Source organism: Calonectris borealis, chromosome 1, assembly GCF_964195595.1.
Source record: "Calonectris borealis chromosome 1, bCalBor7.hap1.2, whole genome shotgun sequence".
NCBI lineage: Eukaryota > Metazoa > Chordata > Aves > Procellariiformes > Procellariidae > Calonectris > Calonectris borealis.
In genome coordinates, this window is record NC_134312.1 from 189,762,910 (window position 1) to 189,906,548 (window position 143,639).

At 42.0% G+C, this 143,639-nt stretch overlaps 4 protein-coding genes across 31 annotated transcripts in view; 2 read left to right on the forward strand and 2 right to left on the reverse strand.

Annotated features, from left to right (window-relative positions):
• Positions 1-265: 265 nt before the first annotated feature.
• Positions 266-66,731, reverse strand: CAB39L (calcium binding protein 39 like). 6 transcript variants are annotated; one of them, XM_075139626.1, is made up of 11 exons: positions 66,433-66,474; positions 46,257-46,484; positions 37,271-37,419; positions 36,363-36,437; positions 25,950-26,114; positions 21,025-21,143; positions 15,478-15,646; positions 11,885-11,944; positions 10,268-10,333; positions 9,446-9,589; positions 266-2,106 (listed from the first exon to the last, which is right to left on the reverse strand). In XM_075139626.1, exons 3-11 carry the CDS (start codon positions 37,370-37,372, stop codon positions 1,927-1,929), a joined length of 1,080 nt encoding a protein of 359 aa, XP_074995727.1. In that variant the 5' UTR covers positions 37,373-37,419; positions 46,257-46,484; positions 66,433-66,474; the 3' UTR covers positions 266-1,926. The 6 variants fall into 6 exon arrangements, with proteins under 6 accessions (XP_074995727.1, XP_074995731.1, XP_074995730.1 ...); XM_075139630.1 differs by lacking the exons at positions 36,363-36,437; positions 66,433-66,474 and adding an exon at positions 66,597-66,731; XM_075139629.1 differs by lacking the exons at positions 36,363-36,437; positions 66,433-66,474 and adding an exon at positions 66,585-66,731.
• Positions 66,732-66,932: 201 nt separating this feature from the next.
• On the forward strand, positions 66,933-93,615 carry SETDB2 (SET domain bifurcated histone lysine methyltransferase 2). 7 transcript variants are annotated; one of them, XM_075139634.1, is made up of 16 exons: positions 66,933-67,008; positions 67,336-67,461; positions 67,556-67,702; positions 68,486-68,545; positions 75,707-75,829; positions 77,255-77,320; positions 78,124-78,226; positions 78,916-79,482; positions 81,035-81,154; positions 82,356-82,525; positions 82,948-83,176; positions 85,173-85,257; positions 86,254-86,362; positions 87,156-87,487; positions 88,684-88,772; positions 90,723-93,610. In XM_075139634.1, the coding sequence occupies exons 3-16, from the start codon at positions 67,687-67,689 to the stop codon at positions 90,838-90,840; spliced, it is 2,187 nt and encodes a 728-aa protein (XP_074995735.1). In that variant the 5' UTR covers positions 66,933-67,008; positions 67,336-67,461; positions 67,556-67,686; the 3' UTR covers positions 90,841-93,610. The 7 variants fall into 7 exon arrangements, with proteins under 7 accessions (XP_074995735.1, XP_074995738.1, XP_074995733.1 ...); XM_075139637.1 differs by having other exon boundaries at positions 67,336-67,702; positions 82,383-82,525; positions 90,723-93,611; XM_075139632.1 differs by having other exon boundaries at positions 67,336-67,702.
• Positions 93,616-96,150: 2,535 nt separating this feature from the next.
• Positions 96,151-119,310, forward strand: PHF11 (PHD finger protein 11). 8 transcript variants are annotated; one of them, XM_075139652.1, is made up of 13 exons: positions 96,152-96,257; positions 98,973-99,116; positions 99,705-99,821; positions 100,719-100,854; positions 102,345-102,452; positions 103,214-103,347; positions 106,384-106,430; positions 109,712-109,770; positions 111,221-111,287; positions 112,891-113,013; positions 113,140-113,220; positions 114,361-114,432; positions 118,395-119,310. In XM_075139652.1, the coding sequence occupies exons 4-13, from the start codon at positions 100,747-100,749 to the stop codon at positions 118,532-118,534; spliced, it is 939 nt and encodes a 312-aa protein (XP_074995753.1). In that variant the 5' UTR covers positions 96,152-96,257; positions 98,973-99,116; positions 99,705-99,821; positions 100,719-100,746; the 3' UTR covers positions 118,535-119,310. The 8 variants fall into 8 exon arrangements, with proteins under 8 accessions (XP_074995750.1, XP_074995753.1, XP_074995751.1 ...); XM_075139649.1 differs by lacking the exon at positions 99,705-99,821 and having other exon boundaries at positions 96,151-96,257; XM_075139654.1 differs by lacking the exon at positions 113,140-113,220 and having other exon boundaries at positions 96,153-96,257.
• RCBTB1 (RCC1 and BTB domain containing protein 1) overlaps positions 114,427-143,639 on the reverse strand; it is a 32,062-nt gene continuing 2,849 nt past the window's right edge. For 2 of the 10 annotated variants that reach the window (XM_075139646.1, XM_075139640.1), the window contains exons 2-12: positions 139,441-139,611; positions 138,412-138,562; positions 137,769-137,935; positions 134,877-135,035; positions 133,657-133,764; positions 132,577-132,719; positions 129,347-129,537; positions 126,129-126,255; positions 125,490-125,641; positions 124,665-124,795; positions 120,546-121,514 (exon numbers count right to left, since the gene is read on the reverse strand). In XM_075139646.1, the coding sequence (XP_074995747.1) occupies positions 121,374-121,514; positions 124,665-124,795; positions 125,490-125,641; positions 126,129-126,255; positions 129,347-129,537; positions 132,577-132,719; positions 133,657-133,764; positions 134,877-135,035; positions 137,769-137,935; positions 138,412-138,562; positions 139,441-139,584 (1,614 nt within the window). In that variant the 5' untranslated portion in view covers positions 139,585-139,611 and the 3' untranslated portion in view covers positions 120,546-121,373. Of the gene's footprint in view, positions 116,964-120,545; positions 121,515-124,664; positions 124,796-125,489; positions 125,642-126,128; positions 126,256-126,529; positions 126,755-129,346; positions 129,538-132,576; positions 132,720-133,656; positions 133,765-134,876; positions 135,036-137,768; positions 137,936-138,411; positions 138,563-139,440; positions 139,612-143,639 lie in introns of those variants that run through there. The other 8 variants (XM_075139642.1, XM_075139641.1, XM_075139643.1 and 5 more) reach the window with 7 other exon arrangements.

The following is a 143,639-nucleotide window of genomic DNA, read 5'->3' on the forward strand; positions in this document are numbered from 1 at the left end:
ACCACTGATAGCGAGCGCTGCCCACGGGGCTGGGGGTGAAGACGGCAGTCAGGCTAAGCGGGACCGCAGCCTGGGTTGCCAGGCTCCCTGCCAGCCAGGGCTGCAGATGCGACGCTTGCAGAGTGCATTTGCTCTAAAGAAAGTACTCATCTCTCTCTCTCTCCATCTGCTGAAACTGGTTGGCAAAGGAGAGAAAGAATTTAGCACTGCGCAGAGTCTGACTATCCAGAAAGGCAAGAGGAAAAAAACAGAGATAGAAATAAAGGGTGATCAGTAATCATGCCTTTAATAGCTTGTAAATATTTTTTTTTAATTCCAGGCAACTAAGATGTACATTTGTTGTGTATATCTGACATCTGAAAAAACCATGAGTCCACAATCTGTTCCGTTTCATCCCTTTTCTAAAGCACATAAATTAAAGTATCAATCCCAGTATACAACAGTTTTATGAAGGAAAAAGTCTTGTTCTGTTTTTACAATTCAGTGTCACCTTTTTATCTGAAGCATTAGCTAGAGTTTTAGCTAGATAGCTGTCTTACAACAAATAGGAAAACTCAGAACTTAGGCTGTCCAGAAAAATTCAAGAAATTTCCACTCCCTGCTCTCAAACTCCACTTCCTAATAAAGCATCAGAGTAACATTTTCATTTCCCGCTAGAAAACGAAAGACCCCAAAACTCTTCAAACACACCTGGGAAACACTGTTTGGACCACGAGCTTATTAAACTTAAAATGTTAACAGTGCAACGATTTCCCCTTCTACAACTTCAACGCAGAACCTGAATTCACATCGGGATGAACAAGGATAGAAAACGCCAGACTCCAAGTAGCCTTTGGTGCCTGGGGCTGCTAAATGGCCTCCCACACTTGATTTAGGTATCCAATAAATGCTCTCAGCTTTGAGAGCACCTGCAGACTCGGGGACCCCAGGCCACGCAGCGGTTCGGGCTGAGGCCAGCCGGCATTTGAAGCCGGACGGGGAGACGCTGAGCACCCTCCTCTCGCACTGGTGCCAGGGCTCAGCGCTTGGCACGATTCAGCCACGTAGCTCTGGCCACCACCCAATATTATTCCCACTGAAACTGGGGACAGACTTCTTGATTTTAGTAGGTGCTGGATCACTCTATTAGCAATATAGCACAGGCCTTGACGGAGGGGGGTTGCTCTTGCCTTCTTCCCATTGAGGGGTACGTGGGCACCGCGTACCTGGGGCTGCTCCTCAGCCTGCTTGGGAGCTGGTGGGAATAGCCTGTGCTCTAGCAAAAGGTAGATCGCGTACAGGGAAATGGGAGGCAGGCAGAAACAGCTCATCTGGCTGATGTCTTCATCCGTTCCCTAGCACTGAACAGAAAACCTCTGATCTAGGGGAAAAGAAAACTTAAAGATGAAAGAACACAAAAATAAAGCAAATACGTGACCTTTACTGCTTTTTCATCTCCCGCTGTTTTGACTAAAAAACCCGATCTATAAGTGCAGCTAACTCCAGAGACAAACGTACTCTTTCACAGTCTTGTGTGTGTGCAGCACTAGAACAAAGTCACAATTACAGGTGCAAAGGAACAACGTTACAGTTCTCAGAAGACCTACTCTGTGCACTCACCAACAGCTTGAGTTTGCTGATAAAGTTAAGCAAAGAGGTTCATTCTTCTTGAGCACAAATGAAAATCCATCAAACCAGCTTCTATTACAGAGAGATTCTAAACTGACATAAATAATTATAGTCTTGATTTAAAATAATATATTATTCTAGATTTTTGTTTTTTTAGTTTTCGTGTAAAACCCCTATACTCTTGACATCTAGGAACAAAGACGAAATAAAAACCAGGCACTTGCTGTGCCTTCTCAAGCACTATTATTGTGGTGTTTAAGGGACACAGAGGAACTTAACAAAAGATTAATGCCTACAGTGGAAAACGAGAGGAGTTCTTCATGCCGTTGGCTTTTTCAAGTCTCGGATTTGCTTAATCAGGTAGTTCTTCTCATCAGTGAATTGTTCGTCATCCGTCCTCTCTTTCTGGAAATTGCTCAGAAACTCAATTAGCTTGGGTTGGTTTTTCAACAGGATCTCCACAATAGGCTGTGTTTTGTTTGGACTGGCCACAAAAACCTAACATGCAAACAAAACCAGGCACAGTGAGACACAGAGAGAGAGAGAGGAACATCCGTCACAACATCTCCGTAAGTTATTTTCTGACAAGTCACCTGAAGGCTGGCAGGCAGATACTCTGCCTCTACACACCTTGTCCCAAGGCAGAGAGAGAGGAGTTACAAACATGTTGGTTCAACAGCAAATTGAAGCAAAGCTATGCCTCTGTGTGGTATCGCTTCCCTTCAATTTTGCTCTTTGTTGATAAAAGCGTTTGATTGTAAACCCAGCTGTTGAGGGCGAGCTATCAATTCTCAGCCTCTTCCACATGCAAGACTTAAATACACAGAAATTAATTATCAGGAGAATGGAAAAGCTTTGTGTCAGTATTGATATCATTTCCATACTAAACCAGGCCTAAAATTAGACTTGCCAGCTTTGTTTTGGTTTGGAAAAATATGTCAGAGGCTCCACTTCCCTCTGCCTAACCCATTCACAGGAGCGTGGAAATTTCCAGGAGCAGGAGAAGGAGCAGGAGCGGGAGCAGGAGCAGGAGCGCTGTGGTGCGCCCGGCGCCGTCGCTGCCCTCGCCGAGCAGAGGAGGGTGGCAATGCAGGGAGGTGACGTGAGACACAGGTACTCACCTGGCGCAGCCAGCCCAGCGCTTCAAATAGTCTTCTCAAACAGTAGTTTTTGAGGATAAACCTAGCCGTGCTCTGATTTTTCCTCCTGTAACGCCTAAAGCCACAGAGTTTTCCAGCTCTGAACACGACTCCCTGCACTACAACACTGTTTCTTTAACATTTTCTCTGCCTTACGCGCCGGCTGACAACAGGAAACTTAAGGCCGGTTGTAAAGACCAGCGGTGACAAGCTCTTCCCAGGGACCTGAGGATGCCGCGGAGGTGCGGGCTCTGCGGACGTCAGTCAGGAGGGGCAGACGGGGCGGGGGACCGGCGGTGGGAACACGCGCGCAGCACACCCCCGGCCACCCCGGGACGAGCTCCCACATCTGGCTCGCACCGAGGTTGCCATGGCTGGTCAACAAAACACCGCCTGAGCGCTTGTGCAACAACATAAATAACTCGAGTTATTCTCTACCCGACGAGAAGAAATTAAGGATGGACAGGACTGGAAAATGTCCCGTTTCCCTCCAAGCCTGTTCAAACCAGAATGAAAACAAACATCTGCTGACAGTACAGAATGGCGCGTTGTCCGGCCGAGCGCAGGCGGCACCACCACTTGCCCGGCCCCGGGGCCGCCGGCTCCAGACCCGGGGCTCTTCCGCAGGGTCGTTTGTCTCTGCTGAGATTGCGCCCACGTGAAAACCTGGGCCACGCGCAGCTGCGCAGGGAGCTGCCGCCTTACGTGATGAGGAACACGCACACACCGTCCTGGGGGGCTGTGTTACAGCCCCTTGCCCCCAGAAACACCACCTGGTAAAGCCTGGGACAGGACTGCAGATCGGATCCATCGTTAGACTTCATACGTCCCGATTAGGAGATGTTATACGAGTGGTGTAGAAAATGCCACACGTGGGGAATGTGTGGAAGGAATGGGGCTCCGCACACGTCAATAGTGCCACACTAAGTACTTCTGCCCAGACAGGGAGGTAAGACTATTTTTTTTATTACATAAAGGTGAGGTAAAGCATCTACTCTTAAACCCTGGCATCCTGATGCCATAAGAGCCCTAATCCCTGCCTATGGTTTTGTCTCCTCTGCGTCCCTCCTCCTCAGGTCGCTCCTAGGAGTCCCTGCTTCAAGGTACTTTTCCCTCTGCTCTGGGGAAAGAGCTGCAACCTCTGCCATGCTGGGCGAACGCTCCCAGGCCCCAAGTCTTTCACAAAGTTTTCCTTGATCGAGTGGCAAGGCCATGGTCCCCGTGACAGTATAGTATCTACGGTTTCTCACACCATCTTTGCGCGGGCCTCCACATCGCCTTTCTCTGATTACCCTGAGCTATAATCTCAAACAATTTCTTTTTATGCCTACTTGCCACCTAAAACTTCTCGAGAGTAGCACCACCAGCCCCAACTCCCAAGGATGCCTTCAGAGCAGCCTCTCTAAAGTAACAGCTTTCCTGCGAGATGCTCCAGGCACTCGAAGTGCAACATCTTACCAGGGACACATCTACCAGTGGGTCGGACAGACAGTTCACAGCTCTCACTACCCTTGATGGACTGTCGGTAGCTGATTGTTCTGTCGCTGCCTGCAGCATCTGAAAGCGAGATCCCTTCCCTTGCAAATAACTTTGATTCGCTGCTATTGATGCGTTGGTTGCCCGTATGAGAACTAAAGGGTTTGGGGATGTAAATCACTACTGAATGTACTTTACAGCTTCCAGTCTGTGCCTTATCTAAGGAATACGAATCTTGAAATCTCATGGGTACGAATGCTTGGCTCTGGCTGAGATGGCTGCAGTTCATGCTCTCAGCTCGAGCAGCCCCACGATGCAGCTCCCCACATGCTGACCTACAGCAGGTCACCATGCTGAGGGAGGCTGGATACTTCCAGGATTTGGACCGTGATTAAGCCCTAAGTTGTCTGAGGGAGGCTGAATACTTCCAGGATTTGGACCGTGATTAAGCCCTAAATCGTCTGGACAAGCTTCCTTTGAGTAAAGCAGTACGTAAGCCTACGGGCAGGGATGAGGAAAGTAACCATTACAGACCTTCATTAAAAGTTTTTAATTTTGGAGTTCAGTTCCCCCTTTGTGACCAGGAGAAGAAAACGATCAAGTAAATTGTCAGGACCCACATTTTCAGAAATAATCAGATTACGGCCTGACCTTGAAGTGCTGAACTTCTTCCTTCAATGAATATGAGGCCTCCTTATAAAGATAACTGAAGGCTGACTCTCAAAATGAAGAAATCTAAATCATTCTTCTTGTAAAACCTATCATCTGGTCTGCAAACAGAACTGGAAGGTTTTAGTGGTAAACCTACTAAATACCAGCATTTCATATTGGTCCTACAACTGGTATTACCGGAGCAAATAATTAAAGAACTTAGTTTAATAGAAGACATCACATCCTGTTTATCCTCCTGCTTGATTATTTATAGATTATAATCTTCCCCTTGCAAAACTGTCAAACTGAACATTCAAGCAAAGATCATCTTGACTGCCAGTCTTGCTCAGTGTCAACAGGGACTCGTAAAGACAGAATGTTAAAGGACCGGAAAATTCCTGAAATGTTATTCAATACTTCAGCTACGCAAACAGAATCAATTCTGCCAGTATCAACTAATCAGCTTCACAAAGCCCAGGATTAGGACCACCATGAGACTTTACTTTTAAAAGAGCCCCCCGCATTCAGAACTCTGTCACAGAGGAGGCGATAAATCCCTGAAAACAGAAATCATTATTAACACTATCTGGAACATTTCTACTAAAATGAAGTATAACTAAAGCTAAAACTCTTCACAGAGAACTTTGTTTAACCTTCGGTTTTACTATGCAAGTTTCCAGAGCACTTAATTCAGATATATGAGAGAGACAGAGATCAAAATAAAGAAAGTACTCATATTAAAATTCCAACTCTAAAAATAGCCATTTCAGCACAGTTCCATTTTGTGAATATTTGCAAAAGGCCTAGAATGAAAATCAACTCTGAAGCTTCAAAAGTTGTCCAAAGTGGAACTGTTGCTCTCTTCTCTATTAAAAGTCATACACTGGATTTCTTCAAACAAATACCAAAATCACTTGACTAGAGAATCTAACCTTATTTCCTTTAGATTAATAACCAGGCATCACCACCCTCCGGGACTACAGCAGAGCAAAAGCGATTACAGAGGTTGGATACCCTGGATTAGGTATTTTAAGACTTACTCTGGGGTCACGCACAATCTTACTGTGTCAGGAAACTGCACGCAGAAGTGCCTTACGGTTCATGTTGCTTCGCATAACACTTCTTGCCCTGTAAACTCTCCAGCTAAGGAACAGAGAGGACACATCCCCACTGACGTGCTTTCAGCTTCGTACCAAGAGGAAACCGTCAGTACGGTGAAACTATGTGAGACCATCTGCAGAGCAAGCTGCAGAAGGTAGCTCTGTAATGTACATGAAAAAGAATGGAAAAATGAAACTAAGGTCACAAAACACAGTGTACCCATTCTATTTTTAGATTTAAACAGTAAAATATATCTTGCTAAATGTCTGCTTAAGAACAAGAAAGTTGCATAATCCCAATTCACCGCTACAGGGTGTTTTCCTCAAAATAATCTAATTGTTTACGTGAAAGCCAAGAGAGCTTGTAAATGCGTAAGTCAGAGGAATACCACATATCACGTATGTCTGAAAGATCTCCCCTACAGGCAAACTCAAAGCAGACTCCACTAATAACTGTCACAAATCCATCACAGGAGCTGGAGAGCCCTTCCCAATATTTGGTCCTCAAAGTGTGCATACTCGAGACTGAGACCTCTCCGTTGAAATCAATGCAGAGAAGAACCGGTGACTCTCAAAGCCTACATCTGTGGGTGACCCCATTGGATTATTTATGGAGGGGGAGGAAAGGGGTGAGGTGTGTTAGTTTTTCCTGATGATTAAATACTGGCTAATCCTCATGCATACATTGTCTGGGACATCCAGATTTACAAAGCAGCCACAGGCCTTTAGGATGGTGCCACAAGGCAGAAGCTCCATTTTACTCAGGCAAAAGGAAAAGAAGGAGCTGGAGCTAGGAGGAAGATCAAGCATCTCCTCAGTGGAGAATGGAAGGAGGCAGTGCAAATGAGCGCTCTGTTTGTCTTCAATTTCCCACCCAAAGCATCCTGGATGAGTGAAATGTTCTCAGAGCTTGAAGGGGTACTGGCATTTTCAGCCACTAAATGTTTCTGCACAATATTTTTGCGGTAGAGGTGCTCATCAGTTTCATCTCTGTCTTACAGTTTTGAATCTTCAATAATTAGAAATTGCCTCAGGGAGGTAAGTGTGATACGCCTTTTTTTGGGTCAGCCGGGGCATGGGAGTGTTGGAATCTGGATGCTTACAAAACAAGCACTTTTTCATTTCAACCGTGTCTAACTGGTGAAACATCTAAATCAGGTAATTTAAACCCAAATCTTCTGGCAGCTCAGACAGAGCAGCAAGTATCCACTTCTCAGCAGACCTTTGATTTCAAATCACTGTGGTTAGTCTACTGTAATTTCAACCAGGACTGCACAGGTATTTTGCAAGCACAATTTAAAAATGCAGGCACAGTTTAAAATTTATGAGATTAAAAAATGAGGACAAGATTCCTCTCCCAGTTACATTAGCATGGAATTATTACAGCTGACAAGAGAATCGGCCTGAGGGACACTATCCCAGAAACAGGAGGCAGGGACACTGCAGAACAGGGCACAAGCCAGTAGTGTTTTCCCCTGTTCTCTTAAATACTTAAGGATTTCCTTTTGTAGTTCTCAAGAAGTTAGAATTCAATTTAAGAAGTGAAATCAGAAGAAAACACTCTTCTCTGACCCACTCTACAAAGCTAATTCAGAATGCAATTTTCTATAACATACCCCATAACTACCCTTGCCCACCAAGGAGAAGCCGAGTGCTTCTACATCCAGCTAGCCCAGATTCTCAGTGAGGACCTAAAAGGGGAGCTCTGCTGCATCTCTACTGCGCTGCTGGTAGTTATAAACGAGCAATTTCCAGCTGATCAGGTTCTGCTCTGAGTCTGCAATTTCCCCACAATGAGCACTATGCACGTGAGATAGCGTGAGGCACGCCGTGGCACCGCCTAAATGCTGCTGACTGGTACCGCTGGAAAAAACCAACAACGTCCCATGGAGGTTACTATCTGAGGACAGAGTTTGGCCCTTTGAACTGAAGAGACACAACATTACCACGTGCACTGTTTGTTTTGCTGGGCACCTGAAGGCCTCAGCATTATGTCCACGTGGTGGCAATCGCAAGCAGTCGAGCAAGGCTGAGCCTACAATATCTCCAGTCTAACTGGAAATGGGACACAACATACTGGAAAAGGAAAGGAAGGCAGGAATGGGAAGGCAGAATGGAAGAAACAGCAATGCGTGACATGGTTGCACACTGGAATCCTTTCAAGTTATTCCAAATCCTTTCAAATGCCTCTTAAAATAAGCAAAATCAGCTGTTCCCAAGGCCTGGGCCATGCCTATCATTAATTCAGGAACAGCAACTCATGTGTTTCATACACAAAAATCTGGCATTTATTCACAGAGTGGCTAAGAGAGCCCAATCCTCTGATCCCTCCCCTCCATAGGCATCTCAAAGGCTGCAAGTGTTTGGAGCCCGACTGCTCTCTTATCTTGGAGCCACATACCTCCTGATAAGGAGGAGGAGTAGAAGTTACTCACAGCGGTTCAGCTGACTATGGAGGAAGTTAGCAAGGGAACAGCTTACCAAGCTGCTTATTTCAGAGAGGGAATTTTTTTTTTAATCCTCCTTGAAGCTTTTTTTTTGGAATCAAAAAGCTTTTTAGAGAAGCTGCACATCCTCTAAGCCTCCACACTGAAGATCTGAAAGCTTTTTTTCCAAATCAGAAATGTCAGAAGTACAAAACTCGGCAATCACCCTGAATTTGTGGAGAGTGATGTAACCTTTTTGCAATAGCATGCCTTTTGGTGTGATCTAGTATCTTAACCATCTTGGGAAAGGATATCCTTACAGGCTCAATATTCCTCTTCTGAAAATCATTAACAACTCTATTTACATAGCTTGAAATTAATGTGTTAATTCCAAATTAAAGGTAGTTTTGCATAGTAACAATCCAACTTACCCTCTGTCCCACAGCAGAGAACTTTTTTGATTGGAAAACAGTAAACTTTTCACTTATTAATCATCAGGAAAAGAAGGACGGTAATTGTTTAAGGCTGCATTAGTGATCACTGCAAAAGGTCGGAAGGATTAATCTCATTTCAAGCTCAGATTTACCAAACCTTTTTAATACCTTTAAAAGCAAATTGTGTTCGTACTGGTGCACAGCGCTAGCACCATCTACTTTGATCTTAATGTAGAGTTTTAAGACTTCTTTTTTCAGTCTTTACCCAGAATCACACGGTAAAATGACCTAAGAGTTGGAGGAAGGTACCCTGCATATGACCTAGAAGCTGTGTATTTTGTAACCTCTAGCATCTACCACATTGCTACGTGAGTGACTACCCTCAGCCCAAACCAAAAGGATGCTGCTTTAGATCTCACCTGAAGGAAGGCAAACAGAAATCAGAGGCTGAGTGATAGAAAGGTTTTCAATTAAGGCATTCTCAAATACTGGAAGTGACTGTACACCCCAACCTTTGCCTTAATTTTCTGGGCTTTCTCTTGCCCACCTTGAAAGACACTTTTATGAGGAAAAGAGGAAGTCTGCCACCTCTACAGCTCATACTAGCTCACCTTGAACACGTGGAATGCTTCAAACTGAATGTTGGGGCTTTTATCTCGCAGCAAGTTCATCATCAGCTTCAGATTTTCTGGTTTGCTGATGTATTTTGTCATGATGGCAAAGTTGTGTCGGTCCAGAATCAATTCACCCAGCAGCTATAGAGACAATTAAAAAACCCAGTGTTTTCAGTCCACCACAATATTTTTTAATGTGAAAAAAGCAGCAACATATTTTAATGCTTGCCTAAGAGGTTTCAATGTCACTACTTCTAAAAAAAAAAGTAACTAGACTTGTTATCATGCAGTGAGTTACTTAATGCCCAGTAATGCTCATCTTCTAAATACTACAGAGAGGGATCCCACATACGGGCTGGGTGTAACAGGAGCTGGTGTGAGCCAGCCAGGACAGAAGCAAGCGCAGTGCAGCTGTCCCACAAAGACACCTTCATTTCATTTGGATGTTACATTAACACGCCTATCCGGTCCCGTCTGCAGGTCATGTCAGACTTGGTGCCGTAGCAGCAAGCAGCACCAGACAAACAGAGACTATCACATTACTCTCAAGTTCATTTTAACCTACGTTTTGAACCAAAGTACAGATTTGAGGTCAGGAGAAAAATGATAGTGCTTGTGTTCCATAGAAACGGCCCGATGCTTCACCAGAGATACAGGAAATAAAAGTCACAGCGAGCTCTTGTGCATTGTAAGAGCAGCATCCCCAAGCACTTATTTCTTTTTTGTTAGAAAGTACGTGGCTGCTCCGTTGCCATACATGCATCTTGCGTAATGTGGAGTTCAAATTTAGGAGGAAAGTGCTGAGAAACTTTACTTTACCTTCAGAGATTGTCTCTTTGTTACGTAATTCTCAGAATGAAGGAGTTTTTCATAATCCTCAAAGATCTAGAGTAACAAGAAAACACAAATGCATCCGATTCATGTCCATCCTTCCTCCCCCCGTTCCTTCCCACCCCAGAGGAGCAGCAGAGGCTGCAGCAGCACCACCCTGTAACGCTTCACTGCAGTGCCAGGCCCAGCTCTCACGGCCTTTTTTCTTGGCTGGTCATCACGCAGTGAATTAATGCCCGGGAACACTCCTCTTCCAAATACTGCAGAGAGGGATACCACATATGGACTGGATGTAACAGGAGCTAGTGCGAGCCAAGTAGGACAGAAGTGAGCCAGTGCCTGTAGAGCCTTCTCTTACAAGAGGGTGGATCTGCTGCCAGGACTGATGGGTCCAGCATGTAGCGCCCACTCACTCATACTGTGGTCACGACTTGCTTTGTGATTTAACGCAATACCCCAAAGGGGTGATGGTGCATCCCATACTAGCGTATGCCAAAAACTCCTTTTGCGAGGTGCCACCTGCCTTGAGCAGCTCATTAAAGCCCAACGAGGGTCACTAGGAGTCAAGTGCGTGCTGGCTTTTGCAGGATTGGGCCAAGGGAATCTTGTGGTCAAGAAGACTGAGAGAGAAGGCTACGATATGTTCAAACCATCTACCAAACAAGCAAAAAACCCCAACACTGCTGTGCAAGAATCATCTAAAAAAATGCTCACTTCCACAATTTATACTTAAAATTTTAGATGTTAAATAAAGGTAGAACGGGGACTGTTCCAATGCAGTGCTTCAGTACTAAGAGAAAAGATGAGCAGAGACACTAATTTTGCTCCAGTTAAGCTGCATTTGTGACTCAGCAATAATAAGCCTGATCTTTATTTAACCTTCTTGGTAACTCTAGAATGAAAGAAATAGTCTTCAGCCTTTTCACTTTGGCAATGAAATAAAGAATACCTCAGGTAACATGAGAACGTAACCCATAGTATAATTCCACGATCTGTATCAGTCCAATTTTAGTTGATTCGAATGGAATTTTTCTGACCCACATTTGCTTCAAAACCAAGCCAAAAAATCAAAGTGAAAAATGGCAGGAAACCAAGGGACGAATTGCCTTAGGATGGTAAGAGGAATACTCACACCTCAGTCCCCCAGTTAGGTACATGTAATTTCCAGAAATCCTAAAACTTCTTCCAGTAACTCTTCTCCTCTGTCCCAAAGTATTATATATGACACCAGTATGGCCCTATTGGTGCTGGAATATCACAAAACTCTTTAAAAATGTGCACACTTTTTTCCCCATGATCTATTTACATACAAAGTTGACAGTTCCATTCACATATGAGGAGATACAATGCATGCAGAGAAGAACAAAACTTGCTTTTAAACTATGAGTGCTCCTGAAACCTTGGCGCGTGTCCCCGTGTGTGTGCAGAGGGTACCTGTATTTCAAACGCCACGTGAGGATTCTGCTTTAGTAAAAGTAATGTTTAGTTTTGCAGTCCTATGTGACTATTTCATGTGGAGCATGAAACCCTCCGCTATTGAAAGCGCACTTTTTCCAGCTAAGCACGAACAGATTCTAAAAAAATTGTTCTATCATTTACACTTACCGCATCATAGTTCTGTTCCAGAAATTCTGCTACCAACAATTTGTGTCGCGTTAACAGGTCCTGGGGAAGAACGGAGAAAGATTACCTGAGAGACCGTGCTTATTTGATTGTCCCTTGATTCTCAGAGGTGTTTTAGCATTTTTTACCAGGTCATCTTTTAGAAGGTATTTACAACATGACTTCTATAGACAGAAAGCCTTCAAAAACAATACTGCATTTATTAGGATTTCAAGGAGAATTCAGTGAATTCAGCTCACAGAATTAATATAAAACTATTCTAACACTTGCTCTTTATATTGCTTTTCACTCCCACCTTTTCTTAAGGTCATCGTGCACAGTACTTCCAATAAACTGGGATGGGGGAAAGGAAGAAAGTAAATTAACCCTTCATGGAGGGATCAGCTATGGTCCCAAAGCCAAAAGTGATCTTCATGCTACCCCACAGCTGGAAAATTATGCTAAGTTTGATCCATTGCTATTGCTTATCTCCAGCGAACACAACACGGCAGACTCAGTCCAACCACTGCATGTATTTATTTATTTATTTAAAACCTAGAAGCTAGGCACCAATCTAACCTAGCCATCCAGGCTCCCTCCACAGCCGCTCCATCCCCAGAAAGGGGTCTCCGGTAGGTGGGATGAATTTCTTCTGCGGCTGCTTTTCTGCCCCAGGGGGGCTTACTGACACAAGCAGTAGCAGACCATTAAGACAGCTGAAGCTTCATGGGAGACACCCCATCCTAAAAGGCCAACTAATTAAAATTTACATTAAAGCAACCTCTCCCACAGAATGGGAACGCTAGTGCTCAGCGACAGAGATGCAAATGTTCAGCTCCAGAAGAAATCACGTCTCTCTACTGGATGAATAGCTATGAAACGAAGTGGCCAGTTTGAGGCATTTAAATTTAATTTTTTTCTTATTGCCTCCTTTAAAGTGTAACACTGATCGCAATAAATGCCTGATGAAGTCCATTTAAGTCAATATTTTTTCGGTGAATCAGTTGCTATCTTTTTCATCACCTTTTCCTTGGTTTCCTTACCCACAGTCAGAGACTGAAGCTGATGAGTAGCTGAAGCAGATGCACAGACACATCCTCTACAGCATCACAAATAAAAGAAATCCTTTACATACTAATCCTTTGATTTATTTTTACCATCAATTATAAAAGGAAAGCAGAGTGCTATAAATGTTTTTAATACATTCCTTTATTTAACAGGACTGTAATGATAGCAGTTTAAAAGGCTGAGTGCAACAAATGTGATTCACAAGCTTTTAGGCAGGGCACTTAGGAGGCAAGTACAACATTTTTCAATAGGGGGCACAAATGGAATATAATCCAAAATGAGTTTTTCATAAAAAATCACGAGAGAGCGTGGAGCAGCAGTATTCAACCAGTACTCTTTCCAACCGCTGTTGGTACCCTCCCCAGCCGACTGTATCTCTAAATACAAGCTGCTTTCCTCTGCATTTTTAGCAGCTCTGTTTCCTCTCTGCAGTGCACCTGGCTGAATTTAATTAAATAGTACACCTCCAGATCATAAAAAATTCCAATACTTCCCTACTATAAATATCCTCAGACTTTAATGCACATTTAATTAAGCCCTCCTCTGGTGCATAGACTATCCAAGGCTTTCAGCTCTGAACCAGACACCCTGGTGGCAACACTACAAACCCCACATGGGGGAAAAAGAACTGAAAACACGAGTTCAGTAATCCAGCCAGCGAGAAATCATAGCACTTATTTTTACGGTATTAGAAATGAGGTGGCTCCATATTTCATGATTCAGTTGCCTCCACATCGCTTCTTGCTGTTCCAGCTATTCAGAGTAACAGACAAATAGGAGATGAGATGAACAGCTGGTTTATTTCCAGAACTGACCATGTATCAAGTCAGGCAATTCAAAGTAAGTGGCAATTAAAAAAAATGCAGTTTATAGATTTTCCCCAAGCATTTTAAAAGGTGATTTCTGACCTATGTCTGAGGATGAACTGCCCTCATACTCCTCTCTTTCCAGTGCATATGAGGATGTAGAATCCTATTTTTAAATCCTGCTAAAAATACACTCGGATCACAGGGGGCAGAAGTAAGTTCCACAGCTGTAGATCGGTGAATGACATCAATCCCTCTTTTTTTTGGGAGCATTGCAGCCATCTGCAGTCCTTGCCGCAGCTTAACTGACCCTTGTCCCCATCCTGCCTCCTGGTTGGGGTGAAGACTGTCCATCCCCAACCACACACTCTGCTGTCGTGCTCAAAGCAGGACCTGGGCAAAAGATACAAATCTCTTCTGCCAAGCTGGGAACAGAGTCCAGGAGCGCTTTTTCTGACCAGAGACAAATACTCTTCTGAGCATAGGGTAAAATGCCAGAGACAGAGGATTTAAATGTCTCAGTTGCATGTTTATACAGTCCTACACATGTATTTTTACTTGTCTGTATTTCTGTGCTACTTCCACTTTCATAACTTTTACCTAATGAACACAATGACAGTGCAACTTAAAATAATTGAAAGATGCTGCTATTGATTAACGGGTGTTTGAATAGGTAATCCTGCTCAACTCATTACTGACGAATGCGATGTTATCTCCATTATGTGAATCTTTACCCCATTCAGTAGGTTAGTAAAAACTGAGGCCGGGTTTCAAGTATGAGTTGAATCGCTGAGCTGAACTCTAATATTCCTTACAGTTATTCCTAAGGTCTATCTAATCATGTTTCTAATTAGCTTTGAGGGGAAAGAATGAACAACGTGTTTCTATGACAGCAAGGAACCCAGTGACAGAAGAAAAAAAGGAGTTATGTCTATATTTAGAAGAGTCTTTACCTGAAAAGAATTTTCCCCAGCTTGCTTAAATTATTTTTCAGAAATAGACTAATCTTCCCTGTACATTAAGCTCATAGGCACCAAATTTTGTTCAAAGACTATACTAGCACCTTGCAGGCAAGATGATGGTCACACACAAACTCCAAGAAATTTGCCAAGCTTCACCCAACCTCATTTTTAATACAACACAGAGACTCTATACAGAGTATACGCGGTGCTTTCACCTACTTAGCTTGTAACAGTACAGTCCTTACACTGAACCATGGGTCACAAAAGTAAGCACACAAATGAGTTGTAAAATAATCAGCGGGCACGGCATTAGTCTAAACTTGACTGCTGAACTCAGAAGGGTCAGCAAAAATTAGAGGATTTTAAAAGTGAATTTTAAATGATTCCCTCTGTTTACTGGTTGTGGTCATGATGGGTAGTGGTTTTGTCTCCGGGGAAAGGTAGGGAGAGAAAAAGGTTATACATTTTACATGAACCGTACATAATACATGATTAATTTGAGTTTTAAATGGTTGCAAAAAGGCCTTCGGTTATCAAGATGAAGAACATTAGGGAAACGTAAATCTGTACTGAATTAAAGATTCTTTGCAGACTTGATCACTGTTGTGATTCTTGTTACAAACAGGCCAAGGATTAATTATATCCTTTACTGAAAAATAAAAAAGTCACGCAGTTTAAAGGCAACACAACATTCAGTGACAACTACTGATGGAGTGCCATTTTTGACACAATGCTACGACGCAGGTATCAAATAATTTACCTTGAATGTAGCAAAGGCATCAGAAGCTATATCAAATGTTGACAATTCCACATATTTAAAAAAGTCTCTGAACTGTTCCGAAAAAAGTATGATTTTGGCCAAGGGTTCATGCCGGATACACTCTCTCAGCATAATTCCACAGCGTAAGGCAATATTTGGGGATTCATATCTGAAGAATGAAAAGAAACAGAAAAGATCAAAACATAGAAGAACAAGGATAAAGGGGCACTTTTCTAGCAACAGGGAACTTTGTAGCCTAGGAAATGCGTATGCCAGAGGGAACACAACACTCGGACGGCAGCTCCCAGCCAGAGCACTGTACCCAGCTGCAGGACCTCAGCCCAAAGTGAAGGACCGTGGGGAGTGCGTAACGTTTCAGCAGAGCTCCTTCACCCTTTTAGATTTATGAGAAAGCAAAGCCCATACAATGTAACAACCTCCCTTTTCAGATTTAATTCTGAGGTCCTCAGTTTATCCAAGAAAAATATAACACCTCATGACCATCCATCACCTCCCATCCCTCTTCTAGAGAACGTCGCTCTAGAATATTAATGTCTAACGAGGAAAGTAGGAAGAGTCTATCCAGGCAGTCTACACAGGATTAAGCTTTCTGTAGCTCTGAAAATCTTATTTGCAGTTTAGGAGGAACTCTGCTCAATCCCTCCTCTGCAGAGGCTATGACTTTGTTCAGGAGACAAGTATTCGTTCCTCAAGTTACAATCCTGTTGTGGCACACGCATTGCAATAGCCAGGAGCCAGCACACTTCTCGCTCTTGGAGAGGGAGGGAGGGGGGAAGCAATTCAGATCATCTTCTATTTCTATCAAGTCTTGATTTCTTTAAAGCTGAAACTAATCTGAAACAAAACTGTTAGAAACACAATTTAAAAAAAAAAAAAAAGAAAGGATGAAATCCAACAGTCAGGAAGGACTTAAAATGAACTTCTTCCAGCAATCTTCAGTCATGTGAAGTCCAAGGGGACAGAAAGCACGCTCTGTTTCAATAAGCTGGTTATACTATATCAGAACTGTGTATTATCACCCAGAGCTTATCAGCATCGTTTTCCCTTTGCACAATTAAGTCCTATCACTAGGCCAAAAGAGGAAAAAAATAAGAAGAAAAACACAAAATGCCATCTGTGCTGTAAGTGAGTGGGCCCTCAAATTTACCACCAGCTTGCAATTTAAAAGAATGGTAGTGTTTTGCGAGCATACCAGAGCTGCATACTTCAACCTGATGTCAACAATAGTTGGCTTAATGAAAAATGAATTGCTATTCCAAACAGGCAAATGAAACTTCCCACCCTCAAGGAAATGCAGGCACTCAAGCCCCTATTTGTTTCCTTTTGGGAAACATTTGCAAACGTGAATTTATAACTCTTTAGGCAACGGAGATTTGCTGATATTTTCCGTTGAAGCGTACCTCCCCTCGACTCCATTAACAGGAATACTAATTTTCAAGCAAAAAGAGGCGGAGTTGCTCCTAGGAGTGCAGCCAGGAAAATATTTAATAGTTGGCTACGGAATATTTTGGTTGGAATAAAAGCAAATTACATTGTTTCCAGCACAATAACTTTTTAAAACACAAGTATCAACAGAATCATTTTTAGTCAAATGCTCCATTATCTGGAAGTGGGTTATGGACCTTTGGCTGTTCACATAAGCGAGGGAAGTTGGGTTTGGCTCCTGGAATATGCCTGGAAGAAGTTTACAGGCTGCCTAGTCATAGCTGGCATGTTCTCTGCACCCACACTTACATGCAAAGCCACCAGGCAGGAATGATAGAGATGTGCTTCAAAATCACTTCTAATGAGCAATTAGTGCTCTATGCTGACGTACTCCTGCAGCAGAAAAAAATATAGAGGGGTTCTCTGTTCAGATGAACTTACAACCTAAAGAAACTCCCACATACTGACTACCAGGGGCAACCAGAAAAGGAAATAATAGACTGGAAATATTTCAAAATACTTAGTGTGGAGGCTGAAAGAGGCAAGACCGAGAGCAGAGATGCATCTCAGCACAAAGGGAAACATACTCATGTGGCTAGTGCAGAAGACAGTACAAGGTAAGAAGATTAGGAAGCACAGGAGATTAGGAAGGCATCGAGCCTGGGAGACACAAGGTCTTGACAAACAGCTATATTCTGATCTGATTTTACACTAACTTCTGTAGCTTGAGTTTATCCTTGGATATACTCATGGGGAATTCTGCAACTTTAGCCAATATACCATTAAAGCTTTAACTGCACTGTGATATGAAGAGATCATCACAAAACAGATTGGGGCAGTGACTGAGTACATTAGATAGCATGTGGCATGATATATATTCACAAAGGAGCTTATAAGTTTGTCGCTTGAGAGAAACAATGCAAGTGCCACAAACTTCAAGTCCTCTACAGTCACGGTACTAGAGGGAAAATATTTTAAATTATAAAAGACCAAAGTTATTTCTGGGATAATGCAATATGCTGACACCAGAGAAAAATTTGGCCCAAATATATCCAGTATTCTACATAAGCCAAACTTTATATTCATCTGAAATCCTATTCATACACAAAGCCTGCACACAGAGAAAATAAGGTACTATTAAAGCAAGTCCTCATGCAGCAGGAAGGTCAACTAACCTACAAAAAAAAAGAAAAAGAAAAAGTAGTGAACTATGTGCTGTATGTTTTTCTGAAGCTGAGAAGCTGGAAGGAAGTAGCCAACAAGTAAAATGAAGCCTAAAAGGTAAGAACAGTTATCTCAAGCTGGCAGTGCCGCTGGAGTATTAGGCAGGAAACACTGGGCGGGAGCTCTGATTCAGGATCCTTCCCACTCAACAGAGCTCACATTATGCAATGAAAAAGCAACCTTTTGTTGATGCTGTTGGGAAATTTTGCATCCAATACAAGTAAAACAATGACAAGCCTTCACAATAGTCCCGGGCTGTTTCTTTTATAGTCATGGTTGAAATTTTTTTTTTCTTCCTCTCCGAATAATGTCATATAACAAACACTGAATGGTACAAGCCAGCCAAATCCACTTTCCTTTCCTTTAACCAGATTTTGATATCATATATTTCATTTAACTTCATCCTCAAGTCACGTTTTCAAGTGGTGGTGTTAACATGAAGTGCGTGTTTCCCAGTCTCACAGCTGGTTGCAGACAAGCACGGCACTCTGCCTGCACACAGCAAGCTGCGCCTGCGGGGGCCCTACCCCTGCTTTAGGCACCCATTTTAAGTATCGTTTTTAGACAGTCCTGGCAGCAGGAGGAGGTCCTGCTGAGACAGTCCAGGAGACAGTCCAGGCAGGTAGGACAGCATTGCGTTTGACATCATTACGCTGTTGTGCAGCAGCTGCTCAGATACTGTCAGGGCTGGACAGGACTGTCTTCTGGACTGCTGATGATGAATTCAACAGCACTTTCTAATGAGAAACTCCAGAAATGGCAATTCTGATACAGTGCAGTCCTGCGGAGAGATAGCCAAGAAATCAAGAACAAGGAGCCTGAGGACCAAACTAACATGGACATGCTGCTGCACGCAGCTGCAATCTCCAAAAAAGCACCTAAGTGATGCCATTCAAATACATCCACTGGCTCAGGTCACCTACAGCAAAATGTCTGTCAGCAGTACGTATGCATAACATAAAATTTTTACTATCATCTTAATATTCTTGGTTGTTACAGATGCCAAAGAATATCTGGGACATGATCCAAAAATATATTTTAGCTTTAAATAAAGCCCAGACATATGGTAGCGATACATGCGCAACGTGCAAAAACAAAATGAGTGAAAAAGCGAGGAGATCGCAAAAGCAAAGACAGAGAAGGGGGAAGAAAATGATTGTATCTATATATGAAATTGAAAACAGTTGTAAACTTAACGACGACTGAGAGAATTATCATCACTGTCCTGAAACAATTAGTTTGAGGTTTATATAAATGGTGAATTTTAATGAATAAATGAAACCAAAAATCCATTTAACTAGCTTACTGGTTTCCTTTCTGAGGAAGCTGGCATTTAGTAACACAAAACAAGTCAAGAGTTTCAAAATTAAAGCTAAAACACGACAAATGACTACACTTGTAAGAGCAAGACCTAGCTCAGCCCAGCCACCTGCCCGGGCTACCCCCACCCCGCCTGCGAGGAAGGCAGCGAGTCCACACCCCCTCCTACCGCAGCCACCAAGAGCTTTGCCACCACGCTCGACCGCAAGCTCACAGTTCTCGAAATCCCCGGTACTGACTAGTTACTTATTTCCCTGCTCAGCTGTGCTGGAATGTGGCCGATTTTGAAGGAAATGACTGTTTTAGAGGACTCCCGTGCCTATCCTTCTCCTCGCTCGGGTCTGCCCATGGGAGAGGGGGGAGGCTGAAGGGAATTTTACCCTTGGGGCTGCAGCCTTGTCATGCACAAACCTTAGATGGTGCTTATTTTCCTAACTCTGGCTGTGGAGCAAATGGTAAAAATGCAAATCTTAAGCCTCAAGAGCAAGAAGGACATTTAAAAAAAAATTCATTCTCTTAAGAACCATTAGTTTAAAAGGCTTATGTCATGTTTTTGAATGGCTGTTGCTAGTGTGACCGTACAACTACTATGAGAGTCCACGTTGTTTCATACTGATCAGCTAATAAATGCACTAATTTCTACATCAGTTCTTTAATCCCAATCACATATATTCTCCTTTCCTTAGGGAAAAACAAAAAAAATCCTAAGTTTTGGCTTCTTTGGCTTCTGTGGTTTAAAACCACAGAAAACCGAGCAGAAAGCAGTAGACTTTAAGGGCTGGAAAAGCAAAGCTTCTGACTGAACGGAAGGTGCTTTCGGCCAAACGTAAAGGGGACAGAAACCTCAGGAGTTTTAGGCCAACCCTCGTGCACTCCTGAATGCAGCTACAGCTGATGTCCTCTCCACACAACAGTCTACTCCCCCTCCTTGGCCAACTTACCTTGGGAACCACTGGGTTACAGCTGAGCACTGACTCCCTCAAAGGTTAAAAGACAAAAAAAAAAAAAGATTAAATGCTGAAAGTCATGGAGTTCATTACTGAATTAATTTAAAGGTGAAGTTCACATGTAGCTACAAGCATTGAAGAAGTCTGCCCCACAGACACAACTATTCTTTTTATGCATTTTTGCTTCTCTCTGTTCTACCACATGGTGGTCCAGCATTTGACTCCAGTTATTTACAGACACCACTATAAGTCATTCCTGCAATGCCAAAAAGTCTAAATGAAACTCAGCAGTCGTCAACAAAGCTACACAAGACTTTAGGGCAAGAACTGAAGTACACGTCATCTGGGGAGCAGTCAAAAACAATCAGCACATAATTATTCCAACATGAAGTTTGGTGAAGAAATAACGGCCAAATAAAATAATCCAGTCATTAAAAAGTATACAGTTAAGTAGAAAGAAAGTCAATATGAAAGAAACAAAATAAGAAATCTGGAACAAAATCTGAAAATCTTTTTTTTTTTTTAAACTAAAAGTGAGCAAGTAGATCAACTGCAATGCCAGCATGTTCCAGGCAATGCTTTTTAATGAAAATCAAATTAAAGCACCCACCCTTTTAGAAGCATGAATAGGATATGTGGATGGGCACTAATGTATTCCACAGTAGGGCTGCGTGTGCCAATTTGTCTTCTCAAGATGTTGTTAAATATCTGGGAAACGTCCTTTTTGCCCTGTTAAAGAAGCAAAATATATCTTCAACGGGAAAAACATGAACAAATGACCATTTACTATAATCTCTATTTAAAGTAGAAATGAAATTGAAAACAAAACAAGTCAGTCTCTTTTTTGGGCTCTCCAACAGTCCCACCACCTTATACTTGCTGTTTCTTTAACGCCACAAGAAGGCTTCCTCCATTGGGTAGCTCTGAAGCCTACCGATCCCCCCACTCCCATTTACACCTCTCTCTTTCTAAATGAAGATGCGCATCCCCCTTATTCTGTCAACAAGTCCCTGACTATCTTAAATAGCAACATGACAGTACCAAAGAAGCAAGCCACTACCCTGAGCCAAACAAGTTTTTGCAGTGTGTACTATTGGTCCCACAGCCTCAAAATTTAAGTTGTCAAGCTAGTACCAAGTACACCGCCCCACAGCCTAGACTTACAAAGCTAAAGCTTTTCATTAGTCAAATGGAATCAACGCCATGTATGATGGCACTTTTGAAAATCAGAGTTAAATTTAAAACTGCGCCCATTATTTCACCATGAAGAATGAAATAATTACTACTGATAGAAAGGCTGCATCACATACATGTCTCTGCTTCAGTCACAACTAATATTCTTCACTTTTTCCTAATTTTCTCCTATATACACACATGTGCAGAATCACATTTTGTTTTCAAATGCTTCCCCATGCAAACAGCTTTTCAGAAGACCCTTCCAAATTATGTTCTATTCAGCCACAGGGTTTGCCAATACATCTTGCATTAGAAGCCCTCTTCCTCCCCCACCGCCTTCTCCCCTGGCCACAGGAGGCAAATTGATTTGTGAAATTAATGGAGGGGGGAGACTGCTGCACTGATGACCGGTAACCAAGGCACTGAGTCAACAGCGGGTCACTATGCACAGGGCAAGCTAAAGCAAAAGGTTACTTATAATCTGTACATGCTCATTGATCTGTCTCGAGAGGACAAACATTCCTTGGCGGAGAACTTATTGAACGTTTGAAGCCAAGGAGCAGATAGTTTCACACAGAGGGAAATTCCCTGGTTTCACCTCTACAAATAAATCACTGCTAAGAAACACAAAATATTCTGCTTTCCTACTCGTTCCAACCCAGCTGGCTTGGAGACTCAGGGACTCGGGGAATTAAATAGGAGAATCAAATCGGAGCAGGCCAGTCCATCTGCCTTTGTCTGCAACACTTTTGACCCTTGGACATTCTCTTAATCAGCCTAATGCTTTATAAAGTCATCCCATTCTCCCCTATCTTTACAACACCTGTAACGTATGTCTGGAATCCTGTGATCCCCAGCGGCTTCAGCAGTTACTCCAAGACAAAAACAATCCAGACAGAGAAGTGCTGTTGAAAAGGCGAGGTGAAAATGGCCAAAAAATAAGTGATCCTCTCTGCTATGCCAAATTTTATATTAGTTACTTAGTATTAGGTGCACTGCAGCATTATATCCAATAGCAGAGAGGAGATATCTATCTATCTATATATATATCTCAGAGAGGAGAGAGATATATATCCAATTATATCAAATTTTCTAGAGACCAGTGATGGTGAAAGCCATAGAAGTTGGTCTCTCTGGGTTCTCCTGGAGGGAATGGAGGCAGATAGGAGGGAACCAAGGCAGACTTCCCTCACCACCAGACATCTATAAAAATTTTAGGAATACTTTTGCAACACTTCTTACTTGTATCCACGATTCAATTTTGTGTTATAATGAAATACATATGCCACTGAAGCACAAGATAAGGCAGCATGGAGAGAAAGTGGCTAGACAAGAACAAAAAAAAAATGCAAAGGATGCCATTACATAAATAACAAATTGCATGATACCCATACCATAATTTAGCTCCTGCTTCAAGACAAAGGGAAAGCTTCTAACGTCACCAGTCCTGGGCTTGTGGCTATTTACTGCCTCTTTTAGTGGCTTTACAGCTTGTGAACGTTTAGATTGGACATGAGGAAAAATTTCTTTACTGAAAGAGCGGTCAAGCCTTGGAATAGGCTGCTCAGGGAAGTGGTTGAGTCACCATCCCTGGAGGTATTTAAAAGACGCGCAGATGAGGCGCTTAGGGACATGGTTTAGTGGGCATGGTGGTGTTGGGTTGATGGTTGGACTCGATGATCTTAGAGGTCTTTTCCAACCTTAATGATTCTATGATTCTATGAACCTTTAGGCTTACATGCAGTTAGTAACATCTATTTTTTTAGTTGAATTTTTCTGTATGCACACTTTCCTCAGTTCTTCAAAGTTCAACAATAAATTTCATATTTTAAATTTCCAAAAATCCAGTTTGATCTTGATTCTGGGCTCCTGCCCAAACCCAACTTTAGTGCTTCATAACAATATCATCACCCAAATTATAACTTGTTTCTTGAGCGGCAGAAGCAATAAACCTGTGTTTTCTATAGACATGTGATGGACGTGTGCAAGTCTCCCCTACACCAGCCCGACCCCAGCCACACGTGCTGGAAGTGTACTGGCAGATGAAACACAAATGAGACAGGACTCGAGTCTGTGCTTCTGTCTTTTTCTCAGTGGGGGCATTAACTCTGGTCTCGCTCCTCTAAACAGCCATCAAGTTTCATGAAGTCTTTGAAAACACAACTTTAAAGGGAAGTACAGCTGTGCAAAATGTGGATCAAAGTGGGCAGCAGGGTCGGTGAGGAGGAGACAGGGAGTCAGGACAAAACAAAGTAACATACATAAACATTATTCCCTTCAGAAACCAGATTTTCAAGTAATTTTATGATTTTGCTTTCTACCATTACATACAGATCAAAAAATTAATTTGCATGTTATAAAGTGATGAAATTGCTTGTTCAACAAAGAAACTTAAATGCCAACTGTGGCCACCAATATAACAAAATGGAAGCAGAAAGTTGATAAACTGAAAAAATCAATGGGAATATGAAGACAAAGCAGCACAAGCTCTTGCTATCCTCTTGTTCAATGACATTTCATTTCTACTGTTTTGCTAAAAGAGTATGTAGAACAGCTTTGCTAAATGATTGAAAAGGCTTTATCATGGAAAAAACTATTTTGCAATAAGAGTTATTAGAATTGTTTGTAATAACAGTAATTCAGCAACAGATTAGGTATTTGATTCAGTGCTTGCATTTGAAGACTGTGGGTTCAATATGTCCATACGGAATTTTTTGTCTGACAAAAGCAATACAGACTGTCAGGTAACTAAAAAATGCAGTAGTTTCCCTTCTGCAGTGTATTTGCTAACAGTCTTCTCCTCCCCCCTCTCCTTTTTTCTTAAAAACAAATAAATAAATTACTGGATTTTTAGGGGTTTGGGTTGTTGGGATTTTTTTTTTTCTGTAATTAAGACATTTAACAGTAACCAGGGGTGGCAGGGAGAAGACAAATGAAAGGATCTCAATAAATTCTAGCAAAAAAAAATAAAAATCTCCTGAACTTAAGACCTGAGGAAGAGTGAGAGAACTCCACTAACAACGTTTTCAAAAATTAATACAAAATAAATAAATGAGTCCCTTGAATCCTGGTTTTACTGGGGGTGGGGAGAAGAGGGGGGGAAAAGAAAACATAAATCTCCCATTGTTCCTCCCTTTCATTCATTCACAAAATGGAAAGAAAAGTAAAGTAACAACAAATAACTTCGATAATGGGAGAAAACTTCCACAAGAAAGTAACTCCCACAAAAGGTGACTCTGAGAGCATCAGATGATCTCGACGGGGAACTGATTTTTACATTCAGCAGCCGCCCTGCCCTATACATTGGGTACTGCTCCTGCGTCAGACCTCAGCGGCGGAGATTGGGTTCCTGGGAGCTGGGGATTTCTCACTGCTTGGAGATGCTCGGGCACTTATGACGATTCACCAGTGCCCGGGAGCCATAGAAATCGCAGGACGCATAACAGCCATCCCTGGGGACCACCATCCCCGCTGACCGCAGACCACAGGAATACTGTAATGACCTGCCAGTGACGAAGTTTCTTCCCAGTCCCTACCAGTAAAAGGTCAATTAAAAGGGTTTATATTTATCCTGAATTACTGCAATCTTTTCTACCATAACTCTTCTTCTCCTTATTATAAGCAAGTTCAGCTGTTTTAGGAGTTGTCTACTAAGTTTTTGGCTTTAACAACAAAATTGGCAAGGAGTTCCATGGAATATATAATTTTATACATAAATATATAAAATTAAATAATATATATATACACACACATATATATTCATATTAATCTTTCTGCTAGCAAAAAAAGTTATATTCCTTTCTTCTTTTAATCCAAAGAACTAAGTGGGGGCAACCCAATTTACCTTGCCACCTGCTGTCAGTTTCTAACACTTTTTTCAACCCCTTTACTCTCAACTAAACCATCCTAATTTTTTTCAGTCTTTTTCACATGAGATTTTCCCATGCTTCCAATTATTTTTATTCCATGTCCCTGGACCCTTTCTAAATCGGACACACTCTTCAGAGTTGGCGGTTGGCTGTTGTTGCATTATCCCAAAGTAAGAGGTTCATCACTGCAGCTTACAAGGTCGATCATAGACAGTATTTTCAGCATCACTTCCTAGCTTGTTTGGATACACATGGCAATATTTCTTTATTGTTTTTGTTTCAATAAAAAAAAAATCAGATGCATTGCATTTACTTCCAGTATATGAGCACGTCTATCAGGACACTGACCAATCTACAGCAGCTACTTTCTTCAGCATGTGAAAAACAGTTTTGAATGCAATAAAATTATTTAGACTTCAGAAAAACAGAGCTCTACTCACTGACAACACTGAGACGAAGGAGATGAAAAGATTTATGGATGCTGACCTACCTCAAAATCTATCAGCTGCAGGTTGGCAATAAGCGTCACTAGAAGGCCACTGTTGTATAGCTCTTGCGCCAGCTGAGCCACAATTTCTGTAGGTGGCTCCTTGTCTGTGGTCCCACACAGAATTTCCTTCATCGCTTGCAGAGATTTTGACACTTCCTCCGATGCCTGTTCAGCAGCAGATAAGGGTTTTGTTTAAAAAAAGAAAACAGAAAAGTGTTTTGTTTTAAAAGACAAGCAGTTCAAAACAAAAGCTTCTAACCGTACCTACGATAATCATTATCTGTTGTAAAATGGTTTTAATAATTTAATGTAATCACTGAGGCTGGAACATTCACACTGGATCCTGCAGGTTCTACACAAGCATATAGATATATTCAATTTAAACACAGCATGCCATCACTTACAGACCACGGGCATAAAGCAGGGGCAGGAGTGCGATTACCAACCAGCATCACCAAGATCCTTTACGGGTTTGGAGACAGGCGCTGCCCCGCAGAAGCGGCAGCACTTTCAGCATCGCTCCCCCCATCCTCCCCAGTGGGTTCCATCGACACGCGTGGGGCAAGAGGTGCCAGATGGAGGTTACCGAACCGGCCGGCTCCTCCCGCCGGCAAAGTGGCCGCTGTGCTTCCTCCCCATCAACTGCTTGCTGAGGGACTGTCCCGGCCCCTCTGCTGGTAACCCACATAAATCCTTCTACCCCTGCCAGCTTTGCGGTGCCACCACCTATTTCTCCTCATCACGTGCGGTTTGAGCCAGCATCTTCCACAAGGGATTTGCCTACTGAGCGCACAGGCACTTCAGTCTCAGGTTGGGAAACTAATTAAATTAAACAATTTGCTTTAGTAAAGCTCCACAGCTGCCACCAAGCGAACTAAAATAAGTCTCTCATCTTTTGCTCCCACCTAGTGTATACTAATTCTGTGCAATGTTTCAGGTACCTAATGCAGAGGACAAATCAGGAAATACCTTACAAAATATCTTGACCAGAAAGCTTGCAACAGGAAAATGAAAGAGAAACGCGTACAAACAGGTAACAGCGTAGCATTCGTGGCAGTCAGCAGGTTTAAGTCAGCTGTGAACGATAACGTTCCACTTCCCAAGGGAAACGACCGTGCCGGCCACAGCACGGCAGCTCTGGCTCATGCTCCCCTCCCAGGTTTGCTCCACTTCACACAGATAAAGACTCCGTGGAGCAAAGGTGTTATTTTTTCACAAGTGTATGTGTGCTTTAACTCTCACCTGCTCCAGCCATGGGGCTATGGAGGCAATGGCTTTTTCTGGATCGGGGTATATTTAATACACGTGTGACCCGCAGCAAGGCTGGTTGGATTTTTCGGCAGCAAGTGGGAAGGAAGTAAGGGACAGGTTTCAAAGCAAAGCTGAGAATGACAGCAAAGTGCCAGGCAAGATGGTTAAAGATGCTGAAGATAGGACAGCATTTCACATCTATATTGCAAAACATTTATTTGAAATCAGCATTTTGTTAGCTTAGGAGGGGAAAAAAAAAAATCAAGACACACACAGAAAACCCAAGAGTCATTTGTAAAAGCTAACTGGACATTAATGGATGTTCAAAGCCAGATCAATAATTTCAATACATCTCCCACATAAACTGAAAGGAAAAATGTCATGCTTTCAAATACCACCCCATCAATCTGCATAAAATAACTCCACAGTGCTCCGGAGAGGCATCTCTCAACTGCTGCTGATCTCCCAACTCTATAATACTGATTTAAATCACAGATTTTATTCACATTAGTGAATAAAAATCCTAGAAAAAGCCTACAAATCCTAAAGAAAACGAATAAAAAGCCACTTTCACACTGCATCTACCTGGAAGATTCAAGCATTGATTTTGCATAGCGTAAAGAAGTGTTATCCCCCAATCTGTTTGTATCTACTCTCGGTTTTCTGCTAGTTGAGATAGGTCAGCATGAGCAGCGTGTAAATGAATATGACTACGTGATAACTTCAGCCACAGCAGAAGTCTTGTTGTTCCTTACCGTCGCTCAGCAAAAGAGCCTATTTTTACCTCAAATGTTAGTGGTATGTCACTAGAGATATCCCACAGAGTACAGATGGGATTAACAACAGGGGTGCTATCTTGGAAACTAAAGCTCTAAATCTTTATAATAGCTGTGCAAATATTTTCATATCAAAGGAAAAACCCGTATATTTTTGGCTTTTCACCCATTCTGCTGGGCAGGGTGTGAATATCTCTGGCATTCTGTGGTTACAAAAAAATTAATACCTTTCCTTTCAAGTGTAAGTAGTCCTTTCTGATATGTAGAAAAATGTCTGCAAGACTCAGCTTTAGGTTTAATTCTCAAAAAGGAGGCCAAAAAGTAAAGCGCTGCAGGAGAAAATGAAACTACAGAATACTGCGGTGTTGATGGGCACAACTGGGCACCATGGCTGTATTTCTCTAATCATCTGCCATCCCATCCGCTCATCTTCTCAGCTTTTCTACATGCAATTGACATTTTGTGTTTAACTTCCTCCCCCTTCAAGTCCTCTGGATAGTCTGTGGTTTAACATTCAACCTGCCACCAAAAGATATTCTTGGTCAAATCTAAGGACCGCTCTTCTGTGCCTATCCCTCATAACCTGTCTGGAGGAAAACCATAATTCTGAACACAGATTCTTAAATTAACAGCCACTTCTAGCCTCCACTTTGACATTTCCACTTAATCTTACAGCATTTTTAGAATAATACCCTAAGTACATAAGCACTGTTTCTGGGATGGAAACTTGCTCAAGACTCAGGGGGAAAAAAAAAAAGACATTCCAAGATCCGAAGACCCAAGATCTGTCCAAAACAAACAACAAAGCAAATACATGCACTCAAATACATGAAAAATAAGAGATGACAGAAACGTAACTGCGGAACAGCTTGTTGTAAGAAGCCAGACTGGGCCTGACCCTCTTTAGGAAAATTTGCAAAAACTAACAAAAACCTCAGCAAGACACCCTTCCCCGCAACAATGCCACAAACAGAATTTCAATGACAAAAAAACAGAGATTTGATAGAAACTCCGAAGTCTATTATAACTTCCGTACTACTGTTTATTCTCCATCAGTGGCAACAGCAACAAGAGCAAAGTGCTGCAACTCTCACTTCAGTAGAAGTTATAGAGCAAAAGAAAGGGTTTCATGAAATATCTAAGCACTTCAGCCATTTGTCTCGTTCTTGCAATTAAGCAATTAATCTTCTTTCCAGAAGATTTTTCTTCTGTCCTCTAGCTATGAGTCCTTTACATCATGACTGAATTGATGCCATTATATTTAGAGAAGCCGATGTGAGCAGAGGGAAAAAAAGAGGGAGAAGAGATAACTTGAACACAGAATCCTAAACAGAACAGCTTATATGTATTACATACAAACGTCAAAAGTGGGATATGCTGATCTTTGGACAATTAAAGTTGCAGCCAGGGACAACAAAGCACGAGATGAAATGCAAGCTGATTCCCAGCACACGCATCAATTTAACGTTTGTGTGGCTGTCACTGCGCAGACATCAGGATCTTGACTTCCTAAAGCAACTCACGGGCTTCTAGTCTACAGGCATCTCAGTTCACAACATCCAAACTTGGGAGGATCCAATTCCACCGCAGAACACTAAGATTCAGGGTGGGTACGTGGTTAAGTCTCAAATGCATTAGAAGGTTGATTTGCAATAGCTGTGTAAGGGGAGTGAAGGAGACCACAACCCGTACCGACCTGTGCAGTGAAGGCAGATTTTTCAATGATGATGGCCATTTCTTCTCTACTTTGGCACAACAGACTCACAAGTTATTGCCAACAAGAAACAACTCTTTATCTACAGAGTTTATAGTGACTGGCAACCCACAAGAGGTTTCTGGGTCCATTTTGAAATATAACATTTTGTGTAAATGTTGAAGTCTAACAATTCTTGGATTACTCTGCTAACCCTACTGGACTAGAGGACGTACAATAACCTTGGAGCTTGAGAAGTGACAGCATAGATAAGCTTATATAACTTCTCTAAGTTAAATTATAAATGTGCTCAATCACCCCTGCTTACAAAGTTGGGAGTTTGTCAGCATTAATGTGTCCCTCCAAACCTACCAACAGCTTCAACAAGGAGAGCTGGAAACGTTATGAGTTGAAGATACTTGGTCTCAGGCTTGTTTTCCTCATTGATCAAAGTCTTGTCATTGTTGACTTAATGGATCATAACACAAAGAACGGAGCTTATGAAGACATTATTCCCTGAAATTCTATACGGAAAAAAAAGTCTTCCCTGAAAGACCTCAAGACTCTCCACAGCATAATGCACATGTGAAGACTAGCCGATTTTGTTGCAAAGGTCCAGTCTTCATTACAGAATGGGTAACACTATGTGCTGGGCCAAAGAGCATGACAATGATCTTAGGGCAGTAATTTAGTGTTATTAAGGAATGCTGCAAAACAGTTAAATTTATCTCTGTATTCCACAATTATACAAGACAGTTCAATAAGGAGTTTCTTGGTTTTTTCATTAAGGGATTACAAAGAAATCCTCCGAGTCTTAAATTTTTTCTGTTCTTGTAAAATCTTCCAGAGAGATTTTGAAGAGTAGCATAGAAGGCTAAAACAGAGGTCTTATCTGTTGTTCACGCAGAAAGATGAATTTTTATTTCCATAATTACATGAGTTGGGACTTTCCATACTCACAGGCTAAGCTGTTTTATCTCCAACACTGCTTGTGCGTGATATAGCAAAATAAACAAAGCAGATCTGCTTCAGAAATCAAAACTTCATAGAGGTAGTTTTTTAAAAACCCTGTAGCACACCACAGAGATACTTTACCAAGAATCCCCAACTTCAACAACTTAAATTTCTAGCTATTCCAACTGGCTTAATAAAAATTACCTCTACTTACTAACCTTGCCCTTTCCCTCTCCTTAGCTACTTACGGCAATTTCACATCTATCTTAAAAGTGCCGATATTAAGTGCTCATGATCAGACCTATTATGCTTGTCAGAGAGACAGAGCAATGGATCTGCTGTTATGCAAGGTAGATTCATTGCACCTTTTTACTCCTCTCCAAGGAAGATTACAAAAACCACAAGGGGAAAAGTATCCGGCCTCAACAGTCCGAGGTCCTACACCTGAACTGCAACTTCTCAAAGCTTTCAGTGGGTTGTCTCTATTTTACCTCTGTTTCACCAACAGGTTATGTACACCCATATGTACTTATATTACAGGTCAGAAGGGCTTATTCTTACTTTTATTCACCCAGGGATTTAATATAACATTTATGACTAATCATAACAGTGAAGAAAAAACAGATTGCATGAACTTTTTCCAAACTCAGATGCTAAATATATGTAAGAAAAAATACAAGATGCCTGACATCTGGCATCTGCATAGTGATCAGGAAATCCTCAATTGTTCATAAGAATATGGCGAATAGGACCGTACAGCTTCTGATTGTGTACCTAGCATATTTCCAGGGCAAAAAATATCTTGCTAAACTGTTGCTGTCTTGCACAGCAGCAGACAGTAACACACACAGATGCCTGCCAGCGCGATACAAAATACTCCAATGTGTGATTCAGTGAACTGCCAGTACTCCATGCTATACATTACAACCAAAAGCATAAAGCTGCTTCGTTTGGCTTTGTCTTGTTTTAGCTTAGCGCCCTGTTTAAAAATATTCTGTGTGATTGAAACCAATTTTTATCCTAAGAGAACAGTGCCAACACAACTCGCTCTACGTGCAACTGTAAGATCTGCCAAGAAGAGCCATTAGCAGAATCTGAATCCAACATCTACGCAGCTTCAGGAACATCCCAACTGACTTATTCTTGCTGCAATGCCATGCTAAAGGGATATATAGGAACAAATCGTGACTTCAGTGGAACGTTTTGGACCAGGAGGTACGAACTCTGTCATTTAGCAAAATATTATGGCCCAGTACTCAAGGAAGCTGGCAAAGACAATTTGGCCAAGCAGGGACAACAGGGAAACGCCTTCTAAATGGCAGTATGATTAAATGGAAGAGACAGGTTTGCCCCACCTGGACATAAATTCCTTTCCCACTGTTAATCCTGCACTTTAGACAGAACTAAAGGTTGTAAGGTCCTTAAAAATACAAAAAAAAAAGCAACCAGAAGAGACAGGTTTTAAACTCTTGGCACCAGCACCTGATAGTATCTGGAGTTTCTCCCATCTCTAGAGTGGTAACAGGCCTTAGCGGAACGGGGAAGCTGAAACATGAAACGCTCCACAAAACCCCAGGACATGCAGAGCTAGAAGGAAGGGGTGCCAAGCCCTTCTTATCTCATTCTCCTGGTTTCAGTGTGCAGCAATGAAGTCGAAGGCAATTTTGCAACTGACTTTGGCAGCTGCAGAATCGCATCCATGGGTATTCGCGTTCACAGTAGTCACGCAATCGTTCTTCCATGCAAGTGCACATCACGTCCTCCGCACGCACCCCATCTCGCACACCGGTCCCCAGCCACTTTATCGGCGCAGGAGCGAGCAAGGTGAACAGGAGCTGAAAATGGCTTCATTGGTGCTATGTAAAAAAGCAGTATTTATTGATATAAATATTTGTTCCAGAAGTCTTAAAGTCTTTTAACTGTAGCCTTAATAAAATGCTGCTCTCCTGACCCTTCTGAACAGTACCAAATGCGTTACAGCACACGGAGACGAAACAGAGGACAGATTACAGTGACCTACCCAAACAAGCAGTCTCGTTAGATCTATTTAAGTGAAAGGGGAAGAAGCTAAACACTTCAGGTTATTTTACATTCGGCTTCACGATGTTTCTGAACACCGACTAAGGGCGCTGCAGCCTGCGGTTCTGCCTGCCAGGAGAACACTCAGCACGGCCCCCTGAACCAGCTCTAACTCACTCGGGTTCATCTTCTGTGACAAACCCAAGTCTTGGACCAGCTACGCCAGAAACTGCAAATCTTTCAGCCCATCTAGGCCAAGTGCAAAGATGAGGCCAAGTTTCAACCGACCCCAGATCGGTTTGCCGTGCTAAATTAAAAGCCTGTGACGTTTGAAGGCTTTTGCTGCAGGGCGGGTTCAGAAAATGTTACCAAACCTGTAGGCACCGCAGGTGGCACTGAGTCACGGGTGCCGCACCCAAAGGTGTTTGGTTAGCAGCGAGAGGGTGATGTGTTCAAGGACATCCTTCGGCGACATACTGGATGCCACCGGCACTACTTCGCGCTGACCGGACTCACCAGCTGAACACAAGGCTTTGAGAAGTCGAGATGTCACCCTGCTTTTTTTGTGAGATGGGTCAGTCATCCTTTCTATTGATGTTCTTTTACAACAAAAGACATGGCGGCATATCAGTACTAAATGAAGCAGTATGACCAGCGTGTCACATGCTGTCCGTTATTCCTCAGGTTCAACAGATCTGTCCGCTTGGTATCAGGGTTTCTCCCCTCTTGCTCCCTATTTACGTGCATCCTGCGAATGCTACAGCAGTTTGTGCCAGAAAGAAAGGAAGAGAGTCTAAGCTCTGAAGGCTTCATTTACTAGGTATTTAAATACTTCCCTGCTTTTCTAGTTAATTCCAGAATGGGTATTTCTCATTAAATCCAAGCACAGTTTGGTTCTACATGACCGAGATTAACTTTTTATGGCCTTTATAGAATTCTGTAATAAAACATAATTAATTGTTCTTCACCGCATCAAAGCCTGAATAGGATGTCAGCAATTGTACGTGTCACAAGAACACCTTATTTATTTCAGATGTTGGAAGAGAGAAGGATGCTTGATAAAGAAGGCTTTAGTCCACTTTTCCAGCTCTGTCTTACCCTACTTAATCCTCCAATTATTACATTTGATTTGTCACTGCTGCAATACCTTCTTTAAAATAGATGTTATTTTAAAAAAATTTAAAAAGAAGGTATTAGAAAGAGCACTTCAGAGGAAGAAGAGCCACGTGTGGTGGCACTTCTCAACATGTGGTTGAGAACCATCAGAATGTAGCTGAGAAAACGGCAAACCTTTAAGCACACATACATCCATGCAAGCAAACAAAAAAAAACCACACCGATCCATAAAATAAAAGTAAGAACCAAACATTCAAACTTAGCTTATTTTTCAGTTGAGAGTGTTTAAAAAGCATTATGGCAACACTACACACATTAATAGGTTTAAAAAAAAGAAGACACATGGAGGAACTGGGTCAAATTCAATCCTTATCTAAGAAGACAGATGCTAGCACAGTCAATAGAGCTCAGTCAAAGTCTGACTGGGTCCTATTCTATGTCTAACAAAAACCATCATTAAGAAAGGGTGCAAACTTCTGTACATTATGTGTGTACATGGAAATGTGTCTCAGAAAATATATATAATTGCCTTTATACTTACAAGTGGCTTCTCTGCATCCTATCTATTAAGTTGTGTCCTCCCCCCTCTTCCCATTACTCGGAAAGTCTTAACTGATCTGTTGTAAAGCTCCCTCTACCTGCCTACTGCATAGGTTGGTAGGAATGATCGTTTCTGCATTATCTAAAAACAGCCCCTCCGAGGCACAGACGGTTCCTGCAGAAAGTTGCATCCAGCCTCTCCCTGTCCCACCTCGCGCCCCCCCAGCTGCCCAGGGCATCTTCACCTCGTACTTACTATTTCTCAACTGGGAAAGGAAACGAGGAGGTTCTCCGCTAGCCCTGCAGTTAATTTAGGCTTTGCCACACTTCTCTGCCAATTCCGGCTGTATTAGCAGCTTTTAGCTGTCTCAGCCCACATACCACACTGGCTGTGCTACAATAACAGCTCAATTATCACAGGATAAATCTTCTTGTTTAAGCATCTGAGGCAAGTCCTAGTTGGAAGCTATTCTGCCCGCGAGCAAAATCGGGGATGCTGCAGAGTCGTTCCCCAGAAGTCCTGGGAACCTCGGGTTTATGGTGAGGCAAAACGGCACCTCTCCAGTTCACATGGAAGGCGACAAGGAGCCAGAAATCTGAAAAATCGGGAGAGCCCTGATTCCCAAACTTCTGTGTTCATAGGCCCACAGGGTCCAAAACCAGCTCTGGGATATCCAGCGTCTGTGGCTCTTGCAGGAGCCAGACCTCTGGGCCCTTTTATGAAAGTTTGACACATTTCATCTCCCTCTGGAAATCAGATTGGAGGTAAATTTAAAAACTGCCAGGTTTTGAAGAGCACAGAGTGCAGCGCTGTGTTTTGCTTTTCTTTGCTTTTGTTTTCAGTTAAATTTCTCTAATCATACCCATGAAAAGACAAGATGTTATTCATTCATATTACTAAGTGAGTAAGTTTTGAAAACCTGTGTGCCATTGAAAGTCTCCCCATCATCTTTCCTTCTCCAATTTAAAATGCAAACAACACTTAAAAATGGTTTTACTAAGCCCACAAACCAGTATGGATAGTAAGAGATGTGATGGGGTGACTTTTTTTGCAAGAGTTATTTTTCCTGCCATTTTTTAAAGTTTATTGTTGTCACAGTACTAAAGATATTGCTTATTATTTACTTCCCTAAACTCAGGAGAATGAATCCGGCTATTTTCTTTAATAGGTATTTATTTCAGGACAGCTCAGTGCAACGCTTTAGATGAAAGGTAGCGTTACTGAGGAGTCTCACATCCTCCCTTCTGAAGGGAGAAAGGCCCTATGTGCTTCCTCTACATCGCAGCGCAAAGTCCTGAGTCAACAAGCCACGTAAAGCATATGTGTAAATACCGTCCAAAAAAAGGCTGCTTTCTTCACTTTCTGCCTTGCTGCTGAAGCGACTGCCTTGTCCCCCTTCCCTCCTCTCCCCCGATCACCCACATTCACCCCAGCAACAGCCTCCATCCCATAGCGATAAAGTACGGCAGAAAATACTAAGAACCAACCTCCTCCTGGAAAATAAGTGTCGTCATTAAATTCATGAGCTGTTTCCATCCTAATATGCCGGGGGAACGCTCCCCTATCTTTTGCTTTGTGAGGAAAACACACGCCAGCTGTTCTAACTTTTATGAAAAATTGACATCGAGTTCTCAATTTTCTAAGAAGTCTGAATTTCTCCTCCTTTGTCACTGACACCCAAATAAACAAACCAGCTCAAAGCCAAAAATCCTCAAAACCACAACCCAGAGGAGTCATGCCGCAAAGCGAATCAAAAAGAAACCCGAGTCTAGAGCTTCTGCTTTGAATGTCTTCTTTAATCAGGCTCCGAAGGATGAATTCAGCAGGGGAGGGCAGACCCTGCTGGTTTATTTAGTTACTTATTTTAAGTTTTAGTTCAGAGTCAAATTCTCTCAGTGCTTTTCAGTTAACCGAAGGTATTTCAGCATGAGACATCAAATACCAGAGGCCTCCCTGAAATCTGTGTGACTGATCTTACCTAATTAACATACTCTGAGCTACTTGCTTTGAACTGAAAAGTTTCAAGAGGATTTCACTAAGGGCCCGAAGGGCTGTGTGCTTACCTTTTGGGTTGGGTTCACTCTAATACAGGCGCCTGCACAAGGGGGGGAAGCACAACATGCACACACAAACAGCAGCTGCACGAAATACGTGTTAATGTCACTTATCAGCTATTTCTGTTTTCACTGACATTCAGTTTTAACCTAAAATTAGTTTGTTGTTAATTAAAATCATACACTTCTACTACAGTAATAATATAGAGGGCCAGAGTGTCAGATGCAAAAAAAAAATTAAATTATTTGATTTTATGTAAGCACAGATTCCTAACTGGGAGCATTTTGTATGCTGGGGTGCATCTTCTCAACTGGTCACTGGAAGAGTGGCAAAAGTAACTCAGGTCTGTGTCACAGAGTTAGAGGAGAGCAACAGTATCAGCAAAAATCAGTATCAGCACTATAATTAGAATACGAATAGCGCAGCTCATTTATGAAGCACTAGCTCACAGAAGATTGGAAAGGATTGAGAGTGAGATCTCTCATATACATCTGAATACATACAGGTTTGCTGTTCTATGCGAAAAATGTTCATCAGAAGCAAGTTTTGCTCTGTGAGTACCTACACATTGACAGTCTCATTTGTTATCCTGCTAAAACAATTAACAGTATAATAGTTTTCAAATAGCCTTCCAAGCTCTTTTGTTAGATGCATTACTATTTGAAATAGTAGGAGATCACCCTTCGTTTTGGCTGAGGCTCCTGGATCTCAACATTTTCTTTTTGATTCCCAGATCTGTTGTACTTTACTTATGCAAAAGCCCCCTGATTTCAGCAGGACCATTCAAACACAAAGCTACTTACGTGTGCAAGCACTTGCAGAACCAGGGCAGTGAGCAAACACAATTTTATCCCCTTTATTCTACTGTTTCCCCGGCATAAAAACCTTATTGGTCTTCTACAACATTACCTCATACCTTGTCTGTCTTTTTTTCTTGTTTTTCCAATATGGCCATGTTTTCTTTCAGAATTTTCACAATCTCAGCAGGATTTTTGTGCGATTTACTAAACAAAGGCATGGTTTTTCTTCACCTGGATTTCTTCCTTCAGGATAGAAGAGGACTGCCTTGAATCAAACGAGAAACAAAAATAGCTCTTAAGGTTTATATGAAAATGCAATAAAAACACACAAGGACATTAATGAACGAGAAAAAGGTATGCCTCAGGCACTATATTTTGCTTCAGCTACTCAGCAGAGCAGTAAAAGTTCTGACGCGCAGTTATTGCAAGTTCATCCAGGATTCACAAGCCATCATTAGCACGTGGAAAGCAACTGCTCAGCACCTGTGCAGGAGCTGGATGTTTCCTAAAGCCCCTGACCTACAGGCCAGCGCTCCAGCAAGTCTATGCCTGTGTCCAACGTTTTTTGGACACCACGTATCTGGCAGGCTCCACTAGATTTCTGATAGTGGCTTCTGCCAAACTTCACCGGCTTCATCGCAATGCAGACAACTAACTGTAGACGCCAGTGTACCAAAAGCGTCCTTTGTTTAAAGCATCGCAAGGTAAGGTCCCAGCTTCTCCACCATCGCTCCTTCTTCTTCAGCTGCTTTTCTTTTTCAGCCTAAAGCTTCTCGAGACGAAGTAGTGGAAGCTACCCCCTAAGTCTGACAGACTTCGAGAATCTGTGGGTCAGATCTCACTTGTGTAAAACATTTCCTGAATTAAATAAGAGGATCAGGCCAAAATATGGACACAAATGTTTTCATGGCATTTAAATGAAAGACTGAGCATTTTAATGAAAATGGTTTTGTTTGTTTAATTTAAAACATTCTTCCTCTGTACATTTAGAAAGGCAAATACCACATCACTCTATTTATACATGAAAGAAACCAAGTAGCTTAGTTTCTGATCCTACAGAGCATTAAGTTGTGAATTCCCATGGGTTTTGCTGAGGGTCCAATACAAACATCTACTGAAGTCAATGGACAGACTACAGATGGGAATATGCTCTGGTTAAGGCAGTACCACTTTCCAGGGAGAGCACAGCACCATTCTGGACTGCATTCCAGTTTGTACGATAACGAAGAAGAGGTAAAAAAAAAAGAAAACAAAAGCAAAAATAATCTCAAACTTTCATCTCTTTCCACAACGAAAGACAACCATCACCATCCCTCCCTACACACATTTGCAAGTTGTGAAAACATGTATATATATACAAACCACTTCAATCTCCTTATTCTTCTTCAACTTTTACAATTTAAAAAAAGCTTTATACATGAGGTTTTAAAGGAGAGAATTAAACAAGCACAATACACACAGTATAAAGAAGAAATTCCAGTGGTCCCAAAGAACCCACTCCTCTCCTGCTTGGTTGTTACATCTGACATGCTACAGAGTCCATCAGGAAGTATGACCCCATTTGTGCCATACATCCATGTGTTACTAATCCCCAAATATCCTATGGAATTAATACCCAGATTGGATATACATTCTACTACAACTATAAATAGCAACCACATAAAACGGCCAAGTACAAAATTCAAACTATAGAGGAGTACTTTAAAAAAATTAAAAATAAAAAAAAATCTATACAGACTCTGTCCTAACATCTTATTAAAAAATTTCAAATTATTTTTGCAGATTATCTTTACAAGAACAGTTTCTATGACACACAGGAAATATTTTTAAATGTCTTATTTAAACCAAAAGTCCCTTTATAGTGTCCAGAGTAGGTGAATTTGTATACAGCTTCTCATGTGTTGCTAGGTCAGTTTTACAGGAATATTTTCATGTTCAACATCTGAAAGCTTACCACTTTCGGATTTCCATTTTCAAGCTCCTCACGGTTCAGTTCAAACTCATTTTTATTTCTGGCTATGTAGTTTTGGCTACGTAGCCTTCACTCCTTGGCTGAGCTCTCAGTTGCGGAGTCCTGCTCCCATGGAGCTCACAACTGCAAGCTTTGGCAGCACCATCCAGCTAGCAACAGAGCAGTCACACCTCGACCTGACAACGTGCAAGACTGAAGTCTGGGTATACTAACGACTAACTCATTTGGGCATGTTCAGCTACATACAAGCACTGGAAAAGAGTGGGATGCCACTATTATACAATAAATTTGTTTAAACGCTGCTAGCGAGCGCCAAGCACCCCATAATCCCGCACGTGCTGCAATTAGAAGATTAATAATTCACAACACACTTCAAGAAGGACATGGTTCTGCATGTTTTTATCGTCCGTGAAGACACGGCATGAGGATGTGAAGATACCAGAGAGAGAGAGTCTGAGAGCAGAAGCTTAACAGGCACATTCCATTTCAGAAAAGAAGTATTTTCATCCAAGGTGGGGTAGGTTTATTCAGATTGCTGAAGCCATCCCTTCATCTTCCCCTTTTAGAAGTCTCCACACAAGGAAAAGCAAAGGGGGAGATAATTTGATTTTTAAATGGAAGTACTCATGAGCTAGAGCTTCTGAGATTTAAAAAAAATGAAGTCCACATTTCTAACTGAAATGTTGACTATAAATTATAAACACAGTTTCCTCCCAAAAAGTAACTTATATAGCTGTCTAGAGTATGGTGTCTGTATTTAAATAATCACTAATTTTGCCATAAAACTCCAACAGCCAGGCTAGCACTTTTCCACTCTATAGTTCCAGTCTCACCACAGCACCACAGCACTGCTCAGTGATAAAATACCATTTCTCTTCATTTCATACCCTACCAGTATCCTAATTGCAACAGCGAAATCACTGATAATAGGGCTGGAAGGGACTCAAGAGACTGTTTAGTTCACCCCTTCGCTGTACAGAGCCAAGTCTCTGCTTCACTTCATTTATCAGTTTTACATACAAAGCAAAGCATCTGCTGTATGCAAGCAGAGGAGACAGAGAGAAAAAGGGGAAGAACCCCAGATGTGCATCAAAGAACCTTTTTGGATTTATCCCTTCTCAGGACACAGTTTTTAACCCATCAGCATCTGGCAAAAGATGATCCGTCACTTCAGAAAACACATACTGGCAGCTGCAGGTTATGGTCCCTTTGCTTCTCCATGCAGGAATCTCCTAGGGGGCACGTGCTATTCACAATTACAGGTAGAAGCAAACGGGGGTAAAATCACTTTGCTGAGATTTGGGAGCTGTACTCCTTAGTCTTATGGGTGGCTATTCCATAAGACACATGGCAAAACCAGGACTCCTCTCCTCCAGCTTTGCTCCTCATGACTGGATTCTCCAGCATCAAATAAAGCACAAGCTCTTGCTAAAGCTCTTAACACAGCTGGGCATTTCTGCCCTGTCCTCCTCCTTGTATCAGCTCTCTGCTCTCTAAGCTTTACTTGGCAGGTCTTCCCTTCAGTAGGGGCACGAATTTGGTTTAAATTCCCTATTCCTTTAATCACTTATTTTCAGTCCATTTTTTGGAACTCGGTGTTTTCCAGGCATCTAGCCCTCTGTCAATGTTGCTTGAAATTGGCCAGTAAGTTCAAAAGTTACCTTGGGAAGAGAAGTAGGATGAGAGATGGACAGTGTGACCATATAAGCTTTGTTTTCTCAAGAAACCGGTCTAAAAATAACTGAAACACAAAGATGAATGACAACTGAAGAGAATGCAACACAAGCTTACCAAAGGTAGCTCATACTACAATCCCTTATGAATATATTTTTAGACAGAGGAAAACACAGTAGAACCCATGCATCTGACATGGAAATACACTAAATTGAATATAATAGAAAATAAACTAGTTGAAAGAAAATTACTGCATAAAGGGAGACTGATCATCTGAGAAGGTAAGAGCAATTTGGGGACAGGATCTTATTTAGAGAGGCATAGGAATTAAGAGCCTACCCAAAAATTGTGGTGACTGAAAATAGGAAGATATTATTATCACAGAAGACGACTGGAATATCATTACCTGAGAAACTAGGTGGCCTGAACTAGATCCATAAAAATGGGATAAAAATTAAGAGTAAAAAGTATTAGATAATACTGAATGGGAGAAGAGACAGAGAGGTAGTAGATGTCCCATCCTTGGAAACATTCAAGGTCAGGTTGGACGGGGCTCTGAGCAACCTGATCTAGTTGAAGATGTCCCTGCTCACTGCAGAGGGGTTGGACTAGATGACCTTTAAAGGTCCCTCCCAACCCAAACTATTCTATGATTCTATGAATATCTGCTTCAAGCTGAGGCCTTGCCATGAGAAATGACAAAGACAGATAACCAGTGACTACACTGGTATTTTACAGACAGGAGAAAGACAAACACAAATCTGTAACCAGTAGAAATACAAAGGTATGCATGTCTTTGTTCAAAGTCTTGATGGAACTTCATATGGAACATTGTACACAATCCTGAACACCCGCAGTCAAGTAAAATCAACAGAGGTTAGAGCGGGTGCAGAGAAGGGCCCTAGGCTGGCCAGAAAAATAGGAAGACCAGCATGTCTAGAAGGCTAAAAGTGCTCGCCTTAGTAAACTTAGAATAAAAATACAGGGAAGCCGAAGAAGTTATTTCAGCGCAAATAACAATAACACTTTATTTATGCAGAAGCAAATGGCTATAAACTGCCAATGAATAAATTTAAGCTGAAAATGTAAAGGTTTCCAACCACTGGAGCTTTGAGATTTTGAAATGACCTACTCTACCAGGCACACTACAGACCATCTGTTCATAAATTTTTGACACTGCTGTCTGGCAGCAAGGGACAGGGCTGAATGAACCCCTTTCTTTCCTACTTTCTAGGAAAACTTTTTCCATCTAATGGTTATTCAATAGCATATGTTTTTATACCATCAGAAACGCATTGTGGACACTCCTGAATTCGTAACGGGGCACCAGCCAACTTCTGAAACATTTAGTTGTGATGATGTTATTTCATCATCTCATCATCTCATGTATGCTCTTGTGAGGAGCTTATGAGACTGAGGAAAGAAACAGCTGCATCTTACTGGACCGACTCCCGGCCTCGGAGGTTGTCTCTCCTGGTCCCACTGCAGCGCTGTAGCAGGAACGGTGGTTTCCAAAGCCTGCTGTTGCCATCAGCATGAACAGGACGTTTTAGCTGCCAGAGCCAGAGTCTCCAGCGCGTTTTACAAGCCCTACTTTTACAAAAATGCTTTCAGGGAATATAATTCCGTGTTTGTTTGGGAAAAAAAAAAAATAGTACTGATTTTATTTTAGGTAAGTGACAGAAACACCAAAAGGCAATTTTAAAGCACCATTTTCTAAATGTTTGGCCGTTTCTGTTCAAGTCAGAAAAAAAGAAAAAAAAAGAAAATCACACAGACTAAAACAGCGAGTTTAATCCAGAGGTGGATGAGGTTTACAAGACACAAGTATTAGTGTATTCAGTAGCCTGTCAAAGGTAACATAACATCCCTTCATACTCAGGGCATGCCTTCCCTCAGAGGCCTCCAACTCTGCAAACATTTAACCAAGATGGAAAAGACACCTCCAAAAAAACCTATATACCTGCTGTTATTCTGCTCCCTCTGCAAAGGGAGGAGCTGAAGCACAGAAGATTAGAAGACTTACCCAAGGCCACATAAAAAAATCGGTGGCTGTGTCAGGAATGAAACCTAGATCATTTGACACCAAAGCTTATAGTTTATCAGTCTTCAAAATATCTCTTCTGCCAGTTTATCTGCTCATAAAGGGAATGCACTAAAAAAAAAATTAATGCATCTTGAGCTCTTTAATACAACAATAAAGTACAGTAAGAGATCTAGCTCTGTCTATAGGCACCCTCCCCGATTTCTTCGCTCTTAATCATATACTTTCTCAAAAGATTACAGCGCAGCTGAGCTTGTAAGCACGATGAAGGCCAAATGCAGATGGCAACATCACTCCACTCACCGGCCCATCCCACTATGAAGTGACTCAGTTAAGCAGCTTGGTAACAAACGCTTCCTCCTGCCCATGAAGGCAAGAATGGGAGAGAGCACGTGAGCCCATCCATGCACTCTTTGCAGACATTCCTCCAGACAAGCCATTTGGTCTTCAAAAATGAATGAGCGAAAGAATTTCCTTCCTTTCAAGTATCAGACATCCATCTTGTCTTAGTTCCTAACCTTCATCGACTTATTGATCAGAATCAAAACATTTCAATAACTCATATTGAGTGAGAGCTTCTTGAATGTAAAAAAGACCTTCATTTCCCATTCACCCCAGTGTGCCTAAGACCCATCTATTTGGGGCCTGAATTAGCACACTTTCTTCATAATTTTGCCTAATTCAGTCTCTACATAATGGAAGAGATGCTTTATTCCCTTCTCATTTCTCTCTCCTGCCACATTTGGGAAAGTTGTTGCAATTACAGTCACATACTCAAACCAGGGGATGGAAGCCCCCATGTGTGATGATCACCTGGAGAAGTCCAATCCGTCCTCCCCCATGCAGTCCCCTCACATGACCCACATTTCTTTCGATACGCAGAAGGAATCAGGGCTACACAACAAGTAACTTCTCTGCAAATCCTCAACGAGTTGCAGATTTTGGAAGGTACATTGCAAATGAGGCAAAAGATAAACAGAAGAAAGGACAGTTTTATGGTTAGGGTGAATGAATGCCATCTCAGCTTGGCAACAAAATTATTCCAAAAACTCAAGAATTTACTCATCATAAGCCTTGCTGTTGGCTACTTGTTGCATTACTTGTTGCATGAAAGTGGATATTGGCTGAAGCTTCACCTGAACACACAAAACATTGCAGTAATGCCTACCATCGCCACAAACGTCTTTTTTTTTAGCAGATGGCAAGCATCCTGAAGATCAGACATGGAAAATAAGCAGGCAGCTCTGCCCTTAACCTGATCACCTCTACAGAATGAGAATAATAATATCACATAGTTGTTCAATACTGTTATGAAACTGAGGGCATTCATGGTGATGCTCCACTCAAGTGCTGTGGTGTAGCCCTATGGAAGCTCTCAAAGCAATTAATAATTCTATTTTTAATTGAGTGCTTGAATGCCCATTCAATAAAACCCTATATAGGCGCTCAGCAAACACGGGGGATAAAATGAAACACCGAATAGCTATATCTGGTCACGGTTTGATAAACGCTCTGTTCCGTGACAGTGCCACCCTGCTCCACATCTATTCACGCCCCTACAGCCTCTGTTGGAGTGGTAGAGCTGTTTGCAGGGCCACGTGGTGAGCCAGGTCAGGGAACCAACCCAGGTTAACAACAAATAGCCTGGTGGGGAAAAAAAGGTCACACTGGTTTCCAGTCCAGCTCTCCCCACAGTCGTACAAAGAGCTCTACCAGCACGAGAGGGGCAGAAGGGGATGAAAGGAGGGTGGAGGGACAGGGCTGCTGGAGCAGATGCTACAGCTCAGGTGTTCACCAGCCAAACCCAGAATGAGGCCGTGATGATGGGAAAGGGCGTGTAAATGTGTGATGATACAAACTTAGTGAAAGTATCCCGAGTAGGGCACAGAGAACAGACTACATTGGCACAGATAAATGTCAGACTTAAGTTAGGAACCTTTTGAGTGTTTGACTTTGCTGCCTAGTGTCCTTTTATCGCAGCAAGTCCTGTGCTACCACATCTATTATTATTATAAAATATTTATTACAAACCAGCATTTGCACACTGCAATGCCAGGTAACATTCAGCTTCTGCAAAGCATGCAGAAACAGTGTCCTGTGGCACCACACTCACACCTGCATCAATCATCTCTGTATCACAGGATTACACAGGATCTCCGACTCACGCTAATGAACTAGCTAGAAGTAGTAGGTTACTACTTTATGTTGAATAGAACTAGAAAGATAAGAAACCAGCGGTTTTACAGCCACCAAATGTGCAGGATTGATGAGTCAAGAATATTTGGGATCCCTATTTCCATTTGTCACCATGGAGGTCTTTCAAACCTAAAAAATTAAGAATTCAATTCCATGCCTAAATGTAGTCCGTAGCAAAACTCCCAGAAGCTCAGTCATGCAGAAAGAGGTCTCTTAACTAATGTCTCTGAAGTACACACAATTCTAACAGAACAGCCCTTAACAGCTTTTCATTTACTTAAGTAAAAGGGAAACCAAGTTAAATTTCCATTTCTAGTAGTAATAATAACTGTAGAAATAATGGAAACTGGTAATATAATTTAAATAACACAGGCAGCAGCCAGGAGGGAAGAGACTTCCTCTAAACCCATTAGCGAGGAACATGAATACTATTTTTGCTTTTTGTTCAATATTACTGAAAGTTACCTCTCTACACAGCATTCACTTGACCATGTCCTTAGCAAGCCTGCTGTGTTACTTTCAGTACCTTCATAACACATTAAAATAATTTGCTATAGCAGCAATTTCACTTTACTACTAATATTAGTCTAAGAAAGAGTCTTTGCTCAGAAAAAAACCCTTCCCTTAAGCTCAGTGAAAGTTCTGCCTGATAACGGCTTCACAAATAGCCCATTCCACAGAATTAGCATTTCAGGTTGATGAGACCTATTGACTATAAGTAACGAGATGGTTAATTTACATACGCTGTTTCTTGTGACCGTTCACACGCGTGCTCATCTTCCCTTCATCTCTAACCATTTCCCGATGTCTTATGCAAGTGGCCACGCTCTCATTCCTCTGCATCTCAAGAGCCAGCCCGCAGCTGTAGGCAGTCAGCGGAGAGGAGCAAGAGAAATGATATATTGCAGATATTTTATTTTTGGAAACTGCACTGTAAATAAAGCCATTTCCAGAGATATTCCATGGACACGGAGCGCTCGGTGGCGGAGCCAGCGCCTTATGTAACAGGAGGGGCATTGTTTAGGGTTGCCTGCTTTAAAAAGCCACTCCTGGTAACACAGTTTACAAAGCTATAAAAAGCTAACAGCGTAACTATCGAGAACAAGCAGGCAAGCGGTTTATTACGAAAAGGCTGGTGCTAGCTGGAAAAAGAAAAGTTTTATTAAATCACTTAACTTTCTGTCCCTCGGAGGACATCATCTGGGCTGACACTTACCGCCTGTGGCAAGGTGGGGGCTCCTAGGCAGCCCTGCGCAGCCCCATGGCCAGGTGCTGAAGACAGCTCTGCCGCCTCCCCGCAGCCCACGCCGCCAGCAGCTGCCTTCAGTTGTCTTCCATTTAATTCCGCTTTATTCCCCCCGCCGCCGATGATCGACACGTGGCAGAGACAAGGGATCCCGCCACTCGGCCTCCCGCTCTTCTTCTGCCGAGTGACTGTCAGCCTCTGGAAAAGCGTTAGCAGAAAAGATCGCTTGAACACGCACAGGCGCTCGCAAGCAGCTGTAAATTTCCACTCCCTGCTGCCTGCGGCCGGACTCCCGGCCTCGCTCCGGCTTCTCGCCGTTCCTGCTCCGACTAGCTGCGTGGCTGGGTGTGCATTTTTCCCCACTGCCCTCCCCGCTTCCCACTCCCTCGCTCGTCTTGCTCGCAGGCTCACACACCCCCCAAACTCCACGTCAGAGGAACGCGTGGAAAAGCAAAGGAAGAAGCGATCGCTCCGCCGAGAGATTTCTCCAGGGTTAAGGGAGGAGATGCGACGATTTCGCATCACTTCTGTAAGTTTCCATTCCCCTCCGGAGTCTGTCGGTGCAGGGGAGGCATCACTGACGGGTCCTCACACCATCACGTGGTGGAGGCTGCTGGAATTAAATTATTCACCTTGCCGTCCTGCTGAGAATGCAAATAAGGGAGCCCAACAGCGGGTTGTTGTTACAAGATAATAATAAAATCAACATGGTCACGCACCACATCTTTCAGCGGAGTCCTGCCCAGAGAAGCCGAAGTTAAGCTGCTTCCTGCCTGACTACATATTATAACATAAAGATCCGAATACTTTTCCACAACAATACTGGAGGGAGGGCGGGGGGAAACCTGCAGTTTACTCTAAGCAAAATTTAAATCCCACCGAAGAAAAACATTAGCCTAAACTATTTTTTCAAAGTCTGACGTGATGGGGAAAAAATCATACAATTAAAGAAAGTATTCTGAAAAAAGTACTACCAGCTATTATCAAGCACACAAATACAGCAAAATGCAATTAAAGGAATTTTTAATGCTTCACTTTTCTCTTTTGGCAGCTAATGCTCAGCAAGCACCACATATTCCCAAAGGGAATGGCGAGTGCCTTCCCCCCCTAGCTGACTAGCAGGCGTTGAGAGCAGGGAAAGGAGGATGCTTTACCAGCCACCGCGGGCACCGCAGGATGGGATTTAAATCCCATCCTCACCCGGATCTCGGCCGAGCCCCAGCAGGGATGGGAGCCCAGCATGTATTTCTGCTGAGCTCACCAGCTGGGGGGGAGATTTCACCTCCCATCCCCTCTTCCTCAGGGCAAAGCCCAGCCAAAGTCCTATGTTACTGAAAATAATTCTGTGCGCTACATTTGCTTGGGGAGCTAATCTCAGCCCCCGACGCATACCAGCACTACAGTCGCATCAGATCTTGATTCAGGGCTCACTTGCAGTAGCTATTCACAGCCCTATGTTAAAGGCAACCAAAAAAGCACAAGAAACCTCATTTCTGAGGAATACAGATGAAACAGCCACTTTTTAAAGGGCTAACATCCTTTGCTAGCAATCCCAGCTCCTAAGCGAGGCAAAAAAGGAGTATTCCAAATCCTCACTTTGAAGAGCCAAGAGTCAGCAGAGGCAGAAGTCGTCCCTGCTCCCTTAACCTCCCTGCATTTGCTCCTGCCTTGGCACAGGAGGTGCCAAGCCGACCTCAGACCAGCAGATTTGTGCTCTCGACTTATCTGTAAAGCGCACCACCGTTTGTGCTTACGCTTTAGAGATCATCAAGATACCTCAGCCCCATGTTTTTGGAACTGCCCTGAACAGTCCTGGGAACAGGCACTAGTGCTGCTCCCCGCTGCACCCAAAAGCGCTGCAACAAGTGACACCAAGTGGCAATTTCTCTCTAGGCCACCTCCAGAGAGAGCTCAGCCAGGGATGCTGCATGCGCCAAGCTCGGAGCGGGACGAGCCGCCCTCCGAAGCAGCATCTTTCTCCACGAAGCTTAGCGGCCACGTGGACAACCAGCACAGGCTGACATTTCGTGACATGAAGGACTTGGGGGGGAAAAACTGGCGCCGGGCATAGTTTCATGGGCACCTTGCTCTGCCCCAGCTCGGTGGGCAGAGGGAAGGGGTGCTGCGCCCTGCGGCGCCTTACACCCGCTCTGGGGTTGGCCCTTTCTTTTTTATCGGATATCGCGGCCTTTGGGTAAACGTCATAGCAAAAGTCAAACGATAAAAACTCTGCCCTTGGGCTACTACTGAAGGTACCGGCTTTTCCTAACACAAAAATCTAAGTACACCATGTCATTAATTTCCACTGTGTGTTTTTAAGAGAATAACTTTTTTTCCTCTAACTCTCCCGAGGGAAATTATATCCCTTCCATAGTGCATCCACCACCACTTCAACAGGTAAAAAGACACCCCTCTGTCGCCCCGAGGAGTTCAACGTTGGTGGGTGCTACCCTGCCGTTGAATAATCACAAAAAAGATTGACTAATCACAAAAAAGCTGTTTTAGTTGCGCATTAAGGGGTCCCACTGGATAATCTGTGTATCACTGAGTTCCCTGGAGTATTCACAGACCGTTCTGAGTAAGCAGCCCTTTAGAAGCATAAGAAATTTATCTAGAAAATTGCTATCCTCTGTTTTGGACTAAATATGCCTGTTTTCCTGGTTCTGAGGAATAAATTGAATATGCACTCAATTTACAGTTCAACTCTGCCAGTCTTCTACCTGAGGAAATACTTTTGGGCTTTAATAGGAGCCCTCTACACACCAGGAGAGCAAGAAACACGCCTGCCACCATCCCTGCGTCGCAGCAGGAGAATCCGTGTGAAGCAGAGTAGCTAAAGGGGCAGGGGGAAAAAAATTCTCTGCTATTCCAATACTCTGTTTCATCTTCAGTGCACTTAATTCTCTGATGACAGGAAAAGGCCCTGAATCATCCAACAGGAATTAAGCCGTAATTACTTAGTGCTCTTACCTGTTTGCTTTTTTTGTTGCCGCGAGGTTATTAAATATTTCAAAAGAAATCTTTTCTTCAATTCTTAATTTGTAGCCATCTCAAATCTGAAATGATGCAATTATAAATAGCCAACAATTCTTTATAGTCTCAAAGTACACTGAAAAAAAAATCTCTGTGCACTGCTAAAGGACTCCAGCCTCCACATATTTAAATTCCATTATATTTGTTTCCTTTAAAGTGAGCAGAGACCTCAGGCTAAAGCATGGTTACAGTACTTTTGAGAAATGTTTGTCCCTGGTTTCGTAACTTAAAATCGTTCCATCTAATAAAGACCCAAGGAAGAAAACCCCAGCCCATTATTCCTGCCCTTTCCATTTATTTTCTAAAGTGGAAAAGAGAAATTAGGGAACTTGAACAATGAGCGTGGTAGCAATAAATTACAGCAGCAGATGATAAACACGCAGCACATACATATTAATTCTGCTTATTTAATCACCCACTTCCAGTCTGTCTCCCTCCTCCGAGATTACTTCCAGCATTCCAAAGCCCTAGGCAGCCTCAGATAATAATAATAATAATAATAATAATAATAATAATAACAACAACAACAACAACAACAACAACAACAACAACAACAATCCATCCCTCCTTCCCCCAAAATTGCTCAATGCCAAGGCCCCAGGCCATCAAAATTCAGTTCTCTACAGCGACAGGTTTAGTTGTGTAATACTGGATATCAAGAGGAAAAATTTTAGAATACTAAAAAGATTCCCCCACCCTCCAAAATCTGAAAACTAAAGAACCCCCCCCAGGATTTCATCCTACTTGCAGATCCCAAGATATCAATATTATGGCAGTTTATCAGGGTGGAGGGGAACTAAAAACAAATTACTTGTATTATCTACATCATAAAGCTGTTACACTTTAACTCAAGGCATTTAGCTTTACAACAAAGCAATACAAAATGTGTGTCCAACAACACTTTTAAAACCTCATAAAATAAGAGGAGGGACTTTACACTAACTTTGCACTTGTATGTTATTCTACAAGCTCGTAGATACTCGTTTTCCTCAGATCCCTTGCAAGAGCAATGTGACCACTCCAAATTAATGCCATTAAAACTCTTCTTCATCTAATCGATCCCCAACACAGACATGCACCAACACCACCACTTTCTCTCTTTTTCCCCCATATAATCTCGGAGTGAGTCAAGCTCAGAATTGGGCCTATACGCCGATCCCCCCAAAACAGCCACCAGCATCGAACGGCAAATTAACATCTGGCTGCTCATCCAAATACAAAACAAGGCAAAAAAAGGGGTACAGTCTACGGAGGGGCAGGTGGTTTTCCCTACGGCCATTTAAAAAGCAGCAAAGCTTCTGGCCTCTCTCGGGCCTAGAAAATTGATATTTCTTTAGTGAACAGAGAGCAGCCAGAGGCAGCGGCCGACCTGTACCTGCATTTTAGCTGAAGTACGCGGGAGGATTTAAATGGATGCTTTGTATAAACTAGTCCTAAAAATGCAAACATATCTTCAACGGTTTTCCCCTCTTCTTCCTCCTGGCTCCCTCTAGTGCTTTTAAGCACATACTGCCTTTTCCTTCCTGTTTTATTTAATGCAAATATAAACAGTCGCTAAGATAATTTTTTTTTTTTAAAGAGCTGCACTAACTCTTATAAACTGCTCAGAAGTTTTTACTGAACATATTATTCACGTGTACGTCACTCCAGCAATCATGCACTGACACTGTCTTTTCTACCAGAAACCTTTATGTATTAAATACTTTATGTACAGGCCAGCATATTTAAAATTTTACTCATTTTAAAGGCATCCATCAGCTCCATCCTTAGAGAAAGTCAGCTAAAATGGATCCCTTTCCTTGCACATTCCCACCCCCAAACAGGAATTACGTCTAAACAGGAGGTTACCAAAGCCCAACAGCTGAAAAATAAAACAGATTAAAATTTTATGCCTGCTCTAAAGAGTCACTTGTAAAATATTAATCGCATCCCTTATCTGCAGTGTCCCAACATAAAACACAATTAAGAACCATACCTGCACTCCCACTTTCATGAGTGGAGGAACAGTGAACTCATGACAACATCATGTTTTTTACCTGTGGACGTATGCAAACAGAAACTAGTCCGCCAAAAATCAGTAACTCCCTGAAGAGCTGAGCAGGTATTTTCAATATAATTAAAACATTCACCTCTCCAAACTTCTATCTTCTTCTATCTTCCAAATGCTTCTGTCCCAGCTCTGTATACTCAACCACTTCAGTGGCCATGTTTGTTTGTTTAAGGTCCATTCACAGAATTAAAAATGTGAAAAGGAAAGCTCATTTCAGAAGGAACAACAAAAAGAGCTTTGCTGAAGATCTGAAATTTAACTTCTCATCACATGTGTACCATTAGAGGCCCAATCTTACAGTTTGTATCGCAGCACACTAAAAAAAAAAATATTTACAGTAGCAACAAACAAAAGCTATACATGGCCAAATAAGCCCTCGCTGTCTAGTATGTTGGAAGATAGTCCTTGCATCACTGCTAACACTTTTCTTCATTAGGTTGCAAAATTCTTTCATGTGTACAAGGGCATTTACCTGCCATCTCCCATTTCTGAAATATTCAAACAATATTAATACTGTTTAGTCTTCTTGCAAATACTGAATTTAGTTGCTGGTTTCCGCATAACTTCAGCAAGCAATTTTCTTAATGTTAGGCACCAGTTAGTAAGACAGCAGTGGGGTGCTGCATGTTAAGACATCCCCTTCCAACATGCTCGCATATGCAAAAAAACCTGTCTATGTTCCCTACAACTTCCCTGGTGGTGAAAGACAACAGAGCATCCCTAACCAGAACTTTAAACTTCCTAATAGTGCTTGAAGCCAAAAGCTGTATTAGTGCATACTCACCTCACTAATGGTGATGTGCAATGAAAATACTAGGGAGATCAACTGCCTTTTGATGACAATAATTTCGTTATACATAATGTGTGGCTCTGTTTCTGACACGGTGGAAGGCAGTTTGGGGTTAAGACTTTTCCTCTATTGACCACTATGGCCTAGTTTCGGCTGGGATAGAGTTAATTTTCTTTCTAGTAGCTGGTGTGGTGCTGTGTTTTGGGTTTAGTATGAGAGGAATGTTGATGGTACATTTATGCTTTAGTTATTACTAAGTAGTGCTTACAGTGGTCAGGGACTTTTCAGCTTCCCATGCTCTGCTGGGTGCACAAGAAGCTGGGAGGGAGCATTGCCAAGACAGCTGATCCAACTGGCCAGAGGGGTATTCCATACCATAGGACATCATGCTCAGCATATAAACTAGGAGGCGTGGTTTGGGAAGGGCGAATCGCAGCTAAGGGACGGGCGGGGCATCAGTCGGTGGGTGGTGAGCAATTGCATTGTGCATCGCCTGCTTTGTAGATTCTATTATTGTTGCTATTATTATTATTACTACTGTTCTACTTTGTTTTATTTCCATTATTAAACTGTTTTTATCTCAAGCCATGAGTTTTCCTACTTGTACCCTCCCGACTCTCGCCCCATCCTACCAGAGTCGGGGGTGTGAGCAAGCAGCTGTGTGGTGTTTAGTTGCTGGCTGGGGTTAAACCATGACACACTACTATAGAAGTCTAAAGCATTCTTCATCAGATGTTCTCAAGATGACTTGCAAACAAACAAAATGAAGCTTAATTTGAAACACAAGTTAAACACTCCTGTGAGGCACTCACCTTAACACCCATTTTAGTATGAGGAAACTGAGGTGGCACCAAGCAAACACCCAAAGATGTGCACTCTAAAATGTACTGTTAAAGAACGTCAGTAGATAGGAACTGTTACTCCAGATCAGACAAAGCTCCATCAAATCCCATCCCCAAAAGCAGCTGATGCCAAGTGCAAAGTAGAAAAAGAAGCATATACCAGAAGAACCACTCTACTCTTCTTCCACTTCTGGCAATTAGCGCCTTTGAGGTTTCCTGAAGTGTCATCCAAAATCACCATGCTAAATAGCTACAAATGGCTGCACACCTGTTTGCTTTAAAGATCCTAAAAGAGCAACTATTCCTCCTCTTGGGGGACTTTGAAATCATATTTGCAATACTTAGATAAAACAGGTTGCTCCAGATTGCTTCTGATTATCAAGACTGAGCAGCCAAGAGATCTCAGAGACTACTATTTTCTCTACATGAGGGATCAAACAAGAAATCAGCACCATCAATGATTTCCTGCATTCCAGTTAGTTACTTCTTCAGGGCAGCAAAGGCCAGGATTTACCTGCAGAACCATTGCATTTTTCAAGTGATTGCCCCAGGCAAGAGAACAACTGCTACCAGAAAGTCCCATACAGAGATAGGGTGTTGTACCGGTGAAGAAATGAGTTCAGAGCAAAGAAACCAAGTTCCTATTTGTGTCATACATTCTGTGTGATCTTGGAAAAGCCACTTAATCTCCCCATGGGAAAACGAATGCATTCAAGACCATAAGGTGCTTTGACACTATAGCGATGAAACCCAGACAAACATACTAGGCGGTACCCAGCTTGCTGTGTCCTTTTCTTGCAGACTGGGATAACAATCTTGCAGTCTGTGTGATGTACATCTCCAGAAACCATACCCACAGACAGAACAAACTTCTGAGTCTCTTCTCATGCAAGTTAAGGATCCTACTAAAGCAGAACGGTTGAACCAAAACCAGAATAATATTAGGCTAAAAGAGTCTAAACTGCTGCTTTCAGATTAAGAATTACAGCTTTTTCCAGTGTCAAACAATGAAACCTAAGCATTATTATAGTGCATGAAAAACGGCCGTCACTTTTAAGCAAATGTTGCTCTAAACTGACTTGCCCAAAGTCACACAAGAAAATCTCCGGCAGTTCTCTTTCCCCTGGAGAAAGAGAACCCAGGTCTTCTCATGTTTTGCTCTTTACCAGTTTTTGTCCTGCAACAACGTTAGTTTAACATATTGGATTAGGATAGGGAACCTTGAGAATTCATCGAGCTCAAGTTGCACATGGAGACATTGTCTTCACAAGTACCCCAAAGTCATTCCTCCTGACAAACAATTAAGTCAGACTGCGAATATATTTGCCTTCATGTGACAGATAGGTGGTCAGTCAATGCAACACTGGATGCTTGCACTTTCTGTCCCACAATGGACCATAACATGACTTTAATGTTATGATGTCATCCTATCTGTTAGGTGATGAATGGTCCCTGTTGTCACGAATCCCCTACCACAGATTTTAGTCACATATTCTTCTGGTCCCAGGATGGAGCCTCCAGTGCCTCCCTAGAGAGCTATGTAGTCCATCCTGGCCAAAAGTTGACTATATTGAGCCAATTAACCTGTATGGTATTCTGTGAAGTCCAATACTGTTACTCCCCAATGGGGAAAACCTAACCATGCACACTCCCACCCTACTAAAAAGCCATCCTCTGTTCTCCCCATCTGTGTTGCCCAATAACCAGTATTACAAATTAATTATTGTGTCAGACACATACAACCACAAAGTGTCCAATTAAGGGCTGAGTTCCTTTTGTTTTAATTAATAAACCAGGGTCATTCCTTGAGTTCCTTAAATGGCAGCAGGCACGCTGCAGGCTGGCATTTTTTAGCGCAGGAAGCCTGTCCTGAAGAAGGACCAACATGCAGCAGTGCGCTTGTCTTCAGGACGAGCTCTGTTTTGGAGGGAGCGCTGCTGAGCCACCTGGGTGTGCTTTGATTCAACTCTGCTCCTGGGTAGCCTCAACAGTGAAGATCCCTGTCAGGCTCTGGATACCTGGAAGAAAATAACTCGCCACATGACATAAATGGCAAGCTCTAGATATATAGGTTATATTGGGTCAAATATACTGATGGAAATCATCTTGGCAAACACCACTCCTTTACACATCTCTCAATAAAATCTGACAGCTCTTTGTTACACAGCACACAGGTCTATACTTACAAGCATTGTCACACCCTCTGGAAATAGTTTAAGAAGTGACAGTTTTCTCATGCTAATGGTAGTTTACATATCTGCTCTTTTCCTACAGAAGCAACTGATAATTTTTCTCCTGTGTGCATGTTTTTGCAGTGTGCATTCACAAAACAACTTTATCTGCCATCAAAATCTACACTTCTGAAGGGTAAAAGACTGTTACTGTTCAATGCAAAAAAAAAAAAAAAGGTATGATTAGCACTGAAAGTGAGTAAGGTGTACCCCCTCACAAATGAAAAAGGAGTCTCAAGCTGTATCAGCCCAGACAAGAGAAGTTATCCAGTATCTCTACAAAAAAAAAAAAGCTTGTATCATAGTCAGAAGTTATCTGTGTCTGAACACCAGCAGAACGCATTTTCTAATATCAAATATGCATTCAAGGCCCCAATTCTCTCTCTCGTATGACATTCCTCAATGCATGTCCAAGCCTAACATACAAGGAGACAAAATTTCCTATCTACTAAATCAAGCAGAGATTTACAAACCCAAGGAGTCACAGCTGTAGGCCTGACAGCGGAATTGAGAGAGAAAAGTCCCAAAAACATTTCTTTCAAAACAGCAATGCTCATAAGGACATAAAATAATGTCTGGCATTATTGCCGATTTTGGAGTTTCCACCCAAGTACAGGGAAAAGAAATAGCTTGTTTTCTGAGAGCAGGCAGAATCCTGTGAGAAGGTCACCTAGTAAGAATCATACCAGTTTAACTTTCCGTGACCACAGCAAGACAGTCTCTACTAGCTGTCATCACGGGACGAAATTACTTTCACAAGCATAAGAACTTCCACTGAAAGATTTGAGCACACAAAGACCTGTATCCGAACAGCTGCGTATTAGCCAAGTAACTAAAGACATAAACCTAAGCTATTTAATACCTTGTCATTTAACCCAACAACCACACTACCTATTTTTACATTTTTCTATTTAAAAAGAATATAGATGACATGGTTAGGAAGCTTAAAAGTAACACATAATGAGGATCTGTGACAACTTACACAGAATTTAAATTCCAATGCTTCCTATAGACTTATGAAATAAGACCTTATTTGGAAAAAAAGTTCGAAACAGATTTTTTCCTCTTCTCAAAACAAGAAATGAATGCTGTTACTACCAACAAAGGAATTTAAAAATTGCAAAGATCTACTCTGGTTCTCACAAAGCATGAATTATTGTCTGATGTAGCTCAACAGCTTCTTGAACAAGAGCCATTTTTTAAAAGATCTTGGATCTTGACATTAATTTCAAGTGTTGGAGAATCTATGAAGTCCATCAATAAGCTAGTGCAATAGTTAACTAGTTATCACTTGAAATATTTTTTCATTTTATGCAAGTTCATATTCTTTTTTACTCACTGCTTCTTGCTGCTGTGACTCCTGTATTTGTAAATGTACGCTCTTTGAAGGCTCTCCATTTTGTTCACGGATAGGTACATGATCAAATCACTTCAACAAACTCAGAATTTACTGCTTCGTCGCTATCTACGTTAAGTGTATAGATACGTTTTTCCAACACCTACAACCAGTACTGACTTTGATTTAAAAATATGTCTTGAAGTGAATCCATCAAACCTGATGACACTCCAGAAGTGAGGTGAATAATAGTGGAAAGGAAATCTCCCATTCTGCATTCAGGGTACTCAACTACTATCAGCTCTTGGCCTCTGCTTATCTACTGCAAGGGAGTGTCTTGTCCACTGACTGTTGCCCCTGAGCCTTGATACCTTGCAGTGCTGGTTTTTAGGATAGGGTTGCTCATCCTTAAGGTGCACCCACCCTTCTTTCATGGTGATTAACTTCCTAAAGGTTTGAGTTCATCTTTCAAGAGAGTCAGCTAATGGGCTCTTTAATTCAATCAAATACATGAGGCCATGCCATCATTTGTCATTTTTCTAGTCTACGTGGCCTAGATAAAACTGTCAGGAAGGATTTTGCATTTTCTTCCAACTGCGTGTTCATTTGGGGTTGGTTTTTTTTGCAAATGAACATCCAACAACTGAACATCAGGAAATTTTATCTTAATTCAATGATTCTTCATTGAGTGCAATATTTTCAGGAGTCGGTTTCTTAGACAGACGAGATGAAACCCTTAATCTAACTGATACGCTAGACATTTTATAATACCTGTTTTCTATTAACCATATTGAATAGCACTTGCTACATGTCAATCCTTAAGATTTTGGACAGTTTTACGTTAGCCATTTAAAAAAAAAAATTCCTCAGTCTCCATAAATTTGTAACACACATTTTCAAAAGTGTTCTTTCAGTCTTTATTTATTGCTGTAATATGATGGATTTGTTCACCATTATATGTTTATTTGTAATATTCAGCTTTGTTCTCACTACAGATGTACATAACAGTTCTGTCTTTTCAGCATCGTTGTTGACAACTTTAGTGCAGCCATCAGACATATGCCACTGTTCTTTTTGTTCCTGACATTTTTAGAACTTCTCACTAGCCCTAGATCCTAAAGAAAATCTGAAGGGTTTTCTTTAATCATCTTTATAAAAAATTACTTATACTTATTCCTATATATTGACTGCTGCCCTTGAACCACTTCTAAATCAAGATGTGACTCTTCCTTTGCTTAAACTAGCTTTTAGTATTTGGCTCTGCACATTCTAGATAGCCACATGTTCTCACACTTCCCCCCCCACCCCAACTTTGAGAGAGACTCTTGTAAACGACGTTAGAAATATATTAGTGATGTAACAGCACATCACATCACGCAGAACTGAAGATTTGCTTAGTCCCCCAGGTATTCCATCCTCAAAGACAGGAATGTCACATACTTTTGCAGCCATCTTCTCCCATGACCTTATGAACTGCGATGAGAGATACTCAGTTTACAGGGTAGAGAGAGTTCAGCGAGAGAGGGGAAAAACAATGGGCAACATCTCTGTGCATGTTTTCTTAGTATTTAACTGCTGCCCAAGAAACTAGAATAGCATGAGGGTATCTCAGGAAATCCTCTGGCAACATCTTCCTTTCCCTGACAAAAGAGGGTGGAACACAGATGAATTGTAGGGGCATATTTCTCCTTACATTCATGTTGGTTTTTTTGAAGGGAAAAACCTTTTCCGAACAGCGCATATCCTAAAAACTACCAAGCCAATCTGACCTCAGAGTTCATTCAGACCTGCCTTCATTCAAACCGCCTTGGACCAAAAGCACTTACTTTGTCTTTTACTTTCGTAAAAGTACAGCCCAAGGCTGTGCGCGATGCTTGCAACAGAGGAGTACAGATGTCGCAGGCAGTTACAGACCTAAACACCAATTGTAATGTAAAAGACAAGACCTATTAATGGCCTGCAGATGAGGTCAACACAATTTCTATGTAATAAGTTTGTGTTCAGAAAGTTCAGCCTTACTTAGCTCATTTGCTAAGATACATTAACCAATTTGTCAAAAAAAACCCCAACAACAAAACCCCAATCAAAATGAACAAAAAAACCCAAACCCACACTTTTCCCAGAAGTTGATTACGTGATATTCATGATATTTACCTCAACAGATGACTACAACCACCCTGCAATCCTGCCCTCACCATATAAATTTCAATTTGGTGCCTTATTTGTAACAACAAATAAATCATATATTGCAGACAGCTGCTCCTGTATCCAAAACCAACAGGTAGTGAATGACCACCATGAATTGGTAGTCTTTTGCTTATCTGCAGAAGTGAAAGACAGCTGCCTGACTGCCAATGAACTGCAGAAAGTGAGAGCACACCATTAAAAGGTACACCTGAGGAGGGAAAGTTGATACAGCCGTGCCTCCCTGCTGACATATGAAAAAAAGTCACAAAGACCTGAATGTTACGTGTTGCTAGGATCACTATAGATGCTGGAAGGGAACGCTCTTTCCACATTATTTTAATCTCTCTGTATTCAGCAATCTCCAGTGCCCTTACCGAAAAAGCCCCACACAATTTCCTTCCAACACTTCAGAGCAAGTGAACTGCATTCTTTGCTGCAATACATTTGTATGCATAAATTTGTACAAGTGCCTTTGTGCTAGATTGACATGGGGTCTTTAACAGAGATAACCCAATCCAGTAGTTGTCACTCAGCTGTCCCCACATTTCAAAGTCCAGTTATGCAGCAGCACTTTCTTCCATCTTGTCATCTCTTACAACAGGAAACACAAGGCATAAACATTACTGAGATATCAGAGGTTTTTTTTAAACTCATGCTGTAAAATAATTTAAAGATGTTGTTTCACAATTGATTAAGTTGCTCTAAGATTACGTTGCTGCCAAAAAGGGAAGTCGTGCCCTGCCCGCCATCATCTCCCTCCCACCAGTTCTAGGAACGGCATGTCTGCAGGGGAGAAACATCAGCCTGCCGGGCACCCTGAAAATTTAAAAGCTGGAAAAAACCAAACTCTTCTTACTTCCCTTAAAAATGCAGCTTTTGGAGAAGCGAGAGGAACTGTGGAGGGATTTACTGAATGTAACTTGTGTGAAACTTTTGCAACTACCTTTATCAGTCATTTCTAAAGTGGACAATCCAGGCTACAATACTAAAAGAACAAAAGAAAAAAAAAAAATCCATCCACCCATGAACATTTTTTTGGAGGAGGGGGGATGCAATTTTAAAATATTTCTACAATATGTAGCAAAAACAGTTATTAAAAAAATAAAAAAGATCCTGTCCCTTCTCCCTCATTCCTACACCCAGGCTGCAACCACACATCTTGATCTGCTATTGCAAGGGTTGTAGCACCTTGCTATGAACTCGTTAACAAAATCAATTAATCTTAAAAATAATTCTTCACTTAAAACTTACACTACCAAACCACAACTCACTTAACTGGTTCATCACAAACTTGACAGAAACCATGTCTGCACACTAAACTAAGCTAACCAGCAGTATTTGGTGGACTTTTTTTTTTTTGGCAGATACACATGAAATCTATTTGTCTAGCAGCACTCAATCTTACTAAAGGTTTGGGTTTTTTTTTAGAAAAAAAAAAAAGATGACAGTCTGCATGCACTCTAAATTGCTTTTGGTATTACTTTGTAACAAATAGCATATGCATCCACTTCTGAGAAAGGAGGGCCAAATTCATACATTAGAGTCGCTTAAGTAACATTTCTTACGAAAAAGGGTTACAAAGGTTTGGGCCCAGGGTTCACTTCATTTACTCAGTACTGCTGAAAGGATGTCTCACACACTTTCAACGTAGCTTCTTCGGTTCCAGTCATTCAAGAATTTGACAGAAAAAAACTACCAATGAAGTTAAATTCAGTTGCCCCCAAATGAAGCCCATTCATCTCCACTGTCTATAAAAAGCAGGAGGACTTTTTGGTGTAGCACAGCTGAGAACGCAGAGGGGTCCGGGCTTAGGACAGCTCTGCTGTGCGATGAAGACCATCCCCAATAACCTGGACACAATAAGCATTCTGCCCATACCAGCACTTTGCTCATAGTAAAGCAGTAGTTGCACAAACACTTTAAACTGGGATAAATGACACCAACAACAAAATTAAAAAGCAATCCATCTATCTCAAGATGCTCATTTTGTCCCCAGGCCACCCCCAATTCCCTGAGAGAAGCAGAAATACCAAGTGGCTGCACAGCAAATTAGACGGGGAAAGTTATTCAGATAAAATTAGCTGAGCCAAGTAAGTATTTTTTTTAAACCCCAAGCAGTTCCCTGAGCAATGACACAAATGAACAGGGGAGGGCTGAGAAGCACAGGGAGAACAGAACTGTCTTTCTTTGCCAGTGCCAATTTAAAAAGTTCAGGGGACTGTGGCTTCCCTCATCCTTCATAACGCTTATTAACAAAACCAAATGCAATAAATATTAATAGGACAATACTGCTTCCCATCCTTGCTCCTCCTATTCTCCACACCTTACTGCCAGTTTTGCAGAATCATAGAATCACAGCATGGTTTGGGTAGGAAGGGATCTTTACAGGTCAACTAGTCCAACCCCCCTGCAGTGAGCAGGGACATCTTCAACTAGATCAGGTTGCTCAGAGCCCCGTCCAACCTGACCTTGGATGCTTCCAGGGATGGGGCATTCCAGGTTTCCACACCTCTACAAAGTTAGGCCAACCAACTGCTGATGCAGCACAGTGAACTGGATCAGGAAAAAACCAGGGTTTTCCTCAGCTAAATTACTTTTCCCACAGGAGGCTGTGCCTAAGGGCTATTTAGTCCAGAATATTCTTTTTAAGAGCCCTATTGTTGAGCCTCTACACCGCAACATTTATTTACCCTGTTTTCTATGGTTGCAGTCAAATTCCTTTTAGTATATTTGAAACCTTACAGGCTTCAGTCTTATTTGAAAGCAGTTATTCCATCTACACACAATAAAGACTTCACCTTTTTGCCATATGCACCCCTTTGATGCCTTTCGTTAGGTCAGGTCCAATTCTATGCCAGGCGCTCACTAAAAAGGAGTGTACAGCTGCTCCCAAGACCAGCACCAGCCGATCAGCCCTGCATCGGCTGGCGTCACAGGGACAGCTTCCTCTACACTTCGATTCAAAAAATAAAACGCCAATCAAAAACTTGTGGAGCACTCCACAGAACATCTCTTAAGAGTGGGAACGCCGCAAGTTCACTAAATCTTGAAGATTGCTTAGACATTTATGTCTGCTACATCTTTATTTAATGAAAATACTTTGTGCACATACTTTAATCTGCATGCAAACCCACAAACACAGCCCATCAAAAGGGTCAGAATACTTTACAACCACTAGCTTTACTTCAGAAAATACCAGTGAAAATTTATTTCAGATAAATATATAGTTATGTTCACATGGAGAAATGAAGATAAAAAGGTTTTTAGGCACCCATTTATTTTGGGTTCCTTTCATCATATACATCTACTGCCTGGTTTCCAGAGATCTCAGGCCCTTTCAAGGACAACTGTAATCACAGGCTTTCAGATCTTGTTAATTCATCCGAGTCACCCAAAATTAGAGGACACGCTTTTAGGTCTTGATCAGTGTATCGTGGTGGGGCTATGGAACAGCAAAGACAACGGATGCTGCTCGACCTAGTCCAGCATTATCTAACGTTTAAACCAGTCCTTTCTTTCTGTGTTCATGCAACTGTCTGGAATCTATATTGGCACTGAATACTGAGACTGTAAGACAGAAATATAGCAAAAAATGAAAACGTTTCTACTACATAAACATCTCTAAAGATGAAATCCACTACATTACCAGTCTCCAAACGCAGACCTTGAAGGATATGCCAGCTAGTGGATGGTTAAGAGTTTCAGCATATTGGGCCAGACTCCAAAACCCTCAAACCAGTTGGTAATTAACAGACATCTAGGTCCTCCACATGAAAGCAGTCTATTGTTTAAACAGTGACACAATTTTTTCCTTTCCTTTTCATAGCCAGTCTCTGCCTATGTTTTAAGATCCCCTTAGGACTGTAACAGTCTATGAGTTTAGAAGTTCCACTTCTCAAATAGACAATTTGTTTGACTTGTAGTTGCCAGGAATGCAAACACGCTTACACGACAGGTAGAACAAAATCATTTTACAGGCTTCTCAGAGATCCCAAATCTCCCCTTTCTTTGATTTAACAGCTGGAAAAATTAATATCCAAATAACCTAATTAAAACCTAATATATCTACAATAGCAACAGAATTACAAAAAATAGTTACTAAACATACTAAGGGCCTGTAAATAGTCTGTGATAAGTCCAATTAGTAAGCAATGCACCTACAGGGAATATTAGTCTCTGTCTTCATAAATAATGATGTGTTACAACAAAACTTCTTAAGATAAACCAAAGGATGCCCCACTGAACATGTTTTGTTAAGAATGATCTACAGATCTATGATCTGTATAAAACTGCCTGTTCTCTGATCTGTTATCATACTCAAGGTAGATCAGATGTGTGAAAAACAAGAAACTACATATATATTTAAACTAATCAATGTAATAAAAGAGAACATTATGTTAAAATTGCATTTTGAAAGCATGAGGTGTAGACTCTTATCTGTAAGAGAGCAAGTTAAATCACCAAGAAGGATAACAGGGAGGATGCAACAAAGAAGGAGCTGGTAAAGGTACTAAAGTGATGTGAAGATACTTTAAGAAGAAAAGAGTCCATAAAACAAAGAGCCAATCCCGTCAGAAAAGGACAAAAAGCTAAATGAGAATTGGAAAGCATTTTCCGAATGCCCATAGCTTGCCAAAGTCTATGGCTTTGACTGCTTTGCTATTTTCTGGAGTCTGGCCGAGGTCTCTGTGCCTCACCCAAGCCTATCTGGCCATAGGAGGATACACCCAAATCCCCACCGCATTCAAGATGATAAAAACATCCTCCAAGAAGAGAACTGGATGAGATAGTTCCTTTTGGACCAGCTTCCTCTCCTCCCACTCAAAGGAGCCATTTGCGGTCTGCCTGTCTATGCAATCGTTCATCTGAAGTCTCTAAATATGACCAGAACTAAGGAACACAAAAGTGTAATTCAGCAACTCAATCAACAGCCCCATTCACCAGGACAGTCAGCCCTTTCATTGTCACCCTACCCAAGGTGCTAGCAAATGTGGAACGGGCTGTCCTCACCTCTCGATGCAGTTAGTCAGTCCAGCTCTAGACTGCAGAAGCTGCTGGGAGAGCCCCAGGAAGCTTATACCGCTGCTAGAGGAGTGCTGCGGGCAGGTTACTGGGATGTCAGATCATATTGCTTGTGAGCTTCTGCCACCTAACAAGTTTGGGAAGAACTGAGCTTACTGGCTCATTGGCAGAATTAGCTGCTATGTTGCAGAAAGCGTCTCTTACAGTTCTAGATAAAAGCAAAACCAAGGAAACTCAGGTCTGTTTCAGAACTGCCTCCTTAGAGTCATTAATCTTTAAGACAGACGTATTTCCCATTCTTTTTGCTTCAGTTAACAAGGAAATTATATTACTAATTTCTCTTTTGTCTGAGAGGCATGCAGTCATGTGCTTCCAGCTTCTACCATCACTCCCAGGCACTAATAAATGCTTTTGAGTGCTACTAACACTTTATAGGGAATAACGCAGATTACACCAGCGTTACCTCTTCAAAACATGACCTCTGCATTCACTTCCTAAAATACAGAAAACTGCATTTCCAATCACGCTGACATAAAACACACTTATATATGTGTGAATAATGCAAAAGTCTGATTTCAAGCGGTCCTAAATTTCATTTTAGTGGATGCCTTGCATTAGTCTCCAGGGTCAGTCTCGGCACTTCCCTGCTCTCTTCTCTGGAGCCAGGCCTCACCGCGGGAAGCCACCACGGTGCCTGTTCGCTGTCAGGCGCCAGGTGAAAGACCCCGCTACAGCAGACAGAATAAGCTCCAGCAGCTCGCTCAGAGCAAAGGGGCTGCTTTCCTCAGTGTTGCCAGACAACGCCACTGACTGCTTCCAAGTAAAACCGTCATGGCGGTCAGATTCCTAATACTTACATTTCAGTGAATTATTGCTGGAAAAAGGCTCAAGCTCATTTACTGCTCGTGACCATGAAGCATATGGCAACTTTATCATCACAAAACCCCAATCATTTCCTAACCATATCAGGCAAGCAGACATATAACACGCTGTTATCAAACTGTAAATATGATTACTTAACACCACTCATTGTTTATGACATTAGTATACCACCTCCATATTGCTGATTAACGCCTACCACATAGTTTCAAAGCATGCAGGCAAACACAGGAGGCCATTTAGGAGACACTTATTTAAAGAAGGAAATCTTTATGAGGAAATAATCTTTTAAAATAACTTCTAATTAATACAATCATTATGACGCTGGGCTCCATCTTCTCTGTATTTGGTATATTCCTCATATACAATTTGTAACACCACAAGTGTTTCAAAACAGTATTCACTTGCTCGTACCTATATATTAATAATTCAGTAAAATGAAATTACTTAACCTGCAATCATCATCTTATAATGCAGTGTATTCCAAGAGCAAGAAAAGCTTGTACTTAATTTTAAAATAAACTATCACAGGAAAGAAATCTCTCTTTTTAAAACATAAATGATTGTTTTTATTGGGAGATTTGTCAGCACATTCGCAATGCTGAGCCACCCTGTCCCCAACAATGTTATTGTTAGTTGTCTCATTTCTCTTTGTAGAGCTAGGCAGTACTCATGGGCTAATCAGCAAACTTGAAACACAGGCACAGATGTAGGCATGCCTATGTAAACATTTTAGAGGTTTTATAGAAGTACGAAGCAGGTGCTGGACATCAAAATCTTCTGGAAGATCCTGGGTCTGACCAGAGCTCCAAGTCATGTAAACATAGCACTCCCCGACCGGTAAATTAAATTTCTATTTCCCCCCCCCCCCAACTAAATAAATATTTTGAATAGATTGGAAATGCTTTGACAGTTATTTGAGCATATGTTTATCTCTACAGTTTAAAGTGGTGGTAAAAAAAGAAGTGACAAAGAAGTGATGACAAACCACCCTCCCCACCTTTTAAGAGTGGGTTAATTTTTGCCTCTCTGAAAAATCCCTTTACATAACCACAACGCAAACACTGGTAAAGTAATGCTGCTGAAAATTTTAAGGGCAAGGTAAACTTTTTTTATTTTCACACTTCGAATCAAAAAGGCAGTAATAATTTAGCACTTCATAGGGTACAGCTGCAACCAGCAAAGGCAAATGGCAGAGGCCAGCAGTAGAGTTAAACAACTCATTCACTTACCAAGTATTTTAATTTGGTAGACTGGAATCAAAGGCCCAAACACCCCTCAGTAACTTGCTTTTATTCCCCCCTGCCCCCCACCCGTGTGCCCGCAGCCCTACTGAGCTCAGCCAGCGGCCAGCACCCCTTTGGCCAAGACAACTTCCCACAGGGGCCTAGCGACTGCCCGGACTCCTCGCCAGCTTGAGAAGCCCCACAGGCACGGGAGGGGCACGGCAGGCCGCCTCACCCCGCACCGGGCCCACACCACACGCTGAGAGGCACCACATCCCTCAGCACCTCAGGCCAGGCGGGCCCCACCAGGCCCAAAACAGCGGCCGGAGCCATCCCCGCAGCCTAACGCTCACCCAAGCGCATCAGCTGCCCGACCCGGCCCTCTCCCCCTCGCCCTTCCCGGCCGGGCGGTACCGAGCCAAGATGGCGGCGACCCCACAGCGCCCGACCCGCCTCGCCACCGCCACCAAGGGGTTACGGCACCGCCCTGCCCCCACCCCAGGGACGCCCCGCCCCCTTGCTCGCCCCACCCCCAAGATGGCGGACGCACCTCCCGTCTCTCGGCTCTCCCCCCGCCTCCGCGGCCTCTCCGCGGCCACACGGCCCCCCCTTCCCCCGCCAGCGCCGCCCCATTGGCCAGCGCCGCGCGCACCGGCGCCCCCACCGCAGCCAATAGCAACAAAGGAAAGCGCGCGTCCTTACGTGAGGGCCCACCTCCTGCGCACCGCCATTCGCTCGTGCGGCCCGGCCCCGTCTCGCGCATGCGTGGTAGCGGCGGGACGCTGGCGCAAAGCCATAACCCGGAAGGTTCGGCGTCCAATCATCAAGGACTTGTCTTCCCCACCCTAGGCCGCATGGGAGGGGGAGGTGCTATAGGCTCGGCGCATGCGCTCTCGCCCCAGCCTGGCGGAGGGGGGCGGTGTGGCGTTAGTGCGCACGCGCAGTGACCGCCGTGGGGGCGGGGCGATGGCCGCGCTGGTGGGGGGGGTGGCGGTGGGGCCTCCCTGGCGGGGCAGCGCCCCCTGGCGGGCGCCAGCGCCGGTGCAGTGCGCGCTCCCTGCGGCGGCGCGTGCGGCGGTGTGGGAGGGGGAGAGCGCGGCTCGGCCCGGCCGCGCGCCGCCCGCAGGTACCGTTAAGCGGGGGCGGGCTTGGGGGCGGTGGCGGAGGAGGGCGGCTGGCCGGGGCTCGGCCCGCGGGTCCTCTGGGGCCGCGCCGTCCCTCAGCCAAGCCCTACGGGGCGGTAAATAGTGCCGGGTGCTCCAGGCGGAGCCATGTGGGGCCCGTCACCTGGCGGGGGGGATCGGCCCGGCCTCCTCCGGGCCGCAGCCCATTGCTCCCCGCGCCCCGGGAAGGAGTACGGGGGGGTGCGGGTAACCCCACGCGCCTCAGCGTGGCGGCGGGTCCTTCTGTCGGCGCCGTACGACTTTAATCCTTGTCTCTCCTTAATCCCCAGGTGAGCTGGGAGACGTTGGCCGGAGGCGGGTGGAAGGTGCCGGGGCGAGGCCCCGAGCGGTGCGCCAGTGTCCCGGGGCCGGCCCAGGGTGGCCCCTGGCCAGAGTCTCCCTCGCCCCCGCCACAGGTTTGCCCCCACCGCAGGTTCACCCCATGTCAGCCGTTGGCAGGCGCTGGCGCAGCGCTCCCGGCCTGACGGGCAGCCCGGCTCCTGTCCGCAGGCCCCCCGCCCTGACCCCGCAGCGGTGCCGGAGGACGGCGGGATCGACGCACCGCTCTGCCACCCGAGCTGGGCTCGGCGCTGGCCATACCCCAACGAGTGTAACAGCCCTCCGTGCAGCCGCCCCAGAAGATGGAAGAAAAAAGAAGTAAGCCTTAAAAAAAACATGTTTTGAACAGTCATGAGGCAGATCTTGTGAGAAACTTCTACAGGAATCAATGATCTTCGCTTAGCCTCTCTTCCCAGTCAACCAAATGAAATTTCTGTGCCAGAATGAATGGAAACGTTTTTTCAGTTATAGCATAGAATAGGTTAAGTAGCTAACTTACAAGTAAGGTACGTTTTATGCTCTCTGTGTCATTAGTGGCGATAGTCAGAAATTTGGTATCTTCAATGTGGTTGAAGAACGCTGCTTACTTTTTCTTAGTGTTATTCCAGTGGAGATATCTTGCTTTATCTTGCATCTGTTGAGAAACAGATTCGGTAAATTTTTTACCTAAAAAAACCTTAATTTCTTCCTAAATAAACTAGTTTAGTTGCAGTACTGCTGTACTGACAGCATTAGTTTAAACAAAAAAAAAAAGAGAAATGTGAGCTAATAGGATGTGGGGATTATGATGGCTCAGCTGAATGTGCTAGAAAGTATGGGTCTTCTCATGACAGCTTCATGCTTGAGGAATAATAAAAAATGACGCATGTAAAAAAAAAAAAAACACATTTGAGTGTTTTTCAGCTAGGTCTTGACAAGACGTGGGATGACTGTTTGAAAGCAGGATGACTATTTCACCACAACGCTTTCTCACACAGTGCTCCCACTGATATCTGCTGTAGTATTTACTTGTGTAAATTTTGAAAAACTAAGTAGCTACAACCATTTTAATTTCTCGCCTGATCTCTTACTTACTTGTCCATTCTCTTGGACCTCTTCCAGTGCTGTGCGACTGCTTTGGAGTGGAGAACCTTACCGGTTCCAAGGAGGAGAGGATTGAAGGTAGTATAATTTGGATTTATGGAGGGAAAGGGGAGGGTAGTATATATTTGGCACCACTTCTGATGTGAAAATGATAACTGCAAGACAATAGTTTGCCTTTTATGGTGTTTGGGTAAGATGTTAGTCAGCAGTGTTACAGGTCCTTTATAGGAAACACGCACCCAAGTATTTTTTCCAGTAGCTGGTATAAGTAGCCTGGGCCTTGGTTGCTTGTTTCTTGTTCTAGTATCATTCCCCTGCACAATGCTGAAAAAAGAGATATGTGCCATGAGGATCCTATAGAGGGAAAAGAAAATCCCTCCAAAGGTAATGGCCTCAGCCAGGTTTAGAACTATTGCCACCCAATGCCAGTCCACACCCTGAGTCATCAGCTGGTGAGATCATTTTGAATGCTGACAAGGTAGATGCATCCTGTGTCTGTTCATTCCCTGTCCTCCTGGCTGGGGTTGACAATAGCAGCATTAACACTGGAGAGGAGATTAGTGATGTGAACATCTGTCTTTTCTGAAATGAAAATTGTACTGTGAACTTCATATGCAATCTTTGTTTCTCCGTGCAAAACCAAGTTTTAGCTGCTGGAGTTGCAGGGCACTCCAGCATGAGAATTGGGGAAGCATTTCCAAGGTGAGTGAGTGGTTTGAGCACTACACATAGTAGTATGTTTTATTTCCTTTTGGCCTACACAAGATTATAACTGATGACCCAGAAATGAAAAACTGTGTTCTATCACCCATCCTCTGAAGTAATCTATCCATCAGTGCTATCCAGACTTAGTAAATGTATTGAAATATCTGAAAACACATAAGAAATAAGGACAGCAGTCTTAATCTGCAGTGTTTACTAATTACTTAAAATTACTGATTACTGCAATCTAGTAATTCTTAATTACTAGAATTTCTGAATGTGTATTTTTAAATACAGATACTAAATATACTTATTTCTCGGCATTTTAAATTCGTGATACTGTCATGCGCAGCAAAAGGGTGGGAATGGCCCAGGGCAGATGTTGTCTCTTGGAGCAGTAGTGTAGATTTCCAAGAAGTGTTGTGGGCATTTTTTTGTAATGGGACTTTGACCTTTTCACACTTTTTTAAAACGTCTGTGAATATAAAAGCTCATGAAATGATGTTGAGAGTTAGTGCCAAATCAGTTGTTTTACAAGATAAAGTACTTTCAACATTGCCTGTTGATATTAAATATTATGCTCTTAGCTGCTGGTGACATAACCAGCTGGTGTTGTGGTGTTGTGTTGCTTTCTTCGTTGCTGTCATGACACTTTTGAGAGTAACCATAGACTCTGTACTACCATAGCATTACTTAGTTTCTGGTATCTTGGGCAACAGAAGTCATTCTCTGCTAAGGAAAAAATTAAAGAAATACTTTTTTACTAGCCTTACAAGAACGTAGTATTTCATGACTGCTGAGGAGGTGTCACTATAGCACATTTGCCAACCAAGTTTTACTGTCTGAAAGTGGAATGTAAACCTAGTTTGGTGACAGTGGACTGTACCTCTAGAAATGGAGTAGGAAAACATATTTACTTATTCTTTTGTGTTTGATCATCGAAGAAGAGAAACATTAACCACGAGAGAGAGCATGTTCTCTTTTCTGGCATCGTCTGTTGACACACTGAACTATTTTCCCGTTTCAGAGTCCTTGCCAAAAATGCACTGCTAATGTTTTAACAAGAGCTTTCATGAATGGGCTTAGTACCCATTGTTGTGGTTTAACCCCAGCCAGCAACTAAGCACCACACAGCCGCTTGCTCACTCCCCCCACCCCAGTGGGATGGGGGAGAGAATCAGAAGAGTAAAAGTGAGAAAACTCATGGGTTGAGATAAGAACAGTTTAATAATTGAAATAATATAATAGTAATAATAATAATAAAAAATTATAATGAAAAGGAAAATAACTAAAAGAGAGAGAAATAAAACCCAAGAAAGACAAGGGATGCAAATGAAAAACAGTTGCTCACCACGAACAGACTGAAGCCCAGCCTGTCCCTGAGTAACAGCCTCCCTGGCCAGCTTTCCCCTAGTTTATATACTGAGCATGATGTCATATGGTATGGAATATCCCTTCGGCCAGTTTGGGTTCGCTGTCTGCTGTGCCCCCTCCCAGCTCTTCTTGCATATCTTCAGCCCTCTCGGTAGAACATGAGAAGCTGAAATGTCCTTGACTAGTGTAAGCACTACTCAGCAACAACTAAAACATCAGGGTGTTATCAAGATTATTCTCATACTGAATCCAAAACACAGCACTATATCAGCTACTAGGAAGAAAATTAACTCTGTCCCAGCCGAAACCAGGACAGTATCCACCCCTTATTCTATACCATCTACGTCATGCCCAGGTCCCACACTTTCCAATACATCCCAATTAATCATCACTACCTTTCCTGTCTTTTGATATATACACACAGGTATCATTCCCTTAGTCCATGGGCCATCCCTCTAAAATGTCCATGACTTTGGGCTCCATCTGTCATAGTAGTCCTCCAGGGCAGGAGAGATGGTGTGTAGTGTTGGGTTGTTGCATGCTGAAGCCAGGTCTGGTTCCATCACCGCTGCACTTGTCCAGTTCTATCATTGCTGCACTTTGCTTGGTTTTCATCAAAATTCATTCTTCATTAATCTGGGTGATTTTTACTGTAATACTGTTGATATGGCGTATAGCGACCATAGTAGTGGTGGCATACACTATTATATAGCAATTAACATCATACAATTCAAATCATTGGCTATTCTCACCCAAAATTAAGTCCCTTTGAGATACACATCAGACTTCCCCATCCTTCTGCATTACCCACCAAGTGCACCCAGGTCCTTGAGCAAAAGCAATCCCATGAATGGGTTTTTCTTTGCCCGAGCCAGAAGTAACCCAGACTGTCTTCCCCAGCATATTCTTATGTGCACTACAGGGACTTTATCTCCATCCACAGTACGTACAAGTTTTGATTGGGCGGGGCCAGCTCGATTGAAAGATCCCCTGGTGTTGACTAACCAGGTGGCTTTTGCTAGATGTGTATACCGATGTTTGAATGTCCCACCACACATTGCTCTCAATGTAGTCTTCAGCAGTCCGTTGTATCATTTGATTTTCCCAGAGGCTGGTGCATGGTAGGGGATGTGATACCCTCACTCACTGTCATACTCTTTGGCCCAGGTCTCTATGAGGGTGTTTCAGAAATGAGTCCTGTTTTCTGACTCAGTTCTTTCTGGGGTGCCATGTCGCCATAAGACTTGCTTTTCAAGGCCCAGGATGGTATTCCAGGCGGTGGCATGGGGCACGGGATATGTTTCCAGCCATCCGGTGGTTACTTCCACCATGGTGAGCACATAGCGCTTGCCGTGGCGGGTTTGTGGGAGTGTGATATAATCAATCTGCCCGGCCTCCCCATATTTATATTTCAACCATCGTCCTCCATACCAAAGAGGCTTTACTCGCTTGGCTTGTTTGATTGCAACGCATGTTTTACATTCATGAATAACCTGTGCAATAGCATCCATGGTCAAGTCCACCCCTTGATCTCGAGCCCATCTATATGTTGTGTCTCTTCCTTGATGGCCCGAGGTGTTGTGGGCCCACCGAGCTATAAATAATTCACCCTTATGTTGCCAGTCCAGATCCACCTAAGCCACTTCAATCTTAGCAGCCTGATCTACCTGCTGGTTGTTTTGGTGTTTTTCAGTGGCCCGACTCTTGGATACATGAGCATCTACGTGATGTACTTGTACAACAGTTCTCTACTTGGGCAGCAATATCTTGCCATAATTCAGCAGCCCAGTGCTTACCTCTGCGCTGCCAGTTGTTCTGCTTCCATTGCTGTAACCACCCCCACAGGGCATTTGCCACCATCCATGAGTCAGTATAGAGACAGAGCACCGGCCATTTTTTCTCATTCAGCAATATCCAAAGTCAGCTGGATGGCTTTCACCTCTGCAAACTGGCTCGATTCACCTTCTCCTTCAGCAGTTGTGTAGGACTCCACACAGCAGCCTTCCACCTCGAATGTTTTTCTACAATACGACAGGACCCATCAGTGAACAGGGCATATTGCTTCTTATTTTCTGGTAGTTTGTTATTCAGTGGGGCCTCTCCAGCATGCATCACCTCCTCCTCTGGGGATATTCCAAAATCTTTGCCTTCTGGCCAGTTCGTGATCACCTCCAAGATTCCTGGGCGACTGGGGTTTCCTATTCGGGCCCGTTGTGTGATCAGTGCGACCCACTTACTCCACGTAGCATCGGTTGCATGATGTGTAGAGGGGACCCTCCCTTTGAACATCCAGCCCAGCACTGGCAGTCGGGGTGCCAGGAGGAGCTGTGCTTCAGTACCAACCACTTCCAAAGCAGCTCGAATCCCTTCATGTGCTGCCAATATCTCTTCTTAGTTGGAGCGTAGCGGGCCTCGGATCCTCTGTATCCCTGACTCCAAAACCCTCGAGTCTCCCCTGGTGCTTTCTGCCAGAGGCTCCAGGTAGCTCTACCCAGCTGCGGTGTACAGCACATTTTTAACATCTCGTCCTGCCCAGACTGGCCCAAGGGCTACTGCATGAACTATCTCCTGTTAAAGGCTTGTCATTGCTCAGAGCCCCATTTGAAGTCGTTCTTCTTCTGGGTCACTTGATAGAGAGGGCTTACAATCAGGCTGTAATCTGGAATATGCATTCTCCAAAAGCCCACAATGCCTAAGGTGGCTTGTGTTTCCTTTTTGCTAGTTGGTGGAGACATAGCTGCTGTCTTGTTGATCACATCCATTGGGATCTGATGACTTCCGTCTTGCCAATTCATTCCTAAAAAGTGGATCTCCTGTGCAGTTCCCTTGACCATACCTTGTTTTATGGCAAAACTGGCCTTCGGAAGGATTTGGACTATTCTCTGCCCTTTCTCAAAAACTTCTTCTGCTGTGCTGCCCTACACGATGATGTCATCAATGTACTGCAGGTGTTCTGGAGCCTCACCCTGTTCCAGTGCGGTGTGGATCAGTCCATGGCAAATGGTAGGGCTGTGTTTCCGCCCCTAGGGCAGTCGGTTCCAGGTGTACTGGACACCCCTCCAAGCGAAAGCAAACTGTGGCCTGCACTCTGCTGCCAAAGCGATTGAGAAGAACGCATTAGCGATGTCAATTGTGGCGTACCACTTGGCTGCCTTTGACTCCAGTTCGTATTGGAGTTCTAGCATGTCCGGCACGGCAGCACTCAATGGCAGCGTGGCTTCGTTCAGGCCACGATAGTCTACTGTTAGTCTCCACTCTCCATTGGACTTTTGCACTGGCCATATGGGACTGTTGAAGGGTGAGTGAGTCTTGCTGATCATTCCTTGGCTCTCCAGTCGATGAATCAGCTTATGGATGGGAATCAGGCAGTCTCGGTTGGTAAGATATTGCTGCCCGTGCACTGTTGCGGTAGCGGTTGGTACCTGTTGTTCTTCAACTCTCAGCAACCCCACAACAGAATGGTCCTCCGAGAGACCAGGCAAGGTGGACAACTGTTTAATTTCCTCCGTCTCCAAAGCAGCTATACCAAAAGCCCACCGATACCCTTTTGGGTCCTTGAAATACCCTCTCCTGAGGTAGTCTACGCCAAGGATGCATGGAGCCTCTGGGCCAGTCACAATGGGGTGCTTCTGCCACTCATTCCCAGTTAGGCTCACTTCGGCCTCCAATACAGTTAACTCTTGGGATCCCCCTGGCACTGCAGAAACACAGATGGGTTCTGCCTCCTTATAGCTTGATGGCATCAGGGTACACTGTGCACCAGTATCCACTCTAGCCTTATACTCCTGTGGGTCTGATGTGCCAAGCCATCGAATCCACACAGTCCAGAAAAACCTGGTTGTCCCTTTCCTCCACCTGGCTGGAGGCAGGGCCCCTCTAGTCCTGGTCATCGTATTCGTTACTCATTTCTTGTAGATACGAGTCAGGGGTCCCTTCATTAAGATCAGGAGTAAGATCAGCCCTTCTGCTCTGTCTGGGGAACTGCCCACTGGAGACTGGAGCAGCAGTCTTCCTGGGAGAACCCCCTTTTGTGATTGTTTTTCCTTGCAACTCAAGTACCCGTGCCTCTAGGGTCGAGGTAGATTTTCCATCCCACTGCCTCATGTCTTCTCTGTGGTCATGCAGGTAAAACTACAGGGTGGGCCATGGTGTGTACCCACTATATCCTCTCTCTTGAGTAGAGGAACGCTTACTCCTAATGGCTGAGGTACTGGTCCATACAGGTGGGGAGTAGGATATATCCTCTCTGAGTTGCTGGACCAGTTTCTCCACAGCCGAGATGAGGGATGAAGAGAGACTTTCTTCGTATTGCCGGAGTTGGTCAGCCAATTCATCCACCGTTTGTCCCTCTTCGTCTTTCCAGGTCATTTCTGCCAGTGAGTTGGCATACGACAATGGTGCACTCCGTACAAACTTCTGCCACATGGGTTGTGTGCACTTGACTTCATCTGGATCTTTGGATACGTACACTTGAAAGAGAAGAGGTTCTGAACCAGTAGCTTAAAAAACATTTCTTTAAATGAAATATTCTTTATAAACATAAAGAAGGAGGGGATGTATTATAAGGGATATATTATATATATATATATAAGGGATGTGTTAATTACTGCAACTGATATCACTTGGTGAACAAAGTTTATCAAACTGCTTTTATCTAAAAATATTTTTAACATTTTTTACCTAGAAAGCATACCAAAAATATTGATGGGACAGGATAGTCAGCTTGTGTAACTAAAGGAGGTTACAGCTATAAAAAATTTCCAAATATCTTTTTTTTAATAATAATTTGAATTAATTCAGTTGAAAGTACTCTGCTGTGTCACTTCTATGAGTTTCAGTGGTGATTGATCTGCTAGCGTTTGGAGAAAGGCTTCCACAGCACCCGTTGTACACATGCTAGAAAAGTTACTTGAAGGGAGCATCATGGACTGTCAGAAGCCACTCCAGTTCGTCACTTGACTTCTGTTTCACTTTCATGATTAGGTTTAGGAATAGACTTCTGAAGGTTAAAGCCTGCAAAAGACGACTGCTGTCCTGGCCGGTTTTTCAGAAATGCCTCCCAATGAAATGAGTGGGAGCCTTTGAAAAGCTCTCTAGGAGCTACTTGTGTTTTTAGTCCTCTTGGGAGCTGTACAGACTTGTAAATGGAAATTTGCATTTCAGGTGATTTGAAGACGTTTTGGACACAATTGGGGGGTAGAAGAGTGGACGTCATATTTGAGCAGGTGCAAAATGTGCTGCTGTTGCTAAAGCAAAAGATCAAGAATGGAACTGCCACAAACCAAGGTTTGAAATCTTAGTAACGGTTAAGCTGGACTGCAGAGGAGCTGTGACCTGCTTTGTGTAGGGTTTTGTGATATCTGCCACAATTCAGATATTTCTGAATTTAAATTACTTAGTAGTTGGCGTTTTTAAGCACTTTAAAAAATATATATCCGCTTTTTAAAAAAAGACTAATCATTTCAGGTGCATTTTGCAATTTTCTCGTTTTGCCTGTATACTTTTTCAAACAATGTGCGGCTCTTAAGCACATGGAACTGAAATGTTTATTCTTGAGAAGTAGTGAAATATCTGCAGTGCCTTATGTTTTCTTTATCGTCAGAAGTTTTAGCCTTTCAAGCTGATCCCAGTGAACGGAATGGTTTTGGGGTGGGATTATAATTATGTAAGTATTATTTCATGTCGGAGGCACCATTATAACTTGAAACATTAGTAGAAAAATATAACAGCAATGCATTTAAGATTGTTCCTGATTTTCATGGAAATACGTTTCCTTTATCTACGTCAAAATCAGAAGTCTGACAAGCCTGGAGGAGTACACAGGTTTCTTTTTACTGGTTTATTTAATTCAGAAAAATTACTTTTTTTCCTAAGTCACCCATGTAAATGTAATCTATGGATCTTACTGCTTTTTTTGTGCAAGAAAACGTACAGTAGTGTAAGATGCTTTTAAACTGGTATAGCCACACACTCTGCGTTGTACTTGCTCTAAATTGGTATTTTTTGTGTACTTGAGCTCCCACATCTTGATTTATATAACAAAATATTACAGCAGTGCATAGGTAAAAGTTTATCTTGAATCCCCAGATGACACAGTGAATCTGTGACATAGTTAAATTTGAATTTTTCTATGCTTTGTTCTGTAAAGATTGCAAACTAAAATATTAACATGGATTTTGCTGACATTTGGCTGTCACCTTGTAATATTTATTGCGTAGGGTAAGAGGTTGAGACAGTACTGTCTCTCCTTTGTGTTCTTACTATCTGAAGGCCATTTCCACCAATTTAGGAGTAGCATCAATTTGGTATGTCAAGATTAACCAGAAAATGACTAGTCTGATGACAAAATAAAGGAGAAAACTTACTAAATTGTGTTTACATATATTATTGCCACTGGAGGCTATTGGTTTGTGTATGTTTGGAAACATTCCAGCAGCTTTCCAAAAGCCAGAAGATGTTTGGTGCTGATTCACAGCTACTAACATGAGCTGTAATTTTATTGTAATTTGTAGATGTGTCTATTAAGGACTGTGGTGCAAAAGGTTTCTAATAGTATGAGTCTTGCAATGCTCTGGATTAGCATACTGAGGAAACAAGCGTCTCTGGAGGACTTACACTTTGTTTTCCCTTTTAGTAGTCCCTATTATCATTGTCCCTGTTATCGTTACTTAAATTACACTTCATATCTGTTTTGGTTTGGTTTTTGCATAGAATGCTGGCAGGCTTGGACACTGGTGAATGAAGCTAATCTAGGTGATCTCTTAACCTTGACAAATGGTATGTGCATCTCGACTCTATTTACTTGGTATGTGGATTTAATTTGTCTTGTTTTACTCATCAGGAGCTTATTTCCTTTTGTTGAAATCAATAAAATAGATCTGAGAAGCCTGTTAGCATTACAAGGGAAAAACTGTAATTATTAGTGTCCTTAGGTACTGGACTGTGGACTGTCACATGGGTTTGTACGTTTGTGGTTTATGTGTATGTGTATATGGCTTGTACCAACTGAAGAGAGTTTGAACTAGTAAGCCCTGATGAACCTGAGCTGGCTGCAAGCAGAGTCATCTTGTGCATGGCTCCACTAGCTGTAATACCCCGGCATCCTTTTACCTCAAATAATGAAGAGAAAGCTGAATGTGTTTCATATGTGTGTTGTCTCGATGCACTTTGAAAGCTACGTGGGAGATTTTAATGTGCAAATCACCTGATGGTCTGTGAAAAAGGGCATTTCTGCCCCAAGTTTGTCAATGCACACCTAAGTTTTTCCCCTTTGGGGAAAGGGAAGGAGAGAGAGGGAGGGAGAGGAGGAGCAGGAGAGAAAGTGTGAGAGTGTGTGTTGTGTGTCAGCTAGTCACTCCTTGCACACCTATATGCAAGCACATGACTTTTGTATAAGTTATAACAAGCAGCTTCTTTTTTTAGTAGGGCACTTGCTGGCATGCTCTTTGTTAGCTGTAGTTCTTAGCACTGTATTGTTTTTGATGTAATTTGGCAATTGTCTCGTTAGTAACTAAAGTAAGTTCAATTATAAATTGAAATGTGGGTTGCTGAAGTTTTTGCTGGCATTCAAATTTTTTCAGTAAGTGATGTGTTTGACGGAGATGGCTTACAGGAAACCAAACCCAAATTGCAGCGTCTTCTTACAGATGAGATCACTGCAAACTCTGTAGAAGGTTCTCAAAGGTCAGTGTGTGTAATAGTTTATTACAGGTCCTTATTTGACATATTCTTTAGTGCATTTGAGAGAGATTTTAATTAATTTCTAAATCTATTTCTAAATTCAAAGTTTTAAACCCAGTTTTGAATCCTGACAGTTTTCAAAGTGAAAATATTTTTAACTTGGCCTACATGCAAAATCTGAGGTTTTGAGTAGACTTGTCTAATTTACTACGTGAGAACACTGCAGAATGAAACAAGGCATTTGGTTGTGAATAAAGATCCATGACTATTACCAGGATTATCAGTGTTAGGACTTAACAATTTTGGAGTTGTCAGGCTCTCACAGACTGTGCAGATTGTCAGACACATGACTTAGTCTCTCTGTATTTAGCCTCAGATACTGATTTGGAAGATGGGGGTAAAGATATAGTTTCTTTCTTTTTTTTTTTTTTTTATGTCCTTTCTGTGTTTTAGTATGTAAGTTCTTTCTGGGAAGAAGCTGTTGCCTTTTTTTTTTTTAATGCCACAGAACATGTCTTCATATGATGTTAGGACAGTAACACAATGCAAACAGTGATTCAGTGAAACCCTTGAACTAGCAATGGGTTGTTGCTTTCCTGTGCTAATAATATTGAACCACTAAAAAACTGAGCATTTTACTGGTTGTCTAAGATGCTGTTCTTTTTTCTTTTTTTCTTTTTTATTCCAAATAGCAAAAAAGAGGAGTTGGAAGAAACAGGTTCAGAGAGTAAAGAAGCATTTAATAAAATTCAAGATTTACCTTTAAACCTGCAGTATCAGAACCACAAGTGCTCTAGTGCATGTCTTGCAAACAGAGCAGTGGGCTCCTACAAGGGTGAAAATCCTCTTAAGATACCAATCCTGTTTCACTTTCAAAGACGCCATGCAAAAGCAGACTGCCTTTCAAAATCACTGGATGTGAATTATAAAGCTCCTTGTGGCCGAAGTCTGAGAAGCTTCCAAGATGTGCAAAATTACCTGTTTGAAACAGAGTGCAATTTCTTATTTGTTGATCACTTCTCCTTCAACACATATGTACTGTTGGGCAGGAACACCGTAAATCCTGAACCCCTTGTGTTTGATTTTGATATTAGCAATGGAGCCGAGTCTGTGCCCGTTTCCTTCTGTAATGCTCTTGACCGTGCAAGATTACCTTATTTCAAATATCGGAGGGTATCGTGGCCACGTGGGTATTATCTCAACAATTTCTCCAGCGTATTTGTTGATTCATGTGACTGCACAGATGGCTGCATTGATAGGTAGGTAGAAAAATCTAATCCCAGACAAGTGACGCATGATGCCTCAATAGTAGGGTGGTGGTGGTGTTAAGCGTAAAGGCGTGCAGTACCGAACAGTGCCAAATAACGAAGGACCCGCGCTGCTGGAATATCCGTGGTAGTTGTCTTGTCTCATGCTCTGTGTCACCCCTGTGTCTTTGTCTTCTCCAGAACTTGGGTGCTCCTACACGTCCAGTCTCTGTTGTAGGGAAGGAAGCGATTATTGTGGATTATTGTGTTCCTTTCCCTCTCTTCCCAAATTGGCAGTGCTTCTCCTCCAGGTGGAGCTGGCAAGCAGATCTCTTGGCTTTGGGAAAAGAGTGGGGAAGGGAGATTCTTGTGCTAGCAGAGGAAGGCTCGTTTTCCTGGCAGGCAGGGAAGGATCCTGCATGACAACTTCTGCTGCAGCTCCTGCTGTGGGATGGTATCTTGGAGATGGGGTGGGATAGCCTGGAGAGATCAGACCATGTGGGACTAGAAGGTTACTGAGGGCAGAGGAAGAAACATCCCTGTTCACAACCTCTACATCCCATCCTTCCCCTTGTCTAAGCAGAAACTATGAAACTCTGTGGTCACAGAAGATGTTTATGTTCTGAGCAGTTCAAATGGTGTTGTTTATTGTTGTCGTTTTCTAAAGCCCGGTAACTCTGGGCTACGTACTACTGTGAGGGAACCTGCCACAGTTAACATGTGAGTTTGGTGACAATTTTGTCTGCTTTCTTGAAGGGTGTTTGTCTTTGACCTGATCTCTGCCTGTAGGTGTTACTTGGTTTTGAATACATTTTGTATTTGATAGCTAGGTCAGTTGCGTGTGCTGGTGTGCGGTATAATTGCCCATGACCCAACAAAAGGCTGGTATAATGAAGCTTCAGTAATTGGAGTTATTTAGTTTCAGCTGAGCGGTGGAGAACAGAAGCACATAGCATGCTGCTTCTTTGCACTGAACTCCACCAAGAGTTGAGATGCTTTTGATGTGTGGTTTTGGGGTTCAGGATTTGGTCCATTGCTGTTTGCACAAATGCTGTGGGTCTTTGGAATTGTCATGACATAAGATGGTGAAGACCAGCATTATTACTTGAGTTCTGCAATCTGCAGTGTGAAATTCTTCACTTCCTGGGGGCTAGGGTGGGAGGAAGGTAATGAAGTAGTGGCTAACAGGCCAGGATGCTGTGCCAGAACAGGTGATTTTTATTCATTCATTCATTCATTGAATCCATTTGACAGTTTCCTGTTTATAATAAATTTCTGTCATACTTCAGCTGTTTGCGTGTGCCTTTTACAGAGCTTGGCAGAAGAATGGGGTTGGGGTGAAGAGAACATGATTATTGTGAAGCACGCATAACTAGGCAAGAGACAAAGAGAAGGGTAGGGTGCCTGAAATGGCCTTGTGGAGTAAAAGTGGGGGGACAAATATAGGTATATAAAAAAGTGTGTGTGTCTGTGTGTATAGTTAAATACCTTTTAAATTATCTAGATTTATGTTTGATTTATGCTGTCCTAATACATTCAGAGATGTTTTACTGTTATCTTCTAGGTCAAAATGTGCATGCCTACAGCTAACTGCAAGAGGCTGTAGTAAAATTTCTCTGTCTCCAAGTAATAAAACATCTCGTGGATACAGTTACAAACGACTGGAGGGACCTGTTCCTAGTGGGTAAGAAAGACAGCACTATTAACTGTTATTTTATTTGTATGCTCTTGTAGTGTAAGTGCTACAGAACTAAAACAACTGCAGTTTCTGGATTACTGAAACCTTCAATTTTTGTCACAATTTTACTGACAGATCAGGATGATAAATAATAATTAATGTGACTTGAGTAGTAGGAGAGGGAAAAACACTTTCGTGCTGCAGATGTTACAATTTTCACAGCTTAGTTCAAGGTCCAAGAACAGTGTGAAGAGTAACATTGTATTAGCTGGTCCAGGAGCGCAGGCTGTATCTGGCACATGTGCTCATACATTCAGGCATGCCAAGGGAAGAAGGGAGAGGGAAAGCAAACCTGCCACAAGGGAAGGAGGTCTGTCACAAGACCATGACAGTGTATATCAGCCAAAGAAGTGGGAAGCAGTAGCCACCCTTGGTTTTTGCGCTGTGTCTTGTCCATCCATTTGCTCTGTAGGACCAAAGTCCTAAAGAAATATCAGCCAGCTGCTGTTGCTGGACGTGGTTATGCGTGACTCTTCCAAGGGTCTCCAAAGCCGTCCCAGTGCTGCAAGTGTTCGCTCTTTCTCTTACTCAGCTCCTATGGATTAATATGGGGCCTGGGGAACGTGCCAGTAAGCTCAGGTGTTTAGGAGAGGAATCGTGCAAGGTAGCTTTCTGCAGTAGCAAAGGACGGAACCCACAGGGTTAAGGAGACCCTTTCAGTCCTTTCTTGCTGTGTGATGTTAGTTCATGGTTGGCGTGCAGAATTAAAGCTGCCAGTGAACCCAGAAACAAATGCAAAAAAAGCACAATTGTGAATTCTTTTGGAAATATTTCGTTAAATCCTAAAACTCATGACAGCTACAGTGAGGTCCGGACAGACAAGTTGTCTTTGCTGAAATCTGTTCCAGCATAGAATGAAGTGCTTCATAGGGATTTCTGCTTCTGTGTGATTTACTTCTATAAAACAAAAAGGTAGCGTTTATTTTTTGTCTACTTATACCAAAATCTGGCTGACAGATTCCTAACATTGGTGAATCAGCAATCAAGTCATGAGCTTCAGAGCACTGCTGCACAATCAGTTTTAGCCAGAGTCTTCACCTTTTCAGTCAACTGTCTTATTAATGCTCAGGAGGGAAATTAATAATAGCAACTTTGCTTTGGTAATGCATTCTTTTATATTGTGTTTTGTTTTGCTTCCTCTTGACAGAATTTATGAGTGTAGTGTGTTGTGCAGGTGTGACAAGATGATGTGTCAGAACAGAGTTGTACAGCATGGCATTCAAGTCAGGTTGCAGGTGTTCAACACAGAGAAGAAAGGCTGGGGCGTCCGCTGCCTAGATGATATCGACAAGGGGACCTTTGTTTGTACTTACTCAGGTAACAGAAGGTGACCTGTGGAATAGCATAATTCTCCCTCTCCTGTGGCCTGTGCCCTGGAATTTTTTTGAGAACCAACAGGGAAATACGGGGTTGGAAGAGAAGTGAGTCAATATAATCTTAACTTGCAAGATGATCAAACGGACAGAAGAACCTTGAAGAACTCTGCAGTGCAATGGTGCCAGACAAACAATCAAAACATTCTGGAGCAAAGCCTATCTCAGACTGTTGATTTTTCCCTCACAGGTTTGTGCATCCTGTGCCAGGGCTAGTTTTCCTTCAGTATAAATGTATTCATATTTTGCTTTCCCAAATAATGTTCTTGTATTTTTTTAAATGTAAGTTTGAGCTGCGATAGTGGGTGTGACCCATCTTAGCAAACAAACAATTAAAAAAAAAAAAATCTTTTCATTTTCTTCCAGGCAGATTAATGAGCAGAGCTGAAGTTCAAGTATTGGGAGATGCTGGTCAAGAGCTGAAAGAGAAGAGTGCTGTGAATGACAGAGGCCATGGCTTTTTTTCCAAAAAAAGAAAACTTGACACTGCTTGTTCAGACTCTGTGGTTGAACTAGTGCAGACTGGCAAAAATGACATTCTTGAGAAGCAGAAATCTTTGTCTCAGACTATGGATAATGAAAATAAATCAAGCCTGTAAGTTTACCAAAGCAAACCTAAGCATAACAAAACTAATATTCTGCTATTCTAGAAAGTCCTTTGTAAAACTTAGAGTAGAACTGGATGTCCTCAGCTGAGGGTGTTTTTTTTCTTTCTCAACTTTTTTATTAATTCCTGATTATTTCTTCTAGTGGGACAGAGTTTTTCCTCTATATAATTTTACTTACTGTAAAATTGGCACTTTTTAAAAATTGCCAATCACTTGGCATTTTCTAGAAATCCAATTCATCTGCTGGGTGTACTTGATCTGTTCAGGGCATTAATCATTATGCTAATTTGAAAGAATTAATAAAAGATACTTGAGATAAATGATTTAAAGATACTTGATGACACTGAAGGGTTTGATAACAAATTAGCCACTAACTGTCCTGTCCTTTGCTCCCAGTCTCTAAACCTTTCCTGCTAGGAGTCAACCTTTCCCCTTAGGAGTCTGACAACACCTCACTTTTGCAGTGAATTATGCAAAAGTTCTGGTCCTCTTTTCATTTTACAGTCAGGGTCTTATAGCCTATCAGGATTCCTAAAATAAAATTACTGCAAAATAACCATGTGGCTTTGTCAATAGTATGCTGTAGTCTTTTCAGAAGAAAGTCGGGAGCTTGTTTTCTTAAACTCTTTTCCGTGCTGTGCCACACTACTTTGTAAACACTTTCTTTGTACTACTCATAAATAGTTGCAAATTCTTGCTCATTTCATAGTAGATTATTGTGGATATTTGAGAAGCACCATGAAATCGCAAATGGAAACTTTTTAAAATACCTGCCAGTATATTCTCACTTGCATTTCAGTATCTTGGAAACCTAATGAATTATTAATTTTGTAAATTACATAATTATCAGCAATCAGCTAGATTTTACTTCTACTAAGTGATGTTACTAAAAATTGCAGGGAAGCACAGTTTTAAAGTTGTGTTTACTGCATTGCTACCTTAAATCTCATGAATTTCCTTTCCTGAGAATAAAATTTTTTTGTATGTGGGCTGTGTAAAAAATATGACAGACAAAAAGATTTTGTTATTCTGCCTCTTAAGAATTTCTTGACAATCCAGCTGATCTGAGAAACCTTTGAGAGGACATCAGTGTGCTAAGCTTGACATGTCATTCACCCAAACAGATTGCCTTTAAAAGGACAAACAATGTAATCATGTAATAATGTCACAAGTTCTTGTGGCTACTGCACCTTTTGAATTTACAAAGGGGTTTAAATCTTAAGAAAGCCCTAAAGAGTAGCATTTTTTGCCATTATCAGTAGCCCAAAGAAGTACCATGATGTTTTTTGTGGCAAGAAAACACATATAAATGTTTTAGGTTGAAAGTTTTCTTGAATAAGAGCTGTTACTTATTGCTATACATTGTACAGATATTACGATTAGTTTTGAAACTGGTGTTTTCTACTGCACACTGAGCGTAGTCCAAATGAATGTGATTTTTTACGTTTTAAATGTATATGCCAGATACTGCTTCCCATCCTTCCTCAACCTTCTCCTGACACGAAGGAGTGAGGTTCCTTTGTGGGAGAGTATTTTCTATATCTACTGTATATTGACTCTCTCCCCCTCTGTCGCCCTCTCTATCCGTTGTCCCCCCAACATCTTTGCATTCCTGTTTGAAAGCTGCACTGTCAAAACTGTTGAAAGCAGTAGCAGGAAAAAGGCAAAACTCTGTCTGTAGTCGCTCTATTTTGAGATGATCCAATAGTAGTAAAACAACAGAGAATTTGGTTCTCGGCAGGAGAACTGGGAAAGGATGTAAAAGCAGCTGCTGATCTCTCAAAAAAGTATGACCAACTGTTTTTTTTACAAATACTATTGAGAACCTAACCTAGGTCCTCAATTCTTAAAGCAAAATAGTCCAGAACTTGGGACAAGGCCAGACTGCAGGCTCTGGTGTAGAGACTCTTAAGAGAAGTGTGTGTTGTGAGAGTTACTTATGGGTCTTTTGTCTTTTATAATTTCCTTTTGACCTTTGTACAGGATTCATCCAAGGAATTTAAGTATTGCAACAGCGAGAAAGCCTGGAACTAGAACAGTTGTTTTTCATAATCAGCAGCTAAAACCGGTAATAATAATAAGTGGCTTTAATGGATTCATTTTTCACTGTGCTGAATATGTATGTTAATTTTGACCTTTTCATCTTACACATTTAAGTCGTTCTAATGACCATTCTTCATGAGATTGTATCACACTATGAGCTAAGCTGGCGTGCTGGAAGCTATACCCCATCCCTTCTCCATTATCAGTCCTTCAGCATGTTCCCTGAGAGCAGCACTAACTACTCTCACAGCCTTCCCTTCTCCACCCTTCACTTACACTCCAGCCTTGAGAGTCTTAAGAAACCATTCTCCCAATCCACCCCCTGTTGTAACTAACTGCAGAGTTAGGGGGTCAGAGTGATAATATTTTTGTGATGTCTCCCCAAAGAATGACATAGCAGGGAGAGAAGAAAATCTCAGGAGCTGGACGCAGTTTTTTCATGCAGTGGCACGCTTGGGGGAATTTGATCTGACCTGGGGGTGAAGTGCTGCCTGCAAATACGTGCAAAGGAGGGAAACTGCAGTAAACTTACTCTGTAGGTTTCATTGGTTTCATTGCACTTAAGAAATGCACGTGGGATTTTCATGCTAACATTTGGCAGTGCTGTGCATTCTGGAGCTCCCATAACTAAACGCCTTTTTGTGGTGGGAGAGGAGAAATCTTGCCACTTCCGTTCATTTTATTGACACAGTGTAAAAAACATGTTTGGGCTTTGGTTCAGCAACTTACACAAACGTGTTTGAGTTGTGGTGAAATTGTTGGGACTTAAGCACTTACTTAAATGTTTTGTTGAGTGGGGAGCTCCTTCCAGGTTATTCTGAAGGATAATTTAAAATTAAGATAAATGTTGCATTGCAGTAAATGCATGGACTTTTGAAACTCAGCCATAGCCGTGCATTACAGTAGGTTTGAAACTTCAACCCTAGGGTCCTAAAACACACTTGCTATCCTGTGTTGACCAAGAGTTGCATACAGCAACAACACATCACAGCCTTTTCATTATCTTTTATTCTGTTTAAAGGAAATTGATACATTGGTGCACAGTGCCAGCTCAGATGAAGATAATAGTTCTCAGATTCATCAGTCAAGCAAAACAAAACCAACCAGTGGAACAAAGAAAAGAAAAGAAAGTAGGTTTGCAGAGCTATAAATACTGCGCTCTTAGTACACTTGTGTCCCATCAGGTGATAGACTTAAAATGTAGAAAGTGGTCTTCAGGTGCGGGCAGGCCTATTCTCAGAGTAGAATGATGTTGTCCACATAATGCTTAGGCTGTCTTAAGAGAGCTCAGTGGTACAGAAATTACTGCTGCCTTGCGTATTAAAGTGTATTAACTGGTACAGGGCAATCTTTTGCCTGCAAAGTTGATCTTGGGACACGTTGAACAGTCCTGACAGCAGCTTCTCAAATACAGCGCAATTGTGGGAAAGTCAGTCTTGCAAATCTTATTGTGTAACACCCAATACATGTTCCAGTCAACAAAAATTGAACAGGATATAATGCGGGGGTAGAGGGGCCTCAAGCTGAAGAGGAAGTGTGAAACTGATGCTATTGGCATATGCATCTTGTTTCTGTCTTAATTACAGTTTGTGATTCTCTCAGGAATTAAGGTGGAGAATGGTGATAAAATGCTATGTGGAAGAAATCAATTTGGAGTGGGATTTGAGAAGAAGGGAGAGACTAAGTCACTCACAGAAGATTTGAGCAAGTGCTTTAGGCACCGCAGCAGGAAAGAGTCATTTGCGGGAGGATTGATGAGAGGCATGGAAAAGAGTAGTTGAGTTACAGACTTGTAAATAGCGAGGAAACTGCGTACATTTTGGAGGACAAAGAAGGGTGGGTGGATAAGAGCTCAGGGCCAAACAGGGGAAAGGCTTTGGCTTTAAACTGCCGTTGAAAAATAACATACGTGTCCATTGACAGAAGCCACTCCGCAGCAGGAGGAAGAACATTTGATGGAAATTGGACAGACTGAGTCTGCTGACGTGGACAGTGCAGAATGCAAAAGAAAGAGTCTGTCTCTGCAGGGTGTTGATTGTGGCAAGTCAGGTGTGCTCGATGTCACATGTGTTGTGAGGCCATCCAAAAACGTACCACTAAAAGCTGACTGCAAAGAGGAAAATCACAGGCGGTCAAAACAAGACACATTTTGTGAGGAGGCTGATGGTGACAGGACACTTCTGAAGAATGCTAATGAAGAAAGTATTTATGTACTGGATGCCACAAAAGAAGGAAACGTGGGTCGTTTTCTTAATGTAAGTTAAAAGTTGCATGTGTTCTCTCAGTTGCCTTAGCTTAAATAAATAAATAAATGATGTATTTGCATGAACTAGAAAGCTTTTCCACATAAACCATATATGTGGTAGGTGCATGACAAGGCAGGCTATGTGGTGCTCTCTGCATGCTGAAGTGAGAGAACAAGTTGGATCACACTGGCTGTTAGTGCCTCCAAAAGATGATGCATGCTATGTACTAGCTGTATTTTTTGGCACCACTAGGTTCCTGAGAGAGAGAGATATTGCCCAGTAATGAGTGACATCTTTCTCCTGAATTTTTGAACAGCCTTTTTTGAAGGTCCAGAGAGCAAATGGCACATTTTGTTGAACCACAAGCCTTCTCCCAGGCTTGTGTTTTGTTCCCCAAACATTGTAAATTCTAGCTTGTGCTGATTTAGGATAAGTGTTGTGATATTATAGGAAATTTCTCTAATGTTCCATCATAGGTTCAGAAAGTGGTCTGTCATACTGTGTACATATCTGCTAAATAAGCCTCTCAATTTTGACATGCCAAGAAATAGTAATGAATTACCCAGTACCTCCAATTAAGATGAATGTTTCATAGACACATTTGCATGTACTCTGCAAGTAACTTATTTCTCTTCGTTGGCATGAATATGTGTCTTACAGCAAAATCCTTGCATATGTTTAAGCTGCCCTTCATTGCAGAGGTAATATGGTGTTAAGATTAGTAGCGCATCTTACTAAAACCTTTCTTCTGCATCCATAACCATACATGTGTTCCTACGTGCACCTGAATGACCTTTCATATCTCATATCTCTTTGCCAACATACACAATCATTTAATCTATTGCTTGCTCCCTATCACTGCTCCCCTGGCTGACAGCGAGATACATCTGTCACATATTGATTATTTGTGATGCATCCTGATTCAAAGATGAATTCTTACCATAAATTTCTGGAGGACAGCTTGATAAAAGAAATTGGTTTTCCTAAGCAAAAGTACTTTCATAATATGATGGAAATAATACTTAAAGAGACATAGTTACTGCAAAAATAAGTGGCAATGGCATTGAGTAATAGAGATTGTGTGGGGGCTGGAGAAGGGAAGGAAGAAACTACCTTTACTAGTGACAGATATCTGACACAAAATAGGTTCTTCAGCTGATGACGAGGTGTTTCACTGTTTCTAAATCAAATACTCTGTTTTACAGCACAGCTGCTGCCCAAATCTTTTTGCACAGAGCGTGTTTGTAGAGACTCACAATAGAAGTTTCCCATGGGTGGCATTCTTCACAAACAGGTGAATTTTTGGAAGTTTAATGTTGTTCATTCAAGGTACTAGGGGAAAAAGCAGTGCTTAGTTATTAGGAAATAATTACGCTAAGTGGGGGCAGATGCTTAGATCATGAAACCATAGAACTACCTTCTTATTGGTCACTTCTTATTGTGCACTGAAGACTGAAGAAATACAGCTGTTGATTATCACTAATGAGTTTTTCTTCAGTTTTGCAATGAAATGTAAAGTGGGGAAGGTTAATTTTTATGCGACTATTTCAGTGATAATCTTCTTCAGTGGAAAAATAGGTTTAACTTAGCATGGTCATTTTGAAAGCCAAGATTCACTGATCCCAGTGTTGTGTTTCAAGGAATGGCCAGCAGATCTGGGTCCCATAGGGCAGGATTGGACCCTACAGCGTCTTAAGGCTGAGACACTTTGTGGGCCAAACAGGCTGGCTCCAGGCCTTCTCCTCACAGCTACCAAGAGAAGCAGGACTCTGTGTAGCCTAACATGTCCTGGGGAGGTGGCACTAGGATACTCAGAGGTGAAAACTTCCTCTAAAAGCGAAAGATGCGGGTCTTCCCTTAGTGGATGACAGAAAGGGAGGTACAGAGAGCTGGTGCCAGACACAAGAACGCAGCAGCAAACCCAGGAGGGGAAAGGTTAGTTGTATGCATGAACCTAGCTGATGCACGTGACAGCGGGAGTACTAGGTGAGAACTTATAATAGAGAGGAGAGGATTCATTCCAGACAAACTGACCCCAGGGAACACTGTGGAGCCTTGCAACCTTGGTCCATACTGATACAGATGCTGTGGATTGCACCATGAGGAGGGCTTCCAAGAACTGTGAAGACAATATTTTGAAATATGTCAGAAAAAAGATTTTGTTTTAGCTAGAGTCTTTCTTGTTCAGGTACTTGGTAAAGAAGTGTGTAGTGAGGACTGAGGCCAGTGGAGAGAGGTAATAGTGGTCAGCAGAAGACAGGAAAAAGATTGTTGAAGGAATGTTCGCCTGGCTGGCCCTCCTGCTTTTTGGCAATCACTCTTTTACAACTTTTCTACATTAAGGACTACATCTGGGTCATTGAGCTTAATTGTGTATCTTCCATGAACTTACCCAGTCACCTTTTTGTTTGTTTTACATTTCTGGCCTCCAGAACATCCTACGGCAGCAAGTCCCAGGTTGCAATTATGTGCTGTTTGAAAAGTCCTCCTTGTTTGTTCTCAGCCTGCTGCCTGGTGATTCACTGGATGTCCCTTATATCGTATTCAGTGAGAAGTACCAGCGAATTACTCTCTTCTTTGTAATACTCATATTTTATTGCATTTTCCCTCAGTTGTCCCTCAGCATCTTAGTCTCAGGTATTTAATTTGGCATTCATTTGGGGCAATGAATTTCCTAGCTTAGAAATTTCTTCTCTTTTGTGTACTGTCAGAGTGGCTGGTTCATGAAGAGCATGTGTTTAATTCTGACCCGTAGGCTTTCTGCATATATATAGTGCAATTGCATTAAAACGTAGCTTGTCAGATCAAAGATGATAGTCTTCGTCACCAGTGTATCTAGAGATCTGTTCAAACCTCAGTGATGCACTGTACATAGTAAAAATAACAAAACTCTCTGTGTTCTTGTTTAGATGGATTAACTTATGTGTTTTTTCCTTTTTTTTGTTTGATTTTTGTTTCCCAGAATTTGCCTCAAAGTTAGAGCAGGTTGTTTAGACTCTGACCCTATTGCACTGCTTGATAAATTCTGTTCTCCTAGATGTGGGTATTTGCACTCTCCATAGCTCTGGTAGGCAAAACAGCACGCATGTGCCAGAGACTCCTTGTATCTCTTGGTTCTCTCCCAACAAGCTGCCTGTGTGATGCTCCCTGCCTCCTACGATTTTGGGGTTTGCATGTGACAGATTGTAAGCACAGTACTGTTTCACTTAGTTCAAACAAACTGACCGAGTGTTTTATTTTTTAGGCATGTGAAAGCTGGAACCGAACTCACGTGGGATTATGGTTATGAAGCTGGAAGCATGCCAGAGGCAGAGATTTCCTGTCAGTGTGGAGTTCAGAAGTGCAGGAAAAAAACCTTATAGGCAAAGCTTTCCTGCTGTCAACACATCATGTACCTGGAGATTTATATGCTGGAAGGGACTTCTACACAGCGAACAATACACTTAAGTCTGTGGTGCTAATTACATTCAACTAAAATGCCTTTCACCTGATCGTTTTTTAAATTTACATTTAAATGTCAATTTTATAGTTTACAGAATTAGAAATGTTTGTCGTAAGAACACATTTCTGTGCTCCTAGTCTTTCTCCGTGCCCCCCTCCCCCTTTTTATTCGCAAGCAAAGTTCACAGTGCACTGGGAGAAGTCACACATGCTTGTGTGCCATCTTGCAGCTGAGACATGTCTGATGCAGAGCAATGGTCAGTTGATGTTTTCTGTGCCCTTTCCGCAATACAAAACTTGGTTTTCTGAAACATATGAATGCAAGTCTGCCTAAGAATTATTAAAATATATCTAAGCCTGATGGATGCAGTGGGACAGATAGTCTTGAACACTGATGAGATTCATCAGAACTGTGCAGAGCTGTGTTCATGCCACAAAGTGAGCTGGGCAAGTTTTGCTGCTGCAGGAGAGAGATGACTGTTTTTTATTGGATTGCATCCCTCTCCATGTTTGTGACACACAGAGAAATCCTTGAGAAATCCAGTGTGCCTCATTTCAGTGCCATATTGTGTGGTGTGGGACAGGTGGGCCACAGAAGTCCTTGCCATGTGGTTTGTGGGTAAGAGAGAAACAAGCTACACTAGGTGACACTGAATGCAGATGCAGGAGGCGGCTCTGAAATGGAGCAAGGGATGGGTGTGCAGGTGTGTGGCTTTTCAATGCGTTGGAGCCTTGTGCAAAGAAGGTGGTATCGCGGACAGGCGATTTAGACCGCTTGAAGAACCACCGCCAAAGGTATCAGCAAAAGTGGTTTTATTGAAGTAAGATAAGCGAGACTTAACAAAGTTCGATGGCAAGGTTCACTCTGTTATGTGTGATATTGGTCACTTACCAAAGATCTGCAGTTGGCAATGGATCTCTCAGCCTGGAGGAGAAACCTTGAGAGGCGTCCCAGCGCAAGGGGAGATCACGGCTGTGCAGCCAGCTGCTTAGTGGGGCGAGCTCAAAGAAGGCTGACTGAGGCTGTCATATTTACGGAATAAAGTGGTTGGCTTGTAGTCAAATTACGTGCGATGGAAAAGGTAAACATGAGACTCCTTGTACTCACAACTTTCTTTGTTCCTTGATAAATGAGTCTTGGAAGAACCACCTGCTATTCATGTGTTTATTGCATGATCGGTGTTCCAGTTTCCAAGCCCATATGCATCAGTGCTCACCATGTCACCCTGTTCCTGAGTGGGTTTTCAGAGATCAGGTTGGAACTAGAGAAGCTTTTGTCCAGTTACGGCCTAGGACTTTGCTTTCTTTGGAAACTGAACCAAACTACCATGAGTTTGGTCAACGAGTCAAGCGCATCTGTCACAGGTGGATTTAAAGCTGGTCCTGCAGTTCACCTTACCTTTTCTTCCTGAATTTGTGGGAGGCCATGTGTGGCAGATCGTGCAGAATTGTCTGTTGGTATTTGCTCGGCCATTAGCAGATTTTGTCATTGGATTTCCTGTTTTACAGAGCAGAGAGAAGTACTATTTGCAAGAGTTAGTGATGATTTAGGCAATTGTATATGGGCATGAAATATGGCTGTGGGAGACTGCCATGGCCACGGAGTAGAGATTTCAAGCCTATAGCTGTACTGCAAAATGAAAAAGAAGCAGGAACCAGTTCTCAGCCCTGAAGCCAAGAGGCAATGGATGGCTTATGTCCACATGGCTTAGGGTTAGTCCTGTTTTAATTGGGTGGCGTGTCTGCTGTGTAACTGTAGACAAACATGATACCTGTGGCCCTAAGCTGTTTTTTGAGTTTGTTTTGGATGCTTCAAGCTTAAAAAACACGGGATTGTGCCGCAATAGGCGGTGCTCTCACATTTCTCAACAGTCTCGGCACGAATGAGGAATGGGCCTCATGGACCTTTAAAATAAACGGACCTTTAACAGAGATAGCAGACCTGTGAACTCTTCTGCTCACAACAAAACCTCAGCTCTTCTCTCCCATGGCCCTTTTTGAGAGCTTGGCATATCCATCGAGCAAACCCTTTCTCAGCTGTTGTCCCAGTCATCGCGCTACGGGTTTGTGTGTGGTTTCATCATGCATCTTCAGGGCTAAATGAAAAGGGTGGGGTTACCCCAATGTTGGTGCAGTACCTCTTGAAAGGGTCAGAGCCACCCACTCTTGTCCTGATCAGTCCCCTTCCACCCCTCACTGAGGAGCACCACCACGTTAACAGCAGTCAGCACTCAACTCCGTTGCTTCTTGCTTCATTGAAGATCTGTCTCTACGCAGAGGGAATATGCCTTAGGATCGTGCAATGTAAAAACCTCCACAGACATGTCGAACTGCGTGGCAAGCCCACTGGTAACCCAACACTGGTGAAAGCCTTTTAAACAAGTGAGGATGCAGAAAATACCTGTCTCCAAGCTCAACTTGAATGTGGAAAAGCATATGGGAATGTCATTAAAGCATTATGGGGGGGGGAAAGTACATTTTACTGCTGTTGATTATATTTCCCAGATTAGTAGTAGGAATTACAGTTCTGAGCTGGTGAGGAAAAGCTCTGTTTCACGCTGCAGCAAACAGACCTGATGTTTCAAAAGAGAAAGCACTTACTTGCTCTGTGTGGTCTGCAACTATCCAAGAGCCTGCTGTCAGCGTGGATTTTACAGCAGGTATTTGTATGAGACGGGGCTTTTTGGCTAGTTGGGTTTATCAGGTCTGTCTTCAGGCTGGTGCTTCTTCATTCTCCTCCATGTGAGGATACACTATTCACAGCGGTTGCAACCCAGCTTCTAGTGCCCTCGCAGTCTGATGCTTTCACTGCTTGTGAATCCAATGTACCAGACCAGAGATCATAACCTATCCTCTTGCAAATTTACTTTACAAGGTATGTTTTCCGCCTGTTTTTGTGATTTTCTTAGAATGGGTTCTGCTGAAAGTGGCTGGCAAGTATCCTCTGCAGATAATGGCTGTGCCAGTTCAATAGACATCGTGAGCGTGCTCATCTGAACTTGCTCTCTGCTCAGCTGTCAGTTCCTCCGCTTGCCTGTACACAGCTCAGAGGTGGGCGTATTTCTGAACATAGCCCCTCGTGCCACCTATGCTTTAGCAGAGAATCATGTAAAAGCACTGAGCAAAAGCACCGACGAAAGAATAGGTGGAAATGTTCCAAGTGAAACACTCGAAAGCGCCTGTGGAATGATACATTTGGGACTTTTTGTCAGCCTGTCAGGGGTATCAGAAGAAGAATGGCTGCTGGGAATTAGTCACACTGAGACATGAAGCAAAGCTTTGGAGATGCCCTGAAATCACAGTTTCTATTGACCTGCAGGGGAATGTAGGTTTTACAACACTGATGGAGGACCAGCAGAGGGGAATTCTGAAATAAACTTAGGCTTTTTCAGAGTGGTACCTTGTTCCTGTGAAATGGTGTGGTCCAGCCATACAGTGTGGACGTTGCTGACTCTCTTATAGTGAGCAGGACTGTCCCAACGGAGGGACTTTCAGGAAGCGAGGATGTATAAGGGCTCCATGACCTGCAGGGAAATAAATGTTAGCGCCCAAGGTGAGCATACAAATGCAAAGACAGCTGAAGATCAGCTATGGCATAGGTATAAAAGAAGCTGGACTGGAGCACATCACTCTTTTTTTTTCTTTTTTTCCAAAAAATTACTGAGCACTAATTTCCAGCTCCACCTATTTCAGCAGAACTATATAGCTCTGTAGAGCAGGGGTTGGAAGAAGAGATCATGAGGGACTTGCCATTGGTTTTCCTCCACAGAGAATTACTTTTTCTGTGTTGAAAAACAGACTTCTGTTAGGAAAATTTTCCTAGTTTAAGACTTACGCACTTGTGAGGATGCTTGAATCCAGTTGACTCATTCAAGTACCATCTAGATAATAGATTCAGGAATTGGTGTTGCATAGCAGCATCTGGCTAATAGAGGCAATCTAATTACAAGCCTGGACACAGGGGCTGACCTTAGCTCTGAAATGCTGCATCTGGGCAGGCGCAAAGGGATTTGGGAAACCAGATGCAGTAACGCCAGCAGTGCTGAAAAGCCAAATCTGTTCTAGCTGGTAAAGGGAACTGATCTTAAAAAGCTCCATGTTGTGTTTGGTGTGGCCTCCCGATGGGCCAGAACGTGCCTGTTATGTTGTGGCTGGTGAGCTGTATGGGGGTGGAAATTTAGGGTTTGTGTAATTATCCCACGCGATGCAGAGGAACTTCATGTAGGCCTAAACTTTGGTCTCACTGGCACAATTTTGCCTTAAGCCTTGAGTCGCTGATGTTCGAAGAGCTTGCAGAAACATTGCACCCGTGTGAAGCAGGAAGAGGAAATCTCCCGGCAGTGTGTGTTGTGTTGAGACCTGCAGAGCAACCAGCTTCTCCCAGTGTGCTTACGCTTTGCAGTTAGCTGGTGCGCGCTCGCCATCTGTTTGCACGGGCAGCTGGAGGGGATCAGGCTATGTATGAACCGTCAGGCTACGAGCAAGGAAGCACCAGCAAAGCTGCGCAGCGAGGAGCTGGCACGGTAGGAAGCCTTATATCCCCGGTCGCCTGAGGACAAGCCTGTCTTTGACCTCCTGACCAAGGAAAGTGCTGACCAGTGGCACTGGGTGGGCCCGGTCCTTCCCGTGCTGGGTGAGCACCACGATGGCCGGGTATGGAGCCAGCGCACTGCAGCTGCCTCCTCCTCCACTGTGGAGGGACCGACTGAACGAAGGGCCTCATGGCTGCGGGAGGCACACCACCTCGTCCCGGCCTTTCCTGCCCTTCTCTTGAACCAGCTGCTTGGTCGGATGTCACCCTGCCAGCCCCACACTGGGCACCGATCGCGACCGCCCCATCATCTCACCTGCCGTCCCCCCTATCCTGGTTAAGGGACGTGCAAAAATGAACGGGGGCTATGGGAGGATGCAGGATGTCCCGTTCCCCGTGGGGAAATCCGTTGGGAAATGGCTGCCCGACGGCGGCCACCGGGAGTGACGGGCGCGGGTATCGAACCTGCGGTTTTGGCCCCGGCACGCCCAAAGGCGCGGGGGATGGGCCGAGCGCCGCTCCCTCACCACGTGATCGGCGGAGCGGAGCGCCTCCAGTCCCCTCCCCTCCACGCCGGAGCCGCAGCCAATCAGCGCCGGGCAGTTGCACCACGCGGAGCCCCGCTCCCTATGCCCCCCGCACGGACATCGGCGGGCGGCCACTGAGCAAGCTCCGTGCCGCGGCTGGGCACGCCCACTTCCGCGCGGGAGAGTTGGGAGGGGGGGGGCATAGAGAGCGGGCGCGGAAGTGGGTGCTCGTGCGGGCCGGGCTGCGAGGACGGGGGTGGATGGTTCCCACCGCCCCGCGGTAAGTCTCACTGCGGAACCGAGGGGGGGAGGAAATGGGGCCACCTGGTGTTCGGACCCCCTCAGACCTGCCCACCCACCCCCCCCGGAGTCTCAATGAATGGGCCCGGCTGGAGCTCGGGGGAGAGCGGGGCTGGGGGAGGGGCCGTGAGGACGACCCAGGGTTTCCCTCAGCGGCGGTGGCCGTTGTCGTGGAGCCCCCTGCGACCGGGCCCGCCTCGGCCCTGAGCCTCCCGGGGCGGCTCTGCCGCTGTGTTTAAAATGCTGGAAGCGGTGTGTCGGTAGAGGATAAGGTGTATGGAGCACATCAGGGGGCACTTGAGGGCCTCTAACAACAGAAGTCCAGACATCTCCCACCCGGAGTGCTGCCTCCAGCTCTGGGTGCTGAGCACAAGGCAGACACGGACCTGTTGGAGCGGGTCCAGAGGAGGGATGTGAAAATGATCAGAGGGCTGGAGCACCTCTGCTGTGAAGAAAGGCTGAGAGAGTTGAGGTTTCAGCCTGGAGAAGAGAAGGCTTCAGGGAGACCGTATTGCAGCCTTTCAGTACTTAAAGGGGGCTTATAAGGAAGAAGGGGAGTTTTTACCAAGGTTTGTAGTGACAGGACAAGGGGCAATGGTTTTAAACTGAAAGAGGGTAGGTTTAGATTGGATGTAAGGAAGAAATTTTTTACAGTGAGGGTGGTGAGACACTGGCACAGGTTGCCCACAGAAGTTGTGGATGCCCCATCACTGGAAGTGTTGAGGTAAGGGTGGACGGGGGTTTGAGCAGCCTGGTCTAGTGAAAGATGTCCCAGCCCATGGCAAGGGGGTTGGACTAGATGGCCTTCAAAGGTCCCTTCCAACCCAAACCATTCTGTGATCTTGCAAATAGGTGAGAATTTAGATCTGATGAGGCACCCTCCAGTCACCCCCATCACTTGGATCAGATGTGTTAACATACATCTTTCTAAAGAAAATATTTTTTTAGATCTTTGAAACTGTTTTCTCTGTAGCAAGTGAAAGGTGATCAGCAAGATGGATTTCTTTGTTGTTTTTGTTCTGAAAACTTTGCAAAGGCTGGATGTGTTTATGCTGCTAATGACTTGGGGAAGAACAGGGGAATGCATGTGCAGGTCATGCCCAGCTAATACATGACCAGCAGTGCTTCTTTCCCCACAAAGTGCAAATGGAGGACGCAGTGAGTGTAGGGTGATAGGTGTGTAATTTCCTTCCTTCTCACCACTTCAATAAATCAATCCTTCACTGTACTGGGGTGAAGAGGAGAGCAGAGCAGGAGCTAGGGCAGTCGGTTTCGGTAGCATGCTGGAAATCAGGGGACTAGAGTTCTTTTCCTTACTCCCCTACAGATAGCTGAGTGACATTCTGTCTCTTAATTTTCTCCTGTGTAAAAATGTGTGTATTTATGTGCGAGGATGCTTTCAGAATTGGCTCTGGAGAGGAAATACTTAGAGAAACTGGTAATATTTCAGCAAGGTGTATTTGGAAGTGGCACAATCCCTGTGCACTTGCCAACATTTTCATCCCTTTTTACTTTCTGTTTCATTTCCTGTTGTCTTCCATTTTGTCACTGTTGCAAAAAAAAAAACAAACCACAACTTACTTGTAGGAAATGGCACAGGTACCAGAGAAGCAGCCAGAGGCATGTGACTGTTTCTTTCACTCAGCTGCTTCTCCTCTGTCATCTGTTCTGCAGCTTCTTTTGCTCTGTCATTACTGAAGGGCAGTGGAAGGGCCACCAGCTCTTACAGATTAAGCTCTTGGTCACCTTAGGTTCCCACAATCCGCTTCTGTGGCAGTGAAAGTGAAAGCTATGAAGAGTTGCAGAAGGGCTTTGTGACAGCGAGTGGTTTGGCTATAAAATAGCAGGTGAAAATTTAAAATAAGTGGAAAATGATGCATGTCAGAGCAACAATTGTAAGGCTGATGCCCTCTGATATCACTTAGGAAAGAGATCTGGGAGACTATAATATGTAGTTCTGTGAAAGTGTCAGGTCCGTGCTCAGAAGCAGTCCAAAATGTGATTGAAATATTAAGAATTATTAAGAAAAAAAAACAGAAAAATACAGAGTGCCATTGTGACTTTATATTGTAAATGGTAGCCCACCCTTCTGAAGGTCGTTTGCTCCTCTTGGAACATAGCAAGAGTAGGGAAGAGATTGAGAAGTGACAGGGATGATCAAAGATGCGGAGCAGCTTCTGTAGAAGGAACAACTAAATAGTTTCAGATTCTTCAACTTGAAAAAGAGGTAGTAGGATAAAGAATAACAGATCTATGCCCTGACGAGTGTTACTGGAGGAGCTGAGTAAGGAACAATTTCTTGTCTCTTCAGACAGATCCTGGGCTGTCAAATGGAATCTGTGAGCAGCAGGCTTAAGACCTGCGAAAGCAAGGGGTTGTTTAGGCGAAATGTAATTAAACTATGGAACTGGCACCATGCCCTTAGCCGCTCCCTTCTCACTTGAGAGCAGCCAGCCAGATCCATTGCCCCGTTTAGCTCAGAATCATGTCCCTGGCAGTAATCTGTAGCAGGAGGCTAGGGAGGAGCACAGGGCCGAAGCAATGCTCCTGTGGGGGAGAGGATACGGGTGCAGGCTGGCTGCTTCCGTGGTGAGGAATGGCCAAGAGCTGTCCTTCCGCCGCTTCAAGGTTCCTGCAAAGGCACCAGAGTAACCCCAAGGCTGACCTTGACTGAGTGTCCTCTGTTCTCCGGCAGCACCAGGATTTCTCCTGAGCCTGTAAGAACACCAGGGACTGTAGACTCCACCTTTAGCCTCTTCCTCACGAAATTCCTAGAGCCCCCGGAGCTGGATCCTCTGACTGGGCCTGAGCAGGGCCTATGTATCTGCATCGATTCCAGGTATTAGCTTGCTGCAGAGAACTTTTCCTGAGTTCTAGACCATTCAAACTCTAGCTTGTTTTGCTTTTTAATTTTTTTCCGTCTTTGTTTTCTATTCTATTTCTAATATTTCTATTTCTATACATTTCTATTTGTTTCTATCTTATTTATTTAATGCTTAAGTTCTGAGACTGAAGTGATGGTCACTGTATAGATGGATATTGGAAATCAGTCTCTAGCCTGCCTTGCTTACAAGAGGTAGAAGGATGGGGGGAAAAAACCCAGATGTTTGTGGAGGCAAAGTGACTTGCTGTGATTAAGTAAATTCTCAGTGGCAGAGCCAGAGGAAAAAAAAAAAATCCCCTTCTACTCTGGTGTGCTTCTCACTTGAGACTACCCCCTCTGTTTTATGGAAGGGAGATGGGAACTAATGAAAACAGAGGTTGGCTGTTGAAAACCACAGAAATGTTGTGATATTTGCTGGACTGTGAGATTTCCTGCCTGTTTTGTACTTGGACCTTACTACCTCTCTCTCACTAGAATAATTTAACTTCAAATCTTCTTACTTCCTGAAAGTAAAAGCAGACTTTTCTTACCCTTAACCTGCAGGAGTTTGTGCTGTCAGAGGTGACGTCTCCAGCAAAGGGCAGTTTGGAGTATCACTCCTAGTGGGAGTGGGAAACTTGAAGATTTCTGCAGTGGACGTACACAGAAACCACAGACAAAGTAAAACTTCTGCTACTAATATGTGGCATGATGCTCTAAACTACTGGTTGGGTACGCGGGTAAAGGCTTATCCAGAAGCATTTAGACTGTTTTGTGAAATAAGTAGCTGGTCTTAACATTTTGCAGCTGCTGGGGGAAAAGAGAGACTGTGCGAAGAAGAGCAATTAAGACTTGAGCGGATATGGCCAGAAAAAAAAGAACAGATGTCCATGGGGCAAATCCCAGGGTATAGAGAAAATTATGTCGCTCATGTTAGCGCTCCACCTCATTGAGAGAGAATGTTCAAATCTCTCGTTTCTGACTCTGTCTTCTGCCCCCTTTTACTTGCAAGCCTCTTGACGCTTCTTTGCTACATCCTTTTTACAATAAGGGATTAGCGTTTCTTCCTTGTTTTCTGTGAACTCGTGGAAGGCACTGGAGAAGTTTGGGGACAGCTATTTTTCTCTCCCCGGTTGGCTTGCAGACCCACACGCAGCAGAACTAGCTTACGGAAAGCACTGCTATGAATGATTGACCTCCTCTAAATAAAAGGGGTTTCACATCTAGGGCTTGGCTTGCTGGCCCGCTCTTGGGCCTGTTGTTGGAGCATATGTTGCTGAGCAAGCTTGAAAACTCTTGTATTAACCCTTATGACTTGTTAGTGACTTTTCAAGAGGAAATAAACCAGTTTTCCTCCTGCTCTAACTGCTGGAGCTCCTGGGAGCTGGTTTCCATCCCACTGCTGTCCCAAGAGCGAGCTTTGCCTATTCTTCTAGTAGTTGGAGGAGCAAAGCACCAAGGTTCAGGGGATGTAGGTGAAAGAGCAGTTAGAGGGCAAGCGCTAGCAAGCTCTGCTTTCCTCTGTTCGTCCTGCTTGGCGTATGATAGCTGCATCAATTGCTTTGTGTTTTGTCCCAGTTTTCCTGCTCTAGGTGTTTTCCGGATAATGGCGAAGATGGTGAGAAGAACGTGTGCGTTTTGTTCAGAAGGGGAGGCTGGTTCTGTAATGTATATTGCCAAAGAGCGAAATATTGCCGCTCATCAGGACTGTTTGGTGAGTGGCTTTTAGTTGGTCGGTACCTAAGAGGCCAGAATTTTGGAGAGGGGGAGGACACGGCTGCACAGCTGGACAAGTTGATTTGTGGTGTTTTCATGCGTGTGTGTTCCTGATCAATGGTTCTAGACACACATAAGGCCTACCAGTAGGAATAGGGCTTCTTGAGACACTAAATTGAATGAGGCTTCTCAGACCACAGAAAGTTGTGTATTTAATTAAACCTTTGCAGGAAAATGTTCACATCACTTGATATATCAAGGTAAAAAACTTCCTAGTCTGTGCCTTTTATAAAATAAGGAATAAAAATATCAGAAGTTGATTATATAAAAATATCTGTGAAGCTCTAAGTGTGCTGTGACCCTAGAATATATTCACTCTCCTTGCTGTCAAAATGCCTCCCCTTTGTTCTGGGATCTTAGTGGAGCTGGTTCTTGGTGTGCAGAATCAATTACAGATGCCATATTCTCCCTTCAGTGAGGGTCGCTTAGTGCAGGAGATAGCTCTGCTGGAACAGCTTTCTGGCTTTCACTGTTCCAGCCTTCTTATTCTCACAGGTTTTATGTTTACATCTTTATTTTTCTACTTTTTTTTTTTTTTTTAGCAGAATGTTTCAGAAACATCTGATATCTATTTTACAGTGTTACTTGGATGTTTTGTTTGAAACAGATTGTGTTAGGGCTATAATGTTGCTTCAATGTTGAAACTTTCTCTCTCTGTCTCCCCCCCCCCCCCCCAACTTTACTAATTTCTCTGCCTTAGGCCTCTCTGCGCTGCTTGGCTTTTTTGCAGTTAGCTATCACCTTCTGAGCAGGCAGACTGTGCTTGCCAGTTGACGTAAGGGTAGCTCACTTTTGTTTGGAATTAGCTATATATAATGGTTAGAAAAAGTTGCTAAGAACTTCCCCTTCCTCACCTATTGTCATGGCTCAGCACTTCTATGGGAATTAAAGTGGCCCTAATGTGCATGTATGCATTTTTTGTGGGTTTCTCCCAGACTTTGTACAATGTTCCTATGTTTCTCATGCAGTCAGCTGTTGTCAGTATTGGACTGCACGGAAATTTTATTACAGAGAAATGTTGCATCTAGCTGTAAGTCTGAACAACTGGGCAGATAACAAGATGTTCAAGGTGTGGAGGTCTGTCAGCCGAAGAGCTTCTCCTCCTTGCTCTGCGCAGCCTGGCCTTCTAGACTTTCTTCATTACACTTCTTACTAAGTTCACTTTCTCACCTTGTTATCTTTTCTTAGTTCACCTTCAGGTGTGAAATCTCCTGTATAGACAGGGGAACTTCTTTTGACTGGGAAAAGGTTTAAGCACAGCTCTTTGTTCAATGTAGGTGAAACTTCTTAAAAACACAGAGAAAAATCAGCCTTTCTTAGGTAGGGCAAGTGCAAGAAGAAAAGATGTACCCTTTTTCTCTTTTGTCTGGAATGCACTGGTGACTGAGTCCCTCTATTAATTCTTAATATTGTCTCTTTTGTCTTTAGTTATTTTCCTCAGGATTTGTAGAATCTGAAGAGTATAACCCAGATAACCTGGATATAAGGTTTGATGTGACATCCGTGTTGAAAGAACTCAAGAGAGGAAAGCGGCTGGTAAGGAGTTTCTTTCTGAATCTGCACTTAGTCCCATTTCATAGTATTGAACGTTGTCTGGCCTGTTTCATGCTTGAAAAAAATGCAGAAAAGTACTTGGTCCTTCTGATCTATTAAGATTAGGGAAATTACAGATTTAGAGGTAGAAACATTGATTTGATATTATATTTGGTGAAATTTAGTTCATTTTGTATTAAAATGTGTTGATTTTTCTGGCCTTTAAGTCCTAAGTCTAAGTTTCCTAAGAGACTTTAGTAAAGGACTAAGCCAGTACCTGAAACAAAATTATGCAATCCGTAAGTCTAAAGGGAAACACCTTCTGGTTTTAGCAGAAGGAAGGTTATTAATATGAGGTTTTCTTATTGGCTTTGTCCTCAGCTGCCCTCCTCCCTTACATCCTGGGTGGAACTCTTTTCATTACGAATTAGCCTAGAAAACGTAAATACAAGCACTAATACCAATAGGTATTGAAATAACTTGGGCAAGATTTAGGGGAGAGGGGGAAGTTTCCCAGCCCTTACCTGGCTCTTTACATCATTTTACAAATTCATCAGTATGAAATAGGGGTAAGATAGCAAAAAGGTGGCTGAAATAATGACCAGGGTAGGAGTTTGCAGGTGTGAGCTTGCCTGATGAGTTTTACAGAGGCAACTTGCCATGAAAGATTTGATTTTTCCCACAGAGGATAGTATTTGCCTCGTATGGCAAGGTTTTCAGTAGCTGTCTGTAACGCTTACCTGCTAAACCTCATCCTGTTCTAGATGTGCAACTTCTGTCGCAAGAAAGGAGCCACTGTGGGATGTGAGGAAAGAGCCTGTCGCAGAAGTTACCACTACTTCTGTGCACTCTGCGATGATGCAGCAATAGAAACGGATGAAGTAAATGGAGTCTACCGGTATTTAACCAAGTATTTTCTAACTAATTATTGTCAAGATTTTGGTGGTGGTGTCAGGAGGAGAGACTTAAAAATTTTTTAAAAAGGAAATATGTTCTCCTCTCTTAAAGTGATGCTTGATCTTCTGTTCACAAGCAATAGGGGAAATGTTTTCCTTTCACAGGAAAACATCACAGCAGAGGGAAGGAATCTATTCAGTGTTTGAGCCTGCAACACACCTGAAAGATCACTAGGCCAAAACTGAGGAAGTCAGTCCTTGCTGGCTATCTAGCTAGTCGTCAAGGACCAAGATTTTTATTAATGTCACTCAAATTCTCCATTTCTGTTGGTTCAGAAGCTTCAGTAAATGCGGTCTGAGCACGGAGCAGGCTATAGCACTTCACGTTAGAGAAATTCTGGTAATTTTCCCTCATATGCTAGCAGAGATCTTTGTATTCCCACCAAAGATGTTCCTATATTTCAAGTACATTGCTAGCATTTTAAAGTAAATTTTCTGTCCTGATCATGCTAGTCCTGGTGTCCGCTGCCCTCAGGCTGACTGCATTGCTGTTAGTAGTAGAACAAGTTGTTTGGAAGATGTAGATGAAGGGCTTGAGAAATTGCGACTTTAGGGACCTTTTGGAGTGCTGAAGTTATAGTAAAGTCTGAGGTGGTCTGATGACCATTTCTGTGCAGGGCCAGAGAGATCACAGGCCATGTTAGTCTTAGATTAATCTGGTAGACCATCTCATCACTACTTGTTTCAGGAAAAGGTGGACTTGTGCAATCCTTAGTAGCAGTGAAAGATGGGTCCTTTTGTGTCAAAACACTTGCGCTCCTGGCTGCACTAGGGCTCTCAGTCCAAAACAAATACGTCTTTCTGCAAGGCTGTAAGCCCAGCTGTGTAGGGAAGATGATATGTTTAGTTTATGCTTATAAAGTCTTCAGGATTCTGCAAAGCTCATGAAAGAGTGTAGCTGGGAAGATGGAAACTTTCTATGATCACAGATTAAATGGCTCCCATCATATAGCTTTAGAAAGGATAGCTCAGGCTGAAGAACACTGAACTTCTCAAGATGTTGAAAAATGAATGGGACTGATAACAGTCTAGATACAAACTGGTAAAGAAGTGGTTGAATATATAGTTTGATTTGCTGGTTTTCTGAGCTGGTGACCTTGAAGGTTTGGAAGAGGGATCCTTAAAAATGCCTTTTATTAAGTCACTGTGGGAGACTAGTTGCTTGTCCTATATAGGAAACTAGGCTATAGCAACCTGTATTGAAGAGATGAAAAAGAACTGGATTAGAGAAAGATGGTGAGGCAGGTTTCAGGGATTTGAACCCAAAGGCTTTTGCACAATATCAGTGGCATAAATAAAGTACAAAATTTGTAGCTAGCCTGAAATTATTGGAGAGAAGAGGAACAAGACTTGAAAAACAGTGGGCATGGATTGACAGCCCCCCGCACTTTTTCATGGTGAAATATAACATACTGAAAAGCATATCAAAAGAAAGAGTTCCTTCGAAAGAGAGAGCTGCTGGTTTTAAATTCCGAGTTGCCATCGTTGTGATGATGAGCAGTGATGAGCAGAACAAAAAAGAGAAGGCATGCAGTGCTATGGAAGGGGCTGGTAAGAGTAGAGGTGGGGAAATAAGCACAATTTGTACTGCCATCTTGCAAAAATGATAGTAGGGAAGTGCTTCCAAATAAAGTGGCCTGAGTAGTAAAAGGTATTGTCTGTTCTTTATAAGATGTTCTTGTACTTAGGAAGGTTGTTTTTAACTGGGAAAGAATAGAATTAAAGGGAGGGAAGGAAAAAAAACAACCTCCAAAGGGCAATATTAGAAATTCAGGAATGTAAATAAGGTGCCTCCAGTACTTAGCTTTCTGATTTAATTGTTAGGCATGCATAAATCTGTTTTTTTGTGCATCAAAATGAATTTCATGCAAAAAAGCTGGCTCGTCAAGGAAACAGACTGCTTTTCTAAGGTCAGTGCTTCTATTTTGTTGAAATAAAAGAATGACAATGATTAGAAAATGTACTAGTAAATGCAGTTCCTTTAAAAATTGCTTCCAAACATTTGAACATTAGTCTTGGCAAATAGATTTGTAATTAAGAGATCAGCTAAACCACACTCTTGACAAGGCAATTTTGCTTAAAAAGTGATTTGGGATCCTTCTGTAAGAAAGGCATATTATAGAAGCTGGTTCACATTCTTTATACATTATTGTATCTGGAAGATAAGGAATATTTCCAGCTGTATTTGTTGCATTTGCCTCTTCCAAGGAATTCACATTGCTCTCCTAGAACCAGAGAAAATATTCCCATCTCACATATTGCTAAAGTCTTTAAGGAACGAATGGATTGAGCAGCTTTAAGCTATTGGATCTCAGACAGGGTGCCCTACTTCCTCAGGATTTGGGGACCACCTCATCAGGACTGGGCAGCGGAAAGGGAGGGGCACAGAGATCTCCAAGCAAGTAACTGGTACTGTGCGTGGTGGTGCAGTGCCAGCACATCATGCAGGGCTTGTAAGTTCAAGCTGACTGGTAAGCAGATGCATCTGAAGAGGTTCTGGACCTGGCCTGATTGGTACAGGGCAACGGGCAGAACTGAGGTAGCTACGATCAAGCAATATTAGTACTGTGGTATTTCATCTTTACAGCATTAATCTCATTTTAATAAGGCGTTTCAATAAGAGTACCCCTGCCACAGTGATCGCCACACCAGATGAAATGTATCTGACTGAGGATTTGAACAGTGAGCAAGTCCAAACAGAGTGGGATAATGGAACTGATAATTCAAAGCTTCAGTGTTCAGAGTCCACCGAGGCTCTAGAGGTACAAATACAAGCTTGTGCATGTATGTGACTTTACAGCAGGTGCTTTCCTAGGTGGGTAATGCTGAGCAAAAATGCTAATAATTTTTTTAAGCGTCTTTCAGTTTACGATCAATGAAAAGAGGGGAAAATATCTGTTAAAATCAGTCAGCATAACTCTGTTTACATATTTATTAATACTTTTTCTCTTTTTCTTAAAATTGAACTTAAATTTTAGAGTGTTCTGCCCAAAACATGACCCAGGCAATAGGACCAATCACTATGGTGAGTTTCTTTAATGGCTTCATTGATTTCATTTGTTTTAAAAGTTTGCATCCTACAGTCAATAACTCATTTGAACAAAATAAATGTTACTCCACCCTTATAATTGAGCGGTGGATTTCTAATCTTGCAGGAGTGGTTTGGTTGAGATTCATGCATATGCACAAAAATCGAGAAGGTTTTTTGAAGTAGGAAATGTTTATATTTGGTCTTCCCTGAATCTCCCTCAAAACTGACTTAAAACACTGTGGACCTGGTCCTTCATGGAATTATTCTGACTCTGTGCGGGCAGGTAGGCCCAAGCAGCTTGTAAAATGCATGTGAGATACGAGAGCCACGATGACGAGAGATGCACAAGCTTGCACTTGATTAGCAAAGAGAGGGCTGTTACAGAAGTCGTCACATTGGGGTTTTTATCCATAGTTACGTTAAAATGTTCACATTTGCATCTTCTGTATTCACTGCAGTAGTTTTTTAAATAGGGCCTTTCATTCTGAAGGATCCCAAAGAGCTTTTTAAGTGTAACAAAAGGGTTATACAACCTCTGTTTAAGGATTTCGTCATTTGCTATAGAAATGCAGCTTAATTTGGCAGTCCTGGTCCTTGCTGATTCAGAGGTAGTCAAGAATCTCACTGAATTAACCAAAGCTGTGACTTTGTTGACCTAATGCATACAATCCTGCTCAAAACAGAGTGGATCCTAGACTGGCCTTCACTTTGAAATTAAGCTCAATCGAACTGTCAGCATTAATGCTAAGAGCGGTGTGCTCCCACTGAAGTCTAGTGAACTTTGGCTAATCTTCTTGACAAAGTCTGGCTCCACACTGATGCCACTCAAGAGGGGCGGGTTAGGTGATTATCATTTAAACTTTTAGTCATAGGGTCTGGGGCTTCTTAGCCAGACATACAGTCCGTTTAACACCTGATATTGCTGTGGTTCACTAGCTAAATGCAGCTTCTTATTTCACTTAGTAGTTTTGCTTTTTACTTGTCCATAGTTTTGAGGCCTGACATTCCCTCCCTTTTTAAAATTAATTTGATTTCTGTGGTCTAATGGTTGTCGGTCTGGTGGGTCTGACCAGGGTCCCAGGTGGTCTCCTGCCCAAGTACTAGACAGGGCCAGGATTGCTTCGTTTCCAGTATGAGATGGGATTAAGGCATTAGGCCCAGCCCTGTAGACCACACCTCCTTCAAAAGGAAGGCTTAAATCTTATGAGGTTGAAGGTCTTGGTGTCTTCAAGTCCTGCATATACAATGTATGGCCTGTTCCCTGAGAAGAGAGTTTTCTCCTAGAGGAGGTCTTCCAGTGGCACTTAATTTGGAGACCCTCTGTTTATGAGGGGTAAATGGATTCTGCTGGCAGAATGGATGTCTGCCCTGCCTCCTGAATGAGCTTCTCCCACCTCTGAGAGAGTAGCTGTATCCCAGGGGGTTGGGAGCAGCTGTGAGGGTTGGGTAAATGACTCTTGGTTCCCCAAGCCCAATGTCTCCTGCCTCTGAGCACTCTCGGATGCACGTGTGGCGCTCAGAATAGCCAGGGGTGTCTGCTGGTGAGGTGGCTGAAGTAGCAGGTACTCTGCCTGGCCCACTCCTGGCCCGTCTGGGCAGGCGGGGGACACCTGTGCTGAGTGTGTTTGCAGGTCCGCACAGAATGGGCAATGAGACGGGCTGGGATGGAAGCGCTGTGGCTCCGTGGTAGAGTTTTGACTTTCAGGATCCAACTCAAGTGAAGTAGCTCAGCTGTTCCTCTGGGGCAGGCTGAGCCAGTGCTGGGCTGTGTGGGAGCAGGAGCTGGTACAAAAGGACTGCCTCTGCAGGCTTATTTTGCCCAGCAGCTTGGAGAAGATGGGGTCAAGGAACGTCCCCTTGTTCTTGGTTCAGACAACATTCCTGTGCTGAAATGTCAGCGCTCTGCTGTGTGATTGGAAGGACAAAGATGCCTTAGGAGCCAAGAGGTCTCCTTGCAGCTCTGTACAGCAGGGATGAAACAAGCTTCAACCTCAGCTTAACTGGAAATGTTGGATGTACCCAGAGTAAAGGCTGACAAATGTAGAAGAGTGGAGAACACTGTGGGGAACAGGAAGAGTTGGGCTACTCTTCGGACTGTATTCCTCTTTGTTTTATAAGGCATCCCTAAAGAACACATCAGGAAGCGCTCAGAAAATCCTACCACAGATCAAAGATGTCCTGCTAGAGAGGAAGCAACACTTTGTGCCTACACCAGCGTCTCCTAGATGGCTCCAAATTAGGCCACCCAGCCTTATTTTGGATGAAGTGAGAGGCTATGATTTTCCTTTCAGGCCATGAAAAATGCAAGTGTACAGCACCATACTCAAAGAAGAGTACCCAAAACCCAATCTTGTTTCAACAGCCTTCTTGTACCAACAGTAACTCCTCGTTCCTCTTAACAGGATGATTTCTAATAGGAAAAACCTTACTAAGTGCTGCCCAAAGGACATAGAGTTAAATGGGAAGGGGGCATATAACCCCACTGCATTTAAAACCCTCAGGTTTGGTGGGTGGTTGAACTCTTCTCCATCTTTCTCTGCTCCTGCAGTGTCTTCCTTGTCAGAGTTACCCTTCTCTGCTTGTGATGCTGTAGCTGTTTTCAGCAGCTGCCAGTTAGGATGTTGGAGAGAGGCTGGTACATGCTGATAGAAAGGACAGAGTGAAAGCAGATGATTTTGCAGAGATCTCATACCACGTCACTAAAACCACTTTGTAGCGTAAATAATATTAAACTTACAAGTCAAATTGCTTCTGGAGGCTTTCTAGGAGGGTCGTTACATCAATGAAAAACCTAATGCCAATTGTATGTCTTTGGGACACCTAAAATAATTCTTTATGTAGTCTTAGTTTTGAGGGTGTATTAACATAAACAAGAATTGACTGAAAAAAAAACAGTCATCTTTCATAAATTTGCTTGAAGTTTTTACCACCTAGAAGTAGCGCTGCTGCCAGGGAGAATAAGTTCACCCTGCCACAATCAAAAATCTTATGTTAAAAGCTGGGGTTTGCTTTATACTGAGTTTAAAAGGCAAAGCGATATCCTAACTCTACAGTGATTTGCACTTCTTCCTAATGGTACAGGCTTGTAATTTTTCTTAAATGGAAATAATGTGAATTCCACTGAAATGTCAGGTGTTTGGGGAAGCTGAAACATACTCTTGCCTTGCTACCCAAAGTGCCTCGCTTTTGTAGCTTTTTGGGAAAAGAGAATTTGAATAATGTGAAATCAGTCTGAGGTTGACACATTTGTTACTTTGCTGTTTCTTGATTCCTAGGTGCAGCTAGTAAGAGGAGAAGGCATGCACTGAAATCTTCCACCATCACGGAACAAATGGTAATTCTGAATTTAAGTAGTTCTAAAACAGGAACCTGCATCTGCTACAGCAAAGGACTTTTTAGTGAAGTATTTTGACAGTGTATTCAGAAAGAAACTTCCTCACAGAAGCAATAACTTTTCCTCTGCAGCTGCCTTGTTTTGATCTGGTCATTCTGTCAAAACAAAACTGTTTGCATTTGGAGCTGCTTCAGGCAGAGCCAATGCTGCCCTCATGTAACGTGGCACAAATGCGATAAGAACCTCTGAACCAGGCTGACTTGGTGGCTGTGATCTTGACATGACCAGAAAGAGCTTCCCTTTGGGGGCTCCTTTTCTTTGGAAGTGCTACGTCCCTCAGATTTGCTTAGGGCTTGACATAGTTTCCATGAAAAACTGCTTCTGATGAGTTGCTTGGCCTTTTAAATTGGCACTTGTGTGTGAGCTTGTGCTCATGGTAAATGTGGCAGATTGTCATTGCAGATCAGGCAGTTCTCAGCTCTGCCAGTGAAGATGGCCTTCCCAAGGGTTCAGGAGCTATCAAGCAGAGCATCGCTCTAGTTGCAGCGGAAATCCTTTTAGAGGCTGTGGTTAGAAAACCTGTAAATACAGCTCATTTTAAGTTTTGAGGTGATTCTCTTGGCTCCGTGGAAGTATGCATGGGAAGTCCCATTGACTTTTGGGGGGGTCGGGATTTCTCCTTTCTAGAAGAATTAGCATCCAGCTTTCCTTGGGAAAAACTTCTGCCTTTCCCAGGTCTTGAGATTAAAGGGAGGTCATGTGAGGGGGCGTGGACAATCTTTGCAGTTTTTATGTAGTCTCCAAGAATTTCTTAGCTGTAAATCCACTTACACTCCAGGTATTCTAACGGAGATTCATTTGACCTGTTACCCACAGTAATGTGCTGTTTCTACTGCTCTCCAGTGCTAGTGATCTCGGAAATCAATACAAACACTGCAGATAAGAAGCTGAGGGGCTCCAGGCGGGATAAATTGTTTACCATTGTGTAAGCAATACATTTTTACACTAGTGGAGTTTTGTGACAGAGCTTAAGAATTATTTGTAGTACTGTGGTATGATGTGGAACAGCAGAGAATGACTGTGTCCTGTCCAAAGGAAAAAAAAATATTCCCCCTCTCCTCTCAAATCCTTTCTAGTATTACATCAGGTCTAGGGAACTAAACATCATTTGCACTGGGGGTTAGCAGGTAGGCATTTGTTAACACCTGTGCTATTTGTAAATGCAGTAATTAAGGAGGGTGGCGCCCCAGGTGTTGGGCTTTTCTTAAAGTTTTTGCTTTGAAGCAATTTTTGTTTCCCTTTTTAAAAACGGCACGTCTGGAGAGGAATACTGCTAGCTGTGCAGAGAAGCTGCTTTTTATCTTTCTGCTAATATAGAGGTAAGATAATGAAAACAAAGCAGTAAATGTCAGTATGATGTAAAAATACGCTGTTTTGATTTTTCTTACAGAGCACAGAAGAGACAGCAGAAGAAAACAGTTTACGAATACTAAAAAGAAAAAACAACAGGCATAAAGGTGCGACTCGCTTTATAGAACAACTAGGAGATACTGTAATCTGTTATGTTGAAGTTCAGAGCTTGGAGGTGGCTGATAACAGCAAATGTATCTCTATTATTCTCCCGAGATGAGTGACTCTCCAAGCTCTGGCAAGGGAGCGGAAGTCTGATTTGCAGAATGACTGTGCAGGTTTTAATAATTGTGCAGCAAACGAATCTCTGTGCTTTGGCCGAGGCTTGCTGCGCAATGCGAGCTGGTGAATTCACCTGGGAATGCCCCTGCTCTGGTTGGCTGCTGTGTTCAGCTGCGTGACTCCAGCAAACAGGGGTGCCTCTGCCCGATCCCCCCCTCCTCCACATCAATGCAGCTAAATTTAAGATGTAATCATTTCTTCTTCACCTCGGTCTCCTTGCTCTGAGCTCCTCTTGAAAGAGAGGGGTGCAGCTCTGCCAGGTGGTGCTCTGGAATGGGTTAGCAGAGGGGGTGCTGTGAGGGGTGGGGGTTGAGCTGCAGCCCGGCAGTGAGAGAGGAGTTCGGCGCAGCTCCAGCAGGAGCTCTGGCTCACTGGGCAGGCATGGGGCTTGCTACAGTTACTGCTGCCACCACTGCATGCTTATGTTATTTTGAACCTGCATAAATATGGTATTACAAGAGTGAAATCAACCACTGGACCCATCCTTCAGTTCTGCAGTTTTCATGTTACCCCGACAGTCCTACTGCAATTGCTTGTTGGGATTCTGCTGTCGCTTGGAAGTTTGGAAGGCGTTAGTGGTGATTATTCACTTTCCCATGGCTATGCTTAATACGTGGGCACGGTATTGTAACAGTAGGTGGCTGCCTAATGTTTTTTCTGAATTTTTACTACCACTATCAAGAATGGAACCTATAAAGAATCCTGGAATACTTGTAAGGCATCTAGTATAAGTGAAATGGCATTTCTCTTCTCACAAATGTCTCCAGAAAAAAGTAACATTGTTTTTAATGGAGACTGGCAGACTTCTGTGAGCTGTCTGATAGCTCTTTCCTTTTGGACAGCCCCTTGAATTGATCTTACTGAAACCTGTCACTAACCTGCTGCTCTGAGATGAAGAAAAAATAGGTAGTTATTTCCCTAGCAATCCAAATCTGACAAAGTAGGTGTATAAAATGGGTTGTAATAAACGAGTTTAATGCCTGGGTGACTTGGAGTAAAAGTAGCCTTAATTCTCTTACCAAATCCAATACTGCTTCACTTCTTGCACTGTTTTCTATCCTTTAGCCTGTTCAGTCCACAGTGTGGTTATGAGGATTGGGAGGAAAAAAAAGCAAGACAAATCGCCTGCTTTCCTACACTGGGGGTATCGGGAATGGTGCATTTAGAGTTGTGGAGATACTTGCTTTTGACGAATGAAGCCCAAATCTAGAGCTTAGGTAATTTTATACCTAGCGCAATGCTTACGTTTGCCTGACCACTGAGAAGGGCTGAGTGGGTAGCTGGAGGAGCCAGGGGTTTGCATAAGTATTTGTTACTGGAAGGGCGACTTTAACCAAAGTTTTAATTTCTGAAGCGAGCGAGTGAAGCCCATGCAGCTGTCGTCAGGATCACTTCTGTATAAGAGTGTGTGTTTTTGTGTTTTCACAGTCCGAATAGACTTTCTTAGGAAATGCAAGCAAGCTGGGCTTCTGGATGACATATTTGAAGAAATGCTGGACACGCTTCACCTGGCGCAGGAAAAACTGATGGATGACAACACTTCAGAAACAGGTATGGAGACCCATGGGGGACTCTGCTTGCAGAGCAGAAATGCTGATCTGAATGCCGGGCACTCGGCCCTGGGTCACCTTCCTGAGGATACTTCTGTAGTGCCAAATAACTGTCTTATTTCTGCAGCTGCACAGCAGATGGAGAGTGAGTATTTTTTGGTATACCTGTGTCAGCAGAGGAGAAGAGCTGCCAATTCAGCATGCTCTAGTAAGGCCTTCTAACTTTGAATTTTTGAAGCCACCTTTTATCCGTTGGCATAAGCATAGGTAGGTTCGGCCAGACCTCTCCTCCCAGGCACTGATGGAGAGAGAGGTCCTGAAGAGAACTGGAAGGTTTTATTTGGATTGTAAGTCTGTGTTGTTCTTAGAGCTTCACAGAGGGACCAGCTATCTGTTAATACCAGCACTCTCTTTTGAGGGGAAAATCCCCGAGTATGTACCTTTTAAGTCTTTGGATGATTAGTTAGAACTTTAATGTCAGCTGTTAGTGCGTATTTGGGGGTTTTATGGGTTTAAGTATCAGCTTGTATGAAGCACTTTGTTCTTGGAGGATTCCACTCTAATGTTGCTTTGTCCACGACACAGTTAAAGAAAATTTCAAACCTTCCTGTCCTATTGTCCTCCCAGTTTTACAAAGTTATGAATAATACCTTTGGATAAAGAATGCTAATTTATGCAAAGTAACTGAAGCACATGCATGGAAAGTGAAATGTCCCACCTGGCTAAACCTTCCTCACGAGCAGCTTGCGTGTAACATGACAGCAGCTGCTAGAAGCAGTAATGAAGTCCAGGACACATTAGGGGTTCAAAGGCCTTTACCATTAAGCAAATCTCTTAACGGTCATGTGAACTCTGTAGGTATTTTGTGTTTTGTTTCATTGGAAGCCTCAGTTATGAAACTGAAGCATAATTCTGGGCTGGCTTTTAACATCAAACAGTGACAGCGCTGTCTCACCTGTCACATAGTCTGTTAAGAGGAATTGGTATGGTCAGCCCTGCCGTTACATGTACAGTCCTGACGATAGAATGAAATATGACTTAAGCATATTACTCATTTTTAAATGGACTGTTCACGTGGTGCAGACCCAGAAAGGGAATTACAGGTAGGTCCCCTTTCCTATTTTCTGTATGAAACAAAAAAAAACCCACAGTAGAATTGACAAATTGGTCCTTCTTTCTCAATATAGACTGTATGAGAAGGAAGACATCTTAAAACCTGAAGCAACCGGTATGATATAAAATAAGTAATTACTGTTTTGTGCTACTTCTAATGTAGGGCTTTGCATTAACATGATGGTTCTGTAAACCTTTACTCAGTAATATTAAATCAAATTATCTCTTTCCCCAGAGTACGAAGAAACAGTGATGTCACTCTTTGACTGTGGACTGTTTGAAAATATACTGACAAATATTCATTCAGGTATGTGAAAAAAGCTGTCAGAGCAGCAGCAATTGGTATAGTTCTTGGCATTGAGGTTATTCTTCTAAGCATTTTGATAACATGACCATTTAAAATGAAAATTCCAAGGAACTTTTTTATCAACATTATATATATAATTGAATAAAAGCCATTGCTACCTGAATCTTTAGAAATACAGTGTGTCAAATCTGGCTGGCTGACCTGAAGGGGAAGGCAAGTCACAGTTCCACAGCTCTGAAAGACCAAAGGGTCTCTGCCCCGGAGGAACTTCCCCCTCCTGCAGGCTGCACTCCTGTCCTCTTTCTGCAGGTTATGTCCCTTCTCCCCCGCAGCCTCCCTTCGGCAGCTTGCCTGCGTTACAGCTTTGCTCCTGTCTGACGAATGCTGTTCAGACTGGCTGCTGTGTTTCAGTTAAAAGCATTAAATGCTATGAGCAGAACTTACCTGGACCTGATGGCAATTGTAACGTGCTCTGAAAAACAAGTTGAGAGTGTTCACAGAGCGAAACGAAAACAAGGGCAGGAGCGGTTGCTTGGGACCACCGCTGCAGAAGGAAACTGCAGGGCTTGGACTCCAGTCTCGGCTATTGTAAGCAACAAGGTTAAAACTGTTCTTCAGATAGGCAAGTCTCTTGCTCTCATTTCCCTCGCTAACAGTTAGCAACCTTGTTCTAACTTCTGCTTTAATTTATTCCTGGGAAGGGATATGGGAAATGGGTTTTAATTAGCTAACGCTGAGGTTCAGTGTGTGTTTGCTGTTTCCCTGTTCCACCTTCACGCGACTGAAAAAGCCAGGCCCTCTCTTTAGTCTCCTCGCGTTTAAATTCCTCTTTGGGAAATGGGAGTGACTGGTGTGGCAGAGTTATCTGACACAAGGTTCCACCAGTGCCTCATCGCTGCTCATAATTGCTCATGAGACACAACCTTGGATCGCACTTGTTTCTTTCACAGCTGCATCAATTATTTCATCCCCTTTCATCCTCTTCTCAGCTTACAGGAGAAATTCTTGAAATTGGCACCTATGTATGCACAACCATGTGATGCTCGTGTAAAAGTTGTCCTCTCTCCATTTCCCCACAACTTGAGCAGCTCAGTTCTTCCTGTACCACGCAATCTTCTTTTCTGATGCCATCAGCCTGATTTTAATTTCAGGGTCAATAATGAAAATGCACGTCAAGGTTGGTTTCAAAACCGATCGAGAGGAGCTCTTAAAATGAACCAGTCAGAAAGGAATGATAAGCATGTTCATTACAAGTGGAACTGCAGGGAGGTAGGGAGGGAAGGAAATGGCTTTTTTTTGTGTGTGTGTGTGTGTCCCAGTCTGTCTTCCAAACTCTAGTGGTGTATGAAGGACTAGTATAAACACCGTGTTTTATTCATCTTTTTCCTGGAACTGGTGATTTTGGGTCATCTGAGATGCTTTACCTTCAATCCATTTTTTCATTTTATCTTTTTTTGACTTCTTGGATCATTGTGCAAAACCTGTACTAAAGCCTTGCGCATCAGCACAGCAAGGTTACTCTGGGCTGTAATTGTTGATACTGCTTTTTTTAAATCCCTTTCAGATATAGGGATAAATGGTTCTGTTGTAGCCTGCAGCTTTACTGCAAACTTGACTGCATTTAAAACTCTTCATGTGGGAGCTGCTATTGCCTCATCAGTGACCTCAAAATTCTAGTTTGGAGATTCTTGTTCTCTCTTCCAAGGAAAAGTGACTTCCTTTAGTTTTGCCTTCTGCTCCATTGCCACGTGTCTTGCTTGGGGCGATACCTCCATCAGCTTTAACCTCTTCTTTCTGCTGGTCAGCAGTCTGTTCAGCAGCTTTTGAGCTCCTTGGTAGCATTTGTTTTCAGGGGAGCTGTAGCAGTGAATTCTGCCACGTAGTTGTGCAGACAAAGGCGGCGATACTTTAACTCTGTTGTGTGGTACCTTTCCCGAGAGCCCCTGAGCACCTGTCTTACGGAAGAGCGAGTGCAGTCATTCCAGGTCCACATTCCGCAGGCCATTCCCGATGTTACAGAAGTACATACTCTTTCCCTTTAGGTCATCTCCTGTATGAGGTGGAAGGTTCCCAATCTGTTACCTGCCTTCCTATGGAAGCATTCGCATAGGCCAGTCATTCCCATCACTGACATCTGCCTCTGGGCTATTTCTGTTTCTGCCACGTCCTTTTGGAAGAAGAGAAATGGAGCCGAATGTCTTCCATCTGTAGGTCACCCGTATGCCACACACAGTGACACAATCATCACGTTTGCTCTTTGTTTTGTTTATTTCTGATAATTTATTAATTCGTATCCAAGTATTCTCTAAGAGTTTTTTCTCCAGCTCCCACTCGTGCATGTCCAGTTTTTTCTTCAAATACGTGCCTGCTAGTTCTGTTAACCACGTAGACTTGATACCAGTTGGAAACACCGTAAAGGCTGCCTGTGGCATGCAGTGAAGACGACGATTTCCATTGCAGTCTTGTCAGCTGTTGAGCTGTCAAACAGTGGGCGCAGGCTACGATGGACACTGGCGGGATGTGACACCCGACTGCAGAGGAAAGCAGAGAGGAGAGGGGTCACCTGCTCGTTTTCAGTCAGAGCTAGGGTGAGGCGTCAAGTCCCTCGTCAATGCACCGCTACCCAGAATTTTCAAGAGGCAGTGGACACCACTGTCCTTCTGGCTGCCTGTTTCCAACATCCACACTCAGCCTCATTGGGCAACGTATCTAAAAACGCATTATAGAAGTGTGTGCACATACATAATCTTCCATGTACGCACACAAACAGCAGCAGTGACGGGCTTTCTGACAAAGAGGAAGCAGCAGGGGGAAGGCAGAGGCCTTTTTTTTTTTAAAAAAAAAAAAAAAAAGAAAAAATCACAGTTAAGGATGGTTCAGGCTCTGTAATTCAGAATGAACAGGGGCAAACGTCTGGAGCTGCTTTCCCCACTCTACCCATTACAACTTTGGAGACCTCCTTCAATGTCTTCCCCCCAAAAAAAGAAAAAAATACATTTTGCTTCTCACTAAAATCTTAACTCTGGTATTCTCGCACACTGTGAGGAAAACCTGTTTGTTGTTCACGGACTAACGTTGCTGCTCAGAGGTCACCGACACCTCTGCGTGTTTTGTTACTGAACAAAGCGAGTGCTTCACTTAAAGCTTAGCGTTAACAATATAAGGTTATGGTAATGCTTCTGAATTCTAGTGAGGCCTGTTGCTGAGCTCTCCCCAATTTCAATAGTCTTTACCATTAGGAGATGGAAGCGGCAGAGAGAAGCAGAAACCCAGTCAGGCAGGGCTTTGCAAGTAAGGAAGGAACTGGGTTGATCCCATCAGCACATTGGCAGTAACTGTTTTGCCGGAAGAAGGAACATTAAACGCTCTTGAGTCCTGTTTCTGGGAATCTAGCTGTTGAATGCAGTTGTCCAAACCATGTCTTTTTAGGTTGAATTTTGTGGTTGTTGGCTAAAATCCATTAGGCTTGTAAATTTAAGTGTGTAATTCAGAGATGTTATCTTTAAAGATTTAAAATGCATCTTTATTGGAGGAGTCCCCATACAAATCAATTCTGAAAATGGAACTGTTAAAGCTTATATGCAAAATATTAGTCTAGTTACTAACCCAATATTAATTTTTATGTTTGCTGTGATGGTTTAAATTAAATCTATAATGTAGCTAGTTTTGAGATTACAGTCTATGGATGACAAAGTATGTAACTCTGCTGCTTTGTGTTGTCTTTTGACGCTTTAATACTTCAGCTGGTCTCTCCCCTAGCGCACACAGCCCATCTCTGAACGAAGAGACCAGGCGTGCAGGGTGTTGGGCTAAAGGCTTCGCTTCAGCAGGGCAGAGGTTTTATGATAGACTGAACTAAGCATCAGTAGCCTCTGCAGTGTTAATGCATATGTAACATGTATTTTAAACTAATAATAGTTACATACAAATAAAAGCTTTTATCCCTTTCTTTTTCATAATAGGAACAGAGGAGAAAATCCAGGAACTTCTGGAAAGCAGGAAAAGATTGGATAACAAGATTGAGCTACTGCAGGATTTAAAAGAAGTCATCCTTCCTACCCAAGAGAACACCGCTAGTACATCTAGCACCGTGTCTGAATAACCCCTCAGTCTGTCTGTAATGGTGTCAGTGTTTAGGATTTTCTAATGATAGAAACCATAGAGCACGTTTGGTCAGTGTCTTAAGTAATTACTCCCTCCGCCCTGCCCCAAGATAGGGACACAAAAGCAAGAACTGGGTGTCTTACTCGTTTTTATACCTCACTGTTGCAATAATTTTAAGTTGTCCCTTTCTTTAAATTTTACCGTGGATCAATGAGTGTTATACACCAAATTTAGCTTTTTTTTAAAGCTCAACAAAACCCTCTAATGAAGACTTTTTCTCAAAGACAAGGGAGCATCAGCTGCCACAGAGCACTTTTTAAAGTCACTTTAACTGTGGGTGGGAGCGCTCTTCTGACTGTGCAGTAACTGCTTCACTGCATCGAGACAGTGATGTTTTAAGGATCCCATTGCTGCTTTGGCTTTCCAAAGAAGGTAAATGAGCAGAACTTGCACTCAAAGAAGCCTTCTGAATTATAAGCAGGAGTTTGGGTTTTTTAATTGAATGATTCTTGATTGACTGCTTAATGTATAACTGGTTCTGCTGTATTGGCAGTGGTGAAACAGTGTTCGCAGGCAGACCAGGAATGGTTGGGCATCATACTCTAAACAACATGTACTATGTAAAATGGATCAAACAATGGACTGTATTGCCCTTTCTCCATTAAGAAAGAATATGACCTCTATGTGTTTTCTCTTAAAAAAATTGTTTGAATACAGAAAAGCATTGTTTAGCTACAAAAGGGTAAGTTAACAAAATAAAACATTTTTAAGAAAGCTGTGTATTTAGTCATGCTCACTAGCCCAACTGTTGCATGGGGCATGGCTGAGGAGGGGGTATGCTGTCACACCATAATTTAACTACACCTTGCTCTCCGCAGCAAGCAGAGCAGGATCAGAGTGATCCATTGCCCTAGTGATCAGGTCAAACACCACTTGTCATGACAGGCTGCAGCACCATCCTGTCACAACAGCTGTACTCGCTCCATGACTAGTAAAAGTTCATAGCTTGAGCTTGTTCTGTATGAAGGCGGAGATCAGTAAGCACAGAATAACATTCAAAACATAAGCTCTTGGGGTAGAACTGTTAGCTGTGCCTGACAGAACGAAATACTACTATTTCCACTTGCTTATACAGTCCAGGCCTGCTGGCTGGCCAGGACTAGAAACACAACCTGTTTACAGCCTGAGCCAAGGACTCGAGCGCTACTCACAGCTATTCTGCCTAGAAAACTCCCACCTAAACCAAAAGTGTATTAACACGAAGCATGGATTTATCTGTTATTAGGGAACAAAGATGCAAAACTGTCATAGGAAAGACATAAACACTCATGTGAGCTCTTTTTCCTTATAGCAGCAATCTGAATTACTGACAGGCTTCAGAGCAGCTTAAGAGGACGAGTCAAGTCCTGTGCTCTTCTGTTCCACCCCCAGCCAAGCTAGACCTGCAATCCAAAACAAGTTGTTTCTAATAAACATTTATGACATATTTGGAAGCACTTTGCCAGACTTCCTAGACTGAACTCCCAATGTCATGCCTCTAGCAACAATACAAAATACTAGGCTTTGTGAAAATTAGACCTGTAGTTAACCTAAACTTCAAAGCTGAAGTTCCAGGTTCTCTGCTCTACCCTGTATTTGGTGGGGATGTAATACCCTAAAAATGGTAGGTGTGTATGTCTGTACATACCTGCTGTGAGGTTACAGTCACAGATGGGCAACTTCTTAGTGAAAAAAAAATCAGATCCACAGATTGTAATTGCTGGGGTCTAAATTAGGGCTTACAAATAAATTTGCTGTTTTCTGAAATTGAGATAACAGGTATTTGTCAAACGCAGTGAAATCAGTAAGATTCAGTAATACATGGTCTGTGGGGGTGGTTTGGTTTGGGGTTTTCTGTTTTTGGTTTGGTTTTGGTGTGTGTTTTTTTTTTTTCAATAAAGCAAATTATATGCTGTATGTAACACAAAAAGCTCACAAATGTTCTTCAAAGAAGTTCACTAATGAACAGGTATAAAAAAGTGAATTTTATTACATGTAGTTTAGATTTATACAACACTTAAATGCAAACCCCCCACTTTCAGAACAGTGTATCCCTTCCCCTCCAAGGGAACCAGTGTAATCTGAAGTCACCAAAGAGGGAATTTTTTCCATTAACCATTATAAATATTGCTTGAACAGATTACACAAAGTACACATTACAACTTACATTACGGTATACCCAAATATAGAGATTTATTTCCAATTAGATTTGCTAGTTACCCCTTTCTTCCAAGTCACTTGCATAGGCTTTGAGGATACATTATTTTTGCACAGTTTTCTAAGCACCAAATACGCTTGGTTAATTACACACAGCAAATGGCAAACTCATTCACAATCATGCAAATGCAGTAAGAGATATCCATGCCATTCGCGTCTCTATAGTCCCAGGGAGTTAATGATTTAAGTGACATCATTCAGTGGCTCAGGTCCAGACTATTCTCCAACCCCAAAAAGTAAACTGAAAGTATTAACAGGTGGTGCTAGAATCAAGATTTCCTAAGCTAAAAAGGTAAGTCCTTAACACTGGCTGGCATCCTTTGCACACTGCAGAGTTTCCTTTCTCCGTCTGAAATCCTGAGCTGGTTCCACCATCCAGGTTTGCTAAATGCAAGTGAATATTTTGCTTGATGTTTTTACAACAGTCCACTCCTGAGCACAGAAAACATTTGTGTTCACTGTGGCCTTTCACGTCTTCTGGTACAAGAGACCAGGTAACACTCGCTTTTACCCACACAGTTACGACATCCTGTTATAACTGCAAAAAACCCCTACAAACACCCGTGACTTACAGCCTCATTTCAGTTCTTAAAGGCTCCACATTTACTGGCTTTAGCAATGAATTCCTTTAACAGGGGACCATCCATTTGCCAAAATGCTGTAGTTTGTGTCACTTCCGTCAAATGATTGACACAAAACTTAAAGCAGAATTCCTCTAAGTCCTAAACAGAAAAAAAAAAAAAAGAAAAAATGTTATCTTTGCTTCCATCACAGAAAATCACATTCAGGCACAAATGCCTGTATATGCTTTATTTTTTGCAGAGAATTAGACAAACACATTAACCCAGTGGCTCTCGTTGTTTTTCCCCACACAGTCACTATGTAAATGCAACAGAAAATAGCAATTCTAGGGAAAAGTAACTATAATTTGGTTCTCACTACATAGCTGCAGGCACAAAAATCAGCTATTCTGAGCAATATATATTTTAAAGGTTTCCCCACTTGAAGAGTTTCATCTGCATTCACCAACAGCTATTAAAACCCAATACAAATAGGAGATCTTGGGGTAATGACACATAACCAGGACTGTGGATTAAGAAAATTCAGCTCTTTTGTTCCATAATATAAACTCAAATCTATACATAAGGTTGCGCTTGACCTCCTGCTTAGTTAAGGGCTTAACTAAAGCCTAGAAGTTGCATGTCACCAGGCTCAATGCAAGTGCACACTAACTGGATAGTTTCAAAGCACGGTTTAGGCAGAAGGCCTTTATGTGCATTAGAAACAGACTCATGTTACAAAGTATTTCACAGATGTCCCAAAAATGATTCAAAAGAAGTACTGTGGCACAATACAGCATAGCGATTCTTGCAGAAAGTGGGCTCTGGATATTTGAGTCTGCTGGGAAGTGCCTTCCATATAAGGATTAGAAAAGCCTCACAGACAACCATCATTACACCCACATGATGTCAGAGAGCAAGGATGTCTAAAAAAAAAAAAAACACCCAAGAGACAGTTGTTGTCAATATAAGGTTGACCACAGAATGCTTCCCACTCAGATTTTTTGTTTCCAACTCCTGTTTTGAGGAGGAAATCTACTCTTTATGGTGCAGACCTAAGCTGCTCTAAGAAGGATGCTGCAGCCCTTACAAAATAGCAGCTCCCCGCCCTGTTAATTTCTTTATTATGTTACAAGTTTGTAGAACTAGTGCTTCATAGGTGAGAACACATCCTTCCTTAGCTGCTCAGCAGACTGGGCACTGCAATAAGGCATAACAAATTTGCAGAGCTCTTTGAGCCACATGAGGTATGAAAGAGTGATTAATAATCATGTTTTCACTTAAGGTCAATATTGAAAGCTAGAGCAACTGTGTGCCAGTGAGAGTTCTTGACACAACAACAATATAAAAATATATCCTGGCCTAAAACCAGGCATTCTGAAGCTGCAGATCTTGACTTGTGTGGCATCTGTGCAACAAAAAAAGACAAGCTTATTAGAACTGAACACTGAGGGTTTTCTTTTTTTTAAATAACAGAATGAACTAGCATTTTAAACAAAATTACATCGTACACATTACAATATTTTGCACTGCTTTATTAAAAAAAAAATCATATTCCAAGTCAATGCAACACAAGCGTACAATAAACAGAAATACTGTAGCATTAGTAAGTAACTTTGGAAAATTTAAAGTTCTGTATAAAAAAAGGTTGAATTTCATTTGCAGATGGATGCACTCCCAGCAAACAGTAGTTAATATACACTTAAGTGAATAAAGGCACAAGGTACATCCAATGATTACTTTAAAAGCTACAATAAGAAGCCAGACCTGACCTAATTCTAGCCACTTCAATTCAATCAATCACCAAACGAAAGACAATGTAAAGAAGTTTCATGTCATGGAGGTATTTTAAGTTAGTGAAGCAGCTTCTTTTAACTGCTGTCTTCCAAATGCACAGTCCCTTGAATGAACTACATCACCCAAGCAATTTCAAGCCCCCATCTAGCATTACTGCATGTAAAAAACACTTTTTACTAAAAACCAACCCCTCAGTGTCACCCATTCTCTCCTTGATATAGCACTTAAGGCCTATGGTTCTAACTTCATTTAGCTAGTGAGGTACAGCCAAGGCATAGTAACTGGATTTCTTCTACCCTTTACAAGCAGAATCACTCACATACTGAAGACCCACCCTGCAAAAAAAATTTTAAGGCTAAAACATGGAAATCTTTCTATTTTCCATGAACTCCCACCAAAGAAATCGTTATTCACAGTAGAGCTGAAGCCACAATTCAGACACTAAAACAGTCCTTTGGGTAAGGTATATCAAACAAGCCACGGACTACAAGACTCTGAAATAAGTTAGGGCATCTGCATGCCAGTTGCTGGATATTAAGTACAAGAAAAAGCAATGAGTTGATTTACCGAGTACCAAACCTGCTTTATAAGCATAAGTGGCAAGTTAAAAACTAACCAATTGCAAAGTTGCAAACATGATGCAAAGATACTATGCTGAATGCTAATAGCCAAAGCAAGCCCAGGAATACTTCCCGATTAGTTCACGAAGCAGCATGTTAACGATCTAGTAGTGAAATCAGACATTATGCAGCAGGGAGGTTTCGCTAGCCTTCCCCCCTTTTCATTCCCCCCATTACACTGTTTCTCTGTCTTCAAAATTTATTAGGCCCATAAAGCAGTTCTTATCCTGCCATTTCATTAGCATATTGTGAAGACTGAAAGTGTATTTGATTGTAGCTAAGCAAAACAAAAAAAAAGCGCCAACAAAAAAACACCTCGCCAACCAAAAGAAAAAAAACCCCAGGCACTCAATCCGCAAACCTACCACCATATGACATCACACACACCACACAACCTTGTCAATAAGTAACTTAAGGCTTACAAGACTGCTTTTCGTAATGTTATGGTTTTTGCTTTGTATTTAAACCCTTCCCTTGTTTCAGAGTTCGTACTTTCATCCTCAGAAATTTTTTGTTAGGTTTTTTTTTTCCCCCACCCCACAGAAATACTAATTCATGAAGCTTGGCACAGCTTTATAACCTTTTACCGTGAAATTAAGCAATGCAAACATTTACAGATACTACGTCTCAGCCTGGGACTTAACTCATCTTTAGATATCTTGTGTACTAGTTCACCTTCCCAGCACTGGTTTATGGGAGAAGTGGGGGGGAAGATACACCTCTCATGGTAAATACAGTTTTTATAATTCCAACATTCTCAAATTCTGAAAATGGCAAATAGTATTATCTGATAGTAAGTGATAGAGTTTATATGAAAATATAACTGGCTGATTTTCTCCATAGTTTAAGTCAGACAGCAGCCACCTATTTAAGAGATTGAAGTTTAGAAGTTTACCTCTGCATCATATCTGACAGCAGCAGAGAGCAATGAAAATGCATTTTCCACAGTAATTCCTCTCTTGATAATGTGTTGACACAGTTTTTTCAGTCTATTTTCACAGTACGAAGTAGCCAAATCCAAAAGCCCTGCAAGTAAAATGCCATCGTATTAGTCACTTACAATGATCTCTGCTCTTTCAACAACAGTTTATGCTCCTGGGGTACAGGTTGCATCTGTATTCTGTATGCAATGTTCTATACATCTATAACATGCTTTTTGCAAGTAGGTCACTGTTCAGAAAAATGTATTTTACATTACACGGGAAGAAAGGCCTTTTATTATCTCATGTTGCAATCCCGTTAATCTCTGTAAATACGCAAGCTGTTCCACTGAATTGCATACCTAACTGCTTGCGGGAGTGGAACCGTCACAAAACAGGCACCACAATACAAGCAAAAAGCTACCATTATAAAAATCTGCGCTTGAAGTACAGCTTACTCTTTGCTCTGCTGTCCAAGTTTCCCTGTTAGATCTACTGAGATTCTTTCATATTACCCTAAACAATAATTGACTCAATTTAGTAAAACATGCAAGTATTTTAACCCAGATAAATAGTTTCTCTCCCAACCTTGAAAAAACTGCTCATAGTTTATTTCTAAATATGCACCATTTTTGCTGTAGTAAGTTTGCTACAACAGTATTTTAAAGACAGCTTAATTAATCACCAGTAAAATGCATTATAGGCTAGACTAGAAGCCTATATTAATACATTTATTCTGCATCCCCTGTCTCAGTTTTTCTGGATGTTGCTTCCTGACATAATTGGACCATAAGCAATACCTATTGCATCTTCAGGCGGAAGGTCAACACTGTCTGTATACAAGTACTCAAGAAAGGCACGATACACAGGATAAGAAAACTGGTCTATTTCTATCACTTCCTTCATATCCTCATTCCAGTATGACTGGAACATGGTTCTGAAGTGTTCACACCTAAGAGACAAAGACATCATCTGGACACTATTATATATACACACGAACGTTACATTACAGTCTGAAATATGTATGTGGGGCACTCTGCAATATTCACAAATATTTTACCATACCCCATCACAGCCAGTGGTCCACATTTTGGTTCCTAATACTGTGGGCATTGTTATATTTGTGCATCAAGATAAAACTCTTATTTGATCTGTGCTACAGAAACATCTGTGTATACATTGCAATCAGACCAACTTAACAGAATTTATTATCCTGGGAACAACAAATAGGCTTAGTGAAAATGGAATATGGACCATTTTAAGACAGAGTTTTGATTCAACTCCTTTTACCATCACTCCATTTAAAGTGATTATGGATACATAGATGTTACATATTACAGGTTTAGGGGTCCCTCCCTACCCCTTACTTTTTCCCCCCCTTAGATGCGATACTAAGAGGTTATTCTGTATAAACAAGAGCTATGAAACATGACCACTACCTGATTTTCAGAACAGCTTTGTGGACATGGATGTACTTTCCATCCACACGGAATTTTAGGTCTGAGGTTTCTGGGCTGTCAAACTCTTTCTTCAGAGACTCTGCTACTGTTAAAAAGTCTTCATGCTCTACAATTTTAAAACAAACAAAAAAACAATGTCAAGCATCTTAAACAGCACGGGCACAACACTAACTAAAGCTAGCAGCTCAACTAAGAGCATGTCAAGGAAAACAGGTCAGTATCAGGGCTCCATTAGCTTACATAGTGAAATGGGAAGAATTAATTAATCCAATACCATTTCCTGTTGGCAAGGACTGCTCCACAACAGCTACAGGCAGCAGTTGTCAGCAGTTCCCATTCCAGCTCATTGCACAGAGGTAACACACCACCAAGGAAAGTACCTGGAGGACTTCCTTTCTCATTCTCCGCCTGGGCACCACCCATGAAATTGCCAGCCTCCTGGCAGCTCAGTGCTAGTGCTGGGTCAGCTCAGCTCTGCCAACTGCAAATTAGTCTCTGCGGCTAACCTGCAAATTGCTGGTAAAGGGAATCTACAGCATCACCTGCAACTCACTTGAGACGTGGTGTACAGTACTTCAGCTGCACTGACGCAGTGTAATCTGAGCCTGAATAGTAAGAAAACATGTCACCAGTTGGCCACTTTTTTATGCTGGCAGATTGGAGTTGTCTGTTAAGGTCTTTGCCAGGGCTCACTAACATGAACTATCACTTACACCATTATACTCAGTTTATTAGTCAGTTATGACAACACAAAATCCAATAGCAGTGCTGCTGCAGAAGAAAACCTGTACCAAGAACACAGTATCTACCATCAAGGACACAGGACTTCAGCAATTCTGGAAGTGGATTACAGCTGAGACATTACAGCTTTTTGACAGTTCTTTATATTAAGGCCTATGGCACTGGTCCCACAGAGGTCCAGTGTCTCTAGAAATCATATAAGAGTTGCAGCACAGGCTGGCTAAGGCTTGTGGTAAAGCAAGAACTCTGAAGTTTTAGAAAACCTAATTTAACGCACTATATGAAGCTTCTGTTGATGCACCTTAAAAGTGTGTTTCAAAACACATGGCTTCTAAGAAGCAAGGTATGGAGAAGAAAAATAAGTGGATTTGCACTACAATAGGATGTGGCTTGTCTCCTGTGTCCCACAGGACTGCATATTGTTTATCCATATACAATCCACAAGTTACTCTTCACCATTAGGGACAGCTAAATTAGTTGGTATTTAAAAAGCAATACTGCTATAACAAACCGCTGTAACAGACAAGTCATGTTTGTGCCACAAAAGACCATACACTCCTCCGATTCACATGGATCATCCACAGAACCTGCACCTCAGGGCTAACTAATCCACGCTCCAATCCTCCTCCATTTGCTGATGTGATTTTTTTCTAGGTCATCAGCTTAGCTTAAGCTATGCAGTAGATCAACTTTCACTCCAAATACCTTAAGTGCATTCCGCAAAAAAGGCTGCAGACTTGTACTTCACCACAGCCAATCCTGAGTGACTGATTCATTTTTTTGGCAGAGCCATCATAACTGGAAGTAGAACAATAACCTTTATGCAGAGTTAGCTCTCACTAAGAAAAAAAACCAAAAAACATAAAAAGAAAAAAAGGGGGTTTTTTAACCTATGTAAACAAAAAAGGTGGGAAGGAAAAAATGCATATGGAAAATGGAGATTAAAAATGCCCCCAGAATTAATGCTTTTGATTTAAATATTCAGTAAGTAGGATTATCAGAATAAGAGGGGAAGAACCCCCAAAGGCTAAGAGGAATTAAAATGCAGGTACAAAATTCAAATACCTTGTTATACTCAGTCTGGGAATACTTCATAAAAATCAAGAACTTGAAAGGTACTGAAACTGGGCAGATGTCATTTAAACAGCCTTCACTATTAGCAAAAGGCAACAGATCTGGACAACCACCAGACCTCTACAGAAGGCAGGACACACATATCGCAGAGGATTAGAGAACGGAGAAAGTAAGAAGTGGGATAAAACAAGACTTGGATTTACCCAGAAGCAGATCACTCCAAGCTAATCTTCTCTCTCTTTAGTAAAACTATTCAGTTTTCCTCTATAGACGAGATGCTGTTATCTGGACCTTTATAAATGTGATAACATGCTAAATGAGAAGTTAAGATGGAGAAGCTGGGTTAGGACAAGCCACATGCAAAGATAAAGTCTGAGTCTGGAGAAGGGTTACTTAGGATGCGATCCCTCCACAAAACCCATTTTGTACAGGGACTAACAAATTTAGGATTTGTTGTCAATATGAATACAGATTAGATCTCCTAAATGATCTTGAGAACTGAAGCTGCAGATCTAAAATGAAAACATCTTCATGTTTTGAACATGAAAGCACCTTCATGTTTTCAAAGAAATGCAAGCTAAGTGCAAGCTAAGCACTTTATAGCATATTTGGGGTCAAGTAAGAATTAGCAGCATGTGAATCAGAGATAATCAAGAAGAAGGGCTTGGGCTTATTGGTTGGTCACATAGACTGCATCCCAAAGTGTAATCCAAGGCAGTATAAGAAGAGACTTCTAACAGAGAAAACAACTATATTATGGTCTTGTTATACAGGGACTATTATTTACAAGTCTGCCTGTCTTTGGGGAAAGTCAAACTAAATCGAGTTGAGAGAAATCATCTCACAAAATTAAAACTTGGAATTCTGTTACTTTACTTTCCTAACACGAAACATAGGAGAAAGATTCGCTCCTTCATATCTATATTGGAAGGGTAAATACTAAAGGAGGGAAAGCTAGAGACAACACTTATAACTCAAAGTTGTTAGATACCAAAGTAACAAGCGTCAGGAACAGTCTTCCAAGTAGGAATAGTTATAAGAGAAAAAAAGTTATGTTTAACGATTCAGAAGTCCTTCCCAGCTGGAGCTCAAACAGTACAAATGTAGGAAATACACAATATTCACAGTGCAATGGTAAAATAGGGTTTTCTCCAAATGTATACTGGCAAACAAACAATCTTGTTAACCCTATTCTGAATACTTAGCTGCTGAAGTAGACTGTTTTCTTCAGAAGAAAAAAACCTAGCTAAAAGAGCTAGGTTTAATTGCCAGTTCTACTTAAAGCAGGAACCATCCTGCCACGGAAGTGGTATCCTGTACTAATCACTACAAATGTACACAGAGATTATAGCACTGGCTGTCATATCGGAGCTTGTTCTCACCTACTGATAGAAGACGCCACATAACGGCAGGGGTAGCAAAGCAAGCAAACACATCGTCAGTGCAGGCAAAGTGAGTGAGGTGGGGAAGGATCACTGACTGCCCACGGCATTGGCCCCACATGTACACCTGGCCGCTCTGGGTCTTGGCAGCCGACGTGTGAGCAGAGTGGCAGGCTGCAATCTCCACAACCCTGTAAACAGAAGAAACCTTGTAAGATACTTACAGGTACGGAAGCAAGTAACTTTCCAAATGCCTCATCAAAATAACAGCCAACAAAACTATGTATCTACACTCCTGTACTTTCTTTGTCCTGCATGAAAATGATACTGTTTGAATGGATCAATATTTAAAAACTGCAATGATATTTTCAGATTGCTTGTAGATTTTATTGTAATCAGATATTGCTTTAATTATGTCATTCTCATCAGTTGACATTCCTCCTTTTCTTCCATAACCATGGGAAAAGGATGAAGCAAAACAAAGTTTTGTTTTTCCCCTTTAAAACCAACGCACATCAGACACTTGCTCCCAAGAAGAAATGCTTATGGAGCTTATGAAACTTCCAGTTAGGGAACAGGCAGGAAAGTTATACTACTAAGATTTTTGCAGAGCGTTTTTCAGAACTTCTTTCAAACAGATGTTGTAAAAATTCTCTCATTTTGAGATTTAGATCCTATGTATTTTTCAATAAATCCTTTATTAAAAAACCCTTCCACCCCACCTTTAATCTGGTTTTTCTGTATGTAGACAGAAATCTGACCTACTGCCTGTATTTCTGACTTCCTATTTTGCTGTTAGTTTCCTTTCCTCAACACTGAGATTCAGCATGGAACGTGGATAATGCTTCATTTGAGGAGAGGTGAATACACGTACTTAACTCCACATTCTTGAAGATGGTTGTTTTTTAAATAAAGTCTGTATAGTATTTTCACCCACCTCACGTACTTCCTTAAAATATTAGAGCTGCTAATGCATATGTATTTATCATGTTCTCCCATTGCTCACGCAATCCCTATCTTGCTATCTGAAACATTACAAGAACTGAGAATAAACGCCCTTCCATTAAAAGGACCACAAGGATGTTGCCAGTGTCTCTGTTCACATAAGCAAAAACCAGGGGAAGTTCCAGCGTTAGTTCAAAATCAAAGCTACGCTTTCCTGTTTTTTCTCCATGCTAAAAATGCATCAGAGGATTTCATGCTTTTGTGCCAGAAACAGATCAACTGGGACAAATAAAGGTCTTTCCGAGCAGTCTAAGAATATACCTATCAAAATGTTTATTCCTTTACAGAACAATATCCATGAAGAGTTAGCTTTTTAGGCAAAAAGCTTTTTTAGCACAAAGCCCACATTTTAAGTGCAAAAATTATTTCAAGATATAACACAGAAAGAATCTACAATCACTTTCAGTATATGTATCGATAACTTCTGGCAGATAAAAGACTAACAAGTTGGTTTACACCATTACCAACTTATGAACCTCTATGCCACATTGAGATCTTTCGGCACCTCTGCATGAGACATCATAAAGTAATTATTTTAGACACAACTTATTGTCCATCATAACTATCCACCTAAACTACTTCCTTCCCCAAACATTTTTTCCTTAGCAGAACAGATTCTTATTTTTACAGTAACTATACTATACTTAAGAAGCATAGTAGAACATGTACTATAACACATGTATAGTACACGTACAGTATACTTAGAGTACACGTACAGGATAACATGTTAAGCATATACTTAACATCAAAATTCAGGAAGCTGACCTTCATAACTATTTTTCCAAGCTAACACAAAATAAAGTCTAGAAGTTCCTTACAAGCTGTATGTGCAATATTCTTCAAAACAGCATCAAATGCCACCTCCTAAGGAACTGTCACCAGCATTACATATAAAAGTAAGTTATATAAATGAAAGGATCAGGAAAAGCAGCATTAATATGCTTCATAGGAAATGACAGCTCACCCACTTAAAGCACTGTTTCCAAGGGAGCGAAGTCAAGCAGGATGAGTAAGTTCAAGTGACTTATCTCTCCCTTAGATTCCAAGCAGAAGTTCTATGATATTTTCTCCCTCCTCTGGTCATTGAACAAATGCCAGTTTTATTATAATCCCATGCTTGAGTTCACATACAATTCTAAATGCAACAGTTTCTCTTAGTTCACTCAAGAAATAAATCGCTAAGAAAACAAAGTTGATCTATTTGCAAACATACACGTTTCTCTTGCAGTACTTTTTTAAAGAATATTTAATTTTGCTTCACCAGTGTCAGTTCCTTCACAGACAAGCCAGCCTCACCTCAGTGGTTTCTATTTGATCGTTCCTTTCTTCTTTCCCCCCACCCATTTTTAAGCTCTTAAATAATCTCAGTATTGTGCAGCTTTTAATTTAATGTTAAGTGTGAGAAACAGGAAAAAATAGGAATGACTTCCCAGAAAGACAGTTCAGAAGTGGAGGAGAAAAACCAACCACAAGTGTAATCTCCTCTTAACTAGGAAACAAGTTAAGAGATTTACAGGTTAAGGTTTCCAAACTGAGATACATTAATCTATAAGTAAACACATGAGTCCAGAGAATGGGACTGAGGTCCAAGTTTGTAGGTGAACAGCAGAAAAGCCATCCCAAATATGAGGATGACAAAGGTGCTGAAAGAGGGTGGACAAGGGTTAGGGTTATTCTTTTATGAGTCTAGGAAACTAAGAAACTACAAACTACTGACTGGTACCACCGATAAAAGTAGTATTATCTGCCCTTACCTCCAGTAACCTTGCAAATCGAGTTCTGTTTTCATGGTTGACTATCGTCAGCCTTTCAGAAAATTGTTTTTTCCTCACATGTCACTTCTTACAAAGGTGGCCCTTCCTTCCTCCCTCTTTTTTTTTTATTTTTTAAATGTAGGTCTCAATACAGCTTAAAAGCTTGGCTTATTGATTTCATAGCTCCAAATTTTTAATCAAAGGAACCATGTTTAGAATAGCCTAACACTTAGTCATTCATTATCTTTCAGTATTAGGTAAATACAAAGTATGTTTACTTTCAATAATCATTACAGTTAGCAAAAAGCACTCAGTCTATAGTAAACAGTAAGTTACCATCCTTTCCTATGCTTTTAACATCAGCAATAGAAAAACAATCCACCAAGCCCTAAACATGCATGCTTCCAGTGCTAGCGACTGCATAACACATGCTCAGACTTATCAATCCAGAAACAGTTTCATCAAGATTACCTTTCTTTTTCCATCATGATCTGCACCGGGCTTAGCTGGTTACTTTTATTGCCAGTTCCCAGCTGCCCGTAAGTGTTAGCTCCCCAGGCATACAGCAAACCCTCATCTGTTAGTGCTAGTGTGTGCGCATAGCCACAGGCAATCTGTAAGTAAATGTATAAGCATTACTACTAAACAAAACAGAGATGAGAAACAAAATTATCGCACACATTACCTTAGTCTAGCTGATGTTAAATATCTCAGGCATTCTTCATTTAGCACTACAATGTGTTATTTCTCAGTACTTAAAGCTAACACAAAATACATTAACTGTAAGTACTGGAAAAGTCCCAATTTCATTAATTTAGTGTTCATTGGTTACTCCTAAACAATTTACTGCACTCTTGAAAAGTCTCCCTAGCCTTTACTTGCTTTCAGTTGCAGACTCTTCACATGAGGAACAGCGAACTTCATCATCACGTCTTGCAATTCTGAAATACTTTGAGAATTTGATATTTTCAATACTATACAAACAATGAGAGCTGCAGTTCAACAGTCAACAACCGTTCAACCCAAGTTATCACATGAAACTCCACAGAACCTTACTAAAAAACCTAGGAAATCCAAATTTTCAGTTTCTTTCTTTAGCTGGGAAAAAAAGAAACCAAAACCACCACCAAACAACCAAACCCACACCCATGACTCTCGTTTTCCCTCTCCCCTCACTTCTGAAGGACTAATTAGAATATTAATGTAGAATCTAATTTGAACATCTGGGTTTTCTTGTTCCCCTTCATTTCTTGTCTTTGCCTAGTGCATTCATTAATTCAGCTTTGTAAACAAAGATGCAATTTGCATCCATAGCATAATTTACTTATAGTTACACTAGCTAACTTTAAATCATTCCAAACATTTACAAAAGCAAGTATTTTACAGCTTACTTGCACTTTTTATAAACCTTATATAAATTATAGGAGCTTAAAAAAAAAAAAAAATCAGTATTTGAACTGTGAAATCTGGAAGCAGGTGTAAGATTCCAAAGATATAGTTTTATCACGTGCAAGCAACATGAATGCATTTTCATTTCCATGTTAGACATACCTGGAGTATACACACACCATGTAATGCTGCCACTCTGCATGGCGTTAGTTGATTGCCATTGTTTCCAAGACCTAGCTGACCGTTACCATTGTAACCCCAGCCATAAACCTGATTGCAAAAGGAAAACAAAATTAAGCCATTCCTCTGTAGAAGTATAGAACATTTAAGACTTAGTATCAAGCTCAAGTCAAAAAAGTACATCTTCTTAAAAAAACTGTACACTATTTCAAGAGCAATATAGAGAAGGCTGAAAGATATTAAATATACTGCAGTGACTGACTGTATTCAACATTTCAATCCTGCATTTACCTTTTAAAGAAGCTTTCTAAAATATATTTGTCTTTGAAGTACTAGGAATTTTGCAGTAAACTTACAATACACCAAAATCTCTCCCATAGCATCAACATTTTAATTGACTTTTACACCTTCCTTTCTCTTTATTACTTTTTCTTTTTTTAAAGAAAACAAGAAGTTAGTTATTCTGATCAGCTGATTAGCTATTGGATTAGTTTAAACCGAAGTCCCCAGTTTAGCTCTAATTTTTCCTTTATTTTTTGTTATAGTGGACACATCAAGACAAAAGTAGATACAATGAAAGCTCAACTCAACCTCAAGGACTTTTACAGTCCCTCCAGTCACAAAAAAAAATCCTACTTTCTGAGTTTGGTGAAATGTAGTAAAATTGAGGTTACAGTTCATACCTAGAAGCAAGATAGCACCATAAACTTATGTGAAATGGAACATCTGCACAATAGTAGGGCAATGTTCAAAAGCTTGGTTTGGTTTTGTTGCTGGCAATTCAGCAATGTGTTTAAGAACCAGGATCAGTGTATTCTTGCAGAAAGATTGACTGTTTAATTGTGCACACTTTCAAAAATCTAATTAAGACATATATTAAACAATCTATTGGAAGACAGACATGCTTAATACAACTGTTCAAATTCTTGCAGTTGCAGACTGAGTAAGAATTATGTTTCAATACTGTCTTTGCTGTAAGAAGGAACGTTTAGTGTAAAGACAACATCTCCAGTTAATTGCAGAGTTTTCCTTAAACTGGTCTCACAGAAGTTATCAATATAACTCTGTGCAACTCTATCAATATAACTCTATAACTCCAGCACTCCATGTCAGCATTTCTCCATGTTCAGACATTAACCTCGTAAGTTAACGAGGTTAGAACGTGAGAGAGAGGGAGAATGTGAGAATGTAGCAATGCTTACCTCACCATTGTTTACTACAGCCATGGAGGAGGTCTGACCACAAGCAATGCCAACTACCATTTTACCCTGTAAACAGTTCGAAACTCTGCGAGGAGTTGGCTGGTTTGCTGTAGATCCAGATCCAACTTGACCACAGTTATTATAGCCCCAAGCGTACAGCTATCCATAAAAACAAACAAACAAAAAACTGCAGTTTAAGCCTTAGTTAATAGTAATGATAGTAATAAATTATAACTTACTATAGTCAGCATCAGATTGGGTAAACTATTCTATTTAATGAGCTAAAATGCTTTAAATTAATTTTCAACAGCTGAAAATTATAAACAGCAATAGGACTGATCTAGCAAATATGAACATAGCACTTTTTTCAGCTTCCTGCTACAGAACCGGAGCATCTGACTACAAGAGGAAACAAAAGGAACACATTTCCATATTAAATGTAAGTCAGACTATAAGACAAAGAGCATAGTGAGTGGACTGTCTTTATACTTTCATGATGTTAGAAAAAGGAGTGCAAGCCAGAATGTTATTTGTTTCCCAGACAAGCTGAACTCCCAATTTACAGCTATTTAATTTTCTTTATAGAACTCTAAACCAGGTTATTGCTGGACACTCATCATACATCTTTTATATCTTTCGAGAGCTGTGAAAGGAGATGGTTTTGTCAGCCCATGTTTCATGGTAGCAAAACTCTGTTACACAATGGCATTAACAAAAAAAGCACCATCTCTGACAGTTCAAAGTTTGCCAGTGGCAAACTAATAATAATAAAACCAGAAATATTGGTTCCTTTCATCTAAAAGTCCAGAAGACAGGGAAGTAGTTTGCTATCAAAAAATATTTACAGCTTTGTATTTTCAGTTCCTTCTACTTTTATTATGTGCATACAAACCCACAGCTTGGCATAAAACTACTTCTGATAGTTCATCCTCTGGTGCTTCACCCAAAAAGTTTGTCCTCTTGGAAATACCCAGCCACAGACACGCTAGTCAGTAAAAGCACACTGACAGAGATACCCTAGTGTGAAGCCTGCACATCCTTTGGTGCCAGAAGCCGTCTGTTTACAGCAACACCAAACCAAGAGTCAGTCATTAGAAACAAACACCTCCCCCGCCACCAAAAAAACAACCCCAACCCCAACAAACCAAAACACACCACCAAAAAAAAAACCCACCGAAGACAAGAACAAAAAACTTCCCACCAACACAACTCATTTACCGTGTCTAATATGAACAAAAGAAAGCATTAGTCCTTTGCGTTTTGTTACTTGTATTTGCTGATCTTTGCTTCCTACTGAATATTTGAAGATGCTCTATAAAATATCTTAATTTCAATAGCATGGAAACAAATAAAGGCAGAGAATCTCAGAAGGTAGATCAAAATGCCAAAGAGCTAATCACTTTCCTTTCTCAAAGAAGCACGAATGTCCTTTAAGTCTATCATAAACTTACCTTTTTTTTTTTTAAATTTGCACTGCATTAAAATTGCACTAAACCAACTGTACAAATCAATTATGCCAAGTATTTCCATGAATACTTTCAACTTCAATGCCTCTCTGAAACTCCAGATATATCAAGTCACAAGGGTTTTTGCAGCCAAATCTTTCTGTAAATAAAACTCTACTTAACACATTTCACTGCTTTCAGTATAATCAATTCTGGTACAGATAAAACCTCAGAGCACAAATAAACCAAGCGACTGCAAGGTATGCTAGGGATGGATTTATAGTACATTAACTAGCCACAATGGCAAGTGAGCTGCAAATATCAACTCCATGGTAAATACAAAGAAACTTCCCTGCTTCCATTGAGATTTCAAGCATGTTACATTTATTACAAGAGACAGCATGGTCATCACAGGCAGCTATCACACAGCAGCTGGCACCACTAGTTTAACTAATATATGAACACCCTCGCCCTCCCGCATGCAAATCAAATTTTATAGATTAACCAAGTCAAACGTGACAGCATGAAGATCTCTCCTAAGTGTAGGCTCTCCTTTCAGATACAACACAGCTCATGTAAATTAACCCAATGTCTCTTTCCTACCCTCAAAATACTGATTTGCTATTTTCTATTACTGTCGCACTATGACTCCATACTGATTCATAACAAAGACATGCTCAGATTACCAGGATGGAAAGAATTGTAGTTTCCATTTTCATTGTTAGGAAGGTTTTAAAATTAGAACTCTTCTTTTGTTAACGCAGAGCTGAAACCAGGCTTTCCTCCATGCAGTAACATGCAACTCAAATCAGATATGCACACACTGGTCAAATCTGACTAACTGGAAACTAATTGTACGTTTCCCATGACACATAGCCTTAAGCCATGTCAACAAATAGCATAAAGGAGACTTGGATATAAACCAAGTGCTCTTTCATTAGCTACACACAAAGGTATTCAGAGGTGTGCAGAGCAACGTTCTTTCACAGTACCAGTGTGGAAATCATGAAGGCTACAAAAAACAGACTAAAGGCTAACCAGTGAACACAGGCAACTCAATATACCCCTTAAATAATAGAATTGCAAGCAAATAACAATGTTACATTTTGCACCTGACAAACCATTCTTTCACCTGTAAGTGGCACAGCTTTCCGGTCTCATCCCTGCGAGACATACAACAAATGAAAAACACAAAAGTTTGCTAGCCTTTTATTCCCTCGTTTTTGTGGTTGGGCTGGGGTTTTTTTTGTCGTGATTTGTAAGTGAGGGTTTTTTTGAGTTGTTTTAAAGTCTGCTCTTAAGAAAAGGACACCCTAGTTTGAGGCAGCCGGAGAAAAGGTTATGTTGTAACTACACTGTAGAGAAAGAGTGAACTTCAGACTGCAAGGTCACCTGCACTATTTGCTTCAGGAAGGAGATTAAGAGGTTTGAACAGCTTTCAACTTACATCCCCATCAAACGACAGTGCCATGGAATGATGAGAGCCACAAGCTACTTCCACCACTTTCTTTATTAACAGATTTGTGCAAACTTGAACAGGAGTAATGCCCTGATTGCTTGTGCCATTTCCAAGCTGACTGTAACCATTATGTCCCCAAGCATACACTTCACCATCTGCAAAAATATTTAAGTTTGTGATAAAAAACACCAAAAATTCCAAGGAAGTTAAGATAGATAGAATTCTAAGAAATTAGCAAATGCCAACAGGAAAGTGAAAGGACATTAACAAATAGTGAAACTATTACAAGAATCATCTGTATACTAAAAAATTATGTACTTTATATACAAATTTTATATACACATATCACAGTATAACCTCTAGATTTATTGTGGAAATACATGAAAATGCACAAGTAAGACTGTGTATGTCATAAATGATAGGGTAAAACTCTACAGTTGCAACATAACGGAAACGTAAGAGAAACTTACTTTACCTATTACAGAATACATCAGTTCCACTTAAGACCAATGAGAATCCCTTAGAGTACATTAATCAATTAACAAGTTAATACAATTACACCTTAATCCATTCTAAATGCAAGTGGAACTTAAAATCTGTAACTTATCCATACTAAATGTTAATTTTCTACCTTCAGTGCAAAGTACAACATGGGGTCCACTTCCATAACTGAGACTGGAAATCTTCTTTCCACATAAGGCTTCTAATTTCTTTGGTACTATTGTGCTCTGATTATCTCCAGTTCCCAAACAATTACTGCAATTCAGTCCAAAAACAAATACCTGAAAAACAGGGGAATACTCATTTCAAGTGATTCATACTCAGGTATGCACAGATATGGTAATATCCAGGTGTTCACAAAGCCAGGACAGAGTTTTGCCATGGACTCTCGAGGGCTAGAGACTTCCTTCATGGAAGTTAATGAGCTCAAGAGTCAGCATGAGGACACTTTGGAACTTAACTTATGAATCTGAATTCTTCAGATCTGTGCAGGCCTGGAAGCTAGGCTTCTCATTTGCCAGAAGTGTACTATAAAAAGTATTAAACTGTGAAAGTGGAAGATACCACCTTCTTTTAAAAGCAGTTTGTAAAGAGCAGCCACAGTTGTACTGTGAGAGGCTCATCCTACAGGCATCTTTGATAGGACTTGTGTGTTGGAGGGGAAATCCTACTCTACCCAGTCTTACAAGAAACCCTCCCATTAATACATCCCAGAACACCTGGCTTGTTTTCTTTCAACAGCTCAATGCTAACTCACATTGAGTTTCTGAATCATTAAAATCCACAGATAATGGATTGTAACTTAGCAAGTAACAATAAGATTTGTTACTTAGCAAGCCTTAACCTCATTTTATATCTTCATACCTGGAGTGCTTGCACTTAATTTCAAGCTACTACAACTTCTTTTGAATTCTGACTGTCTTCAAAAGTGCATGTAATCCACCCTGGCCTTTGTCATTTCTAAGTTTTCTAAATACTTCATCTATATTGCCCCCATACAAGACTAAAAAAACCCCAAAACTTACAAGTTACATCCAACAGGTTTTGAAATATACAAATCTCACACAATGCTTTTGAGAAGTTATTAATTTACAAGTATTCAGTGGTCTCTGAAAACAACTAATTGTAGAGTATATGTTCCACTTTATTACAGCCTTACCTCATCATTGTGCGTTATGTATATAGCTTCATTGGCTGATGTACCAAATACACATGCTTTCCGAATAGATGCTATTTCTTGAGGTGACAGTAAGGTAAATATTGGCCACTTGCCTACATCCACCATGATGCTGCTGTGTGTCATGACGTTTCTACAAGTAAGATGACATTGCTGTAATAAAACCAAAAGCTTATTAAAAGTGTATTTTGCACTTTCATCAACAGGCAATAACATAATTTCCTTTAAATGAAAGAAAATACATGTGTTGTGGCTCTGAAAGTATAACATTCTATTCTATATGAAATACATAATTATATTTCCATGTATTAAGGTGAACAAATAGCAAGTCACTAGTAGGACATTAGAAGAACAGATCTTTCCTTAACAGGATATTTAAGTAAACTGTTGTTGTGTTTAACCAGGCAGACAGCCAAACACCACACAGCCACTCGCTCACTCCCCCCCTGCAGTGGGATGGGGGAGAGAATTGGAAAAAAAAAAAGTAAAATTCATGGCTTGAGATAAAAACAGTTTAATAGAACAGAAAAGGAAGGGGAAATAATAATAATGATGATAGAATATACAAAATAAGTGATGTACAATACAATTGCTCATCACCCCCCAACCGATGCCCAGCCAGTTCCCAAGCAGCAGTCACTGCTCCCCAGCCAACTCCCCCTAGCTTATATACTGAGCATGACATCATATGGTATGGAATACCCCGTTGGCCAGCTGGATTAGCTGTCCTGGCTGTGCCCCCTCCCAGCTTCTTGTGCACCTGGCAGAGCATGGGAAGCTGAAAAGTCCTTGACTTCTTGGAAACACTACTTAGCAACAACTAAAATATCAGTGTTTTATCAACATTCTTCTCATACTAAATCCAAAACACAGCACTATACCAGCTACTAGGAAGAAAATTAACTCTATCCCAGCCGAAACCAGGACAACAGTATTCAGTACAACTGAACACCTGCTGTTCTATAAGCAAACTTATTAAAAGCTTGTGATCTAGCAAATACCCACTGGTGGCATAGTGGACTTCTGAGGGCATTTTCAGAGGGAATTTCAGTTGGAATTCCCATTTATAAAATTTTCACTCGTGCAATTTTTTTGTAGTCTTACAACTTATATATGCCATGTAAGCAAGCTGTCAATGTATATGTGAAACCTGCAAATAAAGATAAAGCTGGGGCTGTTGAGCATATGACCCAAATCTGCCATCTATTGCATAGTCAAAAGCTGTTATTATGGTCAAAAACTATTTGAGAGAGCACAAAAGCATGAGATAAACTCATGAGTTTGTACAAGTAAGCAGTGAAACACATCAGAGAAAAGGGATTAAGTGAAATTGTCACAATCTGTAACTTAAAAAAACGCTGGACCACATTAAAAGCTGGAAATATAATTGGGTATAGACATCCTCTGTCAATGAACACAGATGTATACAATCCATCCTTCCACAATGCTCCTTTTCCCCAAAAGTTTCCTCAGGGCAATTGTACTAGCTCAAGAACAAAGCTGACAGTCAACACAAACCTACAGAGCTTATTTAGGTCTTCAATCCTGCACATTAAAATTGTAACATTGCTCATACCCTGAAGGGATTCTACCACTGACAATCTATGATCCATGCTCAGGGTTATCAGCAAGTTTTGTGAAATCTGAAAAGCACTAGGTGGAAAATTCCACAGAATGTCATGACATGATAAAAATCACAATAAACCATTAAAAAAAAAAAAGGCTCAGAAACCATTCAATGGGTAAGAAATGCAGTCCCTATCCAGATGCCATCCTCTCATCAACATTTAGTTCTTTCCTCTTCATTTGTTTGCTCCAGTCTTATCCCATTCCCCTATTCTTTGCTTTGTTGCTTTCAAATCCAGCTGCTTCTTTGCTTCTGATGCTTGGTTCCCAAAACTGTGCTGACAACCAAGACGTGGCTTCAGAAAGCTATTCAAGACCAGCAGACAATCCTAAAATAGAGGTTTTTCACTGCAGGTGTTTTTTGGAACCAGGGAGTTTATTATTACTATTTTTAAAAAGTTTGAGAAACACTGAGGTCACAGTGGAAGTATGTGTACAAAAAAAACCCAACACAAACAAAACCCAGACTTGTCTCCTTATCAAATTTCATAACCTTGCTCCAACAAACCCAGCTCTGCTTTATAGGCACCTCTCTCACTAAGAGCCTCATTTTACTTTACATTTCACATTTGAAGCAGGTCTTGAAAACACCTGAAGTCTCCAGATGGCACATTCATAACAGATGTATTTGTAGAACAGCTTTTGAAAGTCTACCCGATGCCAAGACCACAGCACAGTCTACGCAGCTAAACAGATTTGAATGCATTTAAGCCTTCTTAATTTCTAGTCCAGTTACAAACTCAGGCTAGTTAACTGCTAAGATTTGTTACCTCACTTTGGCAAATCTTTTAACATATGACACTATCAATCAATTAAAAGGAGACAGCAATGACTTGTTCTTTTGAGCAGACCAAGTAATTGTCCCCTCTGACTTTACCTATTTAATATGCCCCATATAATATACAATTGGCAAGGCACAAATATGTCATAAACTGGACATTAAGAAAAATATTTTCTTCACTGAAGTTCCTTTCAACACATCCTGTTAATTTAAGACATGAAGACAAAATGTTATTTTGATGGAGAATATCCTAGTAAATTAACATTTTAAAGTTTTACAGCACCCTGAGAACCTTTTCTACTCTAGAGGTAACCAGTTTAAAATGTGCTACTTTATCTCTCCCTTTCTGATCTTTGCACTAGGTCTTTAATTCTCCTGGCTTATTCTCCACTACTGTATGACTCAGTTAACCACTCCTCTTTGAAAAAACCTATGAGAGTTACACTGCATTTCCCATACCTCAAAGCTCAACTGGATATCTCGTCAGACAAACAAATACCAGTAGATAAAAGAAAAGCTTTCAAGCACACAAGACTTTCCAGACTGAAGACGTGAGCAATGAACTCCATCCACAGATGAAGAACCTTACAATTTTTGACAGGTGTAACACTGCTTTATCTAAAACAATGCTGTATATTTCCGATTTCAACTGTTATTACAATCTTACAAAGTTATTTCACGGGTTTTCCCTAGAAGGTTTTTAATGACAACTCATCTGCCACTGGCAGGTTAGTTTCTTCAATATATCTCAATCCTAAAGTCTAATTAGCAACCAATAAAGGTTGACAAGGATCCTTAAATCCAAATCCAAAATAAATAACAGGAAACATCTCTTGCCTTCTATATCATATGTACTGTTTTTTCCCAAACACACAACCTTTTCCCCTCCTCTACAAATATTAAATATTGTCCTTAGATGCTGCCATTTGCTGGAGTACCTATCATCATTCTGCTGCAACATTTTTACAGTAGCAACAACAGCTATTTTTGTTTATGCTTATATTTAAATGAGTGAAATAACATACAAACCTGAAAGTTCTGGAGTTTATACACGGACTACTGTTTCTTAGCTTTAACCAGCATAGAAAGCTGGTTTAACTACTTATTCTCCATTTTCCACAGAAAATAAATGCCCAACCTAGGCATAAGTACCACCTTTTTCCTCTCTAAAGATGGATTCCTTAACAACCTTAGCCACTCTCCTAGTTTTCCAATAAAAGTTCTAGTTGCCACGGGAGGGAAAAAAAAAGTCTACAGTGGGAAAAAAGTGTTTGGGGAATATATATTTATATATAGTACTGCAAATGGAGATGTCAGAAAAGTAACTCAGTGTTATCAAAACAGAAACCCAATTAATTTTAGCATCCTCTGAGACATACTGCACACTTTCCAAAAGGGTAGACACTCTGCAATATTGCGACTGACCTCTCACACCAATCACACTCAAACTTCATCCCTGTGCAACATTTGTCTGAATATGGGGAGGGAAGGCATGTGCAGAGTTTCTTCTGGGCAAATCCTTGCTATGAAAGGCTGACCTAGGAGACTTCAGGCATGTCACTGCAAGCAGTGGCACAAAGAAACACAGTGTCCTTCACTCACCCTTCCTGTAGTGCATCAATAAGAGAGCTAAGTTTGTTTTCTTCTCCTGATAATCATGTAGAGGCCTGGAACCCCGTTACATTACATACTATGCAACGACTGTACCTTAACTGAAAGTTTGTAAGTGCAATGTTGTAGCAAATGTACCAGATGGAGTCCAAAGTAATGAAGT

Excerpts from the sequence above, each read along its gene's own strand:
- CAB39L (XM_075139626.1), bottom strand. The coding sequence starts at position 37,372 with ATGCCTTTGTTTAGTAAATCGCACAAAAATCCTGCTGAGATTGTGAAA. Across the intron at positions 26,115-36,362 it reads GAGTGAACCCAACCCAAAAG|GCATCGGAGGAAGTGTCAAA; the intron begins GTAAGCACACAG and ends GCTGCTGAACAG. Across the intron at positions 9,590-10,267 it reads CAAAGAGACAATCTCTGAAG|CTGCTGGGTGAATTGATTCT; the intron begins GTAAAGTAAAGT and ends TTGTCTCTATAG.
- SETDB2 (XM_075139632.1), top strand. Across the intron at positions 78,227-78,915 it reads TCTGTAGAAGGTTCTCAAAG|CAAAAAAGAGGAGTTGGAAG; the intron begins GTCAGTGTGTGT and ends TATTCCAAATAG. Across the intron at positions 82,526-82,947 it reads CTTTGTTTGTACTTACTCAG|GCAGATTAATGAGCAGAGCT; the intron begins GTAACAGAAGGT and ends ATTTTCTTCCAG.
- PHF11 (XM_075139649.1), top strand. The coding sequence starts at position 96,238 with ATGGTTCCCACCGCCCCGCG. Across the intron at positions 109,771-111,220 it reads CCACCATCACGGAACAAATG|AGCACAGAAGAGACAGCAGA; the intron begins GTAATTCTGAAT and ends TTTTTCTTACAG. Across the intron at positions 113,014-113,139 it reads TGACAACACTTCAGAAACAG|CTGCACAGCAGATGGAGAGT; the intron begins GTATGGAGACCC and ends TTATTTCTGCAG.